Genomic DNA, 144,179 nt, shown 5'->3' on the forward strand with positions numbered 1-144,179 from the left:
GGAGTTAGTAACAATAAGCCAAAGACTCACATGTGAAACACTGAGGGACAAGTGACAATCTGCAGGAAAATCTTTTGCTTACGTCGACTTTTCGTGTTCGGATTACTGGTTTTTTTTTGTTGTTGTTGTTGAAAGCAAAATCCAAATCTAACTAGATTCATAACATACAACTATATTATCAGTTTTCTAACAAATATAACATGAGTAAAAACAATGAAATGGAGGAAAATTGTCCATTAATCTGTTTACATAAAGCATGAGCTTTTTTTTTCCTAAATGGGTGCTTCATTAGCAACATAAAACGTTAAAATTAGCCTGTGCTGATATATTAAAATCTTACTAATTTTTATTGACATTTGAAGCAAAAGAATTGCATTGAGTGTATTTACTGGTATGCCTATAAAACACGCATATGTAATAAAAAACCATTTAGAATATATCTTGAAGGATCTTAACTATGAATTACAGTGTCTCCACATGATAGTTTCCCCATGTGACAAAGAACATCAGAATACCAATCTGAAAAACAGAAACAAAAAGACTTAAACTGGTTTGGCCACATTTAAGGAACCATTAGTGATGCTTCACTTGTGAAGCATCAATACCCTATTGAAAAAATTGGAAAGTAAAGCAATATTTGTTCCAGTGGAATGATTCTAATGCTTTTTAGTTAAAACAAAAACAGGAAAACTTACCTCTAAATAAACCTTGCAAGTTACAAAGTACTTTCATAGGAGTTATCCTCGATGGTTTTCTATCAGGTAGGTAGTGTTTTGCTGTTTTTGCACGTATGCACCTGCAGCTCAGAGCAGTGAGGGGCTCACACATTAATTAGGGTCTTCAGTTGCCTCATTCACCCATTGAAGATCACTTAACCCAAACCCATAACTCTTTCCTGAAGACATCATTTTATTTTTCTTTAAGTGTCAGGAGAATCAACAGTTGGTGTTTGTTATAATGCCCAGTAGTGTAGAAAGAAATTAGAAGAGAAATATCTGCAACATTATAGATATATAAATTGGGAGAATTCACATCATTTCCTTAAACTTTACTTCTCTTGTCTGTGAAAATGAGTAATACAAATAGCAACTTGTATAGGGTTTTGTAGGGTTTTTGGTAAGGATCAAATGAGTTAACACATCTGAAAGCACTTTATATGCAGTAATATAGAACACATATTTAATTTTCTATTTTTATTATAAGATTCTTTATTTGAATTATATGAATTTTAAATATTCTTAATATGAGCAAATACCACAAAGGAGGTAAGAGAATCAGTGGTATCTGTAACGGTATTTTAGCCTTTGGCCCTGCTGTGGACAAATTACTGAACCTTTCTAAACCTTAGTTGTGTTTCCTGAAAATAAAGAGATTATAGAGATTAAATGTGATGATATCTGTAAAGGACATATTACAGTGATTGATACATAGTGATACGGTTTGGTCCCCACCCAAATCTCATCTTGAATTGTAGCTCCCATCATTCCCATGTGTTGTGGGAGGAACCCAACAGGAGATAATTGAATCATAGGGGTGGTTCCCCCATACTGTTCTCACGATAGTGAATAAGTCTCACAAGATCTGATGGTTTTATGGGGGAAACCCCTTTTGCTTGGTTCTAATTCTCTTGTCTGCCGCCATGTCAGATGTCCCTTTGGCCTTCTGCCGTGATTGTGAGGCCTCCCCATCCATGTGGAACTGTGAGTTCATTAAACCCTCTTTCTCTTTATAAATTACCCAGTCTTGGCTATGTCTTTATCAGTAGCATAAAAATGGACAAATATACATGGTAAATGTGACTTTTATTATTCATTTAAGCATCCTCCTTATAAAAATGTAAATAATCCATTTTCACATATGTCATGTTTGAGATAAAATAACTTGCTTAAATCCTATCCTGGTATTATAGAGAATATAAGCCATGGTTTTCTGATCCCGTCCTCTTTTATGACTCCAGTCCCACAGACAGGAACCAAAGTCAGTAGAACAAAGCAGCCCCAGATGTGTTCTGTTATCTGAAGTAAATGAAAATCAACCCTAAGGTATGTTTTTATATTCTGTCTACCAAAATAATGTGCATTCTGTTTATTGAACTGCTCTTATTTCTTCTTTGCAATCTGTTACATTTCTGCCAACAAACAAATAAAAAAGTTGCTCATAATTTCTAAGACGATTTAGATCTACATTTTTGGCCTGCTATGGAAGTCTGCAGTTTCTTCAGTCTGATCCTAGGTAAAGCTGATTTTAGTGAAACCAGGGGTTTCTACACATTAAAAAAAAAAAAATGGAATGGTAGAATAAACTGAATTAGGGCATCTAGAGCTTTATGTGGATTTTCTTACCTATGTAACCATTAGGTATGCTGTAGTAGATAGAATAATTACCACCCCCACACCCCTTCTCTGACAAGATGTCCATATCTTAATCCTCAGAGCCTGTGACTATGTCACCTTACAAAGCAAAAGATACTTTGCATATGTGAGTAAGTCAAGGAAATTGATATGCAAAGCTTATCCTGAATGCTGAGTGGGCCCAATTTAATCACAGCTGTTCTTATAAAGGGAGGCAGGAATGACAAAGTCAGAGAAGCAGATGTGATGATGGAAGCCAAGGTCAAAATGATGCCAGGAAGAGGCCATGAGCCAAGGAAGGCAGAGGGCCTCTGGATGCTGCAAAAAAGAAAGGCAATAGGTCACCTCTTGGAACCTCTAAAAGGAAAGCAGCCTTGCTGACACTTTGATTTTAGAACTTCTGATCTCTAGAGCTATAAGCTAAAAAAAAGTCTGTTGTTTTAAGTCACAAAGATTGTAACAGTTTGTCACAGCAGCAGTAGGATGCTAATACAGTATGTCACATATCTTTCCTAACACAAATTCTGAGACATCTCGGAGATCTGGGTATGAACTGAATGTTTGTATCTTCCTAAAATTCATATGTTGAAGCTCTAACCTCCAATGTGATGGTGTTTAGGGCCTTTGGGAGGTAATTCTATTTAGATGAAGACATTGAGTTGGGCCCTCCAAGGTGGGATTAGTGTCCTTACAAGAAAAGAAAGAAACCAGAGCTTCCTCTCTACCATGCAAGAATACATCAAAAGAATAACCATCTGCAAGTCAGGAAGAGGGACTTCACCAAGAACTGGATCTGCCTGTACCTTGATCTTGGACTTCTCAGTTCCCAGAACTGTAAGAAATTGATTTGTGTTGTTTAAGCCACCTAGTCTACAGTATTTTGTTATAGCAGTCTGAGCAGACAAAGCTGACCTATAAGTTACATTTCTATGTTAATCTTTCAGAGATGTCAATAATAGTAGAAAGTCTCCCACTCTACTTCTACATATATCCTAGTACTGTATGTGTCAATCTCATATTCTCCTGCTGGCCATGCTGTGTTTCACTGAGAAAATGGCAATACTGATGCTGCTTATGTATAAGGTAGGATTCCTCTCTCACAGATAGCCACAGCTTTCTTTGAAAGAAGGTACATTTCCCAAGGATTAATTGTTAGGGAAATTGTTTCATCCATTAGCCACAGTCGTTTGTTGTTTGTTCTGCTATTGTTCCCCAGCAACAAAAACCAGCTATAGCTGACTTAAAGAAAAAAGAAACAGATAAATATTGGGTAGCTCACAATATTATGAGGAAGACTGGAAAGACTATGAGAGAAACATAAACTATGTGTGAATTCTACTCATTTCCTCCATAAAAAGGAATGCAAAAGATCATTGATTTGGGTTAGTTAGGCCGCATATATTACATAAGTATGAAGATTTGGGGTGACTTTTTACAAGGAGATAGCATTATTTAATCGTTTTGAACTGGGGAGTTAAAAAAAATCTTTGCTTTTTGTGCTAGTAGGTGCATTATAGGGTTGAAAGTTTGTTCCTACCTTCCTTCTCACAGCTAGAGAACCTCCTTCTACTACCACCAAAATCCTGGATCTGATTCCCAACATGAATTAACCTTCCCATGTTTTCATTACATTTGAATGTTAGCAATGTGTAGACAGAAGTAGTTCATCCTGAGAGGTGAGAAAGAAAGAGCTTTGAGAGAAAGCCATCAGTGAAGCCAGAAGACTGGGAAAAAAGTGAAGCAGCATATGGAACTGTTCATCTCTGGGGCAGGGAGAAATCATCCAGAGAAGATGAGTCATACCTCATTTATAACCTGTAAGTGAAAATCAATACTGTTACTTATCATAAATTACACTGAACATACTGCTTACTTGTAAGGCCAGTTGCCTCACCGGGAGCTTGGACGAACACTCCCCTCCTTTGTCCGAAAGCTCAGACATGCTCGGTTGTTCCCTTTTCCCCTTCTTGCACAGCCTGGCTTTCCCTTAAAGAACCCAGTATGCAAGCAGGGTCTTGTGATTCTAGCCAATAGCAGCCAAGTCTTTCTAGCCAATAGCAGTTGAGTAATTCTAACCAATAGCAGCCAAGTCCTGTATGCAAACAAAGGCTTGTAACCTTACCCAATAGTAGTCCTGCTCTCCCACAACCAATCGAGCTCCTTCACTCCCTATAAAACCCCACATCTGAGAGGAGTCCATGCGACTTCTCTGGCCCCTCCTGTCGGACCACAGAACCTCGCCTGGGAGCCTGAATAAATTCCTTCACATTGGATCTTCTTGTGTTGGCCTCAGTTTCTTCCTTTTAAACTCGTCAAGAACCCAAGAACAAACCTTACACTTACAATTGAGTATAAATGCAGTGAAACCACTATAAACAAATTGATTGACTTTTCTAGATCCCAATTCTATTATTCATCTTCTGGTATTCATCTTCTGGCTTAGCTACTATTTCCTGGTACAGATTCCTAATAAAGATCCTTTCTCCTTGGTCCAAGGTGTAACCCTATGGTGTGTGGCCTGGCATTTTAGGGGATATCTATCTCTTCTGTTCTTGCCTCAGTGTCTTGAACCATGCATATTGTCACTCTAACCTATCGAGCCTAGAAGAAACAGGAACAAACAAAATAGAAGGGGTTCCAAGAAGCTTGGTGTTTCTCTGCCTCCCTAAATGTGTCCATGGTCCAGGAAGTAGGGAAACTATGGATTGAAATGCATATCTAACAATCTGCATAGTTATGGAAATGTTGGCTTTTAGAAGAGCTTGCCATCCCATGGGCAAATACTAATAGAAGTATCCCAACCCTTAGGGAGGGACTGTAATAGGCTCCTGGGATTGAAAATGTTGATAAATATATCTTGGGTATTTCTTTAAATTGAAGATTTCTGAAACCCAACCCTGCTGTTTTAATTGATAAATAAGTTATTGTTTCTGGGAATCTGCACTTTAACAAGCACTCCCTCCCTCCAATGACTCTCAAGCAGGTGGGCCACATTTAGAGGGGCACAGTCTGATTTCCACGTGAAGTCCGGCTCATAGTACTCCAGTTTTCTCTCACCTGATCTTAAAGTTGAAAAGTAAATGGCACCCAATGTGCAAGAAACTCCCTGTAAAAAACTATAAGAGATTCCTAAGCAGGTTGCGTCAAATATAAGGAAATTATGTACAGATTATTTCCAGCTGTGGCAGTAATGAGTTTCTTTTAGCAACTACATGGCCAGACTCCTGCTCTTAGTGCAAAACTCCTCCTGGGAAGAAGCTACGCTTGGTATGGAATTGACTGGGTGGGAGGCAAACAGATTGCAAGAACTGATTGTCCAGAACTTGGTTTATTCTCTCTTTAAAGATGGGAGAGAGGAATGAACTCTGAAGTCTCTGCTCATCCCACACTGCAGCAGAAAAGAAACAGCACCCTCTATCCACATTTCTCATTAGCTGTCAGTAAGAGATACTTCCTTGCCTTTGCCAGGTGATAAAAGTCCTCTTTGTTTTGGTATATCCTTTTAAGGATGTCCTACCTCTCTCCCACCTGGAGCCACTCAGGTTTATAATAAGTAAGGCGTGTATCGCTCTCAACTCAGGTGTATTTCATCTTTACCTGTAGCTAAAGGATTCTGGCCCTGATTCAGTAGGTTCTGTAATTGATGGACAGAATCCATGGAGCACTATCAGTGTCTTTCTGATTTGGGAGCAGGAAGAGGGGACTTCAGACTGTCCCCATGCAGGCTCAGATGGCTTGCCACATTCATTCTTCCTTTATTGTCACTTACACTCAGGATTACATTGCTCCCAGGCTTCAAGATGGGCCTGGTCTAGACAAAAACCTTCAATCTCATGATTATGTGAAACTCTCAAACAATATGTACAATGAAGTGAACATTGCCTGGCACTGAGTTAGCCCTCAGTAAATTACTTGTGGCAGGAATTGTACTGACCATGCAAATCATTCCAATCTTCTTTTAGCCTTCCTTAGAGTGAGGTTGGCCGTGACACTTGTTCAAGGAAACAGAATGTGAACAGAAGGGATACATGCCTCCTCCAGTACTGAACTTAAAAATTTGCCACATATAATTCCTAAGATTCCTTCCCCAATTACTCAGTTAACATGTATACTCAAGGTGACATTGAAGGTGAGAGCAATCTGTTGATCCAGGTCATGAGCGGCTGGTGGAGCTCCATCCCCCATCCCCATCACCCCCATCCTTAGACAATATGTAAGAAAGGAATTGCTCCTGTCAGTCACTCAATTTTTTTTATTTTTTATTGCAAGATTAGGCTACTTTCAAAAACACAGTACCAACGGAGGACCCTGCAGCCTGAAGATTGCTTACTGTGAGGATAACCCTGTTCCCTGTAGCATGAACATCCTTCTCTGGGCAAGAAGATGAGGAAATCATTTATCCCGCACTCTATCCATCCAAACAGGTGAGGGGCTGTGCCTTGCCCTTGTGTGAAAGATCAGGTTCCATTCAAGAGAGTTACTCTTTCTGTGAACAGGAGGCAAAGGTGTGATCTGAGACTCTATCTGCTCTCAAAATCATCAGAAAAAGGGCTCAGAAGGAGTCACAATTACCAAACTGTTGACTGGAAGACGCTTTGGGGACTCAGCCCATGGCTATTAATGTCCGTGCCACTGGGCCAGCTCAGATGCAAACCCACCACTACTGTGTCATCCACAAAATAAATACATACAGCTCTTTCAGATCAGCATTATAGGAGAACCGTATTAAAGTGAACCTCACTTTATGGAAACTATGTTTCTGACAGCCACATACAGTTCTTCTGACCATGAATCAAATCACATTTATATGAACCAAGGCAAGTAATTTAATAGAGTCCTATTATAGAATATAGGATTATATAAAGGAAAGCTGTTACACAGTGAACATTCACACTTAGTTTTATCGTTAATTTTCATAGGACAGGTTTGCTGTACTATCTAGGCATGCAAAGACCATGGGACTCAGTAGGAAATATAAAGTAATGAGGCAGGTTGGGTGGGTTTGAGGTAAAAGGGAGTGTTGGGGAATGCAGTAAATTATGAATATTTATGCCACCCAAATGAGGCAGCTGCCCCTCAAGGACAACCATTCATTGGTGAGACATTGTGGGCCTAGTGATGCCAAATACAATGAAATCCTTCAGCAAGACTAAATTCTTTAGTCATCTCGAATTATTTGTAAAATCATCACTGTTTCTTCTTTTTTTTTTTTTTTGGAGACAGAATCTTGCTCTGTCACCAGGCTGGAGTACAGTGGCGCGATCTCAGCTCACTGCAACCTCCACCTCCCAGGTTCAAACGATTCTCCTGCCTCAGCCTCCCGAGTAGCTGGGACTATAGGCACATGCCAGTACATCCAGCTACTTTTTTGTATTTTAGTAGAGATGGGGTTTCACCATGTTGGCCAGGATGGTCTCGATCTCCTGACCTCGTGATCCACCTGCCTCGGCCTCTCAAAGTGCTGGGTTTACAGGAGTGAGCCACTGTGCCTGGCGAAATCATCTCACTTAAAAATGTTAGCATGATACCCCAACCTGATCCTACTTGGAAGTTAATAAGTTAGTTTGCTGCATTTGTAGATGCCGGCAAAAAACATAAGATTTCTAGATTGGTGAGTAAAGAATGTATTACTCACAGCAATGGCGATAGCCAGAGTAGCCAGTTTCTTGAGTCTCAATTCCACTGGGTGATGAAAGCAGGTCCAGGTGGCACTCGTACATGCAGTAGGCTACATTACAGGAGAGGAACCCTGAACTTAGGGAACATGAATCTTTTATACTGAACAGTAAGCATGCCTGCCCCTTGTTCCAGAGAGAAATTCCATCTCTATCTTCCAAAACAATTTGTTATACAAATATCCCAGGAAAGCTGGTGCAGAACAAAGACACTCAGAACCTCTGCTCATAAGACATGCATAAAAAGGAGAGACCATCTCCCAACAGTCACCTAGTTTCTATACCATCTTGTCTTCTGGAGAATTTTCCCATGGATACATCACTCCATCAGCACTCTGATTAATCTGATAGAAAGAGCTGGGCCTAAATCTATTCAATTTGACTATATAGCATTTAATTGCAGTTACTATTAACAGGACTCCAAGCAGTAGAATGAAGCCAACCTGCGAAAATGACCTCGGTCATGCTCTGCCTCACCACCCCATCCAGTCCTGGACTCAGCCAGCTGAACAAATCCCTAAACCACCAAGTCTACCTTAGAAAACCAGGTAAATTTTTCCTCAAGTTTCTCTAGTGATTTTCCCACTTAGCCAAAGGCATTATTCTAGATACAGCAGGGTATATTCATAATTACACAGATGCCACCTTGGCCTGCAAGGGGAAAGTCTAGGGTGATTTTATTATCATTCATAAGGACCCTGGCCAGCAAGTTTTGTATTAGCTGAATGCCTTTGGAGTCAAGGTGGTATATTTAATCCCTTCAGCTAAAGTCAGGGAAAATTTTTACCATATGACTCCCATCACAGGGATAACTGCTTGTATTGTATGCATAAATGATTAATTAGTTACCTCTCAAGGAAGCTTCCCTAGAAATCAAGGATGACTTCACTTTGGAAACATCTTCTAGTCTCATGCAGGCATCATGATCTACTCCTGGGGTTGAAGACACTTGAAAATCTCTTATCTTTCCTATGATGGTTAATTTTATGTGTTAACTTGACTTGGCCTCAGGGTGCCCAGATTAAACATTATTTCTGGGTGTGTCTATGAGGGTGTTTCTGAATGAGATTGGCATCACATTGATGGACTCAGTGGTGTGACTGCCCTCCCCAGTATTGGTAGGCATCACCTGATCCATTCAAAGCCTGAAAAGAACAAAAGGTAGCGGAAAGAATTCAGTCTTCTTTTTCTCCCTCGTTGCCTGAGCTAGACCATCTATAGTAGTATGTTCTCATGCTGCTATGAAGAAATACCTGAGTCTGGGTAAAAGAAAAGAAGTTTAATTGGCTCATAATTCCACAGGACCGGGGAGGCCTTGGGAATCTTACAATCATGGTGGAAGGCACCTCTTCGCAGGGCAGCAGGAGAGAGAATGAGTGCCCAGCAAACGGGGAAGAGCCCCTTATAAAACCATCAGCTCTCATGAGAACTTACTATCATGAGAACAGCATGGGGTAAACCGCCCCTGTGATTCAGTTATCTCTACTTGATCCTACCCTTGACATGTGGGGATCGTTACAACTCAGGGTGAGATTTGGGTAGGCACACAGAGCCAAACCATAGCACTGTCTCATCTCACTGTTTCCTGCCCTTGGACTGGGATTTACATAAAATCCTCTCATTCTCAGTTCTTCAGATTTTGATTGAATTTTACTGCCAGCTTTCTTGGGTCTCTGGCTTGCTGGCAAACTGCAGATTGTGGGACTTTTCAGCTTCCATAATTACCGGAGCCAGTTTTTAATAATAATATGGATTTTTGGAGAATTCTAATACAGATTTTGGTATGGAGACCGATTCTAAAGGAATAGATTAAGAATGAGCTTTCTGAATTGATTCCAAGGTTTATGGAATTGTCTGTCCAATCTGATTAGATTTAAAGATACCAAGGACTCTATTTCCAGTAGTAAAGAGCACTTTACTACTAGTCAGTGACATCATCTGGCAATAGAGATATGCAAAATACCTGCACTGTATACTTCCAATGACCAGTAATAAGAAGAAAGGAGGTGGGAAACTTTGTATATGACACTTTTGAACATTTCTGGAAAACTACTGCATATAACGATATAGACTGATTGGTCCTAATGTCATTGGAAAAGTTGCGCAAGAAAGGAATGACCCCAGGGATTCAAATTCCCAGCCATAGAAATAATCAAAAAGTTTCCATGTGTATCCTGAAAAAGACCCTTATCTCCTGTAGCCACAGGACTGAAACTGCTAAAAATTAAATACAAAACCTCATTCTGCAACTGGCTGAATTGCAATGAAGTTGACTTTCCAGCTTGCAGGGTATCTATGTTAAAGTGAGGGCATCAGTTGGAAATAATGAGATTCTATAAATTAAGGATATAGATATGTGCAAAGATCCTGATGAAGCTGGAGACATTGAGTCCTTAAATTCCGATGAGTCTTCTTTGCCAGTGGAAGAAGTCTCCCAACCTCCAGTGAAAGTGGCCTCCCCAGCCCCAGTGAAATGAATTCCCCAACTCCTGGAATAGTAGCCTCCCAACCCTCCATGACAGTGATTCTCACCACATACCCATTCAACTCTCCTATTTGGCCTGTGCAGAAGTCAAATGGCTCCTGGAGAATGACAGTGGATTATCTTAAGCTTAATTAGGTGGCTACTTCAGTTCCACTGCTGTAACAGATGTGGTTTGATTGCTTGAGCAAATTAACACATCTCCTGGTGACTGGTATGCAGCTATTAATCTGACAAATGCCTTTTTCTCCATACCCACCTATAAGGCCCACCAGAAGCAGTTTGGTTTCAGCTGGCAAGGCCAGCAATACACCTTCACTGTCCTATTTCAGGGGTATATCAACTCTCCAGCTGAGTGTCATAAATTAGTTCCCAGAAACCTTGATCACCTTTCCCTTCTACAGAATGTCATACTGGTTCATTACATTGATGACATTATGTTGATTGAACATACTGAGCAAAAAGTAGCAACAACTCTAGACTTATTGGTAAGACATTTGTGTATCATCAGTGGGTGGGAAATAAATTGGACTAAAATTCAGGGGCCTTCTATCTCAGTAAGCTTTCTAGGGGTCCAGTGGAGTACAGCATGTCAAGATATTCCTTCTAAGGTGATAGACAAATTATTGCATTTGGCCCCTCCTACAACAAAGAAAGAGGAACAAGGCCTAGTGGGTCTATTTGAATTCTGGAGACAGTATGTTGGGGTATGTTGCTCTAGCCCATTATCCAGTGACCCAAAAAGCTTCTAGTTTTGAGTGGAGCATAGAACAACAAAAGACACTGAAACAGGTCCAGGCTGCTATTCAAGCTGTACTATCACTTGGGCAGCATGATCCAGCCAGTGTCCTTACAGAACAGGTCCTTGCCATTGTAATTTACGTGAACGATACAGACATCATCAATTGCAGTTTGTATCCAGAGTTCATGATCCCCAAAATGGATGCCTTCAATCTGCCAATATGTAGTGTTCCAAATAGCAGACCAAACAACTAGGACATTAGCAACAATCTAAGAATAAGTAAAAATAGGACACCATTCAGTTTCAGTTTAGCTGAACCATCAGGGAAAGAGGCACAGACACACAGGAAAAATCTGTGACTTGAAGGTCCCATTGAGTCAGCAGCTTTACTGTAAATGGCAAAGTGAGGAATAAAGGTTTCCCCAGAGTCATAGCTGCTACTTTTTATGTTAAGACAAGGTGCTGCTGGCAGTGGGCTAGCTGCATTCTGAATACACCATTTCCACTTGCCAAGTAGGGATTGTTAGGCCTCTTCCATTTTATTAATCATTGAGCCTGAGTCTTCTCACCCCAAAATGGAAATATCAGGTTGGAGAGTCACAGGACTTTCGTGGGTCAGGTATTCAGTTTTGAAGGAGCATAGTAGCAAGCTAAAAAGTCTGTAAATCAAGGTGATTTAACAGCTGTGTGAAGGAGGTGATGAGTCCAGACCTCAACAAAGACTTTTGGCTGAAGGCTGACCCCCTTTATCAGAGGCTTCAATCACCAAAGACTATCAGACATGGAGACTGGTAGCTCAGAGAGGTTATGAAGGTTGTGGGGCCCCTTAGGTACTTGCACTTATCTACTTACTGCTGTTACTGATCAGGAGGATTTTCTGGCACTTCCTGGACAAGGCAGTATGAGCACTTCAGTTTGTAATGTGTGTTCAGATGTGGATATGACAAAAAATAACACACTGAATTGGCCAAAAGGACCACAAACACAGGTCACAGTAGAGCCTCCCTGCTCTACTCTGACTCCTGCCCAAACTCTGTTAACTGAAGGTTTGCATGTTCCAGCTTGACAAGAGCCCTGGGTGTCAGTATACAACAGAGGCATACAATTATAATTCACTCCCCTCCCCAAAGTCTCTGCCCCCTGCTACACTTGGGTGGTTGCTTATGGCCTTTGATTCCTTTTAGAGGCAGGGAGAGCTCGACCTCGCCCCTAATCATTTCTCTCCTTAAAGTAGCTGAGATCAGAGTAGAGAGAGAGGGATGGGTCAAGGGTAAGATGGAGAGATTATCTTTCTATCAATAAAGGAGGAGCACTTACTTTTAGTTATGAGCACACAGGGGCAGCTCAACCAAATGAACTTGCAGTGTATTTGACCTATCCAACACTCTAATAGGTGGCAGAGCCCTCATTGCTGACACTCTCTGTCTCAACTTTGGGGATTCCTTGACCAAGCAGCCATAGCAGCATTGTATTCCAACTGTGGGCATGGATTTGTACCCGTTACCTGACATGGGATTGACTGGTACAAGGACAATTTTTTATAAAGGGATGCACCTTAATCTGAGACATTTGGTGCCACATTATCAATCTAATATACTTAAGTTCTTGTCTAATTTAAATGCAAGTGCTGTAGGAGTTTTCCAAGGCTACAGGTCTGGCCTCAACAAGTTATCTACAATGTCAGTCTCTCATTCTCTAGTGAGTCACTTTCATCAGCACTGCAAACCCAATTCAGGGGCATCAAAAGCCCAAAGAACAGTCAATGCCTGTATTCATTTGCGAGGGCTTCCTTGATAAAGAACCATAATGTCTGGGTGACTTAAACAATAGAAATGTATTGTTTCTTAGTTCTGGAGGCTGCAAGTCCAAGATCAAGGTGTCAGCATCGTTGGTTGCTTCTGGCGGCTGTTGAGAAAGAATGTGTTCCATTCCTCCCACCCATCATCTTAAAGGTTTGCTGAAAATCAACCTAGTGTTTCTTGGTATATCCAACTAATACTGCCTCTCTGCCTTCATCTTCACATCATGTTCTTCCTGGTGTCTCTATGTTCAAATTTCTCCTTTGTATAAGGACACCAGGCATATCGCATTAGTGGCCCACCCTACTCTAGTATGACCTCATCTTTTTTTTTTTTTTTTTTTTTTTTTGAGACAGAGTCTTGCTCTGTCACCAGGCTGGAGTGCAGTGGTGCAATCTCAGCTCACTGCAACCTCAACCTCCTGGGTTCAAGTGATTCTTCCACCTCAGCCTCCTGAGTAGCTGGGACCACAGGCATGTACCACCATGCCTGGCTAATTTTTTTGTATTTTTAATAGAGATGGGATTTCATCATGTTGGCCAGGATGGTCTCAATCTCTTGACCTCATGATCTGCCCACCTCAGCCTCCCAAAGTGCTGGGATTACAGGCATGAGCTACCACGCCCGGCGACCTCATCTTAACTTAAGGCATTGTATTTGCCATGACCGTATTACAAATAAGGACTCACTCTAAGGTACTTGAGGCTAGGACTTCTGTGGGGACATAGTTTAAAACATAACAAGGCCTCATGTATGCCTTTCTGTGGAACTTTGTCAGCTCTAGAGAAATCTCTCCAAAAGGGACAAAGCTCCCATTGAAGCCAGGACCTACTGAAAAACACTCTGAGGACTTTGACTGTCATCTCCGAAAGAATCCAAAGTTGGCATGAAAGACTGCAGGAAGGGCTCGGCCTTAAGACGGCCCAGCGGTTGCCATTCTTTCTCAACAAGCGTTATGCATGCACCATCCTCCTCCCTTGAATGAACTAGTCAAGTTCTAATAACTTACCTGGTTTCTGCTCATAGAGGCCATGCATTTTCTTCTTTGTGGTCAGTATCAATGTACACTGTGTTGGTCAAAGTATACATAATTTCACTTAGGAGAAATAAATTTAAGAGATCTATTGTGCAGTGTAGTGACTATAGTTAATGACAATGTACTTCATACTGGTAAATTGCTACAAGAACAGATTTTTTTATTTATTATTTTTTATATGTATTTTATTGCATTTTAGGTTCTGGGGTACATGTGCAGAACATGAAGGATTGTTGCATAGGTACATACATGGCAATGTGGTTTGCTGCCTCCATCCCCATCACCTATATCTGGCATTTCTCCCCATGTTATCCCTCCCCAACTCCCTACCCCCCATCCCTCCTCTAGTCCTCCACCCACCACAGACCTCAGTGTGTGATGAAAAGCAGATTTTAAATGTTCGCTCCAAAAAAACAGGGTGTGAAGTAATGGATATGTAAATTAGCTTGACTTAGCCTTTCCACAATATATACATATATCAACAGATCATGTTGTATATCAAAAATATGTGCAATTTTAATTTTTCCATTTAAAATAATTACGTGACTAATTTTTGTTTTTAAAATGGATATATCTGTAACTCTTGTCTGAAGAAGGTCAGAACCTTTCTCTAACGCAAAATGGTTATGTGTTACAACCTATAAGAGTTTTCCAAGGCAACGGTTCTAACCTCAACAATTTAACTTGTTGACTTGAGGCTTGAGGAGTAGACTTAAGGCTGATGGCCCAGTGGAAAAAGAATCTGCTCACCCAGTGAGACGTAACAAAAACCAAGCCATTGTTTAGGTCATTGTCTTTGAACCTACTTTCTGATGCTTGACATGTAACATTTCTGAATTCATTCTTAGTCACAGGCAATAAAATCGGGATCATTTCTCACTCTGCTGATTTATAATTTGGTTACCATATTTGTCATCAATTCCCATGAACTTTTCCCTCTAATCCCATTAATCAGCTCACAATAGCCTTACTCCTTCTCTTCCAAGAAGGCAAGTTTCTGTCAGCATCCCATCCTCATTTCCAAACTGTCAATAATTGTGAAGAGTCTGAGATTTTACTCTACCTGCAAGTTAACCAGCTAGACTGCCACAGTTTCATGGATGCTGGCAGAAGACACGAGACTCCTGGGTCAGAGAAAGAGAACTTCACTGACTCACACAACTATAGCACCTGACCAAGAGTATCAGCATTATCTTGCACTGGTTCACTGGGTCCCACACAGCAATGTGAAAATAAATAAACTACACCTGCACACAGTGAATTGCACTGCAGAAGATAAATCCTAAGTTTCGAAACACAAATCTTTAAAAATGGGCAGTAAGCCTGCTTGCTCTTTGTCCTTGGGAGAGACATCATCTCTGTCTTCTAAGGCTGCCTGCTATACAAGCATCTTTGAAAAGATAATATAAAACAAAGGCAGTAGGTACCGCTGCCCGCTGTAAAATTCACTATTAGAAAACTGTCTCCCAACAAAGTGTAATGGAGACAAATTTATCCCCTCGCTTGTGCTATAAACCACTACACTTGGATAAGCCAAGCACAGTTTTATTTCTAAAGTTAGTATTTTTTGTTTTGTTTTGTTTTGTTTTGTTTTGTTTTGAGACGCAGTCTTGCTCTGTTGCCAGACTGGAGTGCAGTGGCGCAATCTCGGCTTACTGCAACCTGTGCCTCCTGGGTTCAAGTGATTCTTCCGCCTCAGCCTCCCGAGTAGCTGGGACCACAGGCACGTGCCACCATGCTCTGCTATTTTTTGTATGTTTAGTAGAGACGGGGTTTCACCATGTTGGCCAGGATGGTCTCGATCTCTTGACCTCGTGATCCGCCCGCCTCGGCCTCCCAAAGTGCTGGGATTACAGGCGTGAGCCACAGCGCCCGGCCTAAAGTTAGTGTTTTTTAAAAAAAAGTTTTGACTTTATTTATGGTTTGAAAAACTGAGATTTAAAATTTTTTTTTAATAAAGAAGTAGGCCAGGCGCAGTGGCTCACGCCTGTAATCCCAGCACTTTGGGAGGCCGAGGCGGGTGGATCACAAGGTCAGGGGTTCAAGACCAGCCTGACCAACATGGTGAAATCTTGTCTCTACTAAAAATACAAAAATTAGCTGGGCATCATGGCACATGCTTGTAGTCCCAGCTACTCAGGAGGCTGAAGCAGAAGAATTGTCTGAACCTGGGAGGTAGAAGTTGCAGTGAGCCAAGATCGTGCCACTGCACTCCAGCCTGGGTGACAGTGAGACTTTTTCTCAAAAAAAAAAAAAAGTAAAAATTTTCTTACCAAATTTAGGTTTCAAAAAGTTTTTGATTTCATAGATGATATGAGTTTTGTTGGAAATAGGAGCTTTAGAAAGAAATGTATTTTGATTATGCTAGTACATTATTTAACGATGACTTTTTGAAAAGGGATTTTGAATACATTTACCTGTATCGAGCAAATGCCTGACATAATAGTTGTTGATCCTCGTTTTCCACACCGTTATGTTGGAAATTTTCTCTCTCTTTAGTAGCAAGACCTACATCAAAGTAAATATATTTGCATAACTTGGGACAATATTGTCTTTTCTTCATTCAAAGTTTATTTTTCTTTTTAAACATAACTCATTTTAAATGCTAAGAAGATTTTTATTTAAACACTTTTATTACGATATTTAGGTGGCAGTAATATCTAACAAACTTCTGAGACAGGAGGTAACATTCTGATAGACTTTGCAACTCTGCCGGAAGTAGAACTCGAAATAAATGTGTCATTTAAAGCAACTATGAAGGTAATAATAAAAGGACGATTGTTAGTACAAAGAAGGTTTTCAATACAAGGTCCAATAGCTATACTTACGTAGAGAGAAAAAATGAAATTAGTTACTAAACATAACCAAAAAACTGGTATATCTATAGCAATGCATATTTACCAAAAATTGGCAAAAAAATATGTTGAGAAGTATGTTAAATATTTGCTGAAAAAGAAAACTATTGTCTGTATGTGAAACTCCATGAATCATTTTACACATCAGGACCAAAAACCTAACTCCTTTCATTCCTCAAAATCAAAAGCGGTCTCATCTAAACCAAAAGTCACAGACTTGTCAGTTATTTATTGTGTTCTCATTTCAAACATCATTTACTATTTTCTCTCTCTAAACAATAAGTTCTTAGTCAAAATTTATTATTTTGTCCCATCTAGACAATATGGTCTATGGTGCTTCACTAGGGTGGCCAAAGAGTACATTCTAGAGAGTTTCCCCAAGCTCTGGAAGTATATGTGTCTGGTGTGGGTCCACATGCACATTTTTGGAGGGCTGATGGTTTATGTCTTTTATCATTTATCCAGCTCTCAAAGTGACATGTGACTCATTAAAAGTGAAGACTCACTGGCCAACTGTAGCATTTTACAAAGTAAAATATAAAGATGATTCACTGTGGTAGGTGAATAAAACACTAGAATTTCTATTTCTATTCATGCTCATTTAGAAAAGCTGTCCTAATATGTAGCATATGGATTGAGAGCAGCATGTATCAGTCTATAGAGTTGTTGTGCTACAATATTTTACTAAAAAGAGTGCAGGAATCTAAAAGGTTGGAGAAAAGTGCTCTAGGGCAGTGAATATCAAGTCCTCATATTTTCCAGAACGTCTTTAATTTATATGTGCAAGGAGGTCAAGGAATAGTAAATTCCCAAATCCTAATATATTTTCATTCACTTCTATGTTATAAGATACAATTTAATGAGGCAAGATGGCAGCTCATCGTGATTAAACAATGTCTGGATGCTGCACATCTCTGCATCACTGGGAATCATTATTTCTAAAGGCCCAGAAATCCTAGACCACTATTGCCATAACTTTCCAGAGAGCTTCAGTATTGCTGCTTTTGTACCAGGTATGTAATACTTAACACATTGGGCTGTCCAATTTCTGTAACAGCATTTTTGTTTTGCTGTGTTTTGTTTTCGCTTTCTCTGAAACTACCTCATAGTTGTTTCCTCAATACAGATGGATTTGGCAGCATTTCAGATGAAACAAACATCTGAGCAGATACTTTAAGATTTGGACATTATGCAAAGTCATTTTCAGCCAAGTAATTTTCCTCACAATCTGGAAGGCTCATTTGCGATTTAATTTTCTGACATTATATAATTTAAAAAATCAAAAAAACTTGAAAGGCAGCCGCAACCTTATCTATCTTCAACCAGAATATCTGAGATTAAGTCCTGGATATGCCATTTAAATTTTATCCTGATTTCTACTCCGATGTTTAAATCTAAGATATTAACATGTTAATGAAACTAAGTTTATGATGATGGAAAAACTGTACTGGTGATAAAAGAAGTGTCGCTTTTAGAATATCACATTTTTTTCCTTTTGCTTAGGTTTTTTTTTAAATTGAAATCTACACATTGATAAAGCTTTTGCTACTATTTTGGCAGACACTGTATATGAAAAGAAATGGACATAAATAAGAAGGTAATAGGATAGTTTTGAATGAAAAATGTGTGGGTTATGCAGGCTAGTCAAAACAGATGCAGGTGTGGCTGTTATAAGCCAAGCTGCTTAGAGAGGATACAGATGGCAATAAAATGCTTAACAAGGCTTAAAATAAGAATACTGAATGAGTGCGTACCATCAATATAATAAAAGAAACATTTAAAGGAGAGCAACAATTCATCAAAGATCTAGTAGCTGACATGCTAAGAACAGAAGAAAACCAGACAACACAGATGACAAAGGACTAATTGCCTTTGTTACTGAAATCTTACAGCTTTAGTAATTGATCCTTCTTCTTCCCACCAAAGGATACAAATATTTCCCAGGTCTTGAAAAGTATCCTAATGAAGACCATAAACTCTAATGTTTGTAAATTTTGGTTGAAAATGACATTTGGTTTTCTCTGCTTAGTTAGTTAAGCAGTCCCTGCTTTTAGCCTGTGTTTTGACAATAGAACTACACTTCCCTACCGTCTCTGCAGCCCTGAATTTCTGTTTTGGAGGAGATGGTAAGTCCCTCCTCACAGGAACTGCAAAGCGTCTCTGCCCTCCCACCTCTCACACGTGCTGCGTTCTCCATCTCTGCACCCTTAAAATCGGCCTTCATTTAACTGTCCAAGTACAATCACCTGAAAACTGAAATAGCATCAAAGTGCAAAATGAGGTGACATCAATGATCTATGTTTTATTGTTCAGTGAAAGGTAGTGATCAAACAAGCTCCTCAACAAATATGTGTCAAAGATTCCATTTTACTTATTAATAATGATTTATGTAGGTCAAACCCATGCACCTAACACTACTGCAGTAATTCATTAACCAGTTCTGCTTGGGGCTACTAACATTTGCATCAGCAGGGGCTTGACGGTGGATTTAAAGCATTCTATGGCACTAGACTTTATTGGGGCTTTGCATGTCAAGCTCCATCTGGGCGGTTTTCCAGCTGGGTAATCTCTGAGAACTGATGTCTATTCCTCAGACACCACTTGGACTACACACTCTTGTTTATTCATCTCTGTCATTTGTGAGGCCTACCACAGACAATCACCCCCTTCCATCTCATGCCTTCTTCTAACCTAACCTGGGACAGGGCTGGGAAGTCTTTGCCTTGCTGTGGTTGGAAATATCAGGGAGAATATTTGGCAGACAAGTTAGTTAAAATGCTGAGGCAACTCTTCTTCCCTCCCTGTCAAAGGATCTGAAAGACTAATAGCCTTGAGAGTGATATAAAATTCCAAGACCAGACATCTCAGCTTTTTGCTCATGCTTGTGACAAAATATCCAGGATATAAAATAAATCATTTTCCCTTGAGCCATAAACAGATGTTGCTTTAGTCACCTGTGCAAGTAAATACCCATCCTATCTATCCTTATCCATGCTATTTCTGATAGTCTTTGGAAAACACACATCTGATCATACCATCCTCTTCCCTGAAGACTTGATCCCTCTCTTATCTAGTAGCTTTAAAACTGTTGGAGAGGGAAACAGAAGCCAATGGATCTAATTATTCTCGTTTTGCTGCTTCTTTTTGTTTCTTTTGTAAGATCTATTTTGAAAAAGTGCCTCAAGTGAATAATAGCTCTTATTAGAGCTAATATTACTATTATGGTAATAATGTTGATAACTATTTAAGGTCCTGTAAAGCTGTGTCATGTATAGTTATTAATTACTATATATTAATGTTACAATAGTAACATTAATAACTATCATGGCACACCTCTACATGACACACATAACCCTTGGTGATTTTTGTCCAGTTGGTCTTTTGTCCTTATTCTCCCCCCTCCCAACTCATCCCAGGCAACTGACTGTCCAGAACGTGCTGCGCACCCCCAAGACCCCATCTCTTTGTGTGTGGTAATTTATCTGCCTAGACCATGCCCTTCCTCTTCTCTGCTTGATGAACGCTAAGACCAAAGACTTCTCTAAGCACAGATTCTCTAAGCGCAAACTAAGTCCCCTAGTTTGCGCTCACACAAAATCTTATAATTATGTCTTATATTTGTCTTTCACTTTCCTTTCTTGATTGATTGGGTCATACTTTATCTTTAAATTTCAAAAATATAGCAATATTCCTGGCACATAGTAGGCATTCAATAATTCTTGATGAATGAATAAATGAAAATGAGTAAATGAATCTATTTGTATTAAGGTTTTCTTAAATATATGCTTTGCATTTTCTTACAAAGTCTAGATAGATAGAGAAAGGCAAAGCAAAATGGGAAGAAACATTTTAATTCTGTATTTCCCTTTGCTTCTTGATGCAAAACATCTTTAGAAAACTTCAGTATAACTCCATGCTTGCTTGAGAAATATGTTTAAGGAGCTAATTTATATAGGGCACTTGACACAAAAAAATAACAGGACAAGAAGCCATGAATGGAAACTATATAATCAGAACAGAAGGAACAACCCCTGGATTTTCAGGAGAAACAGTCTGTTAGGGAAGCAGTCTTGGGACCCAATCTTATTTTTGGGATAGTTAAATGGCAACATAATTCAGTACCTGTAGTCCCCAACCTGATTACAGGCCCTGTTTGTCCACTTCTTTTTCCATCCTCAATACCTCACAAGATCTGACTTTGTTCCCTTATTTATTTTAAGAATCTATGCTCCAGGGTCTATACTCTGGCTACCATCACTGGTCTGGATCTGAAAAGTGTCTCCCTAATCTCTATGCTTCAAAGCAGATAAGATAGAGAAAAAAGAAATTCCTTAAATGTTTTAGCATCTAAATTGTGAATTTCATATGTACTCTGTCATGGAAATATATGTTCATCTTCTTTAAGATCCACAGATTATTCTATATTTAATGGGCCTTTGTAGGCTGGTCTGGGGAACCTATCACAGATGATTTAATTTCTCCGTGAAAACTTTTTTTGGTAGTTTTTTATTTAGATAAAATGCCAAATTTATAGAAAAGTTGCATGAATAGTACAAGAAACTCCCACACAACTTTCCACCAAGATTATATACATTTTCCCACATTTGTTTTGTATATACGCTAATCCATCACAAACACAGAAAATACTTTCTGAATTCTAATTGAATTATAAACTTTTTGAGTACAAATTATTAGCAAATTGAGGTCTGCTGAAATGTTTGATCAAGACTACATTCCATTTTATGCTATTACATTTTCTTTATTTCTATTATTTCCCCATAAGAGTTCAGTCCCAGAAAGACAAATGTATTTACATTTTTATTTTCCTTGTAAGTAGTGATTTAACTTCATATATTTGTGAGGATATAACTATACTTTCTCAAGGCCTATGGTACTTTTCAATAATAGGGTGAGTGTTCATTGAGTCAGAGTCAGTCCTGTAAGACACCGGGTTATCACTTAGTAAACAATATTATTGTATCATCTCTAGCAGCACCCTTGGAATACTAGAGGCCCATCAGTAATAACTACTCCTGACGTCACTGTGGGGAAGCCTGGGAACAAATGAATTTTTAAACTGAGTTATTTCTCAGAACCCCAATTAAGAGTTTAGCATATCTATGGCTCTGCTAATGTTGATTTTAAAACTGTTTAACGTTCATCTTTTTCTGACTTTAAATTTGAGCTTTTAAAAATCAAATCCTTATCCTCAACCAAAATGTAGATATTTAGTTCACCAGAAAACTTCAACTGACATAATTAAAATTAAAAGATCATAGCTGCTTATAGGTTTATGTAAAACCAAAGAAAAAAGGTGAAGCTCTGGAGAAAAATATCAGAAATTTCCATAATGTAGTCACTGCCTTATTTGCTTTATCAATACTGAGTCTCTTAAAAAAAATCAAGATATTTCAAATAGAATAAAAAAACTTATTATATGTATATTTAACGAGACAAAAACTTGATTCTTAGTGCATAAACATACACCAAAATGTTCATCCCAAATACTCATGAAAAATGAGATATCCACAAAAGAACAAGTCTTATTTCTACTTCCATACTTAGATTTTCTACTTAAAACTGTAAATGGCCCATCATGGCAACAGAAGACGCCTGCTGAAGTAGGTCCGCATTGTTCCAAGTGTGCCTGCATGTACGTGTACATGTGTGAATGTTCTACCAATGTCCTTTATGGTGGGTCCTCTGGATCATTACTTTATTCCCACGTTGCTTTCAGCTAAATTAGATTAGAGTTATATTACTGCATTTTAATACAAGATACAAACCTTTTATCTTGAATACTTAGCTATCATTATAGTAAAATGAATTAATAGGAATTAAATCACTAATATGAATTAAAATAGCCTTTACCATTGTAGAATTTAAAAAAGTCAAACAAAAGAAATATTTATTGTTATAACACACATTACTATGGAGAGTATTTGTAACTTCAAGAACTAAAAATAATATTTGATATTTACAGAACTATTTTATATTCATATTGCATCTAACCCCTAATTGCTTATTTTCTAAAAAGAAAAAAAGAAGAAAATGCAACAGAGACAAAAAGGTCACCGTATATTCAAACATATGCTAACAGTTAAATGAGAAAGTGCAATAAAATGCAGAGTTGAAAGTTTGAAAGAACTTACGGTGTCAAAGAATGTAATTTCTATTCAAGTCCTTTTTTTAAGACAACACTATCACAAACACACTTTAATAACCATGGCATTTCATCAGGATATCAGATTGCGGGTGACTCCATCAGTTTGTACAATTGACTACAATTATCTGATATATGTACAAGATGCTGAATTTTGAGTACAGGTAATAAGTGATGGTTATATCACAGAAATACTGCCCAAAAAGTAACTTTTTAAGGTTTCTTTTTTTTTTCTTTTTAACAGAAGAGCTGAAGTACTGAAGTGAACACATTTTGTTATGTTAAATGAGAGAAAAAGTAGATTGAGAGTTCGCTCCTGAAATTTTAATACTGCTTGTTAGCCATCTACAATCCTAAAGTGCTTTCAGAGGGTCTACACGTCTTCAATGAGTCAAACCCCAACGACTTATAAATAGGCATATAGGTTGCTAATCTATTCCTGACGCTTTGCCTAAAAAATTGGCATTGCCATCTTCCACATTTTTCTTTTGGAACCATGGTTTTGAGTTTGTTCCTTGTTGGTAAGCATCCAGAAAATGGCAGATTCCGGGAATTTCACTGGGGAAGTTCGGTGGAAGTTCCTCCCTTGATCGAGGGGTAAACACAAAACCAGGGCAGTCTTTGAGTAATCTGAAAATATTAAAATAAAATATTAAAATATAATACTGACATAAATGTTTGTCCACTCAAAAAAAGAAGACAACTAACTGAATATTACTGAGAATATTAACAAACCAGTGATTTTAGGTGTGATTGACAGGAAAAGACAAATGAGGTTAATAGACATCTTCACAGAAGTACAATGAAGAATCAATTCACAATAAGAAAATTGTGTCAACTAATGTATTTCACTTACACTGGAAACAAATTATAAAATATTTTTGCAAAGATAATATCCACATAACAGTGCAATTTATAGTAGTGAAAAAGTAATCCAAAGATTTAATAATAGCAAAGTATCCACACATAGCCATAATAGTATTAAGATTTCCTAAGTTGAAAGAGGTAAGACGTCCATTTATCAATTCATGAGTTTTGTAAATTTTACTATAATCACAGACAAAAAAAGTAATCATGTGGGCAAGAAATTCTGAACCAAAATCACAGTGACAAAAATGATGTGCGAACAACTTTTGAATCTTTCAATAGAATTTTTGTAAATTCTAGATTCATAAAAATGAATCAAATTAAGAATCAAATGAGATTTAATTGTACATATCAGCACTCTACTTACTAATTGTTATTAGCAATATTTTTCCTCCCGAAATTCATCTGTTCACCAAATTATATTGTTTGCTATTTTACTACTTGTTCATTATGCTAAACCCATTTTAAATTCTTAATCTTACTGATTAAGCTATTGGCACCTCTTCCCATTTGCTTCCCTAGCTTTCCGTCAAATGCGAACCTAATAAGCCTCTCTAACCTAATATTCAGGCCATGCATGAAAAATGTCGCATAGTTGTGGGCTCTCAACCAACTTCTACAGAGAAGCATGTATTATATTTATCCAAACAGACCATGGTCTTCTACTCACCAGTCTGTAATGTCATGTCTAAATTAAATACAATAATGATGTTGAATCAGATTTTGGTGCTGTGACAACATCTATCTGCTGAAGAAACCAATTGAATAGAAATCTGTCTCAAGAATGACAGTTTAATTTTCATCAGTACATCAATAAATATGTAATCAGCAAAACAATAAAACTAACAAAAATGATGCCTTAGTCATGAATTTATAAATATTTTGGAGTGACTATTATTTGAGAATACATAATGAAAAGTTATAGAATCACAACGTATTAAAAGTATAAGCTTCAAAGTCTGGTAGATCTAGCAGTAAAGTTGTTCATTATCCAACCTTTAAAATGAGGATAATAATAGCACATATTCCTTAGGACAGTTGTGAAAATTAAGTAAATTGATTTTTAAAAATTGACTAAGCATCAATTAGAAATCACACCACACCTATCATATCGGTAAAAATAAGTTTGACAATATCAGTCTTTGGGGAATAGCACCCTTCATACACTTGGTAGAGTGTAGATTGGTAAAATCAATTTGAACAGCTAATTAATGGTTAGTAAGGTTGAAACTGGGTATAGCCTATGGTCTGGGAATACCATTTTTAGTTATATTATCTAAATACATTTGTATAAAGATATTTATTGAATCACATTTTGTAATAATGAAAAATTGGATACACTTTAATTAACCATGGGTGGAAGATAGAGTCTGGCTTATTCATACTCCAGAATACATATTATATCACATGCGCATATAGTAACATACTGGATCTAGTTCATACTGGCTTGTGAGCACCAATTGTTAAATACTCAGAAACTTTGTAAGACAGTTAAGCCCTCTGTAGCCCAAAAGCTGCCAGAGTGTACATAGCAACACCACAGAAATTGGCAAATCCTAGAATCATGGATTTTCTGTCTCATCCTCCAAAGGTGGTTTACCAGCAAACCACTCCATTAGCAATAGTTAAAATGAATGATCTAGATTTATAACTAGACTTAATGTTTTATCAAGGAAACTATACCAGAAACATAATACTGAGTGGATCCAAGGCAAGTCATAAAAGGATATGGACATGTTGATTGGGAATCTATTTTCCTCTGGCTTTATTTTTCTACCTGGCAGGACCTAAATGAAAGTGATATTCCTGCCTCTCTCTACCCATTTTCCTTCCTGGAAAGCAGAAGTGACATCTTATTGATGAGTTGTGGAGAAGCTGCCGAACATGCATCTATATTTTGGAGATTGTCTGCAGAGAGTATATATTCTCAGCTCCTACAAACTATAAAGCACATGATCCACTGTATCAGAGTGTGTGATAGGGACCATGTAACATTTTATATTTATATTTTATTATATTATATTAATATCTATTTATTTTATTGTTTTTATAAAACAGAAATCTGAAATGAATATGGCAAAATGTTGATACTTAAATATTAGTATTGGCTATATGAGTGTCATCTTGTTTGCTTTGTTTTTTTCTATATGTTTAAAAATTAAATATAAAAATGTATAAAACTATGAGTCTAATAAATAAAAATGTATAAAACTATAGGTGATTGATAAACTTTTTTTTTCTATCTATGACAACCCAACATTTCCTACTAAATATGGTCATTACAATCACAATCTCATATTTAAATGTATTATATAAAAATATTCAGCCTTTACAAGTGGCTTTAAAGTGCATCATTTGAATTTATTAAGGACCTTGCTCTGGATCACACATCTGGTAAGTGCTGTGTTTGGGACTCTAAGGCATGTCTTCTGAATACAAATTCTATGCTTTTTAAAGACACTTAACAGACAAACATAATTAGAATGTCATGGAGTTAGAAATGTTCATTATATTGTCTTTAAAAAAAATCAGAATATTTAAGAAAAACAATTTAGACAAACAAATCATTTAGATGAAAGCTTGATGATAGTAACACCCAAAAAAGGCAGCAACAGCCTAGATGTCCTCATAGGGTGGACATTTTTCTCTACATCTTCTTCAGCAGGCATCATTTTCCCAAAATTATTGCATCAACTCTCCTATTCTCTGTTATCTTTCTTATATTCCTTTATTCACTCTGTTCTTTCTTCTTACAGAATTCAATTCTTGCTTCTCTAGCACCATGTGCTCAGACTTGTCCTACAAACGAGATCCTAGGCCTGCTTACCCCACATGCTGGCCAGCATCCACGCATCCTCCCCACTTGCCATTTTTGTTTCTAATGATCCTTGGATCACCACATAAACCTCTATCATTAATCCAAGACCTGAAACTTTAACAATATCTAATGTAGTCTCTATTAGTTTTCCTCACTTCAAAAAACACCAACAAAATGCAGAGTATTATCCCCTAAAATTAGAGTAAAACTCCTTACAATGTTTAAAAGACAGGAATGTATAATTGTCATTACATTGCCACATTCTGAATCACTGATTAGAATTTGGAAGTGGAAATTTGAAGATAAACATTTTTTTGGGGGGTTATATGTATGTACTCTGTGTCCTAAATTTACCTGTATTTACAAATATATTAAGGGAGCTACATTCAATATTAAACAGATTATTTTATTACTAAAGAAATATCATTCGGGAATTTAATGTATTGCCAATAAAGCTCTCCAAAGAAAAGTGCATTTTGTATTTGCACACCATTTTTAGCATCCACTTCTTGTCCTGTACTTTGAGTAAAACTAAAATTATGTCCCTACTATTGACTAAATTTCCCAAAGCATGTATGTTTAATTGAAATTTAAATTATTTATATTAAGTTTTCCTAGCATATGGAAAAAAGTGAGGTATCTCTCAAAGAATTTAAAATGTTGTTAAAAGTATTTCACATTAAATATTTATATTTGCCTAAATAAAACAGTATTAACTACTGCTTTCCCTTAGGCAAGACATAAATATCTCAGATATGAGAATAAAAGGAAAGTAAATTAGTATTGAAATCAATACAAAAGGGAAAAAACATCATATCATATTTGTCTATAAAAAGTAGAAATTACTTTAGCAAATAAGCTGAATAAAATTTAATATAAATTAAATTTAAATTTCAATATCGTTCATGTATGTGCATATCAACATAACTGAAAAAAGGAAAGAAATGTAAATAGTTACTATCTCTAGGTAGTGAGATTATGAATTTTTCCTATTATTTACTTTATAACTTACTAATTTTGTAAATTTTCTAAAATGGACATGTGTTACTACACTAATAAAAAATTTATTTAAAAAATAACACTATGGTATAAAAACCTATACGTGCATTTCTAGTAACATTCCCAATATAGTGAATCTAAGATTTAAGACATGAGCATTCTTCTATTGCCAGAAATATATGTCAACATGTCGTGGTCCTCTGCTGAAATACCTGAGATCCTGAATTATATTTTGGAGAAAAATGAGTAGTTAATATCAGTGTCTCCTAACATGACTCAAGACCACCAGACTTTGAGATAGGAAATGAAAGATTTTTGAAAAACTTAGTTTTATACTGTTAAAAACAATCAATATAGAAGAAAAAGGAAAATATGTTTTTTATATGTAGAGGCTTTGTTTTAAGGTAGGATTACTCAATATGCACATGCACACATAATACATCACTGAACACTGATGAAGCAGCTCAGCTCTCAGTGGAAGGACAAGCAACTGACTCCTGCTTAATAGGATGATTCCCCTTAATGCCTACAGAGAGAGTGGAATCATGTTGTTTCAGGGCATGGATTCTTATCCCTACCTATATTACACCCGATAGGACCATAGGCCAATTACCATTACAATGAACCCCAGAGGTTTTTCCAGTTCTCAGGTTATACTGAGTTATTTTCATATCCAGGAGTCAATAGTCAACCAGTAAATACAGAAATAGCTTTCCTTCTGTGGTCCAGGCACTGATCTAGGAGCTGGGGATACAGAATGTGTACCACAGGAAGCTAACATTCTGCAAAGGGAGGCAGGAAATTAACACATAAATAGTACGTAAGACAATATCAGATGCAGGTGTGAACTGAGAAGACAAGATAATGTGAGGGTGTGTGAGGAGAAGGTTGTTGCTCTAGCTATGGTAGTTCAGGAGTGTCTCGTTAAAGATAGGAGAAGAAATGATCGCTGTAAGGTAGATGGTCTGAGTAACTAGGTGGATGGTGATATCATTTTTAAGGTGATTGGTAAGCTTGCCTGGGCGGGAAGTGGATTTCATCAGTCTGCATGGGCAATCACTCATTCTAATTTGGTCCAGTTAATTTTAATAGGTCAATTAGTCATCCAAGTGGAAATATGGAATAGGACAGATATATGCTCTGTAGCTCCATGGAGAATTACAGGATGGGCAAAAGATTTTTCAAAAAATGTTTACAGTCATAAAAGTTCAGACACAGAAGAGAACAGGAGCAGAGGCTCTGGGCGCCGCAGCACAGGTTTGGTAGGGAAGGAGTGCCAACAAGACGCTGAGAAGGTGCAGACGTGGGGTAGTGAGAAAACCAGGTGAGTGCAGTGCCAAAAATGTAAGGAAGAAAATGTTTAAATGAGGGAGTTCTCAGCCAATTCAAATGCTACTGAGATGTTGAGGACAACAAGGAGAGAAAATTGACAGTGATTGTAGCAAGGCACACTGATGACCCTGATAAGAACCATTTCAGTGGAGGAAATAATGACTGGAGTAAGTTGAAGTGAAAATAAGAGGTGGAAAAAATAGAGATAGTGAATGTAGACAACTTCTTTCAGTTTTGCTATAAAAAGGAGCAGAAATTTAAAATTGTAGCAGAACAAGAAATAAGAACGTTTTTATTTTTTCAAGAGCATTAATAGATACGGTTGTGTTCTGTTGGGAATATCATTTCATCAGAAACTGATCATAGAGAAAAAGCAGTTAATTTCATCAGAAAAGTTATTGAGAAGGTGAGAGGAAATATCACTCAGACTAAAACTGTATCAACCAGGGGTAGGAGGGGAGCTAGCCCAATGTAAAGGGAACAAAGACGGAGGAGACAGGTACTGGGATAGCTCTCCTGAGGGAACCTACAGTGTGAAGCTGGCAAAGTTCTTATCTGACTCCTAGTCTAGCTGTGAAATATGAGGCAAGATTATCAACTGAGAGTCTGGGCTGGAAAGGAAAGGATGTTGGTACTTCAAGAAGGGAGAAGGCCAGGTGCATTGGCTCACACCTGTAATCCCAGCACTTTGGGAGGCCAAGACGGATCACTTGAGGTCAGGAGTTCAAGACTGGCTGGCCAACACAGCAAAACTCAGTACCTACTAAAAATACAAAAATTAGCCAGACGTGGATGTGGGTGCCTGTAATCCCAGCTACTTGGGAGGCTGAGGCAGGAGAATCACTTGAACCTGGGAGGCAGAGTTTGCAGTGAACTGAGACTGCACCACTGCACACTCCAACCTGGGCCACAGAGTGAGACTTGGTCTCAAAAAAAAAGGAAAAGAAGGGAGAAGACGAGAAGATGATATTTATTAAAGAGTTATTTCTGAGAACAGAAAAGTTAACTTGCTTGGTATAATTTAGCTACTCCATAGATCTGAAAACCTTTTCTGTTGCTTTAGAGTTTCCAATAGAATGAGACAAAATGTATATGATAGATGTATTTCTACTTACCACGGATTGCTTTATTGTCTGGTTAAAGGTGGATAAGTGATGCCAAAATGGCAGATTTTATAGGCTCAGGGTGTACATTACATGTTGTCAAGAAGACAGTGAAAAAGGAGGTTCTTCTGATGCGAGATGACACATGGCTCCTCCGTGTTAACACTTGCTGCCAATCCACAAAACTGCAATCTTTGAAAAACACTTGATGATAGGGAACTTGACTGGCTTTTGTCCTCGATTGCAGGGAGGGAGCTTCTAAAACTCTTGGAGTTTTTTTGAGTTATAGGAGTATCTGTTTTCCATGAGGCCCTTGGATCATATTTGAGTTTATACTAATGAGATGACTCAGAATGTAGGCAGGGAACCAGAAAAATCAATCTTGTGATTAGAAGGTTGAGGTTTTGTGCTAGCCTAACCTCTGGGGAGGAGATGGTGCTGGTGACTGAGTTCAATCCCATGGCCAATGACTCAACCAATCATGCCTACATAATGAAAGCAATAAGACTCTATACATCAACTCAAAGCTCAGTGAGGTGGAGCTTCCTGCTTTGTGAACCCATTGATGTGATCAGAGGGAGGTAAGTTCTGATTCCATGAAAGCCCTGCATCTGGGACCCTCCCAGACCTTACCCACTCTGTTTTCTCATTTGGTTGGTCCTGATTTGTATCCTTTAAAATAAAACTGTAATAGTAAGTATAGCAATTCCCTAAGTACTGTGAGTCATTTTAACTAATTATCTAACTTGAGAGGTTCATGGGAACCCCCAAATTTGTAGCTCATTCAGTCTAAATGCACACTTAGGTCCTGAAGGGTGGTTGGCATCTGAATTAAGGGCAGGCTTGTTGGGTTTTATGCCCCATAACTTGTAGTTATGACTGCTCAGTCTGGGTGGTTAGTGCCAGAATTTCACTGCAGTATACTAGGTGGTGTAAGAACACCTATCAACATACTGAGAGTATTGATATATGCTTCTAAAAGAAGAGTGATGGAAGAATATGTAATATCTGTCAAGGATTATAGTTGGGCCACAAACACCTCAGGCGAGTCATTCTTAAGAGGCTAGTAAGTAGTGTAAAAACAGTTAAAGTGAGGATGATAAAATTTATCACTTTTCTTTTTTCTTTATGATTAAGGAAGAAAAAAGTTATGGGGAAATATGGCAATTGCATATAAATAAAAACAAGAGATTTTAGGTGTTTAACATAATTACTACCTGTAAGTTGTTGGACTGACATTGATTTTTCGTGGTACACTGCAGGACTCAAATTTGTTAGCCAGAGTGACATTGTTTCCAAAAAGGCAGTAACGAGGCATTTTAACTCCAACGACGCCAGCAAAAACTGATCCAGAATGCAGTCCAATTCGCATCTGAAAGCAAAAAATAACATGATGTTCCCAGTCACTGGTAAAACACTTCCTATTTGTCAGTGTTGTTTGAATACCCTGTCTAAATTATTCTACCATTCACCCTCAGCATACCACCCCTTTCCTCAAAACCTCCAGCCAACTTCCCTCTACTCCTTATATGCAATTAAAAATTACTAGTGCAGGCTGGGCGCGGTGGCTCATGCCTGTAATCCCAGCACTTTGGGAGGCTGAGGTGGGTGTATCACAAGGTCAAGAGATCGAGACCATCCTGGACAACATGGTGAAACCCTGTCTTCTACTAAAAATACAAAAAATTATCTGGATGTGGTGGCTCACTCCTGTAGTTCCAGTTACTTGGGAGGCTGAGGCAGAGGGTCACTTGAACCCAGGAGGCAAAGATGGCCGTGAGCTAAGATTGCACCACTGCACTCCAGCCTGGCAACAGAGTGAGACTGTCTCAGAAAAAACTTACTAGTACAGAATCAATAGTCACACCTCTTAACTCTTTTCCATTTAGATTTATTACACAAACTATCTTAATTTTGCCAGTCTGTAACACCTGAAACAAGTTACCATGCACAGGGATGATAGCTACCACAGTAACATAGCAAGGAGGATATGAGCTGTTTATGTAAACCTGCCACCTCTCCATCAAGTGAGATAGTCATAATTTCTGGACTCCTAGAGTTATTTCCCCAGACCCTGACAAAGAAAGGCAAATGAAGGTAGCTCTAAGGACTTTAAACGTTTTGTAGACATTTTACCTTAAAACAGCTTTATACCAAACACTATTCCACTATTCTAATGACTTACAACTGGGGAAATGAAATTGTACTATTTAAGCAGAAAATGACAGAGGAAGCAGAAAGTGGAAGTTACTTAAGTCCAGATGACAATGTTTATACACATTAAACTAAAAATCCAGACTGATTAAAAAAATCAGATTTGTTCCACGCCTAGATAAAAGAGGCAGTCTGGGATGTGTTGTGGCAAAATTTTAGGAATTCTGGAATTCTCCAATATTTGGAGAGCCACCAAGACAGAATGTTTTATTTTATTTTATTTATGTTTTTAGAGATAGAGTCTTGCTCTGTCACTCAGGCTGTAGTGAAGCGGCACCATCATAGTTCACTGTAACTTCAATCCCCTGGGCTCAAATGATCCTCCCACCTCAGCCTCCTGAGTAGCTGGAACTACAGGCATACACCACCACACCTGGTTAAGTGTTGAAGTTTTTTGTAAAGACAGGGTCTTGGCTATGTTGCCCAGTCGATTCTCAAATTCTTGGGCTCAAGTGATCTTCCTGCCTCAATCTTCCAAAGTGATAGAATTACAAATATCAGTCACCTTGCCTAGCCAAAGCAGGATATTTAAAATGAAATCTTCAAAAGGTCTGATTACTTGATGATCTTAAAGGATTCACAAATACTTAAATTACTGCTGCTACAAAGTAAGCTAAAGTGGGGTTATTTTAAATCATAATGACTATATCATGTTCATTTTCAAACTCTATGTTTACTCCACCATTTTAAAAAGTTGTATTAGATATATGCATTTTGAATGAAGACCAAGAACTCAGTAACTTAGATATAATTTGGAATCAGAAGACTTCAGTTCTGCCTACTTTTATTAACTAATTTCAGATATCTGCTAGAAACTTTCCAGACTCACTTACATTTAAGATGTCATATGAATTCGACAAACTTTTCAAACAAAAGCACTAGCCTGTGAATCAGAAACTTTGCATTCTAACAAGCTCTACTGGTAACTGGTAGTCTGACTTCCTTAGGTCTCTTTACTTCCCTCTGATCATGTTTTCACCTATAAAATTCAGGGTTTGATTATTTTTAAATAACTTTCTTCACCAAAGTTTTACTTTAACAAGCAAAACTTAGATATCTGCTATATATCTGGCTTTGTCTCCTTTAAGAGAATATGATTTTACACATATAACGAGTGATAGATTATAGATAGAAAGATAGATAGATAAAGACTCTCTTCTGCCCCTAAATATCAGCCACGACTTTAGCATATTTAGATTGGGGAATTTTTGCTCTCTGTGAGCACTCTTCTGGTTAAACCAGGTTTTCTTCCTACACTTAGTTATTCCAGTTTATTATATGTTAGATTTACCATAGCATTTTAATCTTATTTCATAATTAAAATATAAATACGTTCTGCTCGTAAAACCCGAAGCCACGCAGATAAGACAAGTGTCCCTTTTAGTCCTTCCACCCCGTGCTGCCCTCTTCCCCTTCTCCAGCTCTGAATTTCACTCTCAACCCCAGCATTTTCTTACAGAGCTTTTCAAACTCATCAGCAAGATTTAAAACACAATGTGTTGAAGACACACATCGTGGCCTGAGCATATCTCTTTTCACTGGTAACAGACTGCCATGTGAAATAATGAAAGGCAAAGGCAGAATTCTGGCTCCTCGAAAAAGTTTGAATGGGAACCTGCTAAGGGCATCTTCTCTTTGGAACCACTTGTGGCATAGCCCATTTCACATGTAGGCTTCCGGGAAGAGGAACGGAGGGGTACTAGAAGTTTGCTTCCATGTTCACTTGTCACCTACTGACTTTCACTGTTATCTTCAGCCCACTGGTCTCTGTCCCCAACCCACCTGCTGCTTTATAAGACTGACTGGATGGGTGTTAGTGAGGAAATCAATAGGAATTAGTGAATAGATGAATGATTAGCACATGTGACGTGCTAGAGGAAAGTATAGAGTTTGAAAAACAAAAAAAGAAAATATTTTCTATTCTTTCACTTCAATTCTGTACCAGGAGGTAGCAGGGCAAGAAGCAGGAAAAGCCTGGGCTTTGAAGCCACGTGGACATGACTCCAAATCCTGACACATGGGAGACTTGACTGCTCTTGCCCACTGGTGAATTATAGATTCCTCTTTGAAGTGTTACTATAAGGATTAAGTGAGACGATGTTTAAGTCACAGTATGCTACTTTCTGATACACGTTAAAGTTTCCCTACTAAAAATACTCTCCACTCTGCCTCTGTGATGTTTCACAGGTACCTCTTAAGGCCGTCAGATATTTCCCAGTACTGCACGTTAGTATGCATAAAAAGGTATGATAAACGACTCACTTTATACGTCTTTAAAACTAACCTATCGTTACCCAGGTAACTATCTTTGAAACTAGCTATAAATAATTCTTCCAACTTATAAAAATCTAAAAATACATTTCTACAAATAACAAAAAATCCCATAAATTCTCCCATTCCAAACATACACATCTTAATTATAAAATGCATTTATGTGGAAAGCACTGAAAATATTAATAGTCTAAATATATTTATTATTTACTTTGATGCTACAAGCCCCCTCAAACACCTTAGAAAGAGAAAGAAATACATAGTCCTCCTCTAAAATATGTAATTATAGAAACTAAATCTGAAAAAGTCAGGTGTTGTGATGCTTTTAAAACATAGCTGCAAGTTACTTTATACTCCTTTTATTGATTGATGGGTTCTAAGCCCTCTCTCTTCTGGGAAGACTGATGATTGCTCTGACCAATAGAATACAGTGGAAGTGTCGCTGTGTGTCTTCCAAGAGTAGGTCATGCAGCTTCCACCAGTCTTGTTCAGCGGGATTTGAACCACCTCATAAAAAATACATACTAGTGTACCACATGCAACCCTAACAATCCCAGCTGACCCCAACCTTTCAGCCATCGCCACCAAGGAATCAGACATGTAAGTGAAGCAGCAGTCTTGGAATGAATCCTCCAGCTCCAATCCTTGCAATCCCAACTATTCTAGGCAGCCTCAACCATTTGCATATTCCCAGCTGAGGTCCCATAGACTGAACAGCACAGACGAGGTATTCCTGCTATGCTTTATCCAAATTTTTGATGCGCAGAATCCATGCATAATAAAAGTTTGTGATTTTGTACCACTAAATTTAGAAAAGTATGTTGCACAACAACATATAAATGGGATGACAATAGACTTAGAAAATCCTTATGAAGGCTTAAACATATAGCTTCTATTAAGGTTAAAGAGAGTTAAGGATAAACTTATAGTTTTGTTTTTAAATATCTTCTTTCTTTGCTATATGTTTTATAGCATACCAGATAAGATTTTACAATACTTCAAAGACTTATCTCTGAAGGCAGTCAACTGAGGACTCTCCTATAAAAATTAAGGGGCAGATTCACTGTAAGTGAGACAAGTAAAGGTAATCTGCTTAGGTTCTATCCATTAAACCAATGCCCACCACGTTAACTTTATTTCCTCATGTGTGGTGAGATATTATTCTGGAATCTGGCTCATCTAGAAATTCTGAAATGTCATGTGCCTTGGAAAATGTTGGTGGGTTAGCAGTCAACATCCATTCAAATGTAATATCCTCTCCTCCAGGGTTGGAAAACTAAAACTACATTTTCCAAATGAACTTGCAGCTTCTAAATGCAGTGAGGCTTAGTAAATCAGATGCACAGTTGCATGGGATTTGGCAGGCACAATCTCCACTATAACTCAAGTTGTGGAAGCCTTTGTGTTTTCTATAGCATGCTTAGTTGAGAGTCCATTTTCCCATCACTGATTTTGTAACAGTCCTGATGCAGGATGGCCATCTTGTTGATTATTATAGTAGGTGCGGTTTTGGAGAGGGAGCAGCTTTCGCAACATGGCAGTTTCCTGACTGTAGCTTTGGTGAGATAGTTCTGGAATCAGCTTTCAGATTTTTGAAAACGCAGTTGTTGTGAAGTGTGCTTTTAGGAGCCATTTTATTTTGACAATAGAAATTCCCATACTATGGGAGACATTTTTTGAAAGCTTAGAGAGGACAGGAGAAACCTACTTAAAGATGGTTTCTTCTGTCCTCTCAATGATTCCGTAGGCCATTTAATACCCTATAATAAATTTCTTCCGATGTAAACAAGTTAGAGAAGATTGTGCTCTCTTTATAGATTTTGCTTTCTCTCTCAACTAAACCCCAACTGATACACCATGCTTTTGACAATCAACTAATATGTGTTTGCTTTTGTGACAATGTATCATCTGCCTTACCTTGATAGGTTCTCCATGGGGAGACATAACTTCATCAGAGAGTTCCATCATCTTCAAGGCCATCAGTGCTATCTGAACAGCATGAGTATCACTCTCTTTGTGTAATCCCCCAGCTACACAATAGGCATCGCCAATGGTCTCCACCTAGACACAATGTATTTTCCATACCGTAAATAAATACTCAGGAAGAATCACAGCCTACATCATATAGAAGAAATTAAGTCATATAGCAGAAATCTCATTGCCCAGGCCCTCTGGAGGATCAAGGTTAATGTCAGATACTCCCATAAATGGCTTTCTCTTTCAGAAAATGCACACAATTTAGACCCATTACATTCACTGCACTGAGAGGCAGCACAGTCGGTGAACATAGTAACAGTTGGCTTGTACTCCCAGATTTGCAACTGACTCATCGCATCATTTCACGTCTTTGTTTTTTCACCATGAAAGACAGTTTTTGTAGAAACAAATAATATGCTTCTGAATTATAATAAATTGCTTAAAGATGTTGGGATCATTTACTCATTTTATATCCTCCTCATCATAAAACAGTATTTTGCTTCAAGTCACTACCCAATAAATGTCCTATGAATATAGTAAAACCGTACAATGTAAAACCAAGATATTAATAGTCATAAGAGTAAAGAGAAATGGTTTATCTAAAGGACGCTTGGGGTTCTCATAGCAATTACATGTCTAATGGATACTAATCACAATTGTAGAAATCAAGATGTTGAACCAGCAGGTAAAAACAATGGTGGTGCTTGAAAAACCACTGGATATCAAGCTATGATCTAAAATTGAAGTATTAACCTCATCACCATCATCACTATTGTTGATGTTATGGGCAATTTTTATCTGTCTGTGATGCTGGCTGCAGAAAGCAAATAGTTAATTGAAGTCTACAAACAACTCCGTAATTCTAAGAGCTGCATTTTTCATCTCCTCCAAATATTTATTTTGATGATAAGATCCTATTGTCCTTATCAAAAGCCTCAATTGTGAAAGGATGAGGGTGAGCAATGAAAAAAGAAAGGAGGTGTAAACCTTCAGAAATTCCCCTTATTACGGCTCCAAACTTCTTCTTGACCTTTCTCTTAATCTCTGACTTTATCTTCTTATTCTCCATATTGCTCACTTTGTCCCAGTGTCACTGCCTTCCATTATCCCTTAAGCATATCAAACATGCTCCCACTGGCTATTCCTTTCTTCTGGTGCAATCTCGTCGCAGATAACCACTTGGTTGTCCCTCCTTTTCTTCCGTCCCTGCTAAAACCTCATTTTATTAGAAAAGCCGATTGCTATCACCTTCTAAGAAATAGCAATCGCTCTTTACCCACTGCCTTTCTTCTTCCCCTTAACCTGCTCTATTTTTCTTCCACATTATTATACGGTGAACTTACTCATCTGTTTATTGTCTTTCTTTCCCCCCAATCATATGTAAGCCCTCTGTCTGGTTTATTCACTCCATATTACCTGTGCTCAGTAGTGAATGAACCAAACAGCAATGACACCCATAAGTTTTTTCTCAGCAATGAGTACATAAGAAGTGCTCATTATGATGGCCATCACGGATGCTCAATAAATACACTAATTAGAAGAAATCCTACCCCAACCCCTATCTGATGTTAGGGGCCTGCTGTATCTGCTCTTGCAGCCCCTTGTACATACTGTGTCCCTTCATCCTGTCATATGGAAATCTGGTATTTGTCCTTTCTGCCCTCCTCTCCCTCTCCATATGTGAACTCTTCTCACAGGGATTGTACCCTCTAGCTCTCAAGCCATTGCCCACCCATGCTGGCAAATTCTGGATATCCAGTACATATTTGTTGAAACAATAGGTAAATGAACACAGAGAGAAATAGAAAAATGGCCAAAAAAATAACCCAGGAAGACAGAGAGAAAATAAAATTTTAAAAACCCCTATTTTAATTTAGGACTATATAATTATTTATACATTATATATTTACATATATTATTACTATATTATTTAATAAAATTAAATAAAACCCTAAAATTAAAATAAAGCCCTAATAAATAAAAAATTAAGTAAAACTAAATAAAGTATAATCAAGTCCTGGAATAAATAAGGTTGACTATTCTTTCGAAGCCATTGGCACTACGATTATACATTTTGTGTATCTGAAACCCTTCCATATTTATTTTCAGCTAAGTCCAAGTAATCTCAAGCAATATCAGCAGTGAAGAGAAAGTAGAAATGAGGACTGAAATGGAAGGCAATTTACTATATAGCTACGGATCCAGTTAGATTCATCAGGGAACTCTGTGGCTGTTGTCCTTAACGAGGAACATAGTTTCAATATGCTTGTTAGGATATTTTAAAATTATACCCTATATCATTGATAGAAAAAACCAAAAGTAGAAAAGGACTACTTCTTCTGTTAGCAATTACAGCAGTTTGTAAGGAAGAAAGACTTCCTTCTCACAATTCTGAGAGAGGAGACAGTCTCAAGATAGAAAATGTCTACAAATAAATACAGTGAATTCCACAAGATGCCATGAAACTTAACCTAACTGAAGCCAATTATTTTATCTGTAATTATACACAGACCTCTTTTTTTCCCAAGGGAATCACGGCTCTGTTTGGAATTTCCTGTCAGGAATTTAAAAAAATCAGGTTTTACTTCTAACATCTAGAACAAAACAAGACAAGAGCTTATGTATTATCACGAATAATATTTGTTTCTTCCTCAATAATTTATTTACTTCCTGTTGGGTTCAGCTCTGAAATGTCAGATTCTTATGTGGCAAGTTAAGAAGATGGAAGATTCAAGCCACACAAATGAGAAGTATGCTTTATTCTTAGTCCCAATAGCTAAAAGAAAGCAAAGTCATTTAAATCAGTAAAAACTGTTTTCATTTTAAAGAAGCAGGCAGAACTTGAAATCTCTTCGCTAGCTCTCTTACTAATAGTCTAATAGTAGTTATATTTTTAAAAAAAATAGGTATCAGGGATGGTCACTGCTGTATCGCCAGAGCCTGCGATGATGCCTGACTCATCCTGTATGGCTGATGAATACCACGTATTATCTAACATCAGCTTTATAAAAATCCTGCTCATGAAGATTATGGGATATAATGTGTGTTATTCATGTGTATAAACTCTGTGAATGAACATTATTTTCTCTGTCTTAGAGGTGATGGGAAAGGTTTTTTAACTGTCTCAGTTTACAAAGCAAAGAAGGTGGAGAAGAAGATTTGAAGACAGGTCTTTCTTTTTCAACTGTCTCCACCCTTAGCTAAGCTGCAAAAATGCCTTAAGTAGGTGATTTTGATTTCTGTTAACTGGCCATGAAAAGTATCATATTAACTCTGTACTGAAGTAATCTATTTAAAGGCAATTTTTATAATCCTCATGTGTCTTTACTTTCACAGATACAAAGGATAATATTTCCTGGGATGAGCCATACTTTGAATTACCTCATGCTTAATAATTCAACTCAATTTCCACAGTGAAGTGGCAGGCTCATTGACTATTAAACTTCTCCTATTCACACCTCCTACACCCCATCCTCCATTCCTTGAGCACCCTATCCTCTCTCCATTCTCTGCTCATTTTTTGAGAAGACAGTGTGCCAGTCCTTTCACACAACAATTATCTCTGCTTCTGGGCAGATCCGGAGCTGTTTCTGGCTGGAAAACACCCACATAGTGAATACACCATATCTGCTCCCAGGACTGGGCTTGCAAGACCCTACAGAGATGGCCTTTCCATTGAATTATAATTCAAGTCCTAGGCACAGTACTTGTTCCTCAGTGAGTTTGCCAGTGAAATGATCATTGCCCTGCTTTACCCTTACCTTGTAGACATCCAGCTCTCCACACTGCTGGTCAAAGCGAGTGTAGAGTGCGTTGAGCATGGTGATGACCTGCAGTGGTGAGCACTGGGAGCAGATGGCAGTGAACCCAACGATGTCTGAGAAGAGCATGGTGACATTACTGAACTTCTTGGCTTGCACAACTTGCCCTTGCCATAGCTGCTGAGCAACCTCACAGGGAAATATGGAGCACAAAAGATCTACTGTCTTTTTCTTCTCCTCCTCCAGGGCTTGGTGGGCTTGCTCAAGGGTGGCCTTCAGCTTCCCCAGCCTCTTCTTCAGGCCATCTTGAGCTCGGGCTTGTTCCCCTATCAAGACCACATCCCTCAGTGCATTGTGAATTGGGATGTCCGAGAGGTAGAGCCCTCGTCCTGTAAAATCTTCTAATCTGTCCACGCAGGGTGACCCCAAAAACAAGATTGCACTGGATTCAACAATGTAGATCATTTGGCCTTTGAGGTCCATAACCTATGAAGGAAAGGAGAACCGATTGTGGTTTATTCAAGTTTCCAAAGCCTTTCTGAGAAAAAAGAAGGGGAAGTAGATACAGTGAAAATCCCTTTGCATTTAAACTTTTTTTTCAACCTACTGAAAAGGAACAATTTGCTTTCTTATATTTCCAATTTGCTATGAATTCTAAACTGCATGCAGACATTTGAAGAGTATATTGGAGTATACAGAGAAATCAAGATTTGCAATGAACAATGCAAAACGCTCTTGCTTTCTCACCAAGCAGCATGCTGATGCTTTTGCTAGTAATTTCTTGTTAGTAGTCTCACTTGGTTAATCTCAAGTTCTATTTTTTTGTGTAATATGGTCTTGATGAAAATGGATCCTTCCTTCCTCTCTTGTTCCTTCCCTCCCTCCCGTTTACTTTTTTCTTTGTTCTGTTTTTTTGGTTTCCTCCTCTTTCAGCATGTTTCTCTTCTCTTCACTTCTCCCATTAGTACTTGCTCCATCTGGCGGGTATGGAAGTTAAAGAGCCTCCAAAGGTACGATTTTTATCCTAATTTTTTTTTTTTTTCTGTCATGAGTAGCTCTCCAGAACTACCTTTTGGAAGTCATCATTTTTCTAAAGACTTCAGCTTGAGTTATTGGAATCTTTTAGGAGAGGCCACTTCCCCATTTCAACTGTGCCTTCAGAACCTAAGGAACCCTGCTGTCTGAGACACAAATAAAAGAACAAACCACCCAGTAGAAAGGACTGCACCCAGGGGGATGTGAGAGACATGGGGCTTCAAGCGATCATACTGGACCACAAGAAGGTTTACTTGCATATGTGTGGACAAAGATGTGCATGCATGTTCTTGCAGCAAAAAGCCAAAAGCAACTTAGACACTCTTCAATAGGAAACTAGTTAAATAAAGTAGAGCCTGGGAAGCCGAGGTGGGCAGATCACCTGAGGTCAGGAGTTCAAGACCAGTCTGGCCAATGTGGCAAAACCCCGTCTCTACTAAAAAATACAAAAATTAGCCTGGTGTGGTGGTGCATGCCTATAATCCCAGCTACTCGGGAGGCTGAGGCAGTGAGAATTGCTAGAACCCTGGAGGTGGAGGTTCTAGTGAGCTGAGATCACACCACTGCACTCCAGCCTGGATGACAGGGCAAGACTCTATCTCAAAATAAATAAATAAATAAAATAAAGTAGTGCACAACCATATAATGGTATACCACTAAGACTCCAAAAAAGCTGAATAGACCTATACCTAATGACATGGGAAGATGCACAAAATATATTGTTTCTTGATAAAAGAAGTTGTAAAATAGTATTTTTTGTTTTAAACAAAAATGTATATAATTAGTTTTTCATTTTTTGCTACAATAAATATCTTTTCAATATTACTCATTTTTAAATGATTCATTATTGAATCATTATTGATTCATTATTTTATGATAGAAAAACAATAGATCTGTTTTCATTTTGGGGAACAAATAGTGCTTCTGCTGGTGTTTTATACATGTGTGAAGCCTCTCTCCTAGCTTTGCTTGTATGATCAACTATGAATTAGCAAACTTTCTTTCCTGAGACTAAATAATTACCAAAGTTCTCTACCATGAGATGACGGAATATGTTTTAACCTCTACATTCAGTAACAAACAAATAAATTATTTGTTTTTTTCCTGGCTATTAAATGTTGATTAAAAATCCATTTAGTTGTCTCCTACAAGAAACAAGTAGATTTTTGTTTGTTATAAAATAATACCTCTTATTACTCAAACTAAGTCAAGTATTTGATACTTGCAAATATATTTTATATAAACATTTATCAAATTTCATTATAAAACACTCCATAAAGATATTAAAAGGCAGACTGCATTCAATAAATATTTTTGGAGTAATGAATCAAGTAAGCAAACAAATGCAGAAAGAATTCTGTTTTAAGTTTATTAGTGTTACAATTCTTTTACAGTTGTTTTAAACATGTTTTATGAAAAATTTGAAGTGATGCACATATTTTTACCTTTTTGTTTCTCGCTGTTAAATATAAAATAACTTTCATATTCAAGATAATATTATATTTTCCTTACCCTTGAAGATTTCTTCACAGAGTTGTCCCATCTCCTCACTCGCACAACAAACTGCATATTCAACATAGTCATGATCCCGCTAAACGTCTGGTTGATTTTTGGAGTCAGAATTTCAAAGTATTCTTCAAAATTAGGCTTTCCTTGAAAGTCTCTCCTGTTCATCAGCCTTCTAATGCCATTGCCAAATTGCAGAATTGTCATATCTTTGTCAAACATGAAATGGAATGGAAATGTCTTGCAGAAGAGCGATGTGGGAATCACCAGTGAGGACTGGGGTTTGCTGGGGGACAGGGATGGTTTGGTGCTTTTCACATGAACGTAGTACAACAAATAGGGCTGATTCACAAACTCGCTGCAATCGTTATGGAAGCAGGGAGGCATTAATGACACTTCTACTTCAGTTTCATATAATACGTGAGCAGCTGCCTTTATGACGCCGGGAAGAATCAGGGATGTGGTTCTCTTAGGGAAGAAGTAGTAAACATGTAGAAAATCGTCCTCCTTATCCAGGCACAGAATGGAGGCATCCTCAAGCCTGCCCCTTTTTCCTGCTTCTTGGCAATGGCTGCTCTGTTTCAGAAGGGTACTAAAGCTGTTTAAAAAATCTTTCAGGGTGCCTCCAACCACTCCTAGGATGTTTTCATCTTCCTCGTAACATATTTTAAAGAGCTCTTCACCAAGAGATTCTTTGATGATCTCCACCGGAACTCCTGCAATCACATAATACATGTTCTGCCATATCAAATATGCCACCTTGGTAAAGCTGTGCTGTTATTCCGATTTTCAGCTTGTGTTATTTGCTGATTTAGCTTCTCTTATATCTGATAATAACATTTCCAACCAAAAGGAAACCCCTATATCGAAATTATCTACCTAGGTTAGCTTCTAACATTCTAGTAACTGAAGAAAAATTCTAAATTAAAAAAGAATGACCAGTTGAGTATAATACACAACTTTTTATCTCCCTGAAATCTAACTGTAAAAGAACAATTTGAATTCTAGTATTAAGTACATTTTGGCAAAAGTCCTCCAATTTTCTGTTAACAACAAAAGCAATCCATCCTCATGAAGAGGTTTTTCCCTTCTAAGGGTTTCCAGCAGCGAAAGGGTCGGATACTGGAGTTAATCTAAAATCACTGGTTATGAAACTCAATCTTGTCTAGAAATGATTATAAAGCATTTTTTTCTGAGTAAAATAGAATTCTTGTTGTTTAGTGTTAGCTGAATGAATATCTGATTGGAATATATAATTTACTTTCTATAGCATCTTCATGAGTGGCATAGGTTAGAAATAATCAAGCCTATGCATGTCTGTGTCTTTTTACAATGTTAGGCTTTTATTGGTATTATTTTTTATGATAAAAACTATGAGTTACATCAAGTTTTTAAGGAGGCAATTTTTTTTTTGAGACAAAATCTTGCTGTGCTGCCCAGCTCGGCTCACTGCAACCTCCGCCTCCTGGAGGCAATTCTAATGTCTCAGCCTCCAGAGTAGCTGGGACTACAGGTGCACATGACCATGCCCAGCTATTTTATATATATATACACACACATATATATATGTGTATATATGTATATACACACATATATATGTGTATATATGTATATATACACATATATATGTGTGTATATATGTATATATACACATATATATGTGTATATATGTATATATACACATATATATATGTGTGTATATATATATAAAATAGCTATGTGTGTGTGTGTGTGTGTGTGTATATATGTATGTATATATACATTCATACTAGAGACAAGTTTTCCTCATGTTGGCCAGGCTGGTCTTGAACTCCTGACTTCAGGTGATCTGCACTCCTCAGCCTCCTAAAGTGCTGGGATTACAGGCGTGAACCACCGCATTTTGCCAAGAGGCAATTTTTGTGGTACCTTTTGTTTACTCGCTTCTTAGAGCTACAGGCACACAGGCTCAAGTCACCCCACAAGTCAGTTAATATTGTAAACTCACATAATAGTATGCTTAATTAATACAGAAAATAGAAATGTTATAGATTAAATATTTTATAACAAAGTAACATTTAACATCAAAAGGAAAAAGAGATAGGAGAAAGAATTAACAAACTGGGGTTGGTATGATGAGGAAGACAAAAGGAGCCTTGGTTTGGGCTGGGCCATCTGTTGGTCTTACAAGGAAGACTCTTCAAGGTGGCAGATGTCAAGTTTTTATCACGAGTGAATGTAAGAAGGTGTCAGTTAGGATGGCTGTCCTGAGTGGTTGAAGGTTTAATTTTTTATAGTTACAGAGTTCTCTGGTGAGAATTGATAGTGGAAAAGTGTGTTTGTATTTTTATCTGGTTATATATAGTTTTTATTTTTTTTAATTTATTAAATAAAACATGTTATTTTTATTGGCAAAATGCCCTACGAAATACAAAATAGTCTTTTTTAAAGATGGACTTAGTTATGTCAAGGGTGCTCTGTATGATCTTCCCTGTCTATAATCTCCTTTATTCTTTACACTCTGAGTATCACATTTTTCTTATCTGTAATGTGGGATACAGAATAGTGCCCCCTTCATAGCACCATTGTAATGTGTGGGGCTTATGTTCAGAATAGGGTCTTGCTCCTAGAAGGGCCCCAATACACGTTAGCCATTATTATTAAGGGTCTCAATACACGTTAGCCATTATTATTATCATCATCAATATCTTATACTTGTAGAAAGATGCAACCTCTTGGTTCATGTATTAAAACTTTGGAAAGGACAGCAAGACAAAGTCACACTTCAGTTTTTTCTCTCTAATTATTAATGTGAAAACACTGTTAACGTATTTTCCATGATTGCTCCTAATTTTTAAAAGCATTCTTTATTATTTTGTTGACTAGAACTTTTCATGCATAAATGAGGAACACATAGTTAGGTTTAAGATCAAAGCTTGTGAACGTCTGTGAGTCGGCTTCCTATCCAGCTTTATCTACTTCTCAGCAAGTAAACATAAACAGAGAAAATGCTTTAGGTCAAACAAAAACATGCAGTATGAAGAAGAGTTACTCTTCACATTCACAGAATACATAATATTGAATGCTTCATACCGGGAGTCACCAACAAATAAATATGAATAGTTTTGCAGAAAGTGTTTTACAGGTATATGGTCTACTTTCTAATTATCAAAACAATTCTATTACCTGCTGCAACTGCTTGTTCTGCAATTACTTTTTCAAAGTCTTCTCTTTCCAAATATTTCCTGGAAATATTTCAATATTTTAAGTTATAAACTCATAAATACATGCTAAAAGTTCAGATTGTAGTATACAGAAATAATGATAGAAAACAGTTTACCTTTCCTGTAGAAGCAAATCTTAACTATCAGGTTTACGGGAAAGGAGCAATGACTTGTACCATCCAGAAGAATGTTGGGAAACCCCAAAATATACATGACATAGAATGTTTTGTTATTCTTCCTATGGAATCTTTACCTTTTAAGTGAGCTTTACATAGAATAACACAGACAGTCTCAGACCTAGGACTTTTTTAATTTTAAATTTTTATTTTTTACCTTATCTAGGTGCAAAAGCTATTAAGTATTCAGTAGAAACTGTACTTCAAAGTTTGCATTTTGATTTTGCTCCCATGCTACAGGTGTGGAGTACAATGCACTCGTGTGATGCTGGACAGTGGCAATGTGCCACAGCTCTCATGTGGCCATGAAATTGTGAGGGTAAACAACCAGTACTCTCCAGTGCACTGTGTGGACAGATGATTTTGCCTAAACGTAGGCTATTTCAAATTGCTGAGCACGTGTAAGGTAGGCAAGGCTAAGCTATTGAGTAGGTTAAGCGTGTTAAGTGCATTTCAACTCAGGGTGTTTTCAAGTTATAACAGGTTTATCTGGTCATAACCCCATTGTAAGTCAAGGAGCCTCTGTACTAAAGAGAACCTTCCCTGGCTAGCAACCTCAAATGTGAAGTGGCCAAGAAGAGGATGGTAATTCTGATAACCAAGAAAAACCTACATACGGATAGATTTCACTTTTAAGTAATATTATGCATCTTCCTAAAGCAAATACATAGAATCTTTTGCTTCTTAGTCTAAGGCTCTATTTATCTCCCAGACATCATTATATTAAACTTTTATCCTTGATTTTATATAAAAATTAGTAATGAAAGAAACCTATTCTTCATTCAATTACTGCACTGGTTTTTACAGCATAGAAATTGAGAATATAATAGCATACTTTTTTACTGATATGAGGTTTTTGCAGTTTTAACTGCACAACTTGTGGATTCACAACTTGCCTAATTGTTAGTGATGATTTCTGATAGTGATGAGTGATATGACAAAATTTGCCACGTGAGCGAAGCTTAGTTAGTCCAAATAGCACATAGTGCAATTCAAACTACAATTCCTATTCTCATCTCTAAAAAATACAAGTGGGTGTAAGCATTGCACATGCACCAGCTAACACATGTGTACCTCAAACAAATCACGCACACACACACACACACACACACACACACACACCCCAGCATGAGTTCATACACATAACGATGTGATCAAAAGATCCCAGAAACAGAAACTAGGCAAGAACTTTGTGGGCAACCACTCCTGAGAGATATCATAGTTGTATTAAAATTCATTTACTGAAACAAAAAAGATGAAGGGGGCGGCTCTAGTCCTTCATTCAAGGGCAGCTTATTGGTTGATATACTGGATTTTTGTTTCTCAATTCATTTAAAAGAATAAGCAGCACAAAAAGGGGTTAAGGTGTGTCCAGCAGCTGGCAAACTGACAGCAATAAAATTGGCCGTGACTTGCCAATAAGAAAGTGAAGTAAAAAGCGTAAACCAGAGGATACCCCAAAACTAAAAAAAGCACAGAGGAGCCATTTAACATATCAGCAGGCAGGCTTATGAGCAACATCTTGTTTCAACAACTGAATAGTTCTCATCAAGACAATTTAACAGTATAATCAGATTTCCTTTTTTTTTTTTTTTCTTAGGGAAATCAGGGAAGTGGCAAAAAAATTTCAAAATTTCCAAAAAGTAATTATTGTTTGCTTAAGTTTTGAGATCATTTTAAGAGATATACTGCTGGAAACGCATCATAATTTAGTATTACAAGAAGCTGCAGGAACAATTCAGAACACAAAGCCCTGAGAATAAATTTTGAGTAAACTGGCTACCAAGGACTTAAGCAGACAGACACAGTAGCACAGGGAGAGACTTGAGGCTATCTTATCAGCTTGACTGGGAATTAAGGTCAGAGGCATTTTGGAATGCTTTTCATATTACTCGTGTAAGTAAACAAAGCTTCTGTCAGACACACAGATTCACACTCTCTCCTTCTGGACCTGTCCATGACCCCTTCTTGGCTTGGTCCTGCTGCCTGCAGTCTGGGACCAGTTAGTGAGCCATGAAACTGAAGCACATATAATCCACAGCATGATCACTCATGAGTATGAGACAGATGAATTAATTGATAAAACATTCCTGACAACAGTACTGGTTTGTAAAACTTCGAAGTTCAGTTCTGCAAATTTGAACACCAGCATTCATTCTATTATTTATAAACTAAATAATCCTTAAAATTTCAGGGAATTGAAAATGGGGCCTATTACTTTTTTTTATTTTTATTTCTTTTTGAGACAGAGTTTCACTCTGTCTCCCAGGTTGGAGTGCAGTGGCGTGATCTCAGCTCACTGCAACCTCTGTCTCCTGGGTTCAGTTGCTTCTCCTGCCCCAGTCTCCCAAGTAGCTGGGATTACAGGCGCCTGCCACCATGTCCGGCTAATTTTTCTGCTTTTAGTAGAGATGGAGTTTCACCATATTGGCCAGGCTGCTCTTGAACTCATGACCACAGGTGATCCACCCACGTTGGCCTCCCAAAGTACTGGGATTATAAGCGTGAGCCACTATGCCCAGCCTCTATTACATTTTTTGTCAGCAGTAAATGTGCTAAATTGTGTAATTCGCTAAATTATACAATTCTCTAAATATATCAGATTTTTAAAATGTAACTTTAGAGGCCAGGTACGGTGGGACATGCCTGTAATCGTTGCAGTTTGGGAGGCCAAAGCTGGTGAAAGCTTGAGTTCATGAGTTTGAGATCAGCTTGAGCAACATGGGAAAATCCTGTCTCTCCAAAAAAAAAAAATAATAAGCTGGGCGTGGTGGCATGTGCCTGTAGTCCCAGCTACTCTAGAGGTTGACCTGGGAAAATGGCTTGAGCCAGGGAGGCGGAGGTTGCAATGAGCCAAGATTGCACCACTGCACTCCAGCCTGGACGACAGAGCAAAACCCTGTCTCAAAAACATAAAAATAATCTTTAGAAAAGTAACTTTAGGCCTATGCCTATAATCTCAGCTTTTTGGGAGGCCAAAGCAGAAGGATGGCTTGAGCCCCCGAGTTCCAGGCAGCAGTAAGCTATGATCATACCACTGCATTCCAGCCTGGATGACAGAGCGAGATCCTATTTCTTAAAAGAAAAAAAAAGTAACCCTTTAAAGGAAGATTTCAGAATACAGGAAACAAAAGTATAAACAAAACTGAAGTTCACCCATGTAACCAAACTAGTTATGAGAATACTGAAAAACTTCCCTAAGGATTAATAAACACCTGCTGCCCACAGAACCCCGAGTCCCCCTCCTCTTAAGCCCTTGATCCTTCTACCTCCATCCTGATGCAGACACTAAAGCGTTAACATGTTGTCGAGGTGTGTGTTGGGGATGGGGTACCTGCTGGGACCCTGCTCAAAACTTCGGCAGCATCCTTCAGGTAAGAAGTCTGTTCTGATAGTTTGGGATCCATGACTTACCTGTCGTTAAATATTTTAGAAGTTACCCATTAGTATCGAAGAATAGGCCTTGTGGGAGCTTGTTAAAGCAGCAGTCTATTACCACATGCTTAAAATAATGGGCTCTGAAAAACCCAGGCTTGAACCCCAGCTCTGTCTTTTCCTTAAACAGCTAAACAATTCTAAACATTTCATACAAACCTGAGTTTCATCACTTATAAAATGTGAAAAACAGAGGCACACACTTTCAAATTAGTATCAGCTAAAGAGCTAAGTCCAGTTTCTGACATTTGACACATTCAGTAAGTGCTGGTCATTAATAGCAGTCATTGGAATAAGAGGTTCACACAACTAAAGTGATTTGACTTACCTGCTTTCTTTAATTTTGTGCTTTGCCAATGTTCTCTGAAGTGCAAGATTCAGCCGTTCAAACTGAAAGTTCAGAAGAAATGTTTTAAACATTCCCTTAAATAATAATATGTTTGAAAATATATATTTAAAAATGCATCCTGAAGATTTTAGAGAAGCAAAAACATTATAAAACTGCTTGAACAGGCTGGGCGCGGTGGCTCAAGCCTGTAATCCCAGCACTTTGGGAAGCCGAGGCGGGTGGATCACGAGGTCAAGAGATCGAGACCATCCTGGTCAACATGGTGAAACCCCGTCTCTACTAAAAATACAAAAAAATTAGCTGGGCATGGTGACGCGTGCCTGTAATCCCAGCTACTTAGGAGGCTGAGGCAGGAGAATTGCTTGAACCCAGGAGGTGGAGGTTGCGGTGAGCCGAGATCGCGCCATTGCACTCCAGCCTGGGTAACAAGAGCGAAACTCCGTCTCAAAAAAAAAAAACTGCTTGAATGATCAATGTTGTGAATTTTCACCTTGAAAACTGGAACTGATTTTTCTATGTGTTTTCAAACGAGAAAAAACAATGAGCTGAGACTAATCTGAGACTGGATATGTGTTGCTGCCCACAGGTTTAGCCTTTGGTGGTGGTCTCATTGACAGCCACAGAATAGTTGAGCTGAGTGTGTATCCAAACAGAAGACTTCAGTTTGGTAGCGTTAGGTCTTCTGTAATAAGGATTCCATGGACATCACTTCCTGTGGGTCAGAAAAGCCCTCTGGATGGGCGGCCAACACATCAGTCTCAGCACGGACAAAGCCAAGCAAATTTCTCTTCCTTTCACAAACTCCACACTCAGCTGCCCCAGTGACTCTCTGCCCTTAACTATACATTCATATCATCTTGTTTACCAAACTCTGGAGTTATTTATCTCTGTCTCCTCCTTTTTTTTTAAATCTCTTAAATCTAATCTGTCGCCAAAGTTAGTGGATCATTTGTTTGAAATAAGCCTTGGGTTTACCATAGCTTATACAGGATTTCCTTTCTTTAAATCAATAATTCTCATCAAATACTATGGTTTTATTTTCTTTTATTGATTTCTGAGAATTCATGAGTTTTCCTATTTCGCAAGACATTTGTATGTAAGCTTTTATATTTAATAAATACTATTTATTAGCAAATTTATTTATTAGTAAATAAATAAACAGTATTTTAGTAGCTATTAATGTCTCTTAGCAGCTGATTATCTCTAAGTGGAAAGTAGAGCATTAATAAGCTGTGTTGTCCATTTTCTTTTACATTCCATGTAAAAATCATATGTATCTATGTGTGTGTATCTCTCTCTATATATATGTCTATATATATAACCATATATTATATATATAGAACCATTGATTCTTTCTATAGTTTGCCCAGAGGAAAGTGAAATTTTTTTTCTGTTCCAAGTTGAGAAATTCCTTTTTCCTTAAGACCTATTTATATCTCTTGTAGAGTTTCCACTAGTCAAGTGAGGTACTGGAGTAAGCCAAAATAGAGAAAGGTTCTGTTTTAATGAAATGAGTTATGAAAAGGGCTTTTAGTTTTAAATATGCATATATAAAGCTTAGAAAGAAAATTTTAAAATGTGTTGAAAGAAAATACAATTGCTAAAAAGAAACAGAAATATATATTTACAATGCAGAACAATTTTTCAGACTGTATAGATATATAGAGAAAGGATAACATATGCTACAGAATGAAAGAAAAGCTGGTGGAAGACACACCCATGGGGCAGATTTGGAGCAGGTCCTGGTGGGCTATGTAAAGGCAAAGGGCAGTCGAGGAATATGTTGGAGAAAGAAACTATGGGCATATTTCCTAGACATCTTTCTCATCAAAGAAAAAGGAAGGTAACATTAAATGAGTGATACTGTACATGAAATAAATCAGTCAGGGTGCTTGAAATGTTTAAACTTCTCAAGAACCATCTACTTGGTGCAAAGTAGAAAACTACCCCAGTAACACAGTATTAATGTGGATACAGATCCATGAAAGCATGGGTGGCTCTGAGTTCTTTCTTCCTGCAAAATATATTCATATGAAAAAAGAAATCTTCAATAAAATAAAGGTTGCTGCCTTTGTGCTTGAGCTCTCAGTTTTCCTTCATAGCATTTGCTCCCCAACTTTGTAAATTTCCCATAATCTATCTCTTCCATTACAGTAGAAGCTCCAAAAGGGTAAAGAGTGTCTGTTTTGTTTACCCGTCTATGTCCAGAACCTACAATAGTACCTACTCCTAGGTGATGTTCAATACATATTTACTGAATGAATGAATGAATGAATGAATGATGTTCACCTGCCAGCCACTCAAAGTCTTGAAGGCTTAATTTATAAAACTTTATCTGTGAAGTAAAAAAGCCATATACGGAGGTGTTACTCTCTTACCTTGTTTACAAACAAATTTAGATTGTTTCCAATGTAAACTATTTCAATTATATTTGTTTATATATATTAGTTGCTTCTCGGATCAGGACCTTTTTTATTTTGGATATACAGTTTTGCTCTGTTATCCACGCTGGAGTGCAGTGGTGATGACAGTTCACTGTAGCCAAGAACTCCTGAGCTCAAGTGATCCTCTTGCCTCAGCCTCCCAAGTAGCTGGGACTACAGGTATGAGCCACCATGCTTGCCCTAACCAGGAACTTTTTATGGACCATGAAGAAAGAAAACTCAACCAATTCTGCCACTAAAGAATGTTTTCTTCTTCCTCTTCAATGCTACTGGAGATATTCTACTCTTCTTTACATCTCTGATTAAGCCATTGGGTATACTCTTTTACTCTTTTAGTCAACATCCTTATTTGTCTTTCATTTCCTTCCTACTGCTGTCAGAAATGTCTTTTTTTCTGGTCCTTTCCTTCTAACATATACACTATAATTTTAAGAGGGGAGGAGAAATGGTCCCCTTCCAATTGCTAGGGTTGGTGAAGCAAATGTATTTTTGGCTTTCCATTTTGAATCAAAACTTATTTTCCTAAAGGAAAAAGGAACAAAGTCTGAGCAAAGCATTGGTAGCATACTTGACTGATAATACGAGTGAACAGGCTTTTATGGGAATCTGCATTCATCTTATACCACTGCTCCTCTGGAAAATTTTTGTAAATTCAAAACAAAACCCCTAAGGAACAGAACTCACATGTTTTCCAGGCAGAATATTTCTTGGTAAAGGCTGCTGGTGCATCAAGTTTTCTACACTGGTGCTGTATTTCCTGTGATATATCCTGACCCTCAGATGATGTGAGTCCACAATAAAATCATAAATAAGACTCAACCATAAGTGAGATCTGTTACACACGGCCAACCTGAGGAACTCATGACACAAAACCAACCATTTCAGGACTGCTCCATACCCCAACAATTCTATATATTAATTTTTGGTTTCAGATTTTAAAACTAAATCTAGTATTTCCTTCCAAATTAATTTCTTATAGCTCAATATATTTAACTATTGTGCAGCAGTGTTTTGTAGCTCTTTTAGTTGTCTATCAATAAAATGCCCGACTATTTGGAAAAGCCTTCATTTTGAATTTTGGAGAAACAGGTCCTCTTATTTGTACAATCACTAGATCCTGAAGTGTTGTAGGTTGTGGACTTTCTGATTCACAGAGGGGACACTTGTCCCTCAAAACAAATAGTTTGTATTGCTTTCAAGTTTGTTTCTCTTGACTAAACAATTATCTTTTGGCTTCATAAACAATAGATCTGATTAAATTGTTAAAACATCTACTTTTGCCACAAATATACCATATATGAATACTTCAGGAAGAACTGCTGTTTGATGCAACATTGCTGTCAACAATGTGAATTTTAATTAATGAAATTTCATTGGTGTGATTTATAGATAAGTTACTATTTTCATTAGCTTTTTAGCTTTTTTACAGTGTTTAATATTTTTCTAGACCAAGGATATTTTAATTCATAAGATAAATTGTAGTACTGTTTCTTTTTTTCTTCCTGCAACCTAATACTCTAGAACACACCTACAGACCTCATGATTCTCTTCAAATCCTCCTACTCTTACTAAGTACTTGATTTGGGATCTTATCATTTATGTAAGCATATCCAATTCAATTGACTCAATTCAGTAAGTGATTTTTGATTTGCTGCGACTGTGGATCCATTAAAAACTTCCTCAAGACATTGATTACAATGTCTTCAAGATCCTTACAATAATTCTCTAAGCCTGAAGGAGCTTACAGAATTACTGGGAAACAATATCCATGAAAAAAGATCAAACAATATTACATTATATTATATTTATTATATTATATTGTATTATGTTATATTATGTTATATTAGGAAGAGGAATCGATTATGAATAAAATGCAGACAGTTTTTCATTTCTCTAGCTACCTTCTGCTTTAAGCAAGAGATCTAAATTTATGTGCCTCCATTTCTTAAAATATAAATGAGAAGTTTGCATTACATGATCAAGAAGACTTTTTAAAGCTCTAGTATTCCATTACTCAGGAATGACCTCTCACTTGTTACATTTGCTAAGGAAAATACATTTTTATACTTGCCTGTTCACTAATAAAAATGTAATCAGGAAGTTAATTCTGACTATCTAAAACAAAAATTGTGATGTCAAATGTTATCTTAAGTGTCTTACTTTGGATTAGTAATACACCTGAAACTAAATAGTAGTCTAAGCATTAAATTTATAAACTTAACAAATAATCAGAAAAAAACACTAAAAAAAACACATAACAGGTATTTTCAAAGATAAGTAGATGTTTGAAGTCATCTAGACTGATTACTACACAGCTCAAATGTATTGAACACTGGAACATTTACCAGATAAGGATAATGTCTCAGTTGGAGAGGAGTTTTTGTCACTAATGCCAAACATACCTCTTCCATCACCTATAGTCTTGCCCTCTCTGTTACATGACACTGTAGTAAAATTTTACTGTAGTAAAATCTTAAAGATTATTCTCATAAACTCATGAACAAACAACAACCTACTAAATTATATATATATATATTTATATACACATACACACACACACACACACACACACAGAACTTGAATTTGGTATTGCATCCTAGTCTTTTAGTACACTTTCCTAGGAAAAAGAGAAGGGAAGTACAGCAGCCAGTTTGGCTCTTCAGGATCAGGAGAAAGCACATCACCCTGAAACTTCTCCCTTAGCAGGAAAAAAGAGTTATGGAACATGCACATCCCTAGAAAATGTTTGAGAGGCTCTCAAAATCTCTAGCTGAGCCAACCACTGAAAGTCTTTTCCTGTCAAAGCTAGTCTGCAAAGAATGAAAGCGGTGACTCCATATTCAAGTGTGCAGGCACCAATGCAAAGCTACAAGGAACAGAAAAAAATCAGGGAAATATGACACAACCAAATAAATAAATAAATAAATAAACAAATCTACAGTAACTGACCCTAAAAAAATGAAGAACAATGAGTTAACTGACAAAAAAATTCAAAATAATGAAATTCAATGAGTTATAAGAAAACACAGACAACGAAATAAAATCAGAAAAGTATACATGAACAAAATGCAAATATCAACAAAGAGATAACCACAAATATAGAACCAAGCCAAAATTCTGGAATGAAAGAATAATAGAATAACTGAACTGAAAAATTCAATGGAAAGTCTCAATAGCAGACTTAATCAAGTTGACGAATCAGCAAATTCAAAGAGAGGTCATTTGAAGTTATTCAGTCAGAAGAGTGAAGAGGAAAATGAATGAAAAATAGTGAATGAAGCATGTGGAACTTTTGGGGGCACCATCAAGTGAAACAGAATGTTTTTTAAAAAAGAGTCCTATATGTGTATGACTTCCATTGTAGAAATTCAAAATCTATCAAACAAAATAATGAAGCCAACATAGAAACGACAGGATTTAGGAAAAGCATAGAAGCTATCTACCATCTATCATCACCATCTGTTCATTTCTGTTCATTTCACTCTGTCCTTGGCAATGGGAGCATTGATTATTTCCCAGACTGTGCCACAAACCAATTCCCTAAGGAGGGCTAGTTATCTCTAGCCAATGCTGGCTGTCTAGAAACTAGAGTGGGGTAAGAATAGTTAAGTATTTCCATTTCAAAGGTTATCAGCCAAAGTACTGTAGTGTTAATATTATATCTGAAATAAACTCCCTCAACTTTCTGCTAAGTCTAATTTATCCATTCTTCAAACTTCAATTTTTAAGTTTCTTCTTTCTCAGTTATTCCAGCCTGGATTGTTTACAACAGTAATTATTTGGTCTACCCTTTGAAAGTTGTATAATTTTGGTCAAATTACTGAATTTCCCTAGCATTTCCTGGGAGTGAAAGAAGATTATCTGTGAAATTCCTTTCAGTTCTGAAAATCAGCCAGTCTGTGTTTCTTTGGTGTTTTGCACACAGTAGAGTGTTGATATTGAGCCAATTAAAAATTATCAATGTGTTATGTTAGCTAGTGTCTGATTAAGTCAATGTTCAGCCAAATTCATAGGTTAAACAAATCTATATAAAACTATGAAGACTGACAGAGGGAGGGAGACATCATGAAGATCTTCAACCGCTCTTCTATTTATCCTGCAGAGGGAGAGAAGCAGTCTACATGTCCCCTCTATTCCTAAGATATTTGACCTGTTTAGGTCCATGTTCTGTTCCCAGAAGTCTCCTGAAAGGTGGATTGACAGAAGCTGCTCCAGATCTCAACATGACACTATGCTATGGAGATTGAAGGGCTATTTGAAGAAGTGTCAGAGCTAATAATACACAGGTATAGGCAAACTCTGAAAACTGGCAGGGAACACATGATGCTCTTTAAAATTAAGAGACAAAACCCCAGCAGAAAATAAGTTAGTCTTTGAAGAATTTAATTTTAAAATAATAGCTAACAACTACTGATCGCTTATGGTATGGTAAGAGCTATGGATGGTTTTACTTAAAACTCATTAAAACTCTAGAAGGTGGTTGCCATTATTATTTCCACTTTATGGATAAGGAAGCTGGGGTAAAGAGGCATTTGCCAGTTGCCCCAAATCATAAAGTTTGTCAGAATACAGTGTTATTTTGAAAAGAATTCAAGATCATAAACATTTTTCAGATTAAACACAATTGCTTTAAAAGAATATTTTCATGTGTTTTAAGGAAACACTCTACATTTATTGTACCCTTGAAAGTCAGAAAGCAAGTGTTTAAATTTTCCTTAGAAAAACATTCTTCTACAGTTTCAAAGTATTACAATTTCAAAATCTAAAGGGCAAGCACTCACCTCTGGGAAAATCAGTTTGCAAATACTCTCTGCCAAAGTGTGAAGATAGACTCGGCTCCGACTGGTTTTTCTTTGAGGAAGACTTTCTTGTATGTTCTTCTCAGGAATGTCTTGACAGATGGGCACAGTTGCTTTGCAGCTCTCTGAGCTTCCTGCTGCCTCCTCTGCAGACTCTTTAGGAACTTGACCTGGTGCCAGTAAGGAGAAAGGACACTCCCCTGTGATCTTGAGATCCTTGAGCTTCGTGCAGAACATGGTGTTGGTGTCTCTTACCCTGCTGCGATCTCCTCCTGATGAGCTGTAGTTCTTATATGAGACTGACAAACAGAAGTCACTATCAATTCAAGGACACTGGTAACTGGGATGTCTATGGGCAGCAAAAAGTCAGAACAGAAAGAGGAATGACTTCATGCACAGATGAAAACAGAAAAAGGCAGGTGAGAAAAAGCAACAGTCATGTCATTTTCAAGTAAAAAAAAATTCTGCTGGAAATTCCAATTATAAAATGAGCAAGACATTTGGCAAAGATCTTTTGTGTGAATTTCACTATATTAGTAAAATACTTGTTCTTAATAGTTTGACTTTTAAAATAAAATATATTTTTTCCCAACTGTCCTTAGCATCAGCTACTGATTTCCATTTTTTAATACACAACCTGTCCAGTTCGATTTCACAAGAGTGGGACACTATAATGACAATAGCTACATCTAAATCTATGTTTTATTAATGCTTGTACTAATACATTCTCATCATGCTTTCCTTTCTGAAAAGTCAGAATAGTAAAAACCAATGGCTTCCAAAAATACCTAAGGGAAAATAATATGCATAATGGTCCCCAAGTATGTGTTTTCAAACACTGATTTAGATTAAAAAAGAAAAAAGTTCAATTTAAAAAAAATTCCATGAAGATGATTATGGCAAAAGAAAATTTTTATCACTATAAACAATAAATTTAAAAATATTATCATCAAAATGAAAAAAAAAAATCAGAATTCCTGATCCCTAAAAACATGTCATGGGATTTGCAGGCGTCCCTGGATCCAAATCTAGGCAGCACTGCAGTGAGTCAAAAACTACCCACTTCCCACTGAAATCATATGCACTGCCATTCCAGCATATTGTCCTCTGTACTTCGTTTTTGTTGATGCTGTGGTTGTAAATTCTCTCACAATTCACAACCCATTTATCATTAGTTATTTGTTACTGGAACTGTCAAGTTGTGAATTTGGCTCATCAACAATAACAATTATCTTGATTAACTGGGTCTACCGGCGATTTCCTACTCCTGGGGAAGAAAAACAAAAAGTGGAAAAGAGCCCACATTTTTACTAATCCATACGTGTACTAAGTACTATATGCCTGACACAGTGCCGGGAACTCTATACTTACAATTAATTCTCACAGCAACCACGTAACACAGGTATTATTATCCCCAATGGGTGAGAGGCTCAAAAGTTTAGGTCACTTTCTCTCATTCGAAATGCTAGAGAATGACAGAGCTAGGGTTCGATGAAGATCCATCTGACTATGGAGCCAATGTGTTTTCTGTAATTCCAAACTCATATTATTAAGTTAGAACAGTTTCTACATAACCAGGCTTAGTTTATCAACTAAGATTAGATTTTTATCTTGAAAATATGGTTTATAAGTTTATGTTAAAATTCAGTCAAGAACATAATTCTCCTGCTCATTGGCTGGTGGTATATGAATCATCCAGAATACAGCCTTATATTTGAATCTTTAGAGTTGGAGTTCAATTAGTATTTTTCTTTTCTACGCTCCTCAATGCCCTTAATATGTTCCCAGTATGTATAAGCAACAGCCTGTAAATTGTCACAGATAAGTCATCTAACAAGTTTAGAACAATGAACAACTCATTTTCTGAACTGGGACAAAGAAAGAAGGTAAATTTGGTATCTGATCCCTGTGGGATGTCATGGGGTATTAGGTATAGAGGAAGATTATGGATGCTGGCAGGCCAGAAGAAACTGCCAGGGTTCTGTTACCTAAAGTTATAGCCAAAATCTATGCTCATGTAAGATTTATGAATCTTCAAGAAAGGACAAAAAAAATCCTATGCATTTATGAGTAGAAAATTTATTCTGCCAGAACAGAATGGGAATAGTCTATCTCAATAGACTACTGAAGTGGTCCAAAGATAATATGGAGATAAGGGGAATGGTTACTAGGATTCTACAAGACCTAAAAATCTGAGAATTTTTCTTAGATTTTTTTAACCCACAATTGTTTTTGGACTTAATGTAATAAATATTTGTTTCTTAGTCTTGGCTACATCTCAACATAATTCTATTATTGTTTAATAACTTCTGCTTTAAGCTTTAAATCAGTGATCAGCTTTTTCTGTTTTTGTTTTTCTTTTTACTCTCCAACCTTTTTTGCTCATCTTTATGAATTATTATGTCTCTGCACCCTGAATCATCATCAGTCATCACTCATCTGTTGGGTACAGAAAATGCATATATTCTACTTCCCCTAGTGGACTGTATGTTACATGAGGATGTGCACAGTGGGGACATTCCCAATACTATCAACATCCTCCTTTGTGTCTGTCACTGCACTTTATAGAAGCCATGCTCAATACTCGTTGGCCAGCTGGCAATAAATAACAGTACATAATCCAGAGGCGGGGACATAGAAGAAATGGTAACTGAAGGGAAAACAAAATCTTTGCATATTCTTTGTTTGTTTGCTTTGAGATGGAGTCTCACTTCAATGCCCAGGCTGGAGTACAGTGACACGATCTCAGCTCATTGCAACCTCCATCTGCCTCCCAGGTTCAAGCAATCCCCATGCCCCAGACTCCCATGTAGCTGGGACTACAGGCGCATGCCACCATGCCTGGCCAATCCTTGAATTTTTAGTAGAGACAGGGTTTCACCATATTGGCCAGACTGGTCTCAAACTCCTCACCTCAAATGATCTGCCCGCCTCGCTCTCCCAAAGTGCTGGGATTACAGGCATGAGCCACTGTGCCTGGTCATATTTATTGTATTTCTAGATGGTGGGGTGAAGAATTTAGGAAGGATTAAGAGATCAGGTTGGACTTTGATCATGTATAATGCCTTACATTTATAGAGGGCTTTGTCATTTGATATTCCATTCATTATCCCAATTATCTCATGTAATTCTCTCTCTCTCACACACACACACACACGCGCGCACACGCACACACACACACACACACACCCTGTAAGCTACACAGAGAAGTATGTCAGAATGGAAAGGTGAGCTTTCTTTTTTTCCAATGAAACTATTTATTTATTTAAAGATTTTCACAGTCAGGCACCGTCACTCATGCCTGTAATCTCAGCACTTTGGGAAGCCGAGACAGGCAAATCACCTGAGGTCATGAGTTCAAGATCAGACTGAGCAACATGGCGAAACCCTGTCTCTACTAAAAACACAAAAATCAGCCAGGCGTGGTGGCATGCACCAATAATCCCAGCTACTCTGGAGGTTGAAGCAGTAGAAGCTCTTGAACCTGGGAGACAGAGTTTGCAGTGGACTGAGATCATGCCACTGCACTTCAGCCTGGAGAAACATTCCATGTTCATGGTTAGGAAGAATCAATATCGTGAAAATGGCCATACTGCACAAAGTAATTTACAGATTCAACGCTATCCCCATCAAGCTACCAATGACATTCTTCACAGAACTGGAAAAAACCACCTTAAACTTCATATGGAACCAAAAGAGAGCCTGCATAGCCAAGTCAATTCTAAGCAAAAAGAACAAAGTGGGAAGCATCACACTACCGGACTTCAAACTATACTACAAGGCTACAGTAATCAAAACAGCATGGTACTGGTACCAAAACAGAGATATAGACCAATGGAACAGAGCAGAGGCCTCAGAGGCAACAGAACACATCTACAACCATCCGATCTTTGACAAACCTGACAAAAACAAGCAATGGGGAAAGGATTTCCTGTTTAATAAATGGTGTTGGGAAAACTGGCTAGCCACATGCAGAAAGCAGAAACTGAACCCCTTCCTGACACCTTACACTAAAATTAACTCCAGATGGATTAAAGACTTAAACATAAGACCTAACACCATAAAAACCCTAGAAGAAAACCTAGGCAAAACCATTCAGGGCATAGGCGTAGGCAAAGACTTCATGACCAAAACACCAAAAGCATTGGCAACAAAAGCCAAAATAGACAAATGGGACCTAATCAAATGCCACAGCTTCTGCATAGCAAAAGAAATAGTCATTAGAGTGAATTGGCAACCAACAGAATAGGAAAAATTTTTGCAGTCTGCCCATCTGACAAAGGGCTGATATCCAGAATCTACAAAGAACTAAAACAGATTTACAAGAAAAAAACAAACAAGTCCATTCAAAAGTGGGAAAAGGATATGAACAGACACTTTACAAAAGAAGACATACATGAGGCCAACAAGCATATGAAAAAATGCTCATCATCACTGGTCATTAGAGAAATGCAAATCAAAAGTACATTGAAATACCATCTCTGCCAATTAGAATGGCAATCATTAAAAAATCTGGAGACAACAGATGCTGGAGAGGATGTGGAGAAATAGGAACACTTTTACACTGTTGGTGGGAGTGTAAATTAGTTCAACCATTGTGGAAGATAGTGTGGTGATTCCTCAAGGACCTAGAAATAGAAATTCCATTTGATCCAGCAATCCCATTACTGGGTATATATCCAAAGGATTATAAATCATTCTACTATAAGGACACATGCACATGAATGTTCATTGCAGCACTGTTTACAATAACAAAGATCTAGAACCAACCCAAATGCCCATCGATGATAGACTGGACAGGGAAAATGTGGCACATATACACCATGGAATATTATGCAGCCATCAAAAACGATGAGTTCGTGTCCTTTGTAGGGACACGGATGAACCTGGAAGCCATCATTCTCAGCAAACTGACACAAGAACAGAAAATCAAACACCGCATGTTCTCACTCATAGGTGAGTGTTGAACAATGAGAACACATGGACACAGGGAGGGGAGCATCACACACTGGGGTCTGTAGGAGTGATCAGCTTTAAGCTTTAAAAGTGCTTTAACCTTTTCTGTAAAGAGTCTGAGAATAGATACTGCCAGCCTTGCATGTTACATGGTCTTCAATGCAACTATTCAACCCTACCATTGCAGCGTGAAGCCAGCCAGAGATGCTATACAGAGGAATGGGCAACGATGTGTTCCAATACAACCTTATATGTAAAAACAGGCTGTGAACATAGCCGGTAGTTTGCTGACCCCTGGTGTAAAATTAGCTGAGTAAATTAACTAAAGCATTTTAGTTAAAATGTAATTAATTTTGACTATAAAAGCTAAGTTACTTCCTCATCTTCTCTAGTCACTCCTCTCCAAAAATAACAGCCTATGTAGATCCACTTTTGGTGGAGGGGAAGGAGGTTTGGTGTTTTTTTTTTCCATTATTATTTGTAGAGACAAGGTCTCGCTATGTTGCCCAGGAGGGTCTCTAACTCCTGGTCTCAAGCAATCCTCCTACTTCGGCTTCGCAAATGCTTTTGGTGTTTTGGTCATGAAGTCCTTGCCTACGCCTATGTCCTGAATGGTTTTGCCTAGATTTTCTTCTAGGGTTTTTATGGTGTTAGGTCTTATGTTTAAGTCGTTAATCCATCTGGAGTTAATTTTAGTGTAAGGTGTCAGGAAGGGGTCCAGTTTCTGCCTGGCTGGGATCCAGTTTTTGTGCAACTTGAAAGTGATCAAAGAGAATGTATTAGATAAAACTAAATAACTATTTATACAAATAATAGTGCCATTATTTTATATTAATTTTCAGGAACAAGAGCTATATTAACTGAATGCCACTATTTCAGTTATATCAAAATCTAACTACAATAACCAGCAGAAGAGGATACTCAAAAACAAAAGGAACACAATAAGAAATGGAAGATTATAGATTAGAACTGAGAATGGCATAGAACTATTACTAAAATACGTTATTCTGGCATATATTAGAATTTTAGTATTGGACTTAGATGTTTGCCATAATATAATTTATAATAGACCTTTCTATTAAACGTAATCTCTCTCACTCACACTGGATTTCAATGCTGGTACCCAAGCCCAATATTTTAATTCTTATCTTCCTACTTAATCCAGCTGCAGCAGGATACAATTGACTAGTCAACTTTCCTTGAAATGATTTCTTTTCCGTACTGCACAGTACTATAATTTCCAGGAAATGTGCCGAACAGTGTTTTTTAATTAAAGCAAAAATAGCTAACAGGAAACAAGTTGTGCTTACTTTAAGATAGTCCAGTGTTTAGTCTCATTAAATTACATATGTATAAACAAACTAATTAGCATTCTTCATCTGCTCAACTGATGAATTACACTATGAAGCAGATGCATGCGGTGTTGATACCTTGGAAACCTGTTTGTCTTGCTTTTGCCTGCCAGGAATACAGAATATTCCTCAATCAAATAAGTGATGATGTCTATGGTAACATTAGCAGTAACTTCAGAAATGGTTTGGTCAGTTGATGAATTCAGTACATAGCTGGTTGTGGAAAGGGTAGTAACACGGTAAGGGAAAAGCAAATAAATTAAAATAACAAATTTGGCAACAGGCCTTGGCAAGCAGTGGAATACGATGTTCTCAGAAACTGGAAGAGGTACTTGTCATCCCAGAAAGTGATGATTAAACAGCCTCCAAATAAACCGAATGCTCTCTCTCTTTAACTAGTGAGTGATTAACTTTGCTGTGGTAAGAATAATGACCCAGCTACTGGCCTAGTATTAATAACAGAGACAGATTATTGTTCAAGTAAGGCAACCCTCAAACCCTCAATCATTTAAATTCTAGAATTTAATTAAGCATAAACATCTTTTTTTTTTTCTTGAGACAGAGTCTCACTCTGTCGTCCAGGCTGGAGTGCAGTGGCATGATCCTCTGCCTCCTGGGTTCAAGCGATTCTCCTGCCTCAGCCTCCCAAATAGGTGGGATTACAGGCAGCTGCCCCCATGCCCAGTAATTTTTGTATTTTAGTAGAGATAGGGTTTCGCCATGTTGGCCAGGCTGGTCTCGAACTCCTGACCTCAGATATCTGCCCGTCTCGGCCTCCAAAAATGCTGGAATTACAGGCGTGAGTCACCGCACTTGTCCTAGAATTTAAATAAGCAGGAATATCTTGTTTACTACATGTAAAAAGGTCATGTAGACTCGAGGAAAGCATTCCTTACCATACTCTCTGATATACTTTTCTCCAAAAGCAGGTCTTAAGGAACAGATGAAAAGTTAGAAAAAGACACTTTTCAAAAGAAGGCATACATGTGACCAACAATCGTATGAAAAGAAGCTCAACATCATTGCTCATTAGAGAAATGCACATCAAAACTGCAATGAGATACCATCTAACACTAGTTAGAATGGCTATTACTAAAAAATAAAAAAATAACAGATGCTGGCAAGGTTGTGGAGAAAAAGGAATGTTTATACATACTCCCTTCAGCTATTGTGGAAAACAGTGTGGCGACTCCTCAAAGACCCAAAGACAGAAATACCATTTGACCCAGCAATCCTATTACTGGGTATATACGCAAAAGAATATAAATCATTCTATTATAAAGACCCATGCACAAGTATGTTTGTTGGAACACTATTCACAATAGTAAAACATGGAATCAATCTAATTGCCCATCAATGATAAACTGGATGAAGAAAATATCATTCATATACATCATGGAATACTATGCAGTTATAAAAAAAGATAAGATCATGTCCTTTGCAGGGACCTGGATGGAGCTGGAGGTCATTATCCTGAGCAAACTCACCCAGGAACAGAAAACGAAACACCACATGTTCTCACTGATAAGTGGGAGCTAAATGATGAGAACACATGGACACATAGAGGGGAACAACACTCCCTTGGGCCTTTTGGAGCACAGAGGGTGGAGGGAGGGAGAGGATCAAGAAAAGTAACTAGTGGGTAGTAGTCTTAAAACCTGGGTGATGAAATAATCTGTGCAGCAAACTCCCATGACGCAAGTTTACTTATGTAACAAACCTGCACTTGTACCCCTAAACTAAAAATAAAAGTTAAAATAAATAAATATCCAAAAAAAGAAGGAAGAGGCAAGCCTAAAAATTATGTATCCATCATAAAAGTAATTCGCTCTATCAAATGTCTACCATCAGACCTGGCACCTGGACGTGCCAATATCTGTGATTAAAGAGATGTGAGCTTTTTAAGATTAAACCTAAAAGTCCAGATTTTTAAGAGTAGCCAAAAGGAGGAGAAAACTTAAAAGCAAATTGCCTTAGTAAGGACAAAGTTTGTATACTTCAGTACAAATTGTGACAACTATTTTCATAAATTAAAAAAAGGCTTAATTTTCTGGTAGACTGAAAAGTTAGAAAGTTTTCCTTTCCCCAAAATTGAAAAATATTAAATAAAATCCCAGAAATCAGTCTCTTAGAATGTGTTTCTTTTCACCTTGTAGTAGGAAATGTTTATAGAACTTTCCCTGTGAAGTATCAGGAAAGCATGAGAAAGTAGCAGAAAAATCGGTGATCACGCCCAATTCTCTCCACCACAAAGTTAAAACGAGGCAAACACGTCTCAGCCTCCTTCATCCCATCATTCCTCTCTAGCACTACCCTTCTCTCTTTATTGTTACTCTTTTAGAAAGGTTGACTTTATGGGCTGTGTTCATTTCCTTACATCATATTTATTCTTAAGTTTAGAGCTATCTGGCTTTTGCTTTAGTATCTTACTGATATCTCCTTATTAAATTTGATGATGCCTAAAAGTCAAAGCTCAAGACTCTTTTGGCTTTTGACATAAATTCTCCATCCATCTGCATTTTCTTTTTAATAATCTCAATTCCAATAGATTCCTTGGTATGGCTGGATTGTCTTCTACGTCATTCATGCTTTCATTCACTTGTTCATTTTTCCTCCTCTTCAACAAATATTTATGGATGTCTTGCTCTGTGCCAGGCATTCTTCTAGACACAAGGGCACAAGAGTTTTGTGCAAAGAACACCCCTTGCTCTCAAAGAACTTACAATCCAGGAGGAAAACGATTTCTGATGCGTCAGTTCCAAGCGTGGCCTGTGCTGCAAACAGGGGAGTGATACAGTGCTCTGGGAATGGAAATCAGGAATCTGAACCTAGTCCCCTCAGAAACAACTGCGCTGGGCCAGGCTATGAGAGTTCCAGAAAGAGCAGCATGCTGGGAAGCCAATGTTCTAGCAACAGAAATAATTCCAGTATAGTAAAGGCATGAACGAGGTAAGAGAGAGCAGGTAATGGTGATGAGAGACAAAATAGGCAGAGATCAGGATTTTGCAGTGTTCTACAAACCACATTAAATAAGGTAATACTCTATTCTAAGGGCAATCAACTAAATGACTAAGAAGCAAGAGAGTAAATAAATTAGATTGCGTTTTTAAAAGATTATTTGAAATGTAGAATGAAAAATGGGTCAGAGTGGGACAGATGGTAGATATGGGTCGGGCAAAAACAGTGACCCTGGGGGAGAAAATGAACTAATGCAGAAGTAGTTCTGAGAGAATCCGCAGGTCCGGGCTGCTGACTGGGTGTGGGGCCAAAGCAGAGGGAAGACACATTCCTCTGACTTGACTTCTCAATACCACAGCCAAGAAAAAACTCTAGGGACCACAGGGCACAATCAAAATAGTCCATAATACATTGCTCCTGACTTTGGTTACTCAATCGGAACCAAGCCTACAGCCTGGATTTCAAACATTATACAACATCTTGTGGGAGTTGGGTTACTCCAGCTCTCCTGTTAAAATCTCTTTTTGGGAAGCAATTACTTCTTCTTGTTCAAAAGCCCAGAAGTTGTTCATTCCAATTTCTATTACCGAGCAGGCCGTTCACCTTCCTAATGGACTGAATCTCTACGTAAGTGTGAGCTGTCTCAAGCTATTTTAAGGAGGGGAATGCTTACCTTAAATTTTTGTAACTCAGGAGCCCATACTGATAATTCTCCCAAAACAAAGAGGTCAACTCTGAAGACAACAGCAAGCTCACTTTCAATAATCATATTGGAGTCCTCCTGGCTCCCGATTTGCCGGACGGCAACTGCCTTGATAAAATGATAGCACTGGACATAATTGTGTTTAATAAGCTACATTAAATCTTTACTTAAAATAAGATGAGTGCAATCCACAATCTTTTAAAATTAGATTTAAGAGGCAATTCTGTGGCATCTTTGAAGTAATAGCAAAATTCAGTACACTCTATAACAGGAAGATTTTAACTGCTTGAATTAACATTTTTTTCTGTTTTTATAACTCTTAAATTTACAGAATGCTTTATAACTAATTTAAGAGCAAAAGCTTCAGGATTATAAATCCTAAAATACATTTTTAAAACTCTCCTGCGTGATAGTAACTACAATTTGAAGACATGCAGTTAAACACCTTCAAATTAAGAATCATCACTACTTATGGTGCATCATGCTGATCATGAGGAAATCAGATAAGCTTTTCAATGGTTTTTCCCTCTAATATATAACAGAATTTCTTGCATCTTTTTCTATGATTCTCATCATAGTTACATTGCTAAAATAGTTCCTTACAGAGGCTTAGCACTTTAAAATATACTTACTGTAAATATACTAATGATTTTGAAATGAGTTAAGGAAGAAATGTAATTCCTTTTTACTCTGTAAAAAGCCATTTTGTTTTTATCTGTTTTCAAATAAGTACTGTGCATTTTGGGAATGTCAGTCGGCTCAGGCACACCTATCGCTAGGGAAATAACGTCAGGATAAAATGGCAGGCATGCCAGATCGCTTTCGCTCCCCGTTCTTCCTCTTAGCCTAGTCTGACCACATGCTCTGTCATGGAAGCACTGATGGCACAATGTCCCTTTATTTTCCTCGTCTCCGTAACTCAGCAGACTCAAGGCTTTCTTACAGTTCTTTCCCACCAATTACTTTCATTTTTATCCCTTTAAGTCACACCTGCAATTACTGAGGTGCAATATTCATTTGAATTCAGTATGTCTTTTAACTAAACTTTTATATTTCGGGGGATTTTTTTATTGTTGCTTTTGTTAGTGTTCATAAGCAGTGAGTGATTTCACCCAAACATATTTTTTTCCCTAAGTCCTTTTATTTTTAGTGCAGAGCTTTGAAGCACATGGAGTTTTCCAAGAACGTCTATATTGTGTTATATCAAAAATACCTCTACTCTCATCAATGTTTGATTTAAATTTGTGGATAAGGTGAAAAGCCAACTTACCATCCTGGAAGAAACACTCAACGAGACCACATTCTCTGAGACTCCACAGAGTACATTAGAATTTACGTAAAATAATCTGAGGAAACTTTTAAAGTGAAAACAAATCCTTGATGATCAAATAATTGGGCTAACTGATAGATTTCATTTAGGTAACATAATGAACTTGATGATCACATGACATCATAATTTCTCCGCTTTTCTCTTCTTTTAAATTTCAGTCAGGCAGGAAGGCCTGGAAGTACGTTCTCTATATCCTTGATTTCATAGACATACGTAAACACACACACACATACATACTTACATATATACACTTATTTTTCCTTTTCTATAATGGTGACTATTCACTTCTGAGAAATACAGGCGTGTGTGTATATGAGTGTGTGTGTCTCATGCAGATAATCAGCATGACAGAAACTTCATAATTTTGCAGGTTGGAATCACATAAATATAGGTGCCATGCCCAGTTGTGCCCAGAGGCAGTGGAGTTGGCATAGCAGTTAAAAGCTTAGGCTACATGAACAGATGGCCTGTGTTTGCTCCCTGCGTCTACCATGTGCTACCTCTGTGATGTTGGTCAAGTTCTTAACTGAACTTCACCTCAATTTTCTCCATCTGAAAAATAAGGATAATAATAGTAACTATCTCCTAGATGCATTGTGAGATTAAACAAAGCAGTAAATACAAAGCACTTAGAAAAGCCCTGCCACCAAGTATGGCAGGAATGCATGTTGACTATCACAACTGCTACGCAGTGGTAGCGTGACATGGGACAAGTTTCATAACTTCATGAGCTCTGTTATTTCACATATAGTAAAGTCATGATGTAACAGAGTTAAATTAAGAATTTGGAATAATATATGTAAAGTGCCTGGTCTTGCCTAGCATCCATAGGTCCATAATTTTTAAAAAAGATAAAAGTCCAGTCTTGGATCAAGACTTAAATCACTCTCCTTATAAAAGCTGTGATGCCTCTTCTACAAGTTCTCTAGCCAACTTCTTACAACAGGGAAAAAAGGATCACTGTCTGCTTGCTAACTTCAGGGCAGCCCTAACATTTTTTTTGGTACATATAACCAAATGTTAATGTTCACTACATACTACAAGAGAATCCTGCTGACAAAAATTATAAGATAAATGACTGACAATTTATTCTATCTTCTCAGAAAGATTCAGTAGTGTTTTATACCTATGAAACTTTTCTTTCATGAATCAAATCTTGTTTAGGTGAACTCTGATAATATATCAAATGCTCATATCCTACAAATGCAGAAAACAATCTTTACTTGATGAGCATTACAGAATACCAAGAAAGCTGTATCTAAGTCAATAGTTAGGGTTCTTTTTATTGAATTATAAAATAATAGAGTTTGCAGCACAGCCTAGAGCAGAAAGATTCCATTTTGGTTTTATCTAATTCTATTATGTAATAAGTTGTGTATCTAATTATTTCAATGAAATATTAGAATGTAAAAATTGGGCTACTATGTTGAATTTTAAACCTCATTTTCTAATTTTCTACTCGTTAAGTCAAAACTATTTAAATCAAGAAGCCTCATGCCATTGCAGTACACGTTGTTTTTTATTAATTCATATTATTCCCAATGTGGAAATTTGAAAACAAAACACAATCTCATAACAACCGAGCTTAAATAGAAATTCTGTGGTGATATTCTTTTCCTAGAATGCCATATTGAGAAATGATTTGTATTTGTTATACATGGAATCTTGGCTCCAATTATTGCTAACTGTTCTTCTAAATATTGACTCAGTGATAATTCTTTAATCTACTTATTTTCTCCAGGTTAGTTTGGTAGGAAGGTTTAGGTGGTGAGCAAGTAGAGGTGATACACTAATTGGCAGTTCATTTTAAGATATTTGTGGAACCAAGACAGGTGACCCAGAGTCCAGTTAAATAGGAGACTCAGGGGTTCCTGACAAAAGCGAAGTGACTCTGGATTGACCTGTGGAACACTTGAATTACCATTCTAAGCAATGAGAAGATACTAAGGTCATCTTATCCTCGATGGGAAGGAAAGAGTGACCTGTAAGTACAGAACTCACCCAGTGGTAGAGGAAAGACAAACTGGCTGGACTCTAACTTGTCATATTTGGAAAGAAGATTCTGGAATAAGAGACACTAGTGACTCTCACAGTTCTTCTAATCCAGCCTTTGGAAATTTTCTCAAGCTCTTTGAGAGAAAGGACTAGAAACTTATATAGCTATGAGAACTTAAGATCACTATGCACTACTGGAGTTAGAATCTTACCAAACCTAATCAAGAACACATTAATGGAGAAGTGTAGGCCTGGCTACAGAAGGAACAGCAAAGAGAAAAAACCAAAACCAAAAACAGAAGGAGAACAAGAACAAATGTATCAAACGGGGAGACTCAGGCAGTGGACGACCTGCCGAAGCCAGAGAAGGGCTGAGGCGGGTCAGGCAAAGCTAAGCCTGAAGCTCAGGAGCCTTTAAAGCAGGAGCTGGCACATGATGGCCTGTGGGCCAAAATCCAGTCTGTTGCCTGTTTTCATCTAGCTGAGAAGCTAAGAACCGTCTTTATATTATTAAATGGTGAATACAACTCAAAAGAACACTCTGTGCTACATGAGCATTATATGAGACCTAAATTTCTATGTCCATAAGTAGTTTTATTGGAGCGCAGCCACACTCACTCATTTATGCACTGTCTATGGCTACTGCGTTCAAACCCTACAGCTGACTAACTGCTACGGAAGTCTCACGGCTGGCAAAGCCTTAAGTAGCTACTATTTTGTCCTTGATGGGGTCTGTTGACTGACTGCTGCTTTAAAGAGCTGTTGGGGACATCACATGCATTATCTTATTTAATCTTCAAACAATCTTATGGGAAGGGTGTGTGAGTGTGTGTTTGCATATTTTAGTATCTTTTACACAAGAAGAATCTGAAAGGTCGATCATGTGACTTATCCTTGGCCATAGCTGGTGAGTGGCAGAAACAGGAAATGAACCCAACCCTATCTAACTACAGAGCCCATGCTGTGGAGTTGTGAGAAACCCGGAGCTTTTGACATATCATGGTGATTATTATCCAAGTTCCCCTACTAATAAATATAAGCTGGGAAAACAAAGACTAAATTTTATCTGCTGGAGTACAGAAGAAAATGAGAGATCAGGTTGTTGGGCGTGTCAATTAAGATAACGAAGCTTAAATATTTCCAAAATGAAGACATGAGAGATGTTTTCAGGGTCCCAATGAACTCTAAGGAGACTCCCTTTCAAAACTTTACTTTGAGCCTCTCTAGTTTTAGGGATCAGAGGAGAATTGAAAGGCAGCTAAAAAGGCTGTCGGTTTCTCTGCCACATTTAAAGGATCTTTATAACAAAGCCAAGGAAGAAACTTTGACAAAGTACGTTTCTCAGAGAAATTTTCTTTTATGACCCTAGAGAAAAATCTCATAAAAGTGAAGGAAAGAGTGAGATTAGAGGCCTGGAGACTCAGTAGATGTTTCTTTGGAGGTGGCTCAGGGGAACAGGCTACTGAGGTATTAGTAATTGATGGGCAGTCTGGTGCGTTTTCTACTTTTCAGACCAGCAGTAAAGCGCTTTCTGACTCTTAAGACAGGAAACGAACTTTTATCACAACACTGGGACACAGACCCTTGATGCTTATGCTGGAACCAGATTAGCAAAAGACATGCAGCAAATTCCAACATAAATTCAATTCTACCCAGTTTTTACATCATGATTTAGTTTAGAAGAAATCATTACTAGAAATGAAATTTGACTTCTGAACATGTACTTTGCAGGTATATATATATATTGAGAAAGGCTGAGTCTTTTCCCATTAAATCCAAATCTACAGCTATATTCTTTTAATGCCTTCTGCCATCTAATTGATTCAAAATAGATAAAGTTTAAAGAAACACCAAACAGGCCAGGCGCGGTGGTTCAGGCCTGTAATCCCAGCACTTTGGGGCAGGCAGATCATAAGGTCAAGAGATCGAGACCATCCTGGCCAACATGGTGAAACCCTGCCTCTACTAAAAACACAAAAAAATTAGCTGGACGTGGTGGTGTGCGCCTGTAGTCCCAGCTACTCGGGAGGCTGAGGCAGGAGAATTGCTTGAACCTGGGAGGTGGAGGTTGCAGTGAGCCGAGGTTGTGCCACTGCACTCCAGCCTGGTGCCTGGTGACAGAGTGAGACTCTGTCTCAAAAAAAAAAAAAAAAAAGAAACACCAAACAGTTTTTCCTATTAATTTCAGTACTTCTCACATGAAAGTTAACATACAGAGTCATTTGCATAACAGAAGTTTAGAACTGGAAGAGGAGTTAGACATTATTTACTGCAATCCCTTCTATTCGCAGATGACAGAGTGCAGATTTCAGTGATGTGACCCAAACCCCAAAGCTCAGGAGGCATATAGGTGAGACAGGAACGCAGGCAGTTTGACCACGACCCTGGAGTTCACCCAGTATACCCTGATCACCTCCTCTACTGAAAATGCTGAGAAGGCCTCCTCTCTTTGTGGACCACCAGCCACTGCAGGGAATGTACCGAGAAAACCTTAGCAGTTATTTTAATTCAAATTTCACGCTTTGCCATCTTTTGAGGGTGAACATAACTAGTTCATCTCAGTCCAGTCAGAAGGTTACCGTTTGTCTACATGTCATGCTAATGTTAACATACACTATAAAATTGCTTTGACTGTCTACAGTTTCTAAAATGGTGCCCTAGACTCTTTCATGATTTTCTCATCCCCTTTTGCACTTTCTTGAGAAACTATCTTTTAGTCCCTTTTCAAATCTCTAAACACATTTTCTAAATAATCTTCCTCATTAGCCTGTCTTTGTCATTAAATCAAGTTTGGTATTTTCCAGCCTTAATCAAACCAGCTAATGCAGGTCTCAGTTTATCCAACTTTGGAATGCCAATAATTATTTTCTGCTGAAATTGAAAGACAGAATGCTGGCTCTGAGTCAATTGGTATAAACACGGAAGTGATATAGATAGGCAACCCAAATTGTTATTACCAAATTTATTCAATCTTTTGCATTTATTTTCCTGGATTCTTTGTATGTGAAGACACAAACACACCCATGTAAGTGACAAACAACTTGACAAGAAATTTTTTTCCTATATATTCTCTTTTTCTATTTTACTTATTAGTGTTATTTTTCAACTTTTTTCTGAAAAAGTGAAATCTCACCAGGGTCTGTGCTTGATAAAGAAGTCAGCAATGCTCATGTAATTTCCTACCCTCCTTTTTCACTTTGCTGTGAAATCAGCTAAATGAAAAACCATCCATGTTTCCTATATTTCACTGCCTTATCAGAAGAACTTAGCACAGAATCAAGCATCATTTAGCCATTCAATTAATATTAACAGATGTCAATAAAATATATTAATATTATACTATTAGTTATAATCAATATATAGGGCAAAACACAAACCAGAAAACCATAAAATACAAATAAAAGAAAGCTAAATCAGAACTTCTAGAATGTCTTGCTTATTGGAAATAAGTTTTAAAATGAGTTGTCAATAATCCATTTATAATTCAACTTTACCCAGCTACATAAAAGAATAAAAATATTCCTTTCTTTTCTTCAAAGCCTGATATGAGTGGAGTATATATAGGCACACACACACACACTGAATTTTCTTATGCATATATAAGAAATTTTCTTAAATAGCTAATGGCTATAATAAAAAGTGAGAATAAGTAAAGATGGGGGTTAAAACTGTTCATAAGAAATAATCATGTTTAGGCAGTGGTGGCAAAAGAATGATCAAAGAAGACTTCTTGGAATGCACAGAATTTGAACTTATTTTTTTAAATGACTAAAGTTTGAACATTAAGATTTTTGGCAAGGGGCATGCCACAGAGAAAGAGCAGTGCAAGTGAAAACTAGCTATGAAGGAAATTGTGGGAAAGAGGCAGGAAAAGATGGTTACTGGAGATATTATAAAATTAAAGTTGGTGTGATGTGGCAACTCACTATATCTGAGGAATAGGATGACTCTGAAGCTTTGTCTAGAATAATATACTACCATTAATGGAAACAGGTGACTGAAGCCGAGCAGTAGGCCTGAGAGAAAGAATGCTGAATTTTGTTTTAGATACATGGATCTTGAACTGTTAGCGGGGAATCTCGGGTACAGGTGCTTTTGAAAATTGCAGTATTTACTTCAGAAGTGTATAATAGATTAGACATGAATTTGTGCTCCTCCCTGGAGCAGAAACCTTATAGTCAGGAGTTTAATTTAAACTATTTAAGATCAAAGGGCTACATGTAGAGAGAGAAGATAACCAAATTTAGAACTCCAGGAAGTCCTCGTGTTTAAGGACTGGAGAAGGTATTATGACTATTGACAGAGAAGCAGCAATTAGAAAAGTATAATGAGAATGCATATGAAAGCGGGCAAATGTTCAAAAGAAGCGTGTGTCACAAGTCAGAAGAGGGGAAGCGGGATTGAGAAAACATCGTTTGATTTTTAAATTAGAAAGATACTTATGGCTTTTAAAACAAAATTTTGTACAATAATAGTAAATCGAAATGGAAGAAAATAGGAGTTACAGTGATAAAATACTACACTGTAACTGAGTGCAAATTACATTAAGATTCATGGATTGGGAAACAGCAAGCTTGAGAGAAGGATTATGAGGATAAGAAATCTTTTCCTTCAGTTACCTATATTTGTAGCTTTCTGTAAATAGAAATACTATACAGAGCACAAAAATTAGTTCAAAGTACAGGGTCTTTGACTTCTAGTTAAATTGCAGAAAATCACAAGAGACTCCCACTCCAACCATAATAATGAGAACAAGTGAGAGAAGCTATGCAATCATCATTTAAAAATATCCATCAGTCAGGAGGCTGAGGCAGGAGAATTGCCTGAACCCAGGAGGCGGAGATTGCGGTGAGCCGAGATCGCGCCATTGCGCTCCAGCCTGGGTATCAAGAGTGAAACTCCGTCTCAAAAAAAAAAAAAAAAATATCCATCAGAAAGCATCTATGAAAACCATAACTATTGAGTCATACTTGATGATGAAAGACTGAACACTTTTCCACTGTCATTCAGGAACAAGGCAGAGATGCCTGCTCTCTCTACTTCTAATCAATATTGTACAGAAGTTAGGTCCTACCCTTTGCAATAAGTTAAACAAAAGACAAAAAGGCTGCAGATTTACACGTGCATGCGTGTGTGTGTGCATGTGCACGTGCACGGGCACGCGTGTGTGTGTGTATCCAGTCGCTACAAGAACAACACAGATTCAAACTGTGTTGGGTCCACTTATATGCAGATTTTCTTCTGCCTCCGCCATCACAGATGTAGCAAAACCAACCCCTTATCTTCTTCCTCCTCTTACTCAAAGTGAGGACAATGATAATGAAGACTTTTTATAATGACCCTCTTGCACTTAATAAATAGTAAATATATATTTTCTCTTTCTTTATGATTTTCTTTGTAACGTTTTCTTTTCTCTAGCTTACTTTATTATAAGAATATAGTATGTAATATATAATACATGTCAATCAACTGTTTATGTTATCAGTAAAGCTTCCAGTCTCTAGTAGGCTATTAGTAGTCAAGTTTTTGAGGAGTCAAATCTTTTATGTGAATTTTCGACTGTGCAAGAGTGTCAGCACCCCTAAACCCTGTGTTGTTCAAGGATCATACACACGCATGTGTGTGCACGCACACACACACACACACACATTTAAAATTGTTCATGTAGGAATTCCCAATGGATCCACAAATCAACTAGAACTAAGAAGTAAATTAAGCGCTATTTCAGAATACAAGACTGATATAAAAAAGTCCATTGTAACTTCTGTACTAGCCACAAACACTGGAAAATAATTATTTTAAAAACTCATTTATGATAATGTTAATAAATATAAAATACTTAGGAATAAATCTAACCAAAGGCTTACAAGACTCTTACACTGAAAACTACAAACATTGGTGAGATAAATTAAGGAAGGTCTAAATATATGGGGAGATATACCATGTATAATATTGTTAAGGTGCAAATTTTCTCTAAGTTGGTTTAGAGATTCAGTGCAATTCCAAGCAACATCCAAGCCATCGTTTTAGTAAAAATTGACAAAATGAGGCTTTCACTGATGACATAGGGTAGCCAAATTAATATTCAAGAAGGAAAATACCACTGAAGGACTTATGTACCCACTTCAAAGTTAAAAAGTCACAGTAGTAATCAAGAGTGAGGTATCAGTTTGAAAGGAGTGCCACAGAGATCAGTGAGATAGAGATCCACAACTGCATTTTCAACAAAGGTGTCAAGGGAATAAAATCAGGAAAGAAAATATGTTTGTTTGTTTTTTAATAAAAAATGCCATTGGAACAACAGGAAATCCATATTTACAAAAAAGAAATAAACTTTCATCCACACATCATACGATATACAAAAATTAATTCTAAATGGACCGTGCCATGGTTTGGATATTCGAACCTTCCAGACTTTATGTTGAAATCTGTTTTTCATTGTGGAATGTGGAGTGAAATGGGAGATGTTTGGGTCATTGGGCAGATCCCTCATGAATGACTTGGCACCATTCTCATGATAGGCATGAGTTCTTGCTCTACTAGTTCCTCCAAGAGCTGGCTGTTCCACAAAAGCCTGGCATCTCCTCTCTCTCTCCCTTGCTTCCTCTCTCTGAGTCATCTCTGCAAACGCTGGGTCCCCTTCACCTTCTGCCATGAGTGGAAGCAGCCTCGTGCTCTCACCAGAAGCAAATGCTGATGCCATGCTTCCTGCACAGCCTGTAGAACACTGAACCAAATAAACCTCTGTTTAAAATAAATGATCCCGCCCCAGGTATTCTTTTGTAGCAAAACAAACAGACTACAACAGATCTTAAACCTAAATACAAAAGTTACAACTGTAAAACTTACAGAAGAAAGCATAAAAGAAATTCTTTGTGACCAGGTTTGAAGCAAAGACGCTTAAGTTAAAAAAAAAAAAGCATGAAATATTTTAAAAAGCATGATGAAGTGGACTTCATCAAAATAAAGAAATACTTTGGCTCTTTGAAAGACATTATTGCATCAACAAAAATACAAGTCACATACTGGAAGAAAATACTTGTAACACATACCAGCAAAGGAGTTTAATCGAGAATATAGAGTGTTGCAACTCATTAAGAAAATAAACAATTCCATTTTAAAATGAGCAAAAAATCTGAATAGACAATTCATTAAAGAAGATATATAAACAGTCAATACACATTTTTTCATGTGTTCAATATTATTAGTTATTAAAGAAAAACCCATTAGAATGTCTAAAATTCTAGAGTTTGGCAATGTCAAGAGTTATTGACGATGTGGAATCACTGGAATTCTCATAGACTACTGGTGGAAATGGAAAACAGTTTGGGAGTTTCTTAAAATGCTAGACATTTAACAAATGCTATTGTTCATCAGCAAAACTTGGCTAATTTATAAACCATCAGGAAAACTTGCAATGTGGGCGGGAAGGTAACCATAGTAATTACCACAGTAAGTAAATGTGTGAACCTTGCCTGGCTGCAAATACCAGTTCCATTATTAATTCAATGTATGACATTTATGCAAGTGACTTATCTACTCTGTGCATCATCCCTTTTCTCATCTGTAGAACAGTGATGAGAACAGAACATTCCTCAAGGGCTCTGATTAAAGTAATGCAGTTGTATTAATGCTTGGAACGTAACATGTGCTTAAGAAATGTTAACTATAATTAACTGGACTTGATATAAAATTATTGTAAGAAGCTTTGTGTTTACTTGTTCAAGTCACATTTGACATAAGCAGCATTTCTTGAAATGTGATTTGCAAACTCCTGGGGATGCCCTGAGACACTTCCAGAGGATCTGCAAGGTCAAAACTATTTTCATAACAACACTGTAATATGATGCACCTTTTTCATTCTCATTCTTTTACAGATTTCAGTAGAGTTCTCCAGAGACTACATGACATGTGATGATGTAATCATGCTAATGAAATTTATATTTGATTAGAATTCTCTATATTAGTAGGTTTAGAGCATAAGTGTACATTTTTGGAGATTAGAGCAGTTTGTTCTCAGAACATCTGTTTTGATTTTTCCTATCAGGATACCTGCTATAATGTTTGTAATTTAATTATTGTGTAATAATTTATTATTTTGAAATGTTGAAGTGTTTCTTGGTCGGAAATGTAAACAGAAGAAGTAATTCCACTTTGCTAAATTTTTCATATAAACTGTTATTTTAGATTTTAATATTTATTCTAATTTAAGACCAAATCTATTGGGAGGGGTGTGTGTGTGTGTGTGTGTGTGTGTGTGTGTATATATGTGTGTGTGTGTATATATATATGCGTGTGTGTGTATATATATACATATATATGCATGTATGTATATATATACATATATATGTGTGTGTGTATATATATACATATATGTATGTATATGTGTGTGTGTATATATATACATATATGTATATATATACACACACACGCATATATATATATACACACACACACACACACACATAGAGAGAGAGAGAGAGGCTGGAGTGCAGTGGCATGATCTTGGCTCACTGCAACATCCACCTCCCAGGTTCAAACGATTCTCCTGCCTCAGTCTCCCAAGTAGCTGGGAATATAGGCACCCACCACCATGCCTGGCTAATTTTTGCATTTTTAGTAGAGACAGCATTTCACTAAAAATGTGAAACCAGGCTGGTCTCAAACTCCTGACCTCAGGTGATCCAGGCTGATGTTGGACCAGTCTGGTCTCAAACTCCTGACCTCAGGTGATCTGCCCACCTCGGCATCCCAAAGTGCTGGGATTACAGTCATGAGCCACTGTGACCTGCCTGATTTTTTTCTTATATTTAAGGATGGATTCTTGGTTTAAAAAGAGGAAACTGGAAAACTTTCTCAACTCACAACTGTACTATCTACAACTGCCATTGTGAGCTTATAGCTATCCAACACTTAAAACTTCCTGATGAGACCGGTGATGATAGTCATGAAGGCTAACTTTTGACACTGTATAATAAAGTGTGTCACTATTTGGAAAATGCGTAGATTTCAATGGACCAATATTTTCCTAATGACCATGATGCTACATATAAGCTGATCAACAAAATCGTGTATGAATAAAGGATCCATTCCTTTCCTAGGCATTCTTTAGGACCTTTCTCTTATAATCACATTACCTAATCTCCACTTAGAATCTGTCATCAACCCATCTGATCATTCATTCATTCACACATCCCCAAAGTATTTACTAAGCACATATTACTACATTCTAAAGGATTAGATCTCAGAGATTTAAAACAAACACAGAGAAATAAAAACAAGCCAATACCAGTTCCTTAAGGAATGTTTTGAGTAAAGGTTTGGGTGGACAGACTTAGACCACACAAACTCAGTTCAGTGTGATATCATGACAGGTTGTGATGGGGACATGAAGAATCTGCATGTGGCCCTGTACAGTACATTGGTAAACGTGTCCTCGAAAAGGTGACATTTAAGGTGAGCTTTGTAAAATAATAGGAAATAGCAAGACAGAGAAAACAAAATAAGGCTTTACAGGAGCAGAAAATGTATGCAAAAGACAAAGTCATGAAAACAAAAAAACTTGGGAATAAATTGCAGCTGAGATAATATGACCATAACACAGTATACAAGGAAGAGAATGATCAAGAATAAAGCTGCAGTCAGGCAGTAAAATACAGCTGTCAGATTACCCACTTAAAGTGATGAAAGCTGCATGACTGCCACACCACTTAAAATGAGTTTTAACACATGCTGTGCGGCAAAAATTCTTGAGACTTGCAGTCACTGACCAATTAGTATTTATCATGGACAGTGAATGTAAAGAAACATAGCCATATACCTTTCCACTGTGTACAAAATAGACTGTGACAACACGCAACCACTGATTTCCAGTACATGCTGAAACAGATCCAACGTTAAGATAAAAATAACTAAACTGATTTTCCTCTGGTTTGATTTAGGTGGATAATCAAGGCCATAACATGCCGATGTGGAAAAATGTTCCAACCATCCCCAGGACAGAAGAAAACTAATAGGCAACAAAAGCGTAAACAAAACTGGCTCTTCTTAGGACATTCTTTGCTTTCTTTCGGTCATCCTCTTCTTATTTAAGCCCTGTGTTGTTGCCCAATACACTCTATTTAGGTCTCGTTTACTTATCTATGCTGCACTTACTGAGCCTTTCAGTTTCCTTTTTCTCTTTACTTTAAAAAGCTACGTCCAAGTGTCATGCTCTTGATGGAAGGCAGACCACAACATAATAAAAGTAACCACTGCTGTTGGGCAACCAGGTTGTGCTGCTCTTTTGGGTAAAATAGGTTTCTTATGGACTCTGGAGATACTCCAAAGGATTGAGTCAATCCAAAGGAGATTTAGGCCTTGGGGTAGGACAAAGTGGGAGAGCAATTTTTGTGAAAGGTGGCCTTGTGATATCCCTCATACACAACTTTCTTGCCATCAGCCAAGCCAGCAAGCAAGCCTTAGGTGGTGACCAGTCTAGGTTAGGATAAACTGTCATAGCTTCAAAGAGAGGAGGAGAAAGACAAGAGAAGCAGTGACTTTAATCCGGATAATTTGCTCTCCAAAGTATAAACTCTTATCAGCACATATCACAGCGCTCCTACATACCACTGCTGGATTTTTGTTAGCGTTAAGATGAAACAAGGGCTTATGAATTATTCTGAGCCAGTCACACAGCAGAGAATCAGAAATAGAGGCTGTGGTGTATTAAATTGTTATTTGGGATACAGCTGGACAAAAAGGAATATAACTTACAATTAGTGACTGCAAATATTTTAAAACATTAAATAGAATTTTACCCAAAGATGTTTTTCCCACTAGTAAGCTTGCCTTTTGCTAATCATATTTACAAATGTATAGTGCTAATTTAATATATGAATATCTTGCTTTACAACTCATGTACTGACAGTTTTATTGCATTTACCCAAATTTCCTTCGATGCTACATTTGTAACTCTCTAAATTCTTCACACATAGTACTAAAGATCTTGGTATAACTTTATCCCCACAAATACACAATTTAAAAGTTCATGCTATACTATGGAATACTGAAATTCCTTGTCACATGTTTTATTAACCTAATCATGGAATAAAAACCACATATCATTTCACTACTGATAATGAGCATATGGGAAGCTACGACGTGATTGCAAATTGAGAACAATAAGCAGCTAACAATTCCACTGCATATACAGTCACATGCCAAATAACAACGTGTCTTTCAGCTATGGACCACATACACAATCATGGTCCAATATGATTATAATGAGGCTGAAAAAATCCCGTTACTTAGAGACTGCTAGCCATCTAATGTCATAGCACAGTGCATAATTGAAATGTTTGTGGAGATGTGTGCCGCAGGCAAACCTAATATACTACCAGTCACATAAAAGCATAGTACATACAATTAAAACTTGATAGTGATAAGAAAGTACTATTTTATATATTGGTTTATGTATTTACTATACTATGCCTTTTATTGTTATTTTAGAGGGTACTAGTTTTACTTATAAAATTAAGTTGACCGTGAAACAGCCTCAGGCAGTTCCTTCAGGAGGCTTTCCAGGTTGCAATGGAGGTTTTCCATTGTAATCAAAGGCGAGGACAGCTCTACAAGTGTTATTGAACCTGAAGACCTTCCCGTGAGAAAACATGGCAGTGGAAGACAGCGAAGCTGAAGACCCTGACTTTGTGTAGGTCCAGGCTAAGGTACGTGTTTTTGTCTCTATTTTTAATAATAAAAAAAGCTTAAGAAATAAAAGCAAATAAATACATTTTGAACATAGAAAAAAAATCTTATGGAATAAGCATATAAAGAAAGAAAATCCTGGACTTGTAATCCAACCCTTCTTTAAACATTTATTTACAAATATTCTCCACATAACTTCACTGTTCCGAGTAGGCTCATCATAGCACACATTTTCACTGAGTGCTCATGAGCCATTGAGTGCTTGTGTTAGATGAATGTGCATAAAATGGGGAACCAAACAGAAATGGTACCTCTTCCCACAAGTATCAGTCGAATAAGCGAAAGTTCAGCAAGCAATTATTCATGTCATAATAATTTGACAGAGGAAGCACAGTGTGTTACAGGAAAACAGAATAAGGTATGCAATTTAGGTTTGGAAGGTCAGAGAAAGCTTTTAATAAGTAGAGCTTAGTTTGAGATCTACAAGATGAGTAGGTATGGGCCTCACACCTAGAAATGGAAAAGTGGTGTTCTCTATAAAGAAATACTTCAAAGCTATGGCTTGGGAAGGCTCAGCATTGCCCGTTCCACCATACACAGGGTATATGCACACACCAAACACACACACACACACACACACACACACAACACATCTGATCTCTGCAGTGGATCTTTTCCTTTCCTCTGTCTAGAATACTCTCCCTACTATTTGCCATATTTAAATCCTGCAGATCCTACGATGTCCAACATCCTGATCTTGCTTTGAAACCTCAGCTAAGTCTTAGATACCCTCTGGAAAGCCTTACTCAGTATTTCCATCTTACCAAACTCTCTTCCTTCTCCTAAATTCTTTCAAACGTATTAAAACTCTTCTACAAATATTACGCTCATTGTTAAGTGCTGACATGTATAATTCTGAGACCATTTCTTGGTTTTGTTCATGCAGACTTTAAATTCCTTCAAGTCAAGGAGTGTGTGTCATAAACTTTGCTGTGTATCTCCCTCAGCGACAAGCATAAACCATAATAAACTTTATCGAGAGAAGTACAAAACAGTGGCTGAGTCTCTAAGAAGAGTGTTATAAAATATAAGACATAAACTAAGCTGAAGTTTACAAAAACAAGAAAAAATGCCCTTTTAATTTTTGCTATGATTGCCAGAGAAAGGGGTGATAATGGCATTTTTATTAGATACAAAATGAGTGCACTGGATAAAGATATTCAAATCACAGTACATCAACAAACAGGCAAACTACTCTGTTCTTATTTTGTTTCATATCCACTCCTTAAGAAAAACATATCCATACTTATAAAAGTAAAACAAAACTAAAAATAACCAATTTAAGGTCCAGAAGATAGAATGCTATCAAATACTCTAAATGAGTTTAAATGTATTAATTTGGAGAAATTACACTACAAAATATTGAAAGCATGTGCAGATAAAATAAAGGAATTGTTAAAGCCATCTTTTAAAATACTATGATGAAGAGAACTGTTGACAGAGTCCAACCATTGCCTCAATTTTCAAACTTGGAAAGGTGGATTCTACCAGCTATAATTTAGAGAGCTGAACATTAATTGCAGGCACTATTCCAAAGAGATGATTAAAAACATGGCATGCAAGCATTCAAAATGTGAAGTGCTGTTATTTATAAACTAACGAGAGGTCACAGGAACCTATCACTATCAAGTAACCTAGTTATCTCCTTCTGTTTCAGTAGCCGTTACTTGACATCTATTCTACAGGAATGGAAACTCATTTCAGCAAGGAATTTGACCAAGTCTGTCTCAGTATACTCTCTTAAGCCACACAAAGGAATGTAAACTTCAAAGAGAGTTATTTGACTGTATAACAGGTTGAACAGCTTTATAAAGAGGAATAATTTATGGACTAATGTAAAGCGGGAGTCTATCTAAAGGAAGGTGTCTAGGAAAATGCCAAGGTAGCTCCAGTTCAGCATTGTAGATAGTTACTTGGACAAAGATGTTAATTATATCCTGATCAAACCTGTTAATTCCCCTAAATTGGAGAAAATGGCTAATCTGTGTCAAGGACTCACAATTCAAGACTTAAACTTTCTGGAACAACAGGCTAACTAAAGGTAATGATTAAATTTAATTGCAGTAAGTATTTGTAAAAGTCCCAAATCAAGTGGCCAAACATAAAATTAGGTTGGGAAAATAAGTGTATTTTCAGAAGAATGTGCAAAAATGATACAAAATTAAACAATATTGTATGAGTGCAGAAAAAGGGAGGGTAAGGTAGAATAGATTTCAGGTTGATTTACTATATGGTATCTAGAGGACATAAATATATCAGAGGACGGTCCTCTATGTTCACCTCTGAGGATCACACTAAGAAAAACAGAAGTGCATCCAAAAGGGAAAAGCCCTGATCACGAAGGGACTCTCAACCCATGCTAAACATGCATGGGATGAAGGAACGGAATACTATCTAAGACACTATCAAGAGTTGCTATATGTAAAGGCATTTTGTATAAATACTCTAAGAGGTAAAAATTAAAGATATGGGCATCAATGAGACAAATCTGATAGTTGAATACAAGAAAAGAGTTCTTAAGCTCAGACCTGGTCAAAGAAATGCTTACTGTATTCAAGATGAGTGTTGACAAATAATTTGCCAAAACTGACTCTAATATTCTCTATGAATTAAAAAGTATGGTCCTCTGCTAAGAATGAAGAGTGGAGATAATTTTGGTAGACTAGAAAACCTGGGAAAATCCAGAATGGATTTCAAAATCTCCAGAATGGAGAATTTGATATGAAATTAACCAAAAAAGAATAAAGTAACTGCATAGCACTGTTAAGTATCCTCTACACTGAAACTGGAGTGAAGCAATTGGTAGCCACAAAATGCAGTTATGTCTCTTTGTCCAGCTAAATCCACAGCAAGGAAGATAAAGCAGACATTAAAAGTGAAGCTGACATTGGGAAGGCAGGTTCCGGTAGGTCTAGTGGCAAGAGATTTAAGGTTTGAGCAGAGTTAAAATCGTTGGTGAAATAAATAACAGTTTACAAGCAATTCTGAAGAGGCTACCAACTATGTAACAGAAGAGCGCACAAGGATCTCTGTCACCAAGATCATAGCTCCATCTGGTAGTACCAAGGCATAAACAAGCCTTAATTCAAGAATAACAAAAACAACAGTGTTAAGTCCTTTAGACACCTACTATGTGCCAACCACTATGGATCCAATATTGGATACTCCGAAGATTTGAATTTAGTGGGAGATGCAGACATTTAAACCTATCTGCTGTGGTGTGTGACAAAGCAAAAGGGGATAAATAGATAGGCTGGGCCTAGAAAAAAAGGTCAGGATTAAGAAATGGGTCTGCCCCACTTGCATTCAACAAGAAGGTGTTCACTTTCAAAGCCATTGTCTTGTGTTGATTTCCTGCTAATTCTTAGTATGGTGAGATGGAGGGCTTGGTATGTAAGTTAATTAATTTGAGTTGGCTTCAATTTTATAAAAGGGAGGTTTTGTTTTAATAAAATATTATTAATGGCCAGAAGCATGCCAGATAAGAGAAGTTAGAAACTACAGGCTGTGAGGCACATTCTTGTGTCAAGGAAGAACCTGTTCCAGAGGATCTCAAGTTTTAAGATGTAGCCATTCTCTCTTCTGTGGGCTTGGAAGATGAAGCCTATTGACCTGAATCCAGGGCCGAATAATATATATATATATATTATGTTAGGTAACATTATATATATATATATATGTATATATATGTTAGGTAAGACATTTCAAAATGTTCTGAAAAAAATTAAAGAAGCAGATATGATTCAGGATAGCCAGGAAATTTATTTTACCCCAAGTAAATCAATCCCAGGAAATTCACTTCACCCCAAGTAACTAATCACTGACAAAAGCTCTTGTATCAAGTCAAGATGTAGACACCCAAAACAAACTATTGCAGAATCAATGTAGATGGCCAAGAGACAAAAATATTTTTAATTATTGATACTTTTGAAAGAAATATTTGTTTTTACTAATGTGCAAAAAGTAATAAATATAAATGTTTAAGAAAAGTGGCTTGGGTAAATATTTTTAATTAACCAGTATAAAAACCAGTGCCATCAAAATGGACTAGTCTCACAAATAAAAGCCAAGCAACTTCTTAGTGAATCTGACATAGAAAAAGTCATTCTGAATAACCACTTCCTCCAAAATCTTTTTCCTATCAATGGACATACCTTTTGACTTGTTTTATTGAAATACTGCCTTACCTTTCCATTTCCCCTTACTTGTTGAGATTGGTTCTGATGGTTAATTTGATATTTATTTCTGAAAAAAGGTAAATTAGAAATTATGGGGGTATATAACATGTTATTTTAAAGTAACCTGTTAAAAAAGAAATATTCTCCTCAGTCCACAATCATTAACTGTTAGCAAATGTAAACGCAGGCTTTAATTTCCCATGTATAGTTTCTGAAAAAATTCAAAGTTATACAATATTGCAATGTGTCAATAAAAGTGATGTTAGATAAAGGTTTGATTTTTTTCAAGTTTAGTTGAAAAATATCCATGACAAAATTCTTAAAATTAGGTCACAAAATAGTTTATTGATGTGTTTGTAATAGATACACTTTAATTTTAATATTATCACTTGTTTGTAGTGAAATATTAAAATAGCTTCTCAAAATGTCTTAAGAAAAATCACTTAACAAGCCATAGTTTTAAGAGTTATAAGGACTAAGCATTGTGAAGTTTTTCACACTTCTTTTGTCTTTGGGATTGCCATAAATAAATAAAATGATTTTATATTTCCTTCTTCTTTCTCTGAATGACAGAAAACTATTTTAATCATGTTATTTAATACCTGAATATCTAGAAGCAAGACCTTTAAGGGGCTACTTATATTTCATACACTTTGAGACACCATGTCAAGCATAAGTACTTTATATGTTGATTGGATTTCAAAGACAAAAATATAATTTTTATTTTCTGTCTTTTAATAGAGATCTTAAAATACAAGAATAGATATAAGATACCCATCTATTCACTACAAAATTCTACTAAATAAACTTCACAGACCTATTTCCTAATACATTAAAATGCATGCATCTGGTCTTGTGAAATGTTTAATTATTGCAGCACCATTTAATTGTTCTAGAATTTTTCTGCTGGCCTATGTCTGCAGGCTCTATGTAGAGAGCCTGTTGTTTTGACAAGAAAAACCACGTGGTTTTACCCTGTGGTCCTTAATTTTGTGTCATTTGATATTTGACTCTGTACTGACTCCTTTAAAATGCAGCAACTCTAACGTTTAAGTACAATTTTAGGGACTGCAGACCCCCAGAAGAAGATCCACAGATCCAGTTGTTCAGGCTGAGCAAAGCATAGAGTGTATAGACAACTTCTACTGAAGGAATAATAAAGTTTATACATATAACTTTCGGACAAATCAAGTGTTGCTTATTTTGGTCACATCGTTGCTATCATAACGCGTTGATTTTTTACCACTGTGCATAATACGGCACCTGTCTCAGTATACTGATAATCACTCTTAAAGAAATAATCACTCTTAAAGAAAAAAAAATACGTATAGCCATTTTAGGAAAAGCAACAGAGCACTTCTACACTATGAACCAAGATATAAAAATTTACATAATTAAGGGCTTCAACCCTTACCTATATGTAACAGGAAAGTTTGACGTTCCTACAAAGACCGTTGTAGTAAGTGGTAGAGATGTAATAAAATCAAATAAAAAATTCATTAAATAGGCATTTGGTGAAATCACCATAGGAGGACTGATCCTAAAACATCACTATTGATATGTAATAAATGAAGTTCAAATGAAAGAAAAAAAATCTGCCCTATTTACAACCCAGCACTGTTTCCATAGGTTCGAATTCAAGATGCCTTCCACCAGTCATCGTTAAGTGAGCCTTACGATCTTCTGGCTTACTTCAGAAGATGTAAACTGTTTATCGAGTGCACAATGAAAGAATAACCATGTGAAAATCAGTGAGCAAAGAAAGACGTACGAAATCCATAGCCTGAAATCACATGACCACATTGCAACGCAGCCCCTCACACCATCGTCACTGGCAGGCAGCTCGGGCGACGGGGTGCAGCCTGACCGGAGACCCAGGTGGCCCCTGCTCACCGTTTCTCCTAGAGCCTCAGTCCTAACGAAAGCAGAAATGGGACTGCTAAGCAGTAAATGATTCTGTCTCGCACACACGCGCACACCTCGTGGAGCCGCTGGGCAGTCGCTGGAAGTTAGCCGGCTGCCTTCTCTGGGCAGCCCAGAGATCGCAGGGTTTGCGTGGGGAGCACGCGCCGCTTACCCGAGCCGCAGCCCGCCGGGTGAAGTTGTCCTGAAGCCCGCCGCCGCCTCCAGCCCCGCTGCCCCCCGGGTCCAGGCATTCCCCGGCTGCGCCCGCTCGCTCGCCTGCCCCCGCTCGCTCGCTTGCCCGCGCGCCGGAGGCCGCGGCGCTGCACAGGGCTGGCGGGCTCTGCGGCCCGGGCGCCCCGGCCGTGGGAGAGCAGCGGCCCCGGCGCGCCCCGCGCGTTCTCACGGCCCGGCCCAGCGAGCAGAGCCGCCGGCGCGTCGCTGCCCGGAGCCCACCCCAGTCAGTGCTCCTCCCTCGGGCGCCGCGGGTCCCCCGGGCCCTGGGCCGGCCCTCGGGGCGTCGTCTCTTTTCCTCTCGCTCCTCCCCAGCGTGGGAACCGGGCCCTGGCTCCCCAGGGCTGGGCACATTGGGAGCTTAGGGAAGGTTTCCCAGGAGAGGAAGGAGGCCCAGCCCAAGAAGGGGGTCCCGGAAGAGGGAACCGCCTGACTGAAGAGCCCCGACCCGCGTGGGGACGCAGCGACCACTTACTTGGTGGCTTCGCACACCTCGGGGCTGTGCTTCCGGATCTCTAGCAGCTCCAGGGCGCGCCTCGCAAATCCGCACTGCGAAGGGAGAAAGAGGCGTCAGGGGTGGCAGGCGGTGAGCGGGAGATGGGACCCTGCAGTGGCACCTGTCGGTCCCCGCGTGTGTGCACCCTGGGAACTCGCGGCAGCGGCGCTTACGCTCGGGTCGCTCGTGTCTACCTGCTCAACAGGCTGGGCGGGACGCGGCGTGCCTCGGAAACGGTGTCGACCGCGTGGCTCCCAGACCCTCAGTCCGCCCCTGCCTTTGTCTCTCTGTGTCTGTCTGTATCGCCCTCTTTGATCACCCCAAAGAAACCCTTGCAGTTCCTTTCGCTATGGCATTCGATTTTTTCAGACCTCTCCCCGTCTCCTCCCCTTCTCTGCACCGAAAGACTGAAAAAGAAAGTAGCAGCCAAAACGCACCATGGTGAGATCACGCTGGGCTGGGGTCCCTAGGCTGCTCCAGGTGCTCCTTACCCCGCAGGTGTCCTTCCCCTGGGTCTGCTCCAGGCTGCTCGCTGCTCTAGCGCAGGAAAAGTGTAGGAAAACTCTGCACTAAAACCTGCTTCTGGAAAACTGACTCTGCGCTGTGTCCCACCCACTAGGCTCAGAATAGGGCAGGGGAACAGAGTCCTGGTCTCTGCAGCCGCCCAATCGCCATCCCAGAAATTACTGTGTGGATACTGAGACCTAGGGGCAGGGGACAAAAAAAAAAAGAGAGAGAGAGAGAAAAGAAAAAGTTGGAGAAGACTCCAAGAGAATTTGGCCCACTTAAAAACAAAAACATGTCTTCTTCTCTATGCACTGTTCGGAAACACTGCAGTTTTTCCACAGTTAAAAACTCCAACATTTCTGCCGGGAAGTTGACATCTGCGCTGATGATTTTCTTGTGCTAGTTTTCAGATTTGAAGCCAATATACTTATTTGCAGAAGCAATTCTATGGTTACAGAGATTTTACATCTTTTGAGTTAAGTCTGGCTTCTGCTTGGCTCGGTGCACTTCGTTCTATTTGTTACCTATGTGTGTGTTGTGATATTATGCTTTTAGTCACCTTTCTGACTTAAAAAAAAAAAACCCTATCATGCTGTTCCATTGTGAATTAACAATTAATCATGATCTTTATGTGATCCCTCTTCAATTCAATTCAATTCATGGCTATCTTCCTCTTTTATATGTTCCCCAAATCCACCAACTAATGTGGCCCCATTTTAAGCTCATCACATTTGCAAACTTTCTCCTAGTCTTGCCTGCCGTGCTTGCCTCATGGCGAATATTAATCAGAATCAGGAAAACAAATATATTTAAGTAAGTCAGGAACAGTTAAGAAAATCAGCTATGTAAGCACAGGTAGCCACAGAAACATTTGCCCTCCTGCCATCTCAGAAACTTCTCTTCCGCTGCATTTAACCCATGATACTCTCTTAGATCAGCAGGGCATTTGTGCTAAGAATATTTAGAACTTCAGATGTAGAAGGAAACTTTAAGAAAATATACAGTAATTCATAAGTAAAAGGAAGAGGGAAGTCATACTATTTTAAGTAAATTAAATGCTATGAATATTCAGAAGAAAATGAGATATTGTCTGACAGGTTTCATAAAAGAACAGTATTAGAGATAGGTCTTGGAGGATTGCTCATATTTGGAAAAAGATAAAATAGAGGAAGTTTTTTTGGTGTTTTTACTTTTTTCTGACAGAGGAAAACTTGTGAGCAAACACAGAGGTTGAAAAGGCATGGCACTGCTATTCAAGACACAAAGAGCAGTACCATCCGGTAGAAATAAAAAGTACATAAAGAAACTTGTAGGAAGATACGGTAGAAAGATAGGTCGGGTTCAGATGCCTGATCCGCGGTTGTCATGAGTTTCAGGCTTGTATAAAGACTTGGCTGTTGTTACCTTCTGCTGCTGATACCATTACCAATATTCCTTTCATTCTGGAACATGACTTGTTTAACCCTTAATTTTGACTTTTACCATTCTCAAGTTTTATAGCACACCAAACTCCTTGATTAATATTGCATTTAACCCCAGTCCATTCTGCCAGGAGCTACTCAGCTTTATCAGGGGTAGACTCTCAACTGGAGAGTGTCTTGTCTTCTTCCTCCTCTACACTTTGTGCCTGTCAGACAATGGGTAAGAAGAGTAAGCAACCAATCTAAGCATAACGGTGGCTAGAACCACCAAAAGGTGATTACAAAGGACACTCTGTAATCTGGATGTTTGATATGTGCTAAAAAAGTAACAAGAGTTCCTTGATGTTAGGGAAGTACTAATCTTCACAGCCTAATTTCCTAGCAACGAACATGGTTCATAACGGGATTCGCTAAAATGACTCTGAGTGGATGAATGAATACCTGAATATTTTGTCCTCTTCCAGGTCCATTCTTCTTTCTTATAGTTGACTTATGGGTTAAAACCTACTTTCCTCCACTTTATTGAGAATAAGAAAGTTGTCATGACAACTTAATAAAAGTGTTAACAAGGAAAATTATTCAGTGTAAAGCAATCTTCCTAGCCATGTTGGCGCTGGCAGAAAAGCTCAAGATATTTTCATTTCCTCTTAAGATGCTTTGTGTTTCTTGTACCTACAACCCACAATTGACAACAATACAAAAGCATTTAAATGTACATTAATTTCACACTTGCAAATGAAATGACAGTAGCAACTAGAGATAGTATCTAAATCCTTGCTACTCAGAGTATGGTTTCTCTATCAGCAGTATCCCATAACCTGCAATCTTGTTAGAAATACAGAAGTTCAGGCCCCTCTCCAAATCAATTGAATTAGAATATCCATTTAACAGAATCCCCAAGTGATGTCCATGCACATTAAAGTTTGAAAAGCACTGATCTACTATCAAGGTGTTAAGTATGATAAACCTCAAAACACATTATATGAATCTTCCTAAATCCAGAGATTTTTAGAATGAGTGTCTTTATTTTTCTGGGTTACCACGGCCATGTCAGTTCAAATAAAGTAATGGGACTAATGATTTCATCTCTACTGACTTTGTGGACCATAATAAATTCATAAACCAGAGGGAATTAAGAGAGAGAGAGAATGGCAAAAGGGTAGAAATGAGAGAAGTGTTACATATATGTCAGGGGCAGATCTTTGTTTTATTTTTAGCAAACAAACAAACCATAGATTGTACTATTTACCAAATTAGGATAACCTCTCAAACACAGAAAATTAAGATAAACTTCTGTCTTTTTATTTCCTCCTTTTCTTAGTATTATTCATTTTCAATTTGTTTTAATGTACCTGATTAGATAAATTTTATACTGGTAACTTGCAGTAAGATGATGCAAACACTCCAAAATGTTTCCTTTGTACGAATATAAAGGTTTAGTTAGAAAAACTAGATCATATTAGATTGGCGTCCATACATTTCTAGTCCTGGTATAGACATTCATGAAGTAGCCTGGACTAGAAGAGATTCTGATGGTAACAGAAATGTTGTCCACGATATCAAGGAGTTGGTGTTTATGAGAAGTAAATACAGTGGTAGGCAGAATAATGGCACTCCAAAGATGTCAACTTGCTAATCCTTGGAACCTGTGAATATGCAATATTACATGGCAAGGGAGAAGTAAGGATGCAGATGGAATTAGGGTTACTAATCAGCTGGTCTTGAGATGGGAAGAATATTCCAGATTAGGTGGGTGAACCCAAAGTAATCAAAAGGGTCCTTATAAAAGAAAGATTAAAGCAATAGAGTCAGAGTTGGAGTGATGCTATGTTAGAAAGATTTGCTCAGCAGTTGCTGGCTTTGAAAATAGAAAAGGGGCCAAGTGTGGTTGTTCATGCCTGTAATCCCAGCACTTTTGGAGGCTGAGGGAGGTGGATCACTTGAGGTCAGGAGTTCAAGACCAGCCTGACCAACATGGTGAAACTCTGTCTCTACAAAATGCAAAAAATTAACCAGGTGTGGTGGCAGGCACCCATGATCTCAGCTACTCAGGAGGCTGGGGCAGGAGAATCGCTTGAATCTGGGAGGTGGAAGTTGCAGTGAGCCTAGATTATATCATTGCACTCCAGCCTGGGTGACAAGAGCCAGACTCTGTCTAAATGAAAAAAAAAAAAAAAAAAAAATAGAAAGGGGCTTAGCCAGGAATGTGTGCAGCCTCAAGAAGATAATTAAGGCTAGAAAATTTTCCCTCCTTAGAGTCTCCAGAACAGAAAGTAGCCCTGTCGTCACCTAGGTTTTAGTGTAATGAGACTCATTTCAAACTTCAGACTTCCACAAATATAAGCTAATAAATGTGTGTTGTTTTAAGCACTAAGTTTGGGGGGTAATTTGTTGCAATAGTAATAGGACACTAAATGTCAAAGGGTCTTAGATGTTGGGCAATGGCAAAGACTGGAAGAATTGTGTGGAGTCAGCATTTTAAAAACCGAGACTGCCTTGAACACATTGTTAGTAGAAATATGGATGTCAACTCTGCTAGTGAAGCCTCAGAAGAAAGTAAGAGGCATGGTAGAGAACATCTGTATCATCTTAGGGAATACACAAATCATCATGAACAAACTGCTGGTACAAATATGGACATTAAAAGTGCTACTGAACAGGATACAGATGGAAAGGAAGAAAGTATTATTGGAAATTGTAGGAAATGATATCCTCAGTTGATAAGGTTTGACTGTGTCCCCATCTAAATCTCACCTCCAGTTTTAACAATACCCACATGTTAAGGGCAGGGCCAGGTGAAGGTAATTCACCTGGGGTTGATCATGGGGTTGATTTCTCCCATTCTGTTTTCGTGGTAGTGAATAAGTCTTATGAGATCTGGTGGCTTTATAAATGGGAGTTCCCCTGTACAAGCTGTCTTGCCTGTTGCCTTGTAAGATGTGGTTTTGCTCTTCCTTCATCTTCCGCCATGATTGTGAGGCCTCCCCAGCCATGTGGAACCGTGAGTCCATGAAGCCTCTTTTTCTTTAGAAATTACCCATCAGCAGTATGTCTTTATCAGCAGTATGACAACAGACTAATATATCAGTATATGGTGGCAGAAAGCTTAGCTGATTTGTGTCCCACAGATATGTGGAAATACTGATCTTGGATATTTAACTGAGAAGATTTCTAAGCAAAATGGTGAAGTCACGGCCTAATTTTGTCTTGCTATTTATTGTCAAATGTGAGAAAAAGAGAAAGATTGAAGGAAGAACTGTTAAGCCAAAAAGGAACCAGAGCTTTATTGGGGAAATCCCCAACCTATCCAGACTGCAAGTTATGCTATGTAATCCTTTGTTATGGTAAACATGTCTTTTTACTTTTCAAGACTGAGAGATTTTATCAGTTCTCATATTTGAAAAGGCTCCTACATGTCTAGATACAGGAGACTCTATTTGTTTTACTTATTGTTAAAATACTAGTTATACTGACTCTTTCAGTTGCCAATAGTTAACCCTGATATTGCGTAGGCACTGGTATTCCATAAATTGTATGCATTTTGAATGAAAATAAAATGGTACTCTGTAGGCCCCGACATATTTAATGCTCTTTCAAAAAGACTCCACCATAGAGGTAACTTACAAATTCATTAATTTTGGAACATTGAAAAAATAGAGTGTGGATACAGCAGCATATAAAAAAGTAAGATGAATGCATTAATGGCTATTGCAAAATAAACGTTTGTGAAACTTTTTCAAAGGCCTTTTTGAGTGTAACTCAAGATATTTCAGCACAAAATATCTCAAACAAGTTGATCAGTTTCAAAAGAAAGCTTCAGCCAAACAAAGAAATGATATCTGTTAAAAAAAAAAAAGTCCATTAAAGATAGTACAGTTAAGCTCTCATTCGAAGTTCGTTCAACAACATTCTGTTTTCAATATTGTTTTTTTCCTCTAGCTCAGTTCCCATTCCCTATCTTAATTCTTATGAAATATCTAGACTTTCCAAAATAGTTGGCCATTTGAAGACAGAGTCTGTGTTTTAAGAGTCTTTGACTTTACTATTTTTTTTTTTTTACATAGAAAACTAATACCTGGTGTCAATCAACCAAAAAAAATTATCGAAATAAGGACCAATAATCTCTTTGCTGTTGTTCTAACATTTTAATTGTTAAGAGAGAATCATCATTAATCATAATAGTTAACATAATAGGATGATAATTATGCACCAGGCATTATTCTAAGCACTTTGTATGCGTTACGTTATCTGTTTCCCCTAAAAACCCTTTGAAGGTTAGCATTATTATCATGTCAGCTTTACAGATGAGAAAATTAAGGTATAGGAAGATTAAGCATCTTTCCCAAAATCACACAGCAAGGAAGTAGCAAAATAGGACTCAAACTCAGGCAGTCTGGCTTATAACCCTGGAGTATTAATAACTCTGGTTACTCTGACAGGAGCTTGTGAATGATCAAAATAAAGATTGTCAGTTCAGATTTATTATGTCATATTCTTTGAGTAGGCTCCATTAACCTGTATTTTAACAAGCATCTGTAGACAATTCTGAGAGCTGAGGATCACACAAACACTAAGAATGTCAAGGTTGTAATCGTACTGAAGAAGTCTTTGGGCATTTGCACATTGGTGATGCCATTATGTAATAGGTTTGAGTTTTCAACATTAGCACATCAAACAGTTTCTATTCTCTTGATGTCTTTGCTTGACATTAGTTTCAGTTCCCAAATGACTAGTGGAGAATATGAGTTTCAATAGCTTGATTTCCTAATAGAATGGCTAACTACATAGGTGTCTTGTCTTTTCATTTAATTACGCATTTGCAGAAAAGGAGGAGGAAAGAAAAGTAGGGAAGGAGAGAGGAAGGGAAGGAGAGAGAAATTTACGGAAGTAGGTCAGCAAAGCATTGGAAATATATCCAGTAAAGTTACGTATAAAAGAAAATATTAAGGAAAATATACTTAGGAGATTTTCTCCCAATTCTTCAAATGTAACAAAAGTTGTCTTATTCCTGCTTCCTTTCATAGTAAAGCCTAGTCAAAAATAATTGTTGATTAAATGAATGCCTTTTATAAAGAGTTGAAAATTTTTAACATCTTCTATTTTTAGACACTGGACACATTAACAACCCCAAAGCTCCTGAAATCGAGGCTCTGAAGCATCTTCCTCAACCATATGGCTGTCTGCTATTTCAGGGGGTCTCACATAGCTGAGTTGAAATAGAGTTAAAAAAAACAGCCTTAATAGAACATCACATTTAGAAGAGCACATTTACTCAAAATTATTATAGAGGAGGTATTTTTCTCATTGTGGAGATTATGAGCATGAGCCCTTATATTTTAAGAAATATTCCAGAGTAGTATGAGCTTCTGATCTACAGAAAAGAGAGAGCCATCTGTATAAAAAGACAGTTTGTAAACTTTCAAAGAATTGTTTTTTAAAAAGTAGACTTTAGTCGCTAAAGTGCCCTCTCTCTTTAAAAATATTATGAGATAAAACATTTTCTGCTTCTTAGATTATACTTTTATAATTTAAAGCTGCAAAATATGGTATGAAAAAAATAATATGTTACTAATTAAGCTGTCCTGTAGAAATAAGACCAGGACATTTTCATTATTCTTACACAGGACACTCATTCACTGGGGATGTTTTATATTAATGAGCTAATGTAACTGTATCAGAAACATCTAATGAATGGGTATGAGTTTTACTTTTGATTCTCACTGTGCCTCTGAAGTCAAGATGTTTTTCTTTGAACCTAGCTCCTAAATGTGTTTCATGCATGCTTCTCCTCCTGGAAAAAGTGAAGTACATAGATCTCAGAACTGTATAAGGCAGCCAAAAAGACCGAGATACTCTTAAATGATAGTCTCACCAGACAGGGCCAAAAGGCATATCCTGAGCCATGGTTTAAAAAAAGAAACTGATTCAAGTCTGAAAGTAAAGAGAACTTTGTTTTGACATAGAGAAAAGGCAAATTATGCAGAGGCAGGCTTGTTGAAATCTTATTTTATGAAAATGACAGCTATGGCTGCCGCTCTCATATTTATAAAATACTTTGTTTAAACAGTTGACAATATTACCTAAGAGAAATAACGTCTTACCAAATCTTTCTTATTACTTACTTTTTAGGGTATTCTATTTTGGTCTCATTGTAAAATTAATGCAAGGAGCTTTCCCTTTCCAACACTATGGAAGATGTGCAGAGAAACCCTTCCCAGTGCTGAAAAGCTGACAAGGCTGAATAAAAATTTAAATATGCTTTTAAGGCTTAACCAGGCTGACTGTTCAGAAAAGGTAATGAGCTGAGACCAGAAACAAGGAGAAAAGGTGCCATTGGTAAGCAAGCATGGTATCCGGCAATTGCCCTGAGGTCAGCTACTTATAGCTGGTGGGCTTAGAGCCTAGGTTATCGGGTGATATGTGCAAGGGAGACAGAAGACAAAACTAGCTGTGCAAGTCGAAAATGACAGCACACTAATAGAAACCTCGGATGGGAGAGGAGAGTGTTTTCACAAAAAGTGTCTTGTCTCTAAGTATTTGCTCATAATGGAGCAGGGGAAAAACACGTCTCTACTGAAAATTCTTGATCACAAGCCTCTACTTATACAATTTGTGACTGGAAATTTATACTAACTTTGTGGCTTGAAAATCCCATGGCAGAAACTGTGTTTGAAGTGGTCATGTGTTGAGAATGCCCCAGGAGCCAGGCAGAAGCAAACATAAATCCTCACTAGTAAAATATACTTTAAAGATAAGCTTCAAATAATCACTACAAATAAGAGTCAGGGAAAAGGAGTCTGTAATAGGAAGTTAGCAAATACATGAAGAAAAAAAGCTACCATAAATCAGAAAGCAGAACTGAAGAAATTAAGTCAGACCAACAAGGACTGTAAAAGCAGAAATTATTCAAAACGGAATGTAAAATACAGGTTATATATGTATATATTTTTAAATAAAATGTATTTATAGTATAACAAAGAAACCAAACATGTAACTAAACCAAAAAGAGCTCCCAGAAATTAAAACACAATAATTGGAAAGAAAGTTTCATGAATGTATTAAATAAATTAGACGAAACTAAAGAGAAAATTAATGAACTGGAAAATATATATAGATATATATATATATAAAATAATACTGAATTTAGACAAAAGGTGAATGAAAATATGAAGGATAGGTTAAGAAGTTTGAAGGGTACTATAAGAAGAGAATAGCAATTCGGTGGAAAGGCAATATTCAAAGTGATAGTGATTAAGAGTTTCCAGAATTTAATTCAGTCACCCATCCTCTGCTTAGCCCAACATTTAAACATTTAAATACATTTTAAAATACCTAAAATCCACTTATAAATACATTTGGTAAAAAGACCAAACCAAAGATAAAGAAATCTTAAAAGCAGCCAGAGAGAAAATCAGATCACCTACAGTGGAATGACGGTTAGATTGACTATCAACTTTGCTAACTGCATAACAGAAATAATTAAAGATAGAAGTAAACAGACAATCTTCATAGTGCAAGAAATGCTGAGAGAAAAATTACTCTCTTTAGAATTTTATATTCAGCAAAATTGACTTTGAAGAATTGGTTGGTGGGGATGGAAAGAAGGTATTCTTTGAGATTTTAAAACCAACATACCTCCTACAAAATAATTTCTAAAGATGTAGTACAGAAAGAACTATTTCCAGTCAGGAGAGCGGAGTGCCAAGAGAGAACAGTGAGGAAAAAAACAGCAAATATGTAACATGTTTAGGTCAAATGTAAACAAAGAAATAGAGTGATAAACTTTGACTATTTTTAATTTAAGTACTTCCTTTCCTCAAAAAGAATAAAGCAAAAAGCTACAAACCAAATGAAGTTATTTGCAACACATAATTAAAAACAGATGAACAACTTTGTAAATAGTTCATGTCCTACATTTTTCTTTGATATGTTCCCAAGAGTTTAGGTTTCAGTGGAATGAGTTATTTAATTGTGACTAAACCACTTGCCAGATCATTCACTATTTTAATCAATTTATAATCTTATCTGTTTTGTGTAAAGAATGAATTACATACTTGCTATTATTTTTATTAAAGATTTATGTTTGATATTTTGCATTAAAAGTGAATCTCAAAGTGTATTTCTTTCACCAGTGATTTTTAATATCGTACATGTTTATTTAGTCATTACTATTACCAAAACCCCATATTTTTTGGACTGTCAGTTGATGTCCTTTGCCCTTGGTTGAGGTATTAGTGTTTTTCTAATTCATTTGAAGAAAAGCTTCTTATGGTGAGATTATGCACCTGAAATATCAAAATTAAGAATCTCAACCTTGAATTCATCTTGATTAAATTACAAGAAACTATAGAATTTAATGAGAAAACATGGACAAAAATACTCAGTGCTGGGCTGATTCTTATCCTTTTCAAACCAGTTAAAGACTTTTTGCATTATGGTGGTCATAATAGGACAATGAAAGAACGCAGTTGGAGTGGCAGGCAGATAAGGCAAGGACTTATTTAAAAGTAAAGTATGCATGCTCTGATTTTCCATATGATAATTAGAGCCCCCTTTTATCTGTATACTGGCATTCAAAAAGAGGGAAAATACACTTTTGTCAGATTCATTCATTCATTCATTCATTCAAATACTTGTATTGAATAACAATCATATACCAAGCACTATTCTGTAAACTGGGGAACAAACAAGGATCCCTATTGTCGTGGCATTCCACAATGACATAACAGACCATTGAAAAGATTAACAAATAAAATATCAGGATGTCAGATGGCAATATGTGCTGTGGAGAAAAATAGAGCAGAGAAGGATGGTTGGTGGGAGGCGGTTAAGGTAGGGAGAGTAGGGAAGGTCAGCTGTGCAGCCAATACGTTGTTATTTCTCAAATCTCTCAAGTATGAAATATTTAAGTTTTGTTACAACCACTGTATCAGATTTCATTTTCTTTAGGGAAACAGAAATCACTTTAGGAACAGAAAGGGATGCTAATAGAACTACTGAAAGACCTTGGGAAGGGATGTAGGGATCCCAGGAGGAAAATACCCTTGAGGATGTCAGCTGCCTGCAGCAGGCATGAGGTTGATACAGATCTCAACAAGGCCCGCTGCCCCTGCAGGTGTCTGCTGCTGCCAGAGGAGAACAGTACTTCTCCTGTTCTCTGTCATCCAAATCTGACATGAATTCTGAATCCAAATTAAATCCTGTTGGTGGAGGATTCTGGGAACTGTTCTTTCCATCCTCCCTACTTGCATTGCAAAAGAAAGTGCAGAAAAAAAGAAGTATAGAAAAAGGCAAGAATGATGCAAAATTGCTAACAGGCAATCTGATACAACAGCAAAGATGGAAAATACATTGCAAATAATGCAAAAGTTTGTTTTTGTACAATTAGTCCATACAATATATTTATTACAGAGTATTAAATTTTCACATCTAAGTTGTGAATATATTCTCTGGCTTTGAGTTAACCAGAAGTTTGAGGCATAGAGAGATAATATTAGAAATAAAGAAGACTAATGAATAATGTAGAGATAGAGTTGGCATTGAGAGGAAAGAGTTCTATTGCCATTTCTTTATGATTTAATTAGGTAAGTTTAATTTGAGTGGTATGAATATTAATTTAATCATATATGTTGTATATTTATTTATTAATTTCACACACTTAAATATTCTACCTTTTCATGAGATGAATTAATGTCATTAATTATATGGATATCATGAATGAATATTGATTTATCTAGTCAGTCTTTCCTTCACTTGATTCGATGATTTTATTCTTTATCTGTTAACCTAACCATTGGGGATTTTTAAAAAACTGTTACCTAATCATGGTTCCCTAGGAGTTCATAGTCTAGAGGTGGACAGGCAATTTGAAAAATAATTGCAGCACATATCATAGAAATGCTCAGAGGGTGCTTTGGGAACCCACAAAGGGCCATGAATAACTTTGAGAGGTGATGATGTTTGAATTGAGAATTCAGTGCTGTCTAGTAATTTTTCAAATAGAAGCATAAATAGCCTAATTTTACAGATTAGGAAATTGAAGCTCAGAGAGGCTAAGTATCCCAGCATAGTGACTGGGATGGTGTCAGGATAGTGACTGGGATAGTGTCTAGAATAGTGTCAGCATAGTGACTGGGATAGTGTCAGCATAATGACTGGGATAGTGTCAGGATAGTGACTGGGATAGTGTCTGGAATAGTGTCAGCATAGTGACTGGGATAATGTCAGCATAGTGACTGGGATAGTGTCAGCATAGTGACTGGGATGGTGTCAGGATAGTGACTGGGATAGTGTCTGGAATAGTGTCAGCATAGTGACTGGGATGGTGTCAGTATAGTGACTGGGATAGTGTCAGGATAGTGACTGGGATAGTGTCTGGAATAGTGTCAGCATAGTGACTGGGATAGTGTCAGCATAGTGACTGGGATAGTGTCAGCATAATGACTGGGATAGTGTCAGGATAGTGACTGGGATAGTGTCTGGGATAGTGCCTGGGATAGTGTCTGGAATAGTGTCAGCATAGTGACAGCATCCCAGCGTAGTGACTGACACATGGTAGGAGTTCCTAATATTAAGATTTGTGGAATGTGTGGAAGGGAAGTGTGAGGGGTGATCTGGTGACTACAGAATAAGATTTGAGGGTATGATTGTATTTACTAAAGTTTTCTAAGATTGATATCTTCAAATTTCAGAAAATCAGATGTTTTGTGCTTGGTTCAGATTCTTTTTAAAGTCTCATGATGTATTTTAGGAGGAAAAGGGTAAAATTCTTACTGTATTAGAAACCTGTCAAACAATACCAACGATGAACATAAACAAACAAAAATCAAGAACTACTTAAAGGCCACAAATAATTAAGTTAGGTGATTAGAATAAACGGAACCAAGAAGACAAGGAAAAAGCTTATAAGAAAACACGACTGTATCCATAAATTTAAATAGTGGTTTTGTGTTTCTTTGATAATTCAACAAATGATATTAAGAAGCCCCAATATTTCATACCTGCTTTTCTTGAAGTTTGTCATCTAAGTCAGAGATTACAGATGTAAGAACAGACTGAGACTTCCAATCTTATTTGTATTCCTTTTACAGAACAATAATTTTAGCTTATGGGCCATGGAAAGTAAATGGCCAGTGTCCAGGCACTTTTAATGAGCTATCTGTTGATATTACCTATTTTAATCATACTGAAGCAGAGGAAACTTTTTTTTCTCATCAGCTATCTGCTTTCCTTCTACAAATAATGTTTGTTTCATTTTTGGAGTGCAGATGAGTAAATCAAAAAAGAAAACAATGTATGGGGTAAAACTTGTCTTATAATTCAATCTTTTCACAGGTAGGCAATTCTTCCAACAAACATTCTTTCAGCTACACAGAATGAATATACAGACTTCGTACATTTTTAATACGTCTCTTTCAGAGGGGAAAGAACAGCTCGAGTAACAGTGACTATTATGAACATTAATTCAAGAAGCAGCATATTTTAAATTTACTTTTGCATTCCTTTAAAAATGTTCTATTTCGGTAAAAGAACAGGCAACTCTAACTTGAGTTGATAAAATATTAATTAAAATAAGATTCATAACTTAATCTAAATTTTATTTTCAGTGTTTCAGTATAAAGTTTATTTTTAGATCCTGCTAATTTTAACCTGGGTTTTATTTCATAACTAAGTGGAATAAACCCTTCTAAATCATTGTACCTTGTTACAGTTGAAGTCTCTTGGGGATTATTTAAATTTCCAGTAAATTGACTAGTCATATAAACCTTTGGAATTCATCTACTTACTTTTTAATTGCTGTAAGGAATTAAAGAAATGCTTTCTGTTAATTTTAGGAAAAGCTATAACTTATTTTTTCAAGTGTTCTCTACCTAATTTCAGATTTTCTGCACATTTTCCATGTCTGTAGTCAGAAACTGAGAGTGAAAAATCAAAAGTACCTATATAAATGGCTATCACTATTATGGAAAGTTTGCATAAATGCTTATTTTACTGGCAATAAAGCAATTATCAGAAAGCTGTGACTTTTTAAAGTCATAGAGCATGAGTCTCACCATTTGGAGAGACCAAGTTTACTTATCACAACACAAAAAGGGAGATATCACAATCATACAAATGTTTAGGCTGTACAGGGAGCAAAACTGAGTTATTCAGATACCTAGCATTCATCTTAGTCAACTAAATTTAATCAAATGAGCATTAGCCTTAAGATAATTGAAAAATCTCCATTAGAACAGCCTCTTGCTTTGGATATTTAGAGAGAGCAAGATGAATGTCTAGGTCTTTTCTTAATGACTATGTGACTTCACTCATATTCCATTCCACCTTAAGATAGTTGCTAGAGAATCTTAAATCTATAAACCATTCCATGAAAATCACTATTTGTATTAGTGTCTTAGGGCCACTATAACAAATTACCCTGCACTTGGTGGCTTAAGAAAAAGCAGAGATTTTTCGAGCCCAGCCTGACCAATATGGTGAAATCCCGTCTCTATTAAAAATACAAAAATTAGCTGCGTGGCGGCGTCTGCCGGTAATCCCAGCTATTCGGGAGGCTGAGACAGGAGAATCGCTTGAATTTGGGAGTCAGAGGTTCAGTGAGCCGACATCGCAGCCACTGCACTCCAGCCTGGCGACAGAACGAGACTCCATCTCAAAAAAAAAAAAAAAAAAAAAACAAAACCAGAAATTTCTTCTCTCACAGTTCAGAAGCTCAAATCAAGGTATCTCCAGGTTTGATTCCTGTTGGAGACTCTCAGGGAGAATCCATTCGGAGCCTCCTTCCTAGCTTGTGGTGCTGCTGGCACTGCTTGGTATTCACTGGCTCATAGCTGCACCACTCTAGTCTCTGCCTCTGTCTTCCCATGGCTTTCCCTCTGTGTCTCCATAGCGTCTCCTTTTAAGTTTCTTATAAACTTTCATTGTTGAATTTAGGGCCCACCTTAATCCAGGATGGTTTCATCTCCAGATCCTTACCTTAGTGAAATCTGCAACAAAGATCCTTATTCCAAATAAGGTCACATTCTGATGTTCCTGATGGAAATAGTTTTTGGGAGCCACAGTTCAACACAATACACCATAGTTGTCAACAATTGAACAGTTTTTATGTAAACTCCGTGTTGCATGAGGTTTTGGTGAAGGTCCCAGGCTGTTTCGTTATAGACACCTTAACCATTATGTCATTTGCGATATTTACGGTCTTATGATGTTATCCTTTCATTTTGTGCTATATTCAGAACATGGAAATAAAACCTATTCTTTATCTTTTCCTTTTCTCTGAATCTAGTTTGCCTTTTTATTAAAAAGGTCAATCTCTTCCCTGGAAATATAATTGTATGGTTAGAATATCATGATATTTAAAAAATTCATCAACTGCAAGTAAACAAGGATGTGATGGTTAATTTTTTGTGTCATCTTGACTTGGCAAAAGGATGCCCATATCGCTGGTAAAATATTGCTTCTGGCTGTGGCTGTGGGAGTGTTTCTGGAAGAGATTAGCATTTGCATTGGTAGACTGAGTAAAGAAGGTTGCTCTCTTCAGTGTGAGAGTGGGCATCAGCCAATCCTTCAAGGGGATTGATGGAGGAGCAAATTCTCTCTCTCTCCTTGAGCCAGGACAACCATCTCCCCCCCTGAGACATCAGAACTCCTGGTTTTGGGGCTTTTATACTTAGGCTGAGACTTACACCATTACCTGCCCACCACCCCACCTGACCACTCACTCTTAGATCTTCAAACTTGAAGTAAAAAAGTTTTAAAAAGAAGTTTATAAACTAAAAAAGTTATAGTAAGCTAAGATTAATGTGTTATCGAAGAAAAAAACAAATTTTAAATGAATGTAGTGTAGCCTAAGCATAGTGTTTGTAAAGTCTACAGTAGTTAGTCATGTCCTAGGCCCTCACGTTCACTCACCACTCACTCACTGACTCTCCCAGAGCACCTTTCTGGCCTGCAAGGAGCCTCCATTCCTGGTACCAGTTTTGATCTTTTATATCATATTTTTACTGTATTTGTCTGTGCTTAGATGTGTTTCTATATGTTTAAGTACACAAATCTTTATGGCTGTGTTGCAATTGCCCACAGTATTCAGTAGAGTAACGTGCTGTACAGGTTTGTAGCCTGGGAACAATAGGCTATCCCATCTAGCCTAGGGGCGTAGTAAGCCATACCATCTAGGTTTGTGTAAGTACATTCTGTGATGTTTGCATGGTCATAACATTGATCAATAATGCATTTGTTAGAACATATCCCTACTGTTAAATGATGTAAAACTGTTCTGGTTTGCCCAGGAATGTCGCACTTTACATGTGATCATTTTTATTTATGCCTGTTGTTCCACTGTCACATCTGGATTAGCCTTTGTCTAGATTTTTTATATTTTGAAATACAGTGTTAGTAGTAGTCACTGCATTATGATGATCACAGATCATTATAATATGCCAGACCTCCCCTTTGTGTTTACAGCTTCTGCCACGTTTCGTGACAGTGGTGTGTGCTGATATGGTTTGCCTGTGTCCCCACCCAAATCTCATCTTGAACTGTGGCTCCCACAATTCTCATGTGTCATGGGAGGGACCTGGTGAAAGGTAATGGAATCTAGGTGGTGGGTCTTTCACATGCTGTACTTGTGATAATGAACAAGTCTCACGAGATCTGATGGTTTTATAAAGGGGTGTTCCCCTGCACAAGTTCTCTCTGGCCTGCCACCATGTAAGACATCCCTTGCTCTTCCACTACGATTCTGAGGCCTCCTCAGCTATGTGGAACTGTGAGTTAATTAAAACTCTTTACTTCATAAATTAACCAGTCTTGAGTAGGTCTTTATTAGCAGCCTGAGAACAGACTAATACATGTGTCCTATTACCAAAAAAAAAAAAAAAAAAAAAGACTTTTTATTTTAACATGTAGATAAATCTGAAAGACAATTTGTTTCTCTTTTCAGATGCAAAATGACTGATATCTTTGTTTCAAGGAAAACATGAAGGTACTAGCTGGTAAAGACGTGCCCAGACCATAAGTTGATACTTTTAAGTTGTAGATAATTTTATAAAGAATTAAATGTAAGAATAATGCATTGTAAAGGTAAATTCTTTAAAAGTATCCAGTTACATAATAGAAGCTAAAATAGATAGGAAATTGACTGAAGCTTGTGAAACTATATGAGTTACATTTATATTAGGTGTTGCTTATGCTTTTTTTAAATCAACTTTTATTTTAGAAGAGGTTTAGGGTTTACAGAAAAATAGCAAAGAGAGTAAAGAGTTCTGATGTACGCCACACCAAATTTCCCCTGTTATTTGCATCTGATATCAATATTATACATTTGGTATAATTAATGAACCAAAGTTGGTACATTCTTATTAACTAAAGCTTATATATTATTAGGATTTTCTTAGCTTTTAACTGTCTGTTCTTTTCCTGTTCGAGGATACTACATTACATTTAGTCATGTCTCCTTAAGTTCCTTTTGGCTATTACAATTTTTTAAACTCTCATGGAATATTATGCAGCCATAAAAAATGTTGAGTTTGTGTCCTTTGTAGGGACATGGATGAATCTGGAAACCATCATTCTCAGCAAAATGACACAAGAACAGAAAATCAAACACCGCATGTTCTCACTCATATGTGGGTGTTGAACAATGAGAACACATGGACACAGGGAGGGGAGCATCACACACTGGGGTCTGTTGGGGGGAAATAGGGGAGGGACAGTGAGGGGTGGGGAGTTGGGGAGAGATAGCATGGGGAGAAATGCCACATATAGGTGAAGGGGAGGAAGGCAGCAAATCACACTGCCATGTGTGTACCTATGCAACAATCCTGCATGTTCTTCACGTGTACCCCATAACCTAAAATGCAATTTAAAAAAAAAATGAAAATAAATAAATAAATAAATAAATAAAATAAACTCTCTCTTTTTTAATGACTTTGACAGCTTCAAGAATTACTCGGCAGGTATTTTGTAGAATGGTCCTCATTTTTATTTGTCTGATATGTTACACATGATTAGATTGAGGGTTATGTGCTTTCGGAGAAAATCACAGAGGTAAACTGCCATTGTCATCACATTGCACCCAGGGTACATCCTATTGATCTTAACCTTGATCACCTTATTGAGGTAGTGTTTGTCCAGTTTCTCCACTGAAAGTTTACTCTTGTCCCATACTCTTCTTCCATACCTTATAGTTTGAAAGGATGTCACTATGTGCAGCCACACATAAAAAGTGAGAAATTAAGCTGCACTTCTTTAAAGCTGGAGTATCTACATCAATCATTTGAAATTCTGTATGAGAATTTGTTTCTTCTTCTTCCATTTATTCACTTATTCAATCTATTATTTATATCAGCATGGGCTCATGCATATGTATTTTATATTTTGAATATAATCCAATACTACATTTTGTTGCTCAAAATTTTCCAGCTTCGTCCCTTAGCCATACATTCATTGTGATGTTTTGTGAGTATTTCCTTACTTATTGACAGTAAAAGCTGCTACAAGCTAGCATTGTAATGTTGTATATTTCCTGTTGCAGTCCTAGATGCAAACATCTCCAAGGAGCCTTGGTTACTCTTTACTGAGGAACGATATTAGGATCCAAAAGCTGGGCAGTAGTTTTGTTTGTTGCTACTAGGTTTGTTTGTTGCTTTTAGGTCCTTCAGCTGACACAACAAGGAAATATATGTGTGCCTACTAACCACTGCATATACCTGCATCTATTGATATTTCCACATTTAGCCATCTGTATCTGTATTAAGTTAAACATTAGTTCATAGTGATGTCTCTGACTCTAATCCATTACCACATGGATTATTCTAGCCCCTTTCCTTTGCTTATTGTAACCACTAACAGGGAAAATGGCAGGGAAAAGCTGCCAATCATTTGCTATATTGCTCAATTCCAGTATTAGTAATCTGTATCCTCACAAGAAACAGCTTTATCAGCTAAAGTCCAGTGTTTATGTAGTTTCCTTTGCCTGTACTTACAGGCTACTCATTTCCAGAGTTACTTAGCACCTATTTCCCTGACCTCATTCAGTGAAGACTTTTCATGCATTTGTAATACAGTTAGATTATTTGTCATTTTGTGCTTTCCATTCTGGCATCCCTCACCCTCATAAATAATTTTATGTTAATTTGCATACATCATTAAGGTTCTCTCTCTGTGCTGTAAAATTCTGAGTTCTGAAAATGCATATCGCCATGTATTTACTATGGCACTATCATACAGACTGGCTCCAAAAGTCTCCCGTGCTTCACCTATTCAACCTTTCCCCAGAAGCAACTGATGTTTTCACTGTTTCTGTAGTTTTGCCTTTCCCACAATGCCATATAATTGAATTCATGTGGCATGTAGCTTCATACAGACTGATTTGTTTCATTTAGCAATTTGTGTTTAAGATTTACCTATGTGTTTTCTGTTTGTTTGATAGCTCATAACTTATTATTGCTGAATAATGTTCCATAGTATGGATGGACCACTGTTTGTTTATCCATTAACTTCTAAAAGAACATTTTGGTTGCTTCCAGTTTTTGATGATTACAAATAAAGTAGCTATAAATGTTCACATGCAGTTTTTATGTGAACCTAAATTTTCAATTCAGTTGAGTGAGTACGTAGGAATGCAATTATAGGATGGCATAGAAAGATTATGTTTATTTTTGTAAGAAACTGCCAACTGTTTTCCAAAGTGGAAGTAACATTTTGAATTCCAATCAGCAGTAAATAAGAGTTCTTCTTGCTCTACATCCTCACCAGCAAGTAGTGCTGTCCGATATATCATTTGTAAGTATTTTCTCCCAGTCTGAGACTCATCTTTCATTTTCTCTTTTAATTCATTTTTTCCAGTGTCAGGATTATTTTTAAAAATATATATTTTTAAAAATATATTTTTAAAAATATATATTTTTAAAAATATATTTTTAAAAAATAGTTACATATTTACAGAAAAATTCAGAAATTAGCATAAAGAGTACCTGTATACCTCACACCTAGTTTGCTCTGCTATTAACATTTTACATAGCCTGTAATCCCAGCACTTTGGGAGGCCGAGGCGGGTGGATCACGAGGTCAAGAGATCGAGACCATCCTGGTCAACATGGTGAAACCCTGTCTCTACTAAAAATACAAAAAATTAGCCAGGCATAGTGGCGCACTCCTGTAATCCCAGCTACTCAGGAGGCTGAGGCAGGAGAATTGCCTGAACCCAGGAGGCGGAGGTTGCGGTGAGCCGAGATCGCGCCATTGCACTCCAGCCTGGGTAACAAGAGAGAAACTCCGTCTCAAAAAAAAAAGAAAAAAACATTTTACATAAATATGGTATATTTGGTACAAATCAATGAATTGCTACTGATAAATTATTTTAACTAAATTCCATGGTTTATTCAGATTCTTTCTGTTTTAATGTAATGTTTGTTTCTTTTCTAAAATCCTATACAGAATATTCTGTTTGTATCCTACACAGTTTGATCTGTAGTTTTCCCTTCTTGAAGTGTCTTATTTTTTTGGAGATGGAGTTTTGTTCTTGTTACCCAGGCTGGAGGGTAATGGCGTGATCTCACCTCACTACAACCTCCGCCTTCTGGGTTCAAGCAATTCTCCTGCCTCACCCTCCGGAGTAGCTAGAATTACAGGCACCCACAACCATGCCCAGCTATTTTTTTGTATTTTTGGTACAGATGGGGTTTACCTTGTTGCCCAGGCTGGTCTCGAACTCCTGACCTCAGGTGATCCACCCGCATTGGCTTCCCAAAATGCTGGGATTACAGGCATGAACCACCGCACCTGCCTTAACATATCTTTATCTGGTTTTGGTATTAGGGTGGTACTGGCCTCACAGAATGAGTTAGGAGGTACCCCTTCTGTTTCTATTATCTGAAAAATATTGTGGAGAATTGTTATTTATTTCTTAAATATTTGATAGAATTAGCCATCTAGGCATGGTAATTTCTTTTTTGAAGGTTATCATTTATTTATTTAATAGCTAAAGGTCCATCATATTGCCTATTTATCCTTCCTTGTGTGAAATTTTGGTAATCTGTCTTTCCAAGAATCTATCTACCCCATCAAAGTTATATGTTAGATGAAACTGGCCCATTTCATTTAAGTATGTCCATATTCTGGGCATAGGGTTGTTGATAATATTTTTTTATTATTTTTAATGTCCACAAGATCAGTAATTATAAACCTTCTTTTATTTCTGATATTAGTATTTTGTCTTCCTTGTGTTTGTCTTCATTAGCATGGTTAGAGAGATTCATCAACTATATTTACCTTTGTAAAAGATAAGCTTTTAGTTTTACTGACTTTCTATAATGCTTTATAATTTCAAGTTTATTGAAATCACCACTAATTTTTATTATTTCATTTCTTCTGCTTGATCTAGGCTTAAATTTCCCTTTTTTCTTCAGCTTCCTGATATGAAAGCTTAGATTATTTATTTCAAATTATTTTTCTTATCTAACTATATGTATTTAATACTATAATTTTCCGTCTAAGCATGCTTTCACCTTACTACACATTTTTTTAAAAATTTTCAATAGTTTTTGGAGAACATGTGTTTTTTGGTTACATGGATATGTTATTTAGTGGTGTTTTCTGAGATTTTGGTGCACCCATCACCCAGGAAGTATACACTGTATCCAGTATGCAGTCTTTGATCCCTTCCTTCTCTCCCAAATCCCTTTTAACATTCTTATGCCTTCGTGTCCTCATAGTCTAGCTCTCACTTAGGAGTGAAACCATACAATATTTGGTTTTCCATTCCTGAGTTGTTGCTGCAACAGCCATTATGTTATTTCATTTTATGACTGAGTGGTATTCCATGGACTACACAGATTTTCATAAGGTAACTTTCATTTTCGTTTAGTTAAAAATATTTTAAAATTTCATTTGAGACTATTTGACACAACATATTTGGAAGTGAATTGTTTAATTTCCAAATATTTAGGGAAATTTCCAGGGACCTTTCTGTTGTTAGTTTCTAGTTTAATTTTATTTTTGTCTAGGAGCATCTGCTCTATTACTTATAGTCTTTTAAAGCTGTGAGTGTGTGTTTTGTGGCCAAGAATGTGTTTCATTTTGGTGTATGGTCTACACATCCTTATAAAACACGTGTACTTGTTGAATAGATACTTTTATAAATGTCAATACAACTAAATTAATCTAATTAATAAGGTTAATCTATTTAGGTTAACCATATTCTTATTGATGTTCTGCTTCCTTAATCTGTTAATTATCAAAATAAAGACGTTGAAGTCTTCAACAATCTATTGTCTATTTTTCCTTTCAGTTCTGTCATATTTCGCCTTTTATACTTTGATGCTGTCTTCTGAACATTCACCTTTAGGATTGTTCCACCTTTATGGAGAATTGACCCTTCTAACATTATCCAAGACCATTCTCTATCCCTGACAATTTCCCCATAATGAAGTCTGATTTATATGAAATTAATATAGTGGTTACAGCTTTCTTTGACTAGTGTTAACATGGTATATCTCTCTCTACCCACTTAATGTTTAACCTGTATTTGTCCTTATATTTAAAGTGGGTTTCTTATAGACAACATAATTGGGTCTTTAAACACATCTACTCTGACAATCACTGTATTTAATTAGTATATTTACATAATTCACATTTAAGGTGTTTATTCATATACAGATACCTTGTTGATATTACAGGTTTAGTTCCAGACCATCACACAAACTAAATATTGCAATAAAGAGAACCACACATTTTTTTATTTCCTAGTGCATATAAATGTTTACACTATACAATAGTCTAATTAGTTTGCAATAAGCATTATGTCTAAAAAAATGTATATACTTTAATTAAAAATAATTTGTGGGGTCTAGATCCAAGATGGCTGAATAGGAACAGCTCTGCAGTGCAGTTCCCAGAGAGAACAATGCAGAGGGTGAGTGATCACCACATTTCCAAACAAGTTTTTACTCTCCACAGACCAGGAGATTCCTGGGCTGAAAAGTGTCATGTGTTTCCAGCACAGTTGTTTCAGCCAGCACCGAGGGTCTCCACACAAAAACTCACTCAAATCTGGGCAGCCATTTCACCTGGCTCCTGGAATGCCTGGGAGACAGAGCAGCCCAATCAACTAAAAAAAAAGGGAGGGAGCTAAAACGGGGAGCCAGGTGATCTGGCTCAGGGAGTCCCACCCCAACAACGACCAGCAATCTAAAATGCTTTGGATTGAGAATTTCGCAGCAAGGGCAGCTGGAATCGGCATGGTGAGGGAAATGGCATCAGCCATTACCAAGGCAGTCCACCACTACTGAGGCAGTCCGCCTTTACCAAGGCAGTCTGCCATTACCGAGGCAGTCCACCATTACCGAGGCAGTCCACCATTACCAAGGCAGTCCACCGTTACTGAGGCAATCCACCTTTACTGAAGCAGTCTGCCATTACCAAGGCAGTCTGCCATTACTGAGGCAGTTCTAACTGTACCTCTGTAAACAAAACCACAAGGAAGTTCACACAGCAGCTAGGCAGAGCCATGGCAGCTCAGCAATGCCTCTGCTGGCAAACTATGACTAGACTACCTCCTTGCTGGGCAGGAAAGCTCTGAAAAAAGGCAGCCCAGCACATTAGGAACTTATAAATAAAGCTCCACCTTCCCAGGACAGAGCACTTGGGAAAAGAGGCGGTAATGAGTTTTGCTGCAGCAGACTTAAACTTACCTGCCCAGCAGCTCTGAACGGAACAACAATAGAGCTCCCAGCTCAGCACTTGAGCTCCAGTAAGGCACAGACTGTCTCCTCACGTGGCTCCCCAACCCCACTATAGCCAAAGAGACACCTCATAAAGGAGAGCTCAGGCTGACATCTAGTGGGTACCCTTATGGGACGAGGACAACAGAAGAAGAAACTGTCAGCAACCCTTACTGTTCTGCAGCTGCCACAGGTGATCCCCAGGCAAGCAGGGTCTGGAGTGGACCTCCAGCAGTCCTACAGCAGAGAGGCCTGTTAGAAGGAAAACTAAAAAACAGAAAGAAATAACTTCATTATCAACAAAAAGGACATCCACTCAGAGATTCCATCCAAAAGTCACCAACTACAAAGGCCACAGTTAGATAAATCCATGAAGATGGGAAGAAACCAGCGCAAAAAGGATAAAACCACCAAAAACCAGAATGCCTCTCCTCCTCCAAGGGGTCACAATTCCTCACCAGCAAGGGAACAAGGCTAGATGGAGAATGAGTCTAATGAATTGACAGAAACAGGCTTCAGAACGTGGGTAATAACAAACTTCTCAGAGCTAAAAGAACATGTTCTAACCCAATGCAAAGAAACTAAGAACCTTGAAAAAAGGTTCAATGAAATGCTAACGAGTATAAACAGCTTAGAGAAGAATATAAATGACTTGATGGAGCTGAAAAACAACACAAGAACTTCACGAAACATACACAAGTTTCAATAGCCGAATAGACCAAGTAGAAGAAAGGATATCAGAGATTGAAGATCAACTCAATGAAATAAAACGAGAAGGCAAGATTAGAGAAAAAAGAGTGAAAAGAAATGAACAAAACCTCCAAGAAATATGGGATTATGTGAAAAGACCTAATCTACGTTTGATAGGTGTACCTGAATGTGACGGAGAGAATGAATCCAAGCTAGAAAACACTCATCAGGATATTAACCAGGAGAACTTCCCCAACCTAGCAAGGCAGGCCAACATTCAAGTCCAGGAAATACAGAGAACACCAGAAAGATATTCCTCAAGAAGAGCAACCCCAAGGCACGTAATCATCAGATTCACCAGGGTTGAAATGAAGGAAAAAATGCTAAGGGCAGCCAGAGAGAAAGGATGGGTAACCCACAAAGGGAAGCCCATCAGACTCACTGGGGATCTCTCCGCAGAAACTCTACAAGCCAGAAAAGAGTGGGACCAATATTCAACATCCTTAAAGTAAAGAACTTTCAACCTAGAATTTTATATCCAGCCAAACTAAGCTTCAAAAGTGAGGAGAAATAAAATCCTTTACGGACAAGCAATTGCTGAGAAATTTTGTCACCACCAGATCTGCCTTACAAGAGTTCCTGAAAGAAGTACTAAACATAGAAAGGAACAACCGGTACCAGCCACTCCAAAAAGTACCAAATGGTAAAGCGCATTGACACAATAAAGAAACTGCATCAACTAATGGGCAGAACAACCAGCTAGCATCCAAATGGCAGGATCAAATTCACACATAACAATATTAACCTTAAATGTAAAAGGTCTAAATGCCTCAATCAAATGACACAGACTGGCAAATTGGATAAAAAGTCAAGATCCATTGGTGTGCTGTATTCAGGAAACCGATCTCACGTGCAAGGACACACATAGGCTCAAAATAAAGGGATGAAGAAAGATTTACCAAGCAAATGGAGAACAAAAAAAAAAAGCAGGAGTTGCAATCCTAGTCTCTGATAAAATAGACTTTAAACCAACAAAGATCAAAATAGACAAAGAAGGGCATTATATAACGGTAAAAGGATCAATGCAACAAGAAGAGTTAAAGATCCTAAATATTGACAAACCCAATACAGGAGCACCCAGGTATGTAAAGCAAGTTCTTAATGACCTACAAAGAGACTTAGACTCCCACACAATAATAGTGGCAGACTTTACCACTCCATTGTCAATATTAGACAGATCAATGAGACAGAAAATTAACAAGGATATCCAGGACTTGAACTCAGATCTGGACCAAGCAAACTTAATAGACATCTACAGAACTCTCCACCCCAAATCCACAGAATATACATTCTTCTCAGCACCACATTGCACCTACTCTAAAATTGACCACAGAATTGGAAGTAATTCACTCCTCAGCAATTGCAAAAGAACTGAAATCATAACGAACAGTCTCTCAGACCACAGTGCAATCAAATTAGAACTCAGGATTAAGAAAATAACTGAGAACTGCACAACTTCATGGAAACTGAACAACTGGCTCTTGAATGTCAACTGGATAGACAATGAAATGAAGGCAAAAATAAAGATGTTCTTCCACATCAACAAGAACAAAGACACAACATACTAGAATCTTTGGGACACACTCAAAGCAGTGTCTAGAGGAAAATCTATAGCAATAAATGCCCACATGAGAAGCAAGGAAAGATCTAAAATCAACACTGTTTCATTAAAAGTGGAAGAGCTAGGGGAGCAAGTCAAAAAAACTCAAAAACTAGCAGAAGACAAGAAATAACTAAGATCAGAGCAGAACTGAAGGAGATAGAGGACACAAAAAAAACCCTTCAAAAAACTCAATAAACCCAGGAGTTGGTTTTTTGAAAAGGTCAACAAAATAGACCACTAGCCAGATTAATAAAAAAGAAAAGAGAGAAGAATCAAATAGATGTAATAAAAAATGATAAAGGGAATACCATCACCAATTCCACAGAAATACAAACTACCATTAGAGATTACTACAAACAGCTCTATGCACATAAACCAGTAAACTTGGAAAAAATGGATAAATTCCTGGACACTTGCACCCTCCCAAACCTAAACCAGAAAGAAGTTGAAACCCTGAATAGACCAATAACAAGGGTTGAAGTTGAGGCAGCAATTAATAGCTTACCAACCAAAAAAAGCCCAGGTCTAGGCAGCTTCTCAGCTGAATTCTACCAGATGTACAAACAGGAGCTGGTACCACTCTTTCTGAAACAATTCCAAACAATACAAAAAGAGGCAATCCTTCCCAAATCATTTTATGAGACCAACATCATCCTGATACCAAAACCTGGCAGGGACTCAACAAAAAAAAGAAAACTTCAGGCCAATATCCATGATGAATGTAGATGCAAAAATCTTCAATAAAATACTGGCAAACCAATTGCAACAGCACATCAAAAAGCTTATCCTTCATGATCAAGTAGGCTTCATCCCAGGGATGCAAGGCTGATTTAACATATGCAAGTCTCTATTTGCAGATGACATGATTGTATATTTAGAAGGCCCCCATCATCTCAGCCCAAAATCTCCTGAAACTGATAAGCAACTTCAGCAAAGTCTCAGGATACAAAATCAATGTGCAGAAATCACAAGCATTCCTATACACCAATAACAGACTTAAAGAGAGCCAAATCAAGAGCAAACTCCCATTTACAATTGCTACAAAGAGAATAAAATACCTAGGAATACAACTAACAAAGGATGTAAAGGACCTCTTCAAGGAGAACTACAAACCACTGCTCAAGGAAGTAAGAGAGGACACAAACAGATAGAGAAACATTCCATGCTCATGGTTAGGAAGAATCAATATTGTGAAAACGGCCATACTGCACAAAGTAATTTATACATTCAACACCATCCCCATCATGCTACCTATGATGCTCTTCTCAGAACTGTATAAAACCACCTTAAACTTCATATGAAACCAAAAGAGAGCCCACATAGCCAAGACAATCCTAAGCAAAAAGAACAAAGCTTGAGGCATCACACTACCGGACATCAAACTATACTACAAGTCTACAGTAATCAAAACAACATGGTACTGGTACCAAAACAGAGATATAGACCAATGGAATCGAACAGAGGTCTCAGAGACAATGCCATACATCTACAATCATGTGATCTTTGACAATCCTGACAAAAACAAGCAAGGGGGAAAGGATTCCCTGTTTAATAAATGGTGCTGGGAAAACTGGCTAGCCATGTGCAGAAAACAGAAACTCGACCCCTTCCTGACACCTTACACTAAAATTAACTCCAGATGGATTAAGAATTTAAACATAAGAACTAACACCATAAAAACTCTAGAAGAAAACCTAGGTAAAACCATTCAGTACATAGGCATAGGCAAGAACTTCATGACTAAAACACCAAAAGCATTGGCAACAAAAGCCAAAATAGATAAATGGGATCTAATTAAACTCCAGAGCTTCTGCACAGCAAAAGGAACGGTCATTAGAGTGAATTGGCAACCAACAGAATGGGAAAAAATTTTTGCAATCTACCCCTCTGACAAAGGGCTAATATCCAGAATCTACAAATAACTAAAACAGATTTACAGGAAACAAACAAACAAACCCATTCAAAAGTGGATGAAGGACATAAACAGATACTTTTCAAAAGAAGACATATATGAGACCAACAAACATGTGAAAAAATGCTTATCATCACTAGTCATGAGAGAAATGCAAATCAAAACCACATTGAGATACCACCTCATACCAGTTAGAATGGCAATCATTAAAAAATATGGAGACAACAGATGCTGGAGAGGATGTGGAGAAATAGGAACACTTTTACACTGTTGGTGGAAGTGTAAATTAGTTCAACCATTGTGGAAGACAGTGTGGCGATTCCTCAAGGACCTAGAAATAGAAATTCCATTTGACCCAGCAATCCCATTACTGGGTATATATCCAAAGGATTATAAATCGTTCTATTATAAAGACACATGCACACGTATGTTCATTGTGGCACTGTTTACAATAGCAAAGACCTGGAACCAACCCAAATGCCCATCCATGGATGATAGATTGGACAAGGAAAATGTGGCACATACGCACCATGGAATACAGCCATAAAAAACGATGAGTTCGTTTCCTTCGTAGGGAATGGATGAATCTGGAAACATCCAAACTGACACAAGAACAGAAAATCAAACACTTCATGTTCCATTCATAGGCAGGTGTTGAACAATGAGAACACATGGATACAGGGAGGGGAGCATCACTCTGGGGTCTGTTGAATGGGACTAGGGGAGGAAAAGCAGGGCGTAGGGAGGTTGGGGAGGGATAGTATAGGGAGAAATGCCAGATATAAGTGACAGGGGGATGGGAGCAGCAAACCACATTGCCATGTATATACCTATGCAACAATCCTGCATGATCTGCACATGTACCCCAGAACCTAAAGTATAATGAAAAAAATATATATATATATTTTAAAAATTGTTACAAAATACTAACAATCATCTGAGCCTTCTCCTTCTGGAGTCATAATCTTTTTGCTAGTGGAGGGACTTGCCTCAACATTGATGGCTGCTGACTGATAAGAGTGGTGATTGCTGAAATTGGGGGTGGTCAATGGCAATTTCTTAAAATAAGAGAACAATGAAGTTTTTCTCACTAGTCAATCCTTCCTTTTATGAAAGATCTCTCTGTAGCATGTGATGCTATTTGATAGCATTTTATTCATAGAACTTCTTTCAAAACTGGACTGAAGCCACTCAAATGCTGCCATCACTTTATCAATCAACTAAGTCTATGTAATATTCTAAATCCTTTGTTGTCATTTCAACAATGTTCACAGCAGTGTCACCAGGAGATGATTCCATCCTAACAAACCATTTTCATTGCTCATTCCTAAGAAGTAATTCCTCATCTGTTCAAGTTTTATCATGAGATCGCAGCAATTCAGTCATGTCTTCAAGATCCACTTCTAGTTCTTTTGTTATTTTCACCACAGCTGCAGTTACTGCCTTCACTGAAGTCTTGACGCCTCAAAATCATGCATGAGGGCTGAAATCAACTTGTTCTAACCTCCTGGTAAAGTTGGTATTTTCACTTTCTCCCATGAATCACAAATGTTCTTAATGGCATCTAGAATGCTGAATCCTTTCCAGAAGGTTTTCAATTTACTGTGCCCCGGCCCATTAGAGAAATCACTATCTATGTCACCTATAGCATTATAAAACATATTTGTTAAATAATAAGACTTGGAAATCAAAATTACTGCTTGATCCATGGGCTGCAGAATGGATGTTGTAATAGTGGGCATGAAAACCACATTAACTTCCTTGTACATCTTCATCTCTGCTCTTGGGTGATCAGGCGCATTGTCAATGAACAGTAATATTTTGGAAAGAATCTTTATTTCTGAGCATAAATTCTCAACGGTGGGCTTAAAATATTCCACAAACCATGCTATAAACAGATGTCTTGTCATTCAGGCTTTGTTTTTCCATTTATAGAGCACAGGCAGAGTAGATTCAGCGTAATTATTATAGGACCCTGGATTTTCAGATTAGTAAATGGGCTTTGGCATCAATTTAAAGTCACCAGCTGCATTAGCCCCTAACAAGAGAGTCAGCCTGTTCTTTGAAGCTTTGAAGCCTTGAAGCCAGGCAATGGCTTCTTCTGAAAGTCGTACATGGCATGTTCTCCCAAAAGAGGACTATTTTGTCCCCATTGAAAATATGTTTAGTGTAGCCACCTTCATCAATTATTGTTGTTAGATCTTCTGCACATTTGTTGCAGTTTCTCTGTTAGCACTTGCTACTCCATCTTGCATTTTTATGTTATGGAGACAGCTTCTTTCCTTAAACCTTAGAACCAATCTATTCAGCTTTCTTCTGCAGCTTCCTCACCTATCTCAGCCTTCAGGGAATTGAAGAATTTTTAGGGTCTTGCTCTAAATTAGGCTTTGGCTTAAGGGAATGTTGTGTCTGGTTTTATCTTCTATCCAGACCACTCAAACTTTCTCCATATCAGCTGTAAGATTGTCTTGCTTTCTTGTCATTCATGTGTTCACTGAAGTAGCACTTTTAATTTCCTTCAAGCACACTTTCTTTGTGTATACAATTTGGCTGTTTGGTTCAAGAGACCTAGCTATGGCCTCCCTCAGCATTTGATGTCCCTTCCTGACCAAGCATAATAATTTCTAATCATTTGTGAGAGATGTGTGAAATCTTCCTTTAACTTCAACAATGGTAGGGTATTGTAGGGTTATGAATTGGCCTAATTGCAATATTGTTGTGTTTCAGGGAATAGGGAAGCCTGAGGAGAAGGAGAGAGATGTGGGGTTGGGGGGACAGTCAGTCAGAACACATACAACATTTATGCAATTAAGTTCATTGTCTCACATGGGTGCAGTTCCTAGTGCTCCAGAACAATTACAATAGTAATACCAAGATGGCCGGGCGTGGTGGCTCACGCCTGTAATCCCAGCACTTTGGGAGGCCCAGGTGGGCGGATCACGAGGTCAAGAGATCGAGATCATCCTGGCCAACATGGTGAAAACCTGTCTCTACTAAAATACAAAAATTAGCTGGGCATGGTGGCACACGCCTGTAGTCCCAGCTACTTGGGAGGCTGAGGCAAGAGAATTGCTTGAATCCAGGAGGCGGAGGTTGCAGTGAGCTGAGATTGCACCACTGCACTCCAGCCTAGAGCCTGGCGACAGAGCGAGACTCTGTCTCAAAAAAAAAAAAAAGAAAATCAAAGATGACCAACCGCAGATCATGATAACAATTACAATAAAATGAAAAAGTTGAAAAAATTGTGAGAATTACCAAAATGTGACACACAGATTCAAAGTGAGCACATGCTATTGGAAAAATGCTGCTAACAGACTTGCTAGACACAGAGTTGCTGCAAACCTTCCATTGTTAAAAACGTACTATCTGAGAAGAGCAATAAAGTGAAGCACAGTAAAACAAGGTATGACTAGTTTGAGTTAATATCCACCACGTTTTCATTGTTTTCTATTCATTACATTTTGTGTGTCTTTTTCTTTTTTTTTTTCTGCCTTTTCTGGTTTTAATGAGCATTTTACATGATTCAATTTTTTCTCCTATCTTGGCATATCAATTGTATTTCTTTTAAAAATTTGTTAGTAGTTGTTCTTGAGTTTCTAATACATTTTTAACTAATTTGGGTTTACCTTTAAATAACACTTTACCACTTCATGTTAGCATAGGTGCCATATAACAAAATATTCCCAATTCCTCCCTCCTAATCCTATCACATCAATGTAATTCTTGTCACTGATCCACATTCTTTAATTACTCATCACATTGATAGTACTGTTACTTTAAATAGTTATCTTTTAGCTCAATTATTATAAGAAAAATAGAAAAAATTTTGTTTCTTTTTTTCTCTAACATGTCCTTTATTTATGTAGATTCAAGTTTCTGAATTGCATCATTTTATTTCTCCCTGAAGAACCTCTTACATGTCTTACAGGACAGGTCTGATGGCAAAGAATCCTTTCAGTTTTTGTTTATCTAAGAAAGTCTTCATTTCTCTTTCATTAGTGAAGGTTAAGTTTTTTAGATATAAAATTACAGGCTGGCAGATTTTTTCTTTCAACACTTTAAATATTTCATAGCACTACCTTCTTGCACAGTTTCCTTCTTTCTCTTTCTTTTTTCTCTCTTTCTTTCTTTCTTTCCTTTCTTTCTTTCTTTTTTTTATTGTTGAAGTCTCATGCAGTTGCCCAGGGTGGAGTACAGTACTACAATCTCGGCTCACTGCAGTCTCCCCCTGTCAGGTTCAGGTGAGTCACCTGCCTCAGTCTCGTGAGTAGCTGATATTACATACGCTTGCCACCACACTCAGCTAATTTTTTGGTATTTTTAATAGAGATGGGGTTTCATGACGTTGGCCAGTCTGGTCTTGAACTCCTGACCTCAAGTGATCCGGCTGCCTTGGTCTCCCAGAGTGCTGTGATTACAAGCATGAGCCACCACGCTTGGCCTTCTTGCATAGTTTTGGATCTGAAGTTCACTGTAATTTTTACCCTTGTTCTTCTATAGATACTGTTCACTCACTTCCCTTAGATTCTTTCAAGATTTGTCTCTGTCTTTATATTTTTGCAGCTTAAATATTATATACCTAGGTGTAAATTTTTTGATATTTATTTTCTTGGTGTTCTCCAACCTTTCAGGATCTGTGGTTTGCAGCATGTCATTAATCTTGAATAGTTCTTGATCATTATTACTTCAGATATTTCTTCCACTCCATTCTATTTCTTCTCCTTCTGGTATTCCAGTTCCATGTATTTTATATAGTTCGAAACTGACTAGTGGTTTTGGAATGTTCTGTTCTGTTTTTTTCATTCTTTTTTCTCTTTAAGTCTCAGTTTGGACGGATTTTATTGTTCTGTCTTCAATCTCCCTAATTCTTTCCTTGGCCATGCCTGATTCTACTGATGAGTCAGTTAAAGGCATTCTTTATTCTGTTATCATCTTTTTAGAGTTTTCCATTTTTTTTTGATTCTCAGATCTTTTCCTGTTTACATTACTCATCTCTTCTTGCATGTTGTCAATTTTTTTCATTGGAGATCTTAACATATTAATTGTGGCTGTTTTAAATTCCTGATCTGTTGAGTCCAGCATGTGTGTGACATCTGAGTCTGCTTCTGATGCTTGCTTTGTTTCTTCAGACTCTGGCTTTCATTGTTTGCTTGGTTGTTTCCTTTTTTTTTTTTTTTTTTTTTTTTTTTTGGCATGCCTTGTAATTTTTGGTGAAAGCTAGACATGTTGTATTTGCTAGTGGGAACTGAGGAAAATGGTCTTTTAGTTTGTGGATTTGTGTTAGGGTTGTGTGGACTGTGTTTGATATCTGCTTTGGCTTTAGGTGCCAGAGGCTTCAAATCCTTTAGTGTTCTTGTGTTTATCTCCCCTCTTGACTCTGGGCTTCCTAAGCACTCCTCCTCAGAGAGCGTCTGTGTCTTGCAGCAATTTCAGTAACAATCTACTAATAGTATACAGAAACCCTACCAGTGTGGAGGTAAGGTGCGGGAGATGAAATGAGTTCTATACTCTTACAATTAAATCCCAGTCTTTGAGTGGGTCTGTGATTCAGGGATGTGACTTTCACAAGCGTTTCTTCAGTGGCACAGCTTTTTTTTTTCCTGCCCAACGTAAAATATGAAGGCTAGAGTTGGAGGAAAGCCTTCACTTAAAAAGGTGAATCCTTTTCTCTACAGAGTAGGCTTTTTTTAATGGAGAAGGCACTGGGTCTATTTCACAACAACTTCTCTGTCCCTTTTCCGACCAGAGCCAGGAGGGGATTTTTCTTAAATATTCATGGTGAAAGCCTAGTTCGTTTCCTGGTTAGTTTCACAAAAAAGTGTGAAAGCTCTTCCAAGATTGGGGCTCCCTAAAGTTCCTCACTGTCATCCTGGGCCACACACAGTGTCTAGAAATTCATCAAAATAGCTGCTTAAATATTTCTACAAGTTCATGTTTCCAGCAGCTGTGATCCTCTAGGTTCTCAGATTTTGTTGTGGTTTCCCACCCCACTTCAGTTTTCTGTTGGGTCTAAAAAAAGTAGTTGTTTTCATTTTGTCGGTTTTTTCTTCTTGTAAAGGCAAAAGTGACAGCTTCCAAGTTTTTACACACCAGATCTAAAAGTAGAAGTCCTGTTTATGTTATACTCGAGACAATTAATAACAAAAGTTTAAAATATAATTTGCTTTTAACATATGTAGCTATGCTACTTTTAATTTTTTTTTTTTTTTTTTTTTTTTTGGAGACAGAGTCTCACTCTGTCACTGCACTCAGGAGTACAGTGGTGTGATCTTGGCTCACTGCAACCTTCACTTCCCAGGTTCAAGCAATTCTCTTACCTCAGCCTCCTGAGTAGCTGGGATTCCATGTGCTCACCACCACGCCCAGCTAATTTTTGTGTATTTTTTAAGTAGAGACTGGGTTTTGCTGTATTGGCCAGGCTGATCTCAAACTCCTGACCTCATGTGATCCACCCACCTTGGCCTCCCAAAGTGCTGGGATTACAGGCATGAGCCACCATGCCTGGCCTACTTTTAATTTTTTAAAATGTTTTTGAAAATAGGTATCATTTGAAACTATTTTTGAATATCATAATACATTAAAACCCTCTGATTAGGCAAAGTTAAGCATTTCAGAAGTTCTATAATTTCAATGACTTTTAGTATCCCCTTTCACCCTCAAAAGTGTTGGATTTGGACAAAAAACTTTGAGAAAACTCAAGCACCTATAGTTATAAAGCCCTGTGCAAGTGTTTGCCTTTAATACCTATAGTCCATTTATAAAGACTCACTGTCCATTTATCATTGCAAGATTCAAATATGTTCCAAAATACAACCATGTCCATGTATTAGAAGTAAATAGTTTAGACTATGTAATGATTAAAGTATATTTACCTACGTTATGTACAAACAGCAGTTATCCCCATCAAATTGATGAGAACATTACTTAACATCTGTTTGTCTAGATAAACCAAAAAAAAAATTCTGTGATGAGTTGTTTTCTTTGATTTGAATTAAATTACCTTTATTCCTAGGTGAGAGTAGATGTTAGCAATAATAATTTTCTTAGAAGTTAGAGAAAAGGAAACATCTGACTTCCTCTGTTTATAACAGAAATTTCCTTTAGTCCACATTAGAGGGGCCTGTGGTTCAGAGGTCATCTCTTTCTCAGATGAAATTTTCTATAACTGCCAAGTTAGATATGTCAAAATAACAGCAAAAATGAAAACAGTAGATGTCAAACACTTGAAAAAAGTGTTTAACACTTAAGTCATTCTTTAAAAGCAAGATCATTTGCCTGTGGGTATTTGAAACTATAGACTAGAGGGTGCAGTAGAAAAGAACTAAGTATCTATTGTGAGTACTTTATTTGAAATTCAGAAATGAAGGATAAAACTGAAGTAGGCACAATAAAGGATCATGTCAACAATAACTTCACAAATAAATTTACCAGCCAGGCACGGTCTTACACCCATAATACCAGCCACTCAGAAGGCTGAGGCGGGGAAATTGCTTGATTCCAGGAGTTCATGGCTGTTCCTAGCTATGATGGTGCCACCGTACTCCAGCCTGGGCTACAGAGCTAGACTCCATCTCTGTACAAACAGAACATGCACAAAATCAAGTTATGTACTACATATTATTATTTATTATGTAAAAAATGCAAGACTAAATGCACATTAAGAAAGCATAATATTATATCAATGTTAGGGAAACATCTACACGATGTTGTTGACTCCATCATAAAAACAAACAATAAATTTGAAATTTGAACTAGTTGTTTTAAAAAGCGATCATCATCTAGTTCCCAAATCTGGATTTCTAATTCCACTGTCTAATAAAATAAAGCAGAGCTCCATGCAGAAACAGAGATTCCAGGGCTAGGGCAGGGAATATACAAGATGAGACTGGAGTATCTTGTTCTACCAGAAAGTAAGAAAATGCCTTAAAGACAAGCAAACAAATACTTGACCTATGTTCATGGGACAAAGGATCTATCTGAATGGGCTTTATTTGAGCAATAAAATTTAAAAATGTAGTGTTGTATTATAACCCAAAGTATAAAATAAATATTCATGAGTCTATACTAATGTAAATAATTGATTGAATAATAAATAAGTGGATGAGAATAGATGAATGTCCAATATTGAAGAATTCCAAATAATTGATGTAGATGCCATATCCTGCAAAAGTTGGAAGGTAACTCTCCACTTCTTAAGTGTGGGCTGCATAATAAATCCCTTTCAAAGAATTCCATCTGGAAAGAAGGGGAAGTTGGTCACTGTGCAGTGGAGAAACTGTACAAACAGTACTGCAGCCAGATGGTCAAGGACAACATCCGCCATGATGAGTCGTGTTGACAATATATATCCTTGGTGCCATGAGGATGGCACTGTTCCTCTGCGGCCTTCCTCCTCCAAACTGGCAACTTCTGTCTAACCATGAGAAAAACATCAGAAAATGCAAGTAGAGGCAGTCCTTAAAATACGTGACCAATACTCTGCAAGGCTGTTAAGATTAGCAAAAGCGAAGGAAGTCTGTTACAGTTAAGGAGAGCCTGAGCTGGGCGCAGTGGTAATCCAGTGCCTGTGTAATCCCAGCTCTTTAGAAAGCCGAGATGGGAGGATCAGTTGAGGCCAGGGGTTTGTGACTAGCCTGGGCAGGATGGTGAGTCCCCATCTCTACAAATAATTTAAAAATTAGCCTGACATAGTGGTTCATGCCCATAGTCCTAGCTACTCTGGAGGCTAAGGTGGGAGGATCACTTGAGCTCAGGAATTTGAGGCTGCAGTGAGCTATGGTCCTGCCACTACAATCCAGCCTGGGTGGCAGGGTGAGACACTGTCAAAAAAGAAAAAAAAAGAAGGTGGTAATAAAGAAGAGCCTCAGGAGACAAGGCAGCTAAATAGACTGTGGCATTCTGGATGGGATCTTGTAACAGAAAAAGGACATCAGGTAAAAACTAAAAATACTCTAATGAAGTATAGACTTTGGTTAATAGGAATACAGCAGTACTGGTTCATTAGTTGTGACAATGAGACCACATTAACATAAGATGTAAATAACAGGAAAAACTGGGAGTGGGAGATTTTCTATAAACTTAAGACTATTCTAAAAATTTTAAAAGCTCATTAAAAATTAATCATCATAAATTTTCCATCAGTGTCCAGAATTAGCTGGAGGAGGACTAAGACAATATGTCAATTAAATTAAAAAAACAGTCCGTTTTTCTTTATTTCTGCTGCACCGAGAATGAGGGTCCATCTGTTTGCTCAATAGGTATATGTTGAACACAAGCTGTGCGCTAGGTTCTTTGTCAGGTTGGTATTATATAATCATGAGAAAAATAGTTTAATATTTAGCCCACGAGAGGGGAAACAATAGCTAAATATATGATTCGGGACAGCCGTAAGTGCTATGAAAGGAAGGTACAGAGAAGTATAGGCCTTCTCAAAGGTGAATCTGTTCCCTGAAGATGGGAGGTAGAAGTGTGGTCAGGGCGTGTCCCAGAGGGAGTGAAGTTGAGACTGAGATGTGACGTGTGCATGACAATTGAGGACAGTTTGAGGGCAGGAAGACGATCTTGACAGGAGGAACAGCGTGTGCGAGAGTCCTGGGGACTAGGAACGTAGTATGTTGCAAGAACCGAAAGGAGATGAGCGTAGCTGGAGTGGAGAGCACAGGGAGAAAGAAACCATGCTTCTGACAATGGATCAAAACACCTTTCTCTTAATCTGGGCTGCATTTAGAAGAAGTACAGTGGCCCGGGGAGGAAAAGGAGGTGACATTCTACTATCTCCATATCGTCCCTGGAGCCCTGTTGTGCTCTACAACCCTATACATCTGTACCTCTTTCTAGAAGGCACAGTGATCCTCGGTTGTAAATAAAGCTGGCTCTATTGTAAGGAAACCCCAGCCCTAGCTCTCTGTAGACTCTTCTATGGAGATTTACTATTTTCATACTCCAAAGATCAGAGAGGCCACACTGGTACAGACATTCTCCTGGGTCCCAGCCTCACTTCTACTGCCTCCTTTAGTGTACTCTCAGTTGTGAGTCCTTTCCTTGTACAAAAGTGGATCACGCTTCTCATCCGGCTTGCTCATCAATGTATTTTAGGACTTAGGATGTGATATTGCAATATTTCTTTTTTGCATCTGTTTGTCCTACATCACTACAAGCTCTTTAGGGAAGGACCATGTCTGGTTTATTAGGAGTTAATAAATATTTATTGAATGGGTAAGTAAAATAAAGCTCATGTAATCACTCACGAATCAGAACTTTGATGCTGAATTCATTCCCTTTAGGTTTTATCTGAGATGAGTGGCCCAGAGAGCAGGTGTTCTCACCTTGCAATAATCATTGACAGGTGGTTAAGAAGGAACTTAATCAGACCAGAAATATGGTCTGGCACACCTGCTGCCTGTGACTCCAGGCATCAAGGGTTTTTTTTTTTTTTTCACTTTCTCATTTTCACACAAATATATGAACTTCTCTGGGCTAGTCTATAGTTGAAAGTTCAATCCATTCTTCAGAGTTAAGCTGCTCTTTCTCTATCAGTCCTACCACACAGAAAATGATGTGCACCATGCCACACATTCCCATGGGGCCACCTCTGTTATGGACTCTGTGTGGTACAGACCAGAGAGAGCCCAGCTTGGATGGAGTCTTAATGGTACTCGCTATGATGTCATTCCTCTGCTTCCACTGAAGAAAACACTGAAATGCAAATGAGAGTGACACTGTTGCAGGGATGACCTTGAATCCACTCTGATTTATTTTTCTAGCAAATCTCATACACATGGGAGTGTTTTACTAAAATTAGTAACTGTTTGAACACCAGTCACAAATGATCTTGACAAACCAAAATGTATAACTTCTCTCATTTAATAGTCACTTTGAATGGGGCAGACATGGGCTGAGTAAATCTTTTACCAAACTGTCAAAGACATTGTTTTAGGGCCAATCTTGACATAAAAGGGAGGAACATATCATGGTCAGACTGTTTCATTTCTATCATCAAAACTGTTGATTAAAACATGAATATCATGCTATTTATGGACTCTCAGAGCTGCCAAGTATTGTGCAGGTTGCAAACTGCACAACTCCGGGAGTATCAGTCACATGTAATGTTTACTTGTTGTGCAGTTTAACCTTACAGTTGTGTGCTCTGAAGACTTTCCTGAAGTATTTTGCGATACATCAATACCAAGCTATTGATCATTGATATTGACCAATATCAGACACTGGACAGCTTTGAGTTCATTCATTACATTAGATTTCTATGTTTTACTGATGTGACTATTACTTAAGAAATCAGATTATTGACTATGGTTCACTATCTATGAGGGAACATATTAAAACTTTTCACTTAAATTTTTATCGATTCTTTGTTTAAATGCTTGCGATGTGCTGACATTTCACCAGTTTTATTGTTATCTAATAAAATCCTAATTACATGTCTTATAATTCATTTTGAAATTATAGTCACTGGTTTCTGCTCTGAGAAGGAAACATGCATTTTCCCTAACCAATATGCTTGAATTGTGGGAATTAGACCTCCTAAACTCTCTAGTGTTCATCAATACTGTATAATTATAGCATGGGTTGTTTTAACTCTCAAATGAGAGATGTGGCAATTCAAGAGAGATTAAAAGTGCTATGATCCAGCCCAGGAATTATGAACCTTTCTGATGTGGTAGCATATTTTCTATAGTAGAATCTATAAGTTTCCCTCTACTCAATTTCTCTGTGATAAGCTTATTTGTTCAATTAATTTCATCCATAAAAAGAATTAAAAAATGAAAAAATCTTGTTAAAAATGTTTTTAATAAGCTATTATTATAACTATTATTTATATAATAGGTCCTGATTTTTATAACAAGGCCTAAGTTAGTTTCAAATGTAGACTCTCCACAAAGAGACATAATATATGCTTGTACAAAACACACCTCTAGTGCCACTATTTTCATAAGTGTGTTTACAAGAACAGAAGTTCTAAGATCTCACATTATAGTTCTATAGATAATGAGATATCACATTTTTCAATATTGGCTAAAAATTGATTTCATGCTGTCAACTAAGAATTGTGTATTCCAATAAAGTTGTCCAAAGATCCTACCCAGGAGTACTCTACCACATACATAACCTACCAACCAGATGACCAAGTATATCAAAAACTGTATCCTACAAGACATTTGTATTAAATAAATAATGACTAAGATGAGCCTGTTGAAGATCTGACTTGAAGGCTAGACAGATTCAAAATGTAGTCCAACAGAAGGAATGTTTAAAAAAGAAACAGCTGCTTACCGTCAACTTGCTTTCCTTAACAAATCTTTTTTCCTAGTCATTAAAATACTTTTTTCTAGGCTTGTACAACGTTTGAAATAGCTATTTTGTCAACACACATCTGCATAATCTCAAAGGCTACATCATGTGACTTAACAATGTAATTAGTAGCATTTCATTTGGAAGAGTCCAAAAGAATATTTAAAAAATAGGAAAATGCTTTCAGTAAGAGGCAAGTGGATGTGTTCTAGAAGAAAAATGATAACTTTCTACACTGGTACATAATAAATGTCCATTCTGTTATTGCTTTACAAATAGAAATGAAAAGATTAGCAGAAATATGGAAAACTAGGCTGTAGTCATGGGAGCGATAAAGTTCATATGAGATTTAAAATCAACATACTCTTACCTTGCTAAATTACCAATTTACTTGAAATAAGTATAGTGATAATTACTAAATGACTAGCAATTCATTTTATTTTAGCAATTCATTTAGCAATCTTAAGAAGATGCTTCACTGTCTTTTTAAAATTTTTATAGATTTGGGGGGCATGAGTGCAGTTTTGTTACATAGGTGTATTACGTAGTGGTGAAGTCTGGGCTTTTAGTGTTATCATCACTCACATAGTTCACATGAACATTATTCTAGAGAAGACACTCCACTGTTTTGCGATGGTAATGAAGGATTACAGAGAGAGTACTGGTATAATGGTAATAATTTATTATGCTAAACATACTTTTAATGCCTATAGAAAAATACATAGTTGTCTAAGTACTTGAAGCGTAAATTAATTCACAAGTAACATTTTCTAATATTCAAAGTTAAAATTTCCATTTAAGATATATCTGCCACAGATAAGTAGGATGAAATATATATGATTATTGGTACTTATTACTTATCCTGACTGTTGCCCTTGGGGTGGCAAATAGGTTTCAACTTATGTGAAAATTCTGATTGATCAAAAGGTGCTGCCTGGGCCGCTGTGTTCAGAAAGATTCTGAGTACTCATTGAGAAAATGTATAGTGATGGGTTTCTAATGTTTGGGGTGTGGGTGGTGAGTGATGGCTCATCTAGGTACCTAAAGTTTACTATCCCTAGGGCTAATAGAGCTTAGAAATTAACTGAAAAGTCAGAACAAATTATATTATTTATCCATCCTTAAATATATATTTAATATTCTGTCACACAAAACCTAAAGATATTTAATTAAATGTTCAATGGAGGTTTTATTTCTTTCTCTGCCTTTGAATCATGGCTAATGACCAGGTTCAGTAGCTCATATCTGTAATCCCAGAACTTTGGGAGGCTCAGGTGGAAAGATCACGTGAGACCAGGAATTCAAGACCAGCCTGGGCAACATAGCAAGACCCTGTCTCAACAAAAATTACAAAAATTAGCTGCATATGGTGGCACACACCTGTAGCCCCAGCTACTCAGGAGGCTAAAGCAGGGAAGATCGCTTGAGGCCAGGAAGTCGAGGCTGCAGTGAGCTATGATTGCACAACAGAGCAAAATCCTGCCTCAAAAAAGAAAAAATCCTAGTTAATATTTTCTATAGTACACAGAAACTTGCACAATGTTTTTATGTTGGGATACTTTTTGGTTGGAAAAATAAAGTGGAGAGATGATAGCAGAAAGCATAAGTCCTACTCTTGGCAGAGTATGTAAAAAAACACTTAACATACATACGAACCAAGAGTCAAATTTCTTATAAACTGCTTGGGTAGTGAATACTAGAGTGTTTCTAAATCAGAGTTTACAAGAACTCAAACACATAAACAGTGACAGTGAAGACTGGCTGTAATCCAAAGAGCTAAAAATGGTTGAAAAAATTATAATTACAGCTTGAAAATGTAAGTTATAGAAAACACATTCCTTGAGTCATTGGCAGTATAAACATTCTAACTTCGAATGCCTCTCATCTCTAGATAAATCTTCTGGAATTTAAAAAATAAATGTAAGGATTTTCAAAGCTTTTGGTTAATACTGAGAGCAGCATCACAAGAAAGATCACTGAAGATTTGAGAATATAATTGGAAAACGTGACTACTTTTGCCTCCATACAAACGTATCCGCCTGAAGAGAAAATTAAAAAATTAGGAGTAGGGTGAGATTAGGGCTTTATGTGAAGGGTAACTTATATATAACTAATAGACACCTCCCAAACGAGCAATGTGAAAAAGAACAGCAGTCTCATTTTGAAAACACTTTAAAAAGAGTTTTATGTTCCTTAAGCTTCTATTTAAAATGAGTTGACCCTTATCTGATTTGATAGTTGGTTTTCAAAGGAAGAATGAGTCATGTCAGAAATGTTGTCAATTTTGCTTTTACGAGGTTTGGCAAAGGACTTTCTATTTTCTCCAGATTTTATGAGATCTCAAAATAGATTTAGGAATTCCCCCCACTCCTGCTCTAGAGTGAACATTATGATATTAACTATAATTATGTTAAAAGACCGTTCAGATTCCAAAGGCCTTTTCACCAATATTATATAGCTTTGTTAGTCCTTTCAACCTGATTCCGTATGGAGTCGAGGTGCCAGCATCCTAGTCGTACAAATGACAGCATTAAGACATGGCTGATTAAGGGGTTTTCCAAGTACATAGGGTTGCTATGAGGCAAAGTAGGGAGCTAAAACCCAAACTGTCTGACTCACTGCAGAGTTGTTTTCCAGGCGAATACGACTCTTTTTAAATAACAAATGCCCTTACTCTACTGACAGAGTATTGAAGGTATAGGAATACATGGTCTTAATAAAGTCCCCAGAAAATCTCTCTGCAGAAAAAGTTTTGGTGTTGTGCCACATAATCTTTTTATTCTTTCCCCTTTTCTCTTTTCATATCATCTCCCTGAATGACTTCAGTCACTCCACAGCTTTGCTCACCACCTGTATTTTAATGACTCCCATCATTGTATCTGCAACTCAGATTCCCCTTCTTCTACAGCTTCCAACCTAAATGTGTATCCACCTACTGGATACCTCTACTTGAATGCCTTCCAGAAGAGCCAGACTCAAACTGTTCCGAAAGGAATTTACTGTCTTACCTCCACATCTGCTTCCCCTCTGTTTTCTGCACAGGGATCCATGCCATCCTTTGCTAAACAAACCCAAATTGAACTGCATCCTTACTTCTTCCCTGTGTTTCCTCATAGCCATGTACTCCCCAGCTGCTGGTGATTCAGTTTTTCTAACACTTATTAAATCCTGTTGGCTTTTTCCATTCTCACTGCATTTATCTAGGTCAGGACCCCGTGATTTTTCACCTGGATTAAGGCCTACACTTTCTGACCGGCCCCTCTTCTTGCAATCTGGACTGTTTCTCATTCCGTTTCCACACTACAGTCAGCCATCAATGGCTCCCCAAAGGATTTATGATGGTGTTTTTACTCTTTAATGTGGCCTATAGTCTCAGCCATGTGAGAGGCTGAGGCAGGAGGATTGCTTGATTCCAGGAGATAGATGCTGTGGAGAACCATGATTGTGCCACTGCCCTCCAGTCTGGGTAACAGAGCAAGGCCCTGTCTCAAATTAATTAATTAATTAAGTGGCCTGTAGAGCTTGCCCCATCTGGCTCATGGTTATTGACCCAGCTTCATCCTGTATCTCTTTCTGCCTTACTGTTTAAGCTCAAGCTATAGAGAAATCAAGTCTTAAGCTATGCTGAGTTCTATGTTGGGATTCTTCCTTTATTTATGCCATTCATAGATGGCATCACTCTTCTGCCGTAATGTCCTTCCTGCCCATTGGAATATTATACCTCTTTGCCCTGTAGACATGGCTAGGTGCTTTGCTTTGCCTATGGAAATGTAACAAAACTGGCATCTATCACTTTTGGAGGATGGCTTTAAGAGTCGTGTTAAAGACAACAGTTCTAAGAGCCATTCAATGTGATCTCTTACTTCACTCCGCCACAAGACAAGCAATGTCCCAGGTGGAGGATGATTCATCAACCTATGTCCTGGAGAGAAGACATGGAGCAGAGATGTGGCCATCATGTGGTGGCTGCAAGTGTGAGACTGTAAGGGTCGTCCAACGTCAGGCAGACCTACAGAAGTTTTCATAAGGAGGTTTGAGGAATAACAGTCTTCCTTAATCTGGCTTATTTGCATGTGTGTTTTTATCAAAGATGTTGAGCAATATAATTCTAGAATTGTGAAAATTTTCATTTTACATTAAATCATACAGTCATAGAACGAATACTAAATAAACCTTTCTAGTTCTAAACCACTGAGACTTGGGTATCATTTTTGTTTTCTCAGCGTGACTTAGTCTGCTTTTACTGTTACCTCTGCCTGGGAGAGTCTTCTTCTGGATGGGAGAAACAACTCCCATCAATGTCTCAGCTGAGATTCCGTTCTCTTAGTAATCCATCTCTAACTCCTTGGCGGACTGGCACTCTTGTGTTTCTGTGTCAGTCTGTACTTCTCCTAATGTTGAATACACTGCACTGTAATTTCTTGATTATTGTTTGTGTCCTTAGTCGATGGTCAACTCTGCAAGGTCGTGGTTCATTTCTTCCTTATCATTTTAGTCCTGTCTCTTAGTACCTAGTAAATAAATGTTATGCAATAATTATATTTATGAAAGGGTGATAAATAAATGTAGGAAAAGTAGTTAAAAGTAAATCAATTCTCACATCCCCAAATACTGTGAAAGATTTTCAGCTTCAAAATTGCGTAAGCGAGAGTCATAATTGGAAATTTTCTTTACTGTGGTGACAGATGGAACACTGAAAGGAAAACTCATCATTGGCATTTAACACATACCAGTGCCTCTTTCTGTTATCACACATTTGCAAACTGCAGAGCTCTGTGAAAAGTTTTAATTATAAATTGTAGTCTAGATTACATTTTTCTTCTATGAGTTCCTTGAATGTGCTCAATGCCATCGTGGTAGTCATGTCCAGTAACAGCTCCACTATCCATGAAGGACAATTTATCCCAGGATCACAAATGTCAGACAGTAACGGGGCCATTCAATTTCAGGCAAACTTATAGAAGTTTTTTTTTCAAGGAGGCTTGGTGAGTAACAATCTTCCTTAATCTGGATTATTTACATTCTCTCTTCTTTATTCTTTGTGTTTTTATCGAAGATGTCAGGTGGGGTGATTTTAATCTAGGTTTGTGACGATTTTCGTTTGACATGAAATCACAGGGTAGTTTTAGTTTTGTGTTTCTGTAATGTTATTGACTTCCTAGGTAAGTGTCATGTATGCAATAGGTTTGCAATACACTGTTGTTTCCAATCTACACTTTCCTCTTAACTACTGCTTATATGTGCTCCTTCGTTATCAGGTGTCTTTGAAACATTAAAATAATAATTTGTATATTTTCACATGCATTTTCTAACATCTGTTACTTTTCACTTTTAATGCTCTACACACACACACACACACACACACACACACACACACCACACACATACCAGGTCAGATATTTTAGCTTGAGGCCATGAAGATCCTGTGACAAAAGTCTACTAAACTTTGTAAAATCTGTTTCTATATTGCATCTATTTTTAATTTTCTGCATGTTATGATATACAGAAAATCTTAAAAACCTTTACTGGTTGGGGAAGAGACCGCCCCTCCTGGAGCTGGTCAGTTCTCAGAGATCTGAAGCAGGAGTGTGCCTTTCGCATGCAAATTCAGCAGTCCAGAGCCACACCTCTATCTAGCCTGTGCTTCCCAGAGGGCAATATTCCTCTGACTTAATCATCCTAGAGCCAGGTACCAGGCAACTAGGGACCACCCCTATAGTTCAGAGCACACTGAAATTATGATTAGCCAGGCCTAAACTGTTTTCTCTTCCTTGCCTTTTTTTTTCCCCTGCGGAAACTGTAGTAAAGGCTCCAGCCTAATGCTTTCCCCTGACTCCTGCCTGCTGCTGTCTGACCTAAATCTGATGCATCCCCAGTGATCCTGGGTGGAATGCAATGGCCCCCTCTCTAGAGTATGTGAGTAAAATAAGCTTTCTTTTCTCTCTCCTTCCTTCCTTCCTCCCTCCCTTCCTCCTTCCTTTCTTTTGTTCTTTCTTTCTTTCTTTCTCTCTCTCCCTCCTTCCCTCCCTTCCTTCCCTTTCTTTCTTTCTTTCTCTTTCTTTCTTCTTTCCTTCTTTCTTTTTTCCATCACATTACCTATTTAGCATATAGTTTCTGAACTTCATTGGTCTTACTGCAGTTCACGTTTTAAATGAAGCCATCAGTAGATCTGTTGTACAGTACCAGGCATGTTGCACATGAGTCACTGATGAATAGTAAATTCAACAAACTGATTTCCTAGATGAATGGAATGGAAGAGAACATAGGAACTAGAGTAGGGGTTAACTGAGGATGAAAAGTGGCTCAAGGCTTTCAGCCTGGAGGAAGGCAGGCAGGTAGCATGTATGCACTGGAGCCTGAGGTAACACAGTGCTAAGGCCTTTTTAGGCGAGAGGAGAGGAAAGATGATACATTTCGGTTTAAACATATGAAGTATAAGATGATAGTAATTTATTCAAATGGAAGTATCTAATAGGCAGTGATGATTCAAAAAAAGAAGAAAAATCAGGACTGATGAAAGATGTAGCTAGGGAGAGGCTCCTTAAGCAGTGAGTGTGACTGTGAAGAGAAAATATGGAGATAGGCCAGAGAGAGGAACCTCTGGTCAAAATCAGCACTTCTAGCAAAGGAAGCAGAGAAGGAGCAGCCAGGCATGTTCTTCTCTGAGTAACAGTGATATAGTTTCCTGGAATCCCAAAACAGAGAGACTCTGCAGGAACAACCAGGACTGGGAGTGGCAGGAAGCGTGGAAATGTTATATGGCTTATCCAATCAGATGCTCTTTTTAGGACTTTGACTCTTAGTGAAGAAGTGAGATTTGACTCTTGCAGAAAGAAACCTAGAATTTGAAATGAGTGTAGTGTCTAGGGTGTGAGAACATCAGCCTGCCTCAGCCACGAGCACTTGGCTGCCTGAGGATCCTGCTGCCAACAGCCCTTCATTCCTGCCAGTTTTCCTGGCCAGTCCTCAGCTTCCCATTAACCATGAGTTCCTCCATTCTGCTAAGAATTCTCTCTCATATAGAAGATGGCCAGCACCAGTTTCTGTTGCTTGCCTCCAAGCACTTTATATGACACACGGGGTGACTTCATCTTATTTATGGAAGCTTAGAGAGATATTGATTTCTGTAGTACTGAGGATGCAGTACTCAGCACTAGGGATGGCAGAGATGGAAAAGGAACTGTATTTCAAAATACAAATGTCTTCAGTGATCTTAGAGGGGTCAAGTTCAATAGCCTGAGGATGGTAAGATGTTACATTGCAGCATATCAGGAAATGAGTAACTGGTGGATTGAAGGAGGCTATAAATACAAGCAACTTTAAGCAATTTTAAAATACTAGGAATTTTCAAATTTGGTTACAGGGGACAGGATGTGCATGCATGAGAGGTGAGGTACAAATGTCACGGGGAGAAATGTGAGAAAATCAACATGGCACTTAGAGCAAATCAAGCAAACACATAAGAAAGTGTGTTGGTGGGGATGGGGTGGCCAAGTGGAGAAGGAACCCATTATGGTCACTGAATGAATAGAATTGATTCCAACACATCACATATGACAATGTGCTGGGTTTTTACTATGATTGTCCTCATTTGTACCATTACTACCATTGAAATAAATTATACTACAGCAGAAAAAAAAATAAGAAATTGGTACTACTAACAAATTTGAAGGGATTATGTTAATAGTTAGTTTTTAAAAATTGAGATGAGGGAGTCATACTTTGTCACCCAGGCTGGTCTTGAACTCCTGGACTCCTGCAAGCCTTCTGCCTCAGCCTCCCAAGAAGCTGGGATTATAGGCATGCACCACTGCCTAGCCTGATCATCAGCACTGTTGACATTAAAAAAAAAAAATCAGTGAAAGTATGCCCATGATTATTGAGAGAACATCCCCCCTCCCCAATTCTTTCAGATACCCAAATTGTAAAATATTAATACTCCTTACTTGGGGTTAAGGAAATATGCTCCTCTAGAAAGTGAAAATCAATGTTGATGTACTGGTTAGTTTTCTTGACATATTTTAGCAGATCTCATTATTTTTTTTCCATCAGAAATAACATTTTTGTTACATAAGTTTTCAGTGGTAACATGAATGAACATAGAATAGCTTTAATTTCTTTCTTTTGCCATTACTACAGATAGATTGGCCTTATTTTGTGGGGGATGGTTAGCATGTTGCTATTTTACAGTTGTCAATACATTCATAAAACATTACTTTCAGAATTCTGCGGAAAGACTTGTTTGCTTTTCTATGTCAATTATATTTTGAATTGCTTTGAAGTAAAGAAACTCTGAAGTCCAAAGAGGATTGAAAAAATGATGTTATAAAATTACAAAATCTAAAATAAAGCAAACAATAAAAGGAAACATTTTTTCAGTTATTACTTGACACACAGCTTCAACATGCGACTACGTACAACACGCAGAATACAGCCCCAGCCTTTGCGGTGCCTCTAGTCCTTCTCCTAGTTTTACCATTTTATACTTAGCACCTGGCACTGTTCTGGGCACATGATTAATACTGATTTTAAAAAATGAATAAATAAATGAATATATGGTGTCTAAAAATTTTTTGATTATATGACTATGACTTCTGTGTAACTAGTTTCTATAATTTCAATTCGCTACATATAAATTCCAGCGGTGAAATAAAGAGTAACCTTTTTATCTCTAAAAAATTGTGAAATCTGAAGTTTATCAAATAGACTGACATTATGAATCTCTGCATGTAGCAGAGGAATACTAACCTTTCAGTAGAAAATCAACCTAACATCCTACTGAAAGGTCAGTATTTTATATATATGTGTGTGTATGTAAAATTGTGTGTGCATATATATATATATATATATATATACTGATTATATATATATATACATTGAATGGAATGCTGAAGAAACTCATTTAAAGGCCTTTGTTTAATTAACTTAAAGTTTCCCTGTATAATAAGTTAATAAAACTAAAACTAATCATGAGGGATTTTTCTTTGGTGACTTAATATTCACCTCACTTTCATAATAATAAATCACTTTTGTACATGACAATCATTATTTAATGATCTGGGACTCTACACATATAGGAACAAGTTTGAAGACATTTGAGAATGAACAGATTCTACTCTTCCTTTAAGAGCTCTTTATTAAAAACTGAATAGCTTAAAAATTGTTCTATGATTTGACCAAACTGAATCAGAAAGATACAGTGAGGAGGAAAAGGGAAAAAAATGTCATTTGTCATGGTTCTAAACTTGTGCAAAAGCTATGATTTAATACTGCCTTAAAGAAACATATCTATTTGCATTTTTTCAAAATGCATCATATCATGACAAAATTTCCACAAAACTACGTTTTAAAATGGAAAGTATTATTATCTTTGGTTTAGAAATAAAGTATCAGAATATCATAAGTATCAGTAAACTTGATACTGCAGTCATAGAACTAATAAGCAAATTAGGGACTAATGCTAGAGATTCCTGTCTACTAAATAAATGCTCAATATATGCATCTTATTTTCTTTTTTAATTTTAATACTATGAGGTCTCTCAGTATCTTCCAGTAATGGGAATGACGACTCTCCTAACTTTTACATGAATGAGATTTTAACAGCAGCATTTTCAGGTCATGATGTTAAGAGTAAAATGACATTATTTACATATACTTTTTCTCCAACAGCAATAAAGAGAAGATTCTTTTGTTACATGTGTTAGATTGGCCATTTATGTCCCAGCCACAGTGTGGTTCCTTGAATTATAGAGATAGCATAAGAACTAAAATGACAAAAAGCAGTGGCTTACAATTGGGATATTTTATAACTCTTTTGGAACCTACAGGGATTGAGCAATAAAATACTTCCATTGAAAGTCAGAGGAGTCTTTCAAAAGATTTCATGAGTTACACCTTTTCCCACATCACAGTATCTTCAATGTGCTTCTGCCCTCTCCAGACATTTTTTTCCATCCTACAGTGTGAAGAGGCAAAGCTTAACAAGTAAGTCTGTCTAGGGTCTGTTTTCTCTCTTTCTCTCCGGGGATCCTATCTAAAATTGGGGAAATCCATTTTCTATCAGAAGGAAGAAGAACTACAGTACTAGAAAATATCCAATACCTTAGAGGAGATCTTAAAGTCAATTAACTAGATAAACGAAGAGAGAAAGAAAAATCTTTAAATATCAGTCAACCTTGAACAAGAATGTCGGATATATGCTTTGGATACAAAGACAGAAAAGATTCCATTTTTCTGCTAGTCAGCATAGGACACTAAAAATCATTGAATGCTAAGTGTCCTTATGATTCATTAGTAAGTACTAGGGAATTAACCTTCGATATTTTTCTTAGGATTCCTCAACAGTGTTAGACCACTGAGTATATCCTGAGACTTCCAAAGTCCTCACTATTTCCCATCTTTTTCTCCAATCCACTCAATCCTTGGTTCAAACAATTAGCAATGATAAAGATCATCATTTATCCAAATGGATTTTTGCAGGACAAAATACATTGTCTTGTGAGTTGTTAAGAATTTGGGATAGGCATATATGGGACATGGCAGGGAGGAAAGTTTTTAGCTGAAGTACATTTGAGAAATGCTGGATTGAATAAAGCCAAAGCATTTGTTTAGCACAATAAATTTTCAAACCATTGATACATTAATAGAATTTCTAAAGCACATTTAATCATGTAGCCCTATTACCCACCACTCCCTGCCTTCACCACTGTGGACGCCATCTAAATATTTCTTGAGACTTTAATATTCCCCAATCTCGATATGCAAATGCTGACACAAAGGCTGCCACTTGCACCATGTTGTGTCCAACAGATCTGCAGCCCCAGCACTCCCCACTTCCTATTATAGGCTTTTGAAATATTTCCTGGTTGCTGCTATTCTGTCAAATGACCTCAGAAAACTTGGAGCATGGCTGAAATCATTCATCCCCAAAAGTGTCATGTTCCTTCCCTCATGCAGATCAGATTGCCTTGCTTCTTAGCCTTGCTTCCTAGCTATTCTCCACATTTTTTTTAAGATAGCCTGCCTTTTTTTTTTTTTTTCTTTGCCTGCTCTATTACCCTGACTAGAGTGCTGTGGTGTGATCATGACTCACTGTAGACTTGACTTGCCAGGCTGAAGTGATCCTCCCACCCTAGCATCCCAAGTAGCTGGGACTCAGGTGTGTGCCACCATGCCCAGATAATTTTATTTTATTATTTTTTTTTTAGAGATTGGGTCTCACTATGTTGCCCAAACTGATCTCAAACTTTTGGGTCTTGACCTCTCAAACTGCTGGGATTACAGGCAAGAGCCACTGTCCCAGGCCTTATTTTCCACGTTCTATTTAAAGCACCAGAGATAAGTTTCTTACTTTATTCTCTCCTAATTTAGGAAAAGTAGAGATTGTTTAAAAGTCTTTCATATTTTCTCTCTCATCAACCATGCACTGTATTGCCTTATTTCAGCACAACTTTAGTCCAATATGTATATACACACTGCTCTATGTTGCTCTAATTTATCAACACAGCATTGTTGGTATAGTAGAGACCTATAAAAACAGTTATTTGACCCTTTCAAATTTCCACTGAAAAAATTACAGTTTCAAGCATTTATCTGTGGTCTATTTCTTAGCATCCTATTACTTACCGGTTACCTATGAGGGAAAAAGGCATGTTTTTCTAGATCATTTATTATTACCTCCCTCATGGTCTTTTGTTAGTATCTTCCCTTAACTGGGAGTTTCTGCTGAAGTGCAGTGGGAGGGGGTAAAAAGGAAATTCACAAATAAGAATACAAGTCAATCTTGGGTGAAATTTCTAATTACTTTTTCACCTAAATAGGAAACGACACCTAATTGTTGGCCTTTCATCAGGTTAACTGGCAACATGACTAAACTATCACAGTGCGAGTATTGTTAACATCACAATTTGTTTGGAGTTAGGCTGTGGGAAAGAGGAGTTTCTACAGAAAGTTAAGCCAAGTTAAACAGAGAAGGGAAAAAATTACTGCTATTCCCTTTACTCCAAGTCTGGGTTAAAGGTTGATTATGTGGGAAGATGCCAAAGGGTCAGATATGCAAAACCCATGGAATCTGGCTTCCTGACAAATTCCTAAATATAAATTATGGTTTCAAGTACTTTTTCCTATTTTGTTCCATTAATTTGGGAATTCTGATATAGACGATTATCAAAACCCAAAGGAAGTAGTTTATGCTTTCTTACAAATGGTTGGGATATTTACTAAGTAAATAAAAAGTAAATATGGTAATATATTTCTGCAAAGATATTTATATGGCTTTAGAAACACTGTATTTTTCAGTTGGAATATAACATACAACTATCCCTTAATACATTTTTATACATGTATGTTGTCTTCATTGAATCTTTAGAGAAGATTCTTAATGGAATAGAACATTTCATAAAAATTTATGTAGTATTGTCTTAAGTTGAAATATAAAGCTACATTAATTTGGCATTCTTATGTAGTATTTGGAAATTAACTTGAAATAGTATTACTAAATAATGTAAATCATTGAAACTAAACTGTAGGAATAATTGCTGCAGCTTAAGTCAAGGGCCAATTTGATGACATTATCACGGATGTTATTAATGGATACTTACAGTGCGAAATAACTTCTCTGAGGTCAACCATGCATGGAATTGACTTATTTTAGCACAGTTTTGGTCCAATATACACATTGCTCTATATCGCTCTAATTTATTGATATAAATATTATAGCACTGTTGGTATAGTAGATGCCTCATATGTTCTGATTATTGTGTTACAAAATATTGTCTCTCTCTTTTTTTTTTTTTTTTTTGAGATGGAGTCTCACTATCACCCAGGCTGGAACGCAATGGGGTGATCTCAGCTCACTGCAACCTCCACCTCCTAGATTTAAGCAATTCGTCTGCCTCAGCCTCTCGAGTAGCTGGGATTATAGATGCATGCCACCAACCCCAGCTAATTTTTGTATTTTTAGTACAGACAACATTTCACCATCTTGTCCAGCCTGGTCTCAAACCCCTGACCTCATGATCCACCCTCCTCAGCCTCCCAGATTGCTGGGATTACAGGCATGAGCCACAGTGCCCCACCAAAAATATTGTTTCTTTTCCAAGAATCACAGTGCTGTTATTTTCACTTTAAGCTTTATGTTCTTTTGGTTATTCTTTTTAGAATTGAAAGAAATTCACTAAATTTGAAATCCAAAACAGTTTTTTTCTTTTCCTTTTCCTCTTCGTAACCCAATGCCTATGGCTGCCCTGATTTAAGTCTGTTTTGAATTGTTATTTAATAATTTTTACTCATAGTCCATTAATCCTACTTTAGAAAGTTTAAAATGTTTCTAGAAAGGATTATTTTTTCCCTTGTTAGCCAAAGACTGCTGTTATTTGTCCTCTGACAGTAAGTAAACAGGAATGCCAGTGAGTGTGGAGCTAAGATCAGATACTAAGTCTACAATTTGATGAGAATAAACAGACCATACATACTTTTTACTAAAAATGTCTTTTTTCAATATGTTTTATTTAGCTACTGCTCCTGAAAAGGTGCAAAATTATCTGTCTTCTACAGTATATCTTAGCCTTATTCAAATAATGCAGTTTCAGGATTGACTCATTGACTCTGTTATAAATAAAAGTATTTCTTAAATAAAATTAATAACAAGTTAGAAGAAATGGAAGATACATAAAATTTTATTTGGGTGGAAAACTTTATAAGTACTGAAATTTATAGTTAACTGTCTAGAATCAATTATTCTAGACAGTTAGAAATAGAAAAGAAAAATTGGAGAAGCTGGAACTGTTTTCATTCTAATTATAGATTGCTAGTCTTCCAGCAGCTCTGAAACCCATAAGAGAAGATGAAAGGCAATTTCTTTTGTGTTGCTTTTGTATAATTCACTAATACACACTTCATATCAGGTTTTAAAGACAACTGACAATTTGACACAGCATTTCCCATCCAACCCTTTACATTGTCTGATATAAATTTTATTTTTGAAAACTGCCTTTGAAAAAGTAGATTTAGACAATATATGCTCCTTCCTAAATCTAATGTGTTTAGTGTTTTTGTATATGAAAAGTGGAATCTTGTCTTTTGAATGATAAATGTTTTACTGGAGTGCTCAAAGTGAGAAAAGAAGGAAAGTAAACGGGAAAGTAGAAGTGAAAAAGAAAGAAGGTATAAAGAGCAGAATAAGTAAAAAAAGAAGAGAAAGGAAAAGAAAAGTAGAACTAAGAAGATGTGAGAAGGAGAAGTAAGAGTAGAACTGGAGAAAGTCAACATCTGAGGAAAAGAAGGAAATGACAAAAGAAAAGAAAAGAGAGAAATGGAGAAATAAAAATAGAAAAAGGATAAAGAAAAGAGGCAGAAATTAGAAGAGAGAGTAGTTATCAGCAGATGTTTTGTTGCTGAAGCTACTGCTGAAGATCGAAACTGTCCTCCTTTCCCACTGGGGATGGTGCCAGCCTTTGAGACTGACAGTGTAAATGAACAGCTTATCTTCACATGCACAGGACAAGACGAGACTAGATGATCTCTCTGCCCGCCCTGAGGCAAATGTATATTTAACTTGTTCCCCTAATCTATGTTTATTTTATCTTATAGGAAATGCACATTGACTGAGTACATAATTGACTCTTCCTCTTCCCTCCTGCCCTCTATTTCCTCTTGGAATAGTGAGGTCCTCAAAACCATCTTTGGAGAAAGCACAGGCCACAGATCCTACTGTG

General features: G+C 37.4%; 1 protein-coding gene across 7 annotated transcripts; it reads right to left on the reverse strand.

The window, feature by feature from the left end:
* Window positions 1-19,222: 19,222 nt before the first annotated feature.
* GUCY1A1 (guanylate cyclase 1 soluble subunit alpha 1) lies at window positions 19,223-89,933 on the reverse strand. Of its 7 annotated transcripts, none has more exons than XM_064383795.1 (10): window positions 89,736-89,933; window positions 89,224-89,297; window positions 57,375-57,691; window positions 50,129-50,190; window positions 46,152-46,210; window positions 42,993-43,702; window positions 40,446-40,931; window positions 36,625-36,768; window positions 31,440-31,594; window positions 19,223-23,733 (listed from the first exon to the last, which is right to left on the reverse strand). In XM_064383795.1, the coding sequence occupies exons 3-10, from the start codon at window positions 57,627-57,629 to the stop codon at window positions 23,532-23,534; spliced, it is 2,073 nt and encodes a 690-aa protein (XP_064239865.1). In that variant the 5' UTR covers window positions 57,630-57,691; window positions 89,224-89,297; window positions 89,736-89,933; the 3' UTR covers window positions 19,223-23,531. The 7 variants fall into 7 exon arrangements, with proteins under 7 accessions (XP_064239865.1, XP_064239862.1, XP_064239863.1 ...); XM_064383792.1 differs by having other exon boundaries at window positions 89,682-89,933; XM_064383793.1 differs by having other exon boundaries at window positions 57,375-57,741; window positions 89,736-89,932.
* Window positions 89,934-144,179: the final 54,246 nt, after the last annotated feature.

The sequence above is a fragment of the Aotus nancymaae genome, unplaced genomic scaffold (genome assembly GCF_030222135.1).
Source record: "Aotus nancymaae isolate 86718 unplaced genomic scaffold, 86718_ANA_hifiasm-v0.15.2.pri h1tg000033l, whole genome shotgun sequence".
In the NCBI taxonomy this organism is placed as follows: domain Eukaryota; kingdom Metazoa; phylum Chordata; class Mammalia; order Primates; family Aotidae; genus Aotus; species Aotus nancymaae.

Coding starts and splice junctions, on each gene's coding strand:
- GUCY1A1 (XM_064383795.1), bottom strand. CDS start 57,629: ATGTTCTGCACGAAGCTCAAGGATCTCAAGATCACAGGGGAGTGTCCT. Junction 40,932..42,992: donor CTGTGAAGAAATCTTCAAGG/GTAAGGAAAATA, acceptor TTTCCTTCATAG/GTTATGGACCTCAAAGGCCA. Junction 36,769..40,445: donor GAGAGCTGGATGTCTACAAG/GTAAGGGTAAAG, acceptor CATTGTGTCTAG/GTGGAGACCATTGGCGATGC.